The sequence below is a fragment of the Cygnus olor genome, chromosome 2, assembly GCF_009769625.2.
Source record: "Cygnus olor isolate bCygOlo1 chromosome 2, bCygOlo1.pri.v2, whole genome shotgun sequence".
Classification (NCBI taxonomy): Eukaryota; Metazoa; Chordata; class Aves; order Anseriformes; family Anatidae; genus Cygnus; species Cygnus olor.
Window position 1 is genome coordinate 139,568,946 of NC_049170.1, and position 116,723 is coordinate 139,685,668.

Below are 116,723 nucleotides of genomic sequence, written 5' to 3' on the forward strand. Positions count from 1 at the left end.
TGCGCCTAGAATATGTTTCCTTTCTTTCTTTTGCATTTTATAAATAGTCCAGCCTTCCTGCAGCTTTTTCCCTGGCCTGGTGACTCATTGTAGACTCATCAGACTTGTTGCTGCTCTCAAGCAGGGAATTGAACTCTCTTGCACAAATAGAGAGAAAGAGATCCCACCAGCTCAGATTAACAACTATTTATGATGTTTTCCCATGGAAAGACGTGAAATACTTCCTGCTGCTCCACAGCTGGAAGGATTAGTGTTAGTATGAGCCCGTGCAAGACTGAGGCGATGCCACCAAGGCCAGCTAGTCTGCGTGTCCTCGCCCTGTCCCCTCTGCTTCCCTCTGGGCGCTTGCAGACGGGAACAATTTCATTCTCCTTAGATCATTGCTGAATGTTTTTGACCCAGTTACTACACTGAGAATGTAACAGGGATGCCAAGTTTTCCATTTATTTCAGAAAACGGACAGACTTTTTTGCCAACATGATTTCCTCGTGGAACCCCACGGAGGTGAGCACAGCACCTGCCTGAGCAGCGAGTGAAGCGCCGATGGAGGCGAGCCCATGGGTTGGGGCAGGTCTTTGTCCCACGGCTGGGAGCAGGAGGATCCCTTCGGCCACCCTCGCCCTTATCCTTTTAAAATCATAGAATCACAGAATCATTAGGGGTGGAAAAGCCCTCCAAGATCACCCGGCCCAACCATCCCCCTACCACCAATGTCACCCACTGAGCCGTGTCCCTAAGCACCACGTCCAACCTTTCCTCGAACACCCCCAGGGACGGTGACGACGCCGCCTCCCTGGGCAACCCGTCCCAGTGCCTGACTGCTCTTTCTGAGAGGAAATGTCTCCTCATTTCCAACCAGAACATCTAATGAACACCGATTGCTGCTGATTGAGAATTATGTCTTCACCAGGCTGACTGCACGGCTTGCGCACATAAGGCGGCAAAAATACTCCCTATTCTTCTTTTCACTTTGGGAAGTTGGGGGCTGTGCTTTTCAGATGCCTACCAGGTAATTAAGCATCAAAAGCTCTCTTTCCTCTCCTTCCCAAGCAGAAGTGTTTAAAACTCCTGAGCTTTCTGTTCGTGGCACGCACCCAGTGCCAGGCACCTTGCAAGCGCTGCGGAGATCACAGCCTTCGCAATTAAACGCTGACAACTTGATGGAATTCAGCCCAGACTGCGTTAATGACATGATGAGCTCGTGAAGGTTTTGTTAAAAAACTAGACTTGACAAATGTTAGTTCCTCCTGAATGTGCTGTAGGCGCTCAGGAGACAGGCTGGGTGTACGCCTCGCAGGTTTCACGCAGGGTCTGGGGAACATTTAGCAGGCACCTTGATATCCACCGAAACCTTCAAAATAAAATTAAAAGAGAGTTCAGGATTAAAATTAAAATTAAAAGAGAGCAGGATTTTCCTTACAAGGAAGTCACGTTGCCTTCCCCAGCAGAATACACAGGTCAGTTTAAAGTCTCACCAAAGCTGTGGCATCCTAGGCAAGGTTCTGAATTACCGATCATAATTCACGTTATCGTTACCCGATTTATATCACAACGCAGCAAGTGCACTAGCAGGTTCAGCCTCATGGATGCAGTAAGGATAAAGGTGCCTTCAGTTCTTGCTCCTTAGGCACCAATTTGTCCTTTGGCAGAAGCAGGATGCCTTCCAGACCTCGATGCCCTGGAAAAGGCAGCGGGTCAGCGCTGCGTGGCACGCTCTACCCCCTTGGAAAGCGTATCCCAGAAACGCTCACCCCAGCCGAACGCCTCCCTCCCTGACCACACGCTTTTTTTCCTCCCGCAGAAACCCCGCGGCACAGAGCAGCCCGAGCCCGTAACACTCCTCTCCCTTCATTCATCGTTCCTCCAGCCCCGATTTCGGGCTGCAACTTTTCTGACAGCTTGCGAGCGTTCCCTTGGTGACAGAAGCCTGCTGCCAAAGCAGACGAGGGGGGGGGAAAACGTCTATTTGCAGCAGCCGTGGCGAGCTGCCAGAGGGACACCTCACGCTCCAGGGCTCGCCGGAGACGAAAACCCTTCCTGACGGGGCGGACAGAAGGCAGAGGGGAAAATCCCCGGAGCACGTCGCTGTGCGCGTGGGACAGCCGGAGGAGCCGCCCCGGTTGTCCTCGCAGGCTCCCGGCCGGCTGCCCCGTCGCGGGACCTCTCTGTTAAAGTATGCGTTAGCTCACCCGCGCAGCATCCAGGCCTGCCGCAATGGAAATTGTTGTGCTCCCGACCGCGAGGGGAAAACCAGGGCTTTTTCCAGCCTTCTCGCCATCCTCTCTGCAGAGATTAACCCCGGCACAGACCGCTGGGGTAACCAGACCCCGAGCCCCCGCACCCAGAGGGAGCGATTCCACCTCCGCGTGCCGCGCAGAGCCCCGCCGGCAGCTCGCCTGGCTCCGCGGGCGTCCCCGTGTCACCGAAGGCCACCCCGTGTCACCAGAGTGCCTGGAGAGGGTGAGGAGGGTTGTGGCTATTAAAACCTCCCTCCTGCCGGTGCTGCTCCCCGACAGCTAGCGTGCAGAGAGAAATTACACACCCACGGGCAAATCCGTCGGCAGAGGCGGCCGTGGTGTGGAAATGCAGCACGAAACACAGAGCGTTCTGAGGCAAGACAGCGCACTGGGACTCCTGCTCGCAAGGTCTGTTCTGCAGAGAAGGAGCCTGGCCCCTGCCTTCCCTCCAGGAACAAGGAGGGCACCATGACTCACGCTGTTCCTAGGCAGGGCGCTGCGTCAAACAGGAACGGTGAGGATCCCATATGGCCTATAGGAACGACAGTGAGTCAACGGCCACAGTTGTGAAATTCGGGAGTCCCTGCAGGCAGGGGAGGGGAGCGGAGCAGGACGCGAAGCCCACGCAACCTGCGCCGGGCAGCAGCTGCCACCTGCGCCTGGCCCCGCAGGAGGGGCTGCATTTCACTGGGGGTGAGACGGGGCAGTTCCACCACCACCAAAAAACCGACCTGTTTTCCACCGGTCTCATGATGGCCCACACAAACGCATTTATTCTGAGTGCGTGGAGAAAAGGAGGGGGCGGATGAAGAGTAGGGAGGCAAAAAAAGGTTCCAAGCAGGAAGTGCAGACTTCATGTTCCGCCCCTGCTGGCTTTACAGAGCTTGTAAATCAAAGGTTAAGAGACAGACGGATTCTCGCTGGTTGGGACACGCACTGATGGACACTACGCTTTGGTTTGAGGTTAACTTCCTTGCGAGGGATAACAACGATGAAGTTCTGCTACCAAAAAAAAGGTCTATATTAAAGAAAATTGGTTTTATTGTAAACAAAGTATAAAGTACAACATAAGAAATGTGCAAATCTTTAAGTAGTCACAAAAGAGCGTATCTAATACACTATTTTCAAACGGTTCACTTTCTGGTACGTGTCCTCAACATAGCATGATAAAATAGAGATAGCGAAAGTTGATGCATTATTTGTCACAAAATATACAGCTTTAATTCTAGGCGGTGTCTTTACTGCCTCATATTACTCTTCAAATCGCAACTTCCTAATTTAATACAATACATAGCATATCCGTAATTCATTTTTAGTATAAGCCGTCTTTCAAAGAAAAACACCCTCAAGAAGCCTAAGGTTCTCGTTTTCCTTTCTTAATCAACCCGAGTAGTTCACACCTACATTGTTCTGAAAAGTGCACTGTATCTGCTTATGAGAAAAATGCCGTGGTGCAGCGTTTTGAGAAGGTACGAAGGAAACCGTAAGCAAGACAAAAGCAGAAGCACCGTACGATGCCCGAGGGTGACCAGTTGTAATCATCACGAGGCTTCCAAACCCCTCCAGGTGCCCACGCCGCGCCCCTTAGCGCCCACCCAAGCCCACCTCGGGCAGCAGGGTGAAGCCGGCACTCCAGCCTCCCGGCGCCTGGCACCAAATCACCCGCGCGGCTGGGCCCGAGAGCGGGCAGGAGGAGAGAACTCCAACCGAGAAGAGGCGGCAGGAGTACGAACACCAGTTCGGCTTATCCGAGGCGGGTACGTGCTGGGCTGTCAAGCTGCGCCCGTACATCGCTATCGTTCTCATCTACGCTGTGCTGGAGATTCCCAACCGGTCGTCAAATCCGCGCTGGTCTCACGCATCAGCAGCGAACCGTCAGCGCCGCAGATGTGCGGCTGACATTTAGTGCGTATGAACGACCTGCCGAATTCAGAAGGTGCACGGCGCGTGCTGCTCAGCTCTACACCCTTCCCTTTCTCTCTCCTCACCAGTGCAAAAGACGCCCGCTATTCCAGCCAGCCGCCCGCTCTCCCAGCACCACGTTTGTGGCCGAGCACAGACTGCCTTTGCCTCTCCGCCGCGCCGCCATCAGCAGCTGGCACCGGAGAACCACAGAGCTGGAGCAAAAGCTTTTTTTTTTTTTTTCTTTTTTTCTTTTTAAAACTGGCATATCCCAGCGCCAACAGTTAATTCCGCCGTGTTCCGAGTAAGTCCTGTCACTGCGCAGCTGCCGAGGGAGGCGGCGCAGCGATGTCGTTCAGCTTGCTCACTTCCATTTGCCAGTTCGGTAACTTCTTCGCCGAGAGGTGGCGGCGGGCGTGCTTCGTCAGGTGGTCGCTCCGCATGAACCGCCGCTCGCACATCGGGCACGCAAACTTCTTCTCACCCGTGTGCGTTCTGCGGTGACGGGACAGTTCATCAGACCGCGCAAACCTCCTCTCACAGCCTTTCCAACTGCAGCTGAAGGGCTTTTCTCCTAAAAGGAAAAAAAAAAAAGACAAAAAAAAATACCATGAATACCAGCTGAGCAACAAACACTACTGTCTTAACAGCGTTTGACTTATTTTTAAAAAAAGTTTTCACTGCAACAGTTGAGCCGAATCCTATATAGGTACTATTTTCAGCCACGTGAAATGCAGAAGAATGTTAATACGCTATTTTTAAAACATGCAGACTCACTATCGTCAAGGCTAAGTAGCACAACGGGTTAAAAATAAAAACCCTGCGGAAACTGAACCATGTGAGACGCTCTTTGTGTCTCCAAGGCCAGCTGATTGCACCGCTCAGCTCCACAGGTCTGCAGGTTACGGTGACCAAAGCACCCCGCTGAAACGCGGCCTGTAGCCACGTTAGTCCCAGCTGTAAGTGACAGAGCTCTGGTGGCACGCTGCGAGCCCACGTGCTGACACACGTCACTTTCTGCTCCTGTGATTAAGAGCTGAGGCGTGGAGAAGTTGCCCAAAGATAACCAAGGTAGGAACCGAGTGGGGTGGACGCTGCTTTCTTTCATAAAAAAATCCCTTTTAAGTTTTACCTACTTCTGACAAAGGCACTCTTGTGGAGAAGCCTAACGAGGCGCGTTTAACTGCAGAAGGGCACACTCTGCGTTTGGGCAAGGCCTGGCTCCCCGTGCTTGTCACAAGCGTTACTGCCTGCCCTCTGGCACGGAGCAGGGCCAACACAAACAAGCTGCTGAATCAACTTCCCCTCCGGGGTAATTCCTAGCACAGACCAGGCAGCATTATTACACGCACAACGGCGAAAGCAGGGTTTCATTGCTGCCCCGCAAATCATCCCACGAACAAACCCAGTAACCGTGAGATCCCCAACAAGCAGCGCGCAGAGCGGCAGCTTCCTAGGCTGATTTTTAACGCCCAGAAAGAGCGACCAACCTGTGTGTGTTCGGACATGAGCCTTCAAATGGGAGCTCTTGAAGTAAGTTTTCCCACATCCCGGGTAGTTGCAGACGTGACTTCGTATCCTTGAAGAATCGAGAGGGGGAGTGACTTTGGCTGCAGAAGGCACGAAGCCGGGAGCAGGGGCAATAGGAGAGAGTCTGGTGCCGTTTGGACTAAGGATGGGCGCCTTCGTGCTCTGCACCACGGGCTGGGGCACGACAAACATAACGGCGCCTTTGGGAACTTGAGCACCCATGAACACCATGGGCTGGCAGAGCGCTGGCTGCTGGCTCGCCGTGGTGCTGGGCACGACGGCCGTCACCACCGAGTTGCTGGCAGGCAGCGGGACCATCTGGCAAATCACCGGCACAGGGGGGGCTCCGCTTCCCGGCACGGGGCACGGGGGTGCCACCAGCGCCGAGCACTGCGCCGCTCCGGGGACAGACTGATGCCTGCTGACCGCGGGCTTCGTCGAGGGCTCGGCGCCGCCAGCTGGTTCTGCAGTTTTTCCTTCCGCAGCTGGCAGTTTGCCACTTTCATAACTCACTCTGCCCGGCGCCGCCGCTGAGCGCTCCGCTTCGGCGCTCTGTTTACTATCGGTTTCCCGTGAAACACCGTCCTGGTATTTCAGCACGCTGGCTGCTCTCACCGGGCAGGTTTTGTGATTGCAAAGCTGAGCATCGGCCGTATGGCGAATAACGCTGGTCGCTTGCGCCTTCAGAGGCCTGGGTGCTGGAGGCCGGGGGGCCTCCGTGTAAGGTGCGGTGAGGGGCGGCTTGGCGGCTTCAGCCAGCGACTTGCAGTGCGCTGCAGGTGGCGCTGGTGGCCCTGGGTGGACGACCTGAGACATCTCGAAGTCCGACGGGCTGTAGGGTGGAGTCAGGCACTGCGGGGAGAAGAGGGAAGGTAAGGGGGGGGCGTGTTACCAACCTGTTCCCACACTCACCCTGAGAAAGGAGCACGCACGCACGGTATCAAAGACTTACAAATGCGGGTATCGTGTTGAAGTCTGCTGCTCCAGGAAGCAAAGTCTCGTCGCTCTCTTCCGACATATCAGATGCTGGAGTTATAGGTCTCACGTCGGCGTATTTCTTGAAGTCAGACTTCCAGTTGCAACTCATAGAAATAAGGGCTTCCACAGCCTCATAATCGCTTTTTTCAGGGGTATTGTTCCAGAAATATCTAGCATCTCTCTGTTTCTCAGTCATCATCTCCATTTCTTCCTCCTGTTTGGGTCAGGGGAAAAAATAACCCTTTAAACCTGATGGCTAAGCCTAAGCATTTAGCCAATTGTCAGAAGGCTCTGTAAAAACAAAACAAAACAAAGCAACACGCGCCAGACAAATACGCCTGATGATGTTGGGGATATGCCTGCATTTCCCTGCCCCCTTTCTCCTTTATATAATGCTGTCACGAACCTGTTTGCGGGGTAATCTGGCCATCTGGCGATTACATACCTTCTGGAGACAAAAGACCTTCCCCAAACCTTCAGCAACACCTTAAGTCACTCCACAACGCGAGCGCAGCGCCCGAAACGGTAACACCAAGTCTCCCAGCCGAACCCGAGGCACAACCCTTCCCCGCACCGCGCCGCCGCTCCCTTCCCGCGGCACCGCTCATCCAGACGCGCCTTTCCCTGAGGTGGCTCAAGCCGGGAGGGGACCGCAGGGGAGCCGGGGTAGCCACAGCAGCTCCGGGCTCGGGTCTCCGGGGGCGGCTGAGGGGCGCGGGTGGCGCTGAGGGGACCGTGAGGCACCGCCTTCCCCCCCCCCCCCCCCCGCGGCCGTTGGGGTGCGCCGAGGTGACGGTGGCGCGCGCCCAACCGCCGCCCCCCTCCCTCCCGCCCAGCACCGAGGCCCCGCCCCCCCGCCGCCCCCATTGGCTCGCCTCCCCCCCCCGCGGCGCTCCCATTGGCCGGCGGCGGGCAGAGGCGCGGCCGGGGAGGGGGGGGGCCACGCGAACAAAGCGTGATCGGCGGCTGCTCGGGCCGGGGAGCGCCGCGCGCCGACCTTTCACCCACTGCGCCCCCGCCCGCGGCAGGAAGGAGCCGGGCCCCGCCTGCACAGCTCCGGGGGGGGCCGTCATCACCCCGCCGGGCCGCCGGGCTCCCGGCCCCTCAGCCCAGCGCTCCCCCAGCTCCCCGCACCCCCGCTCCCGCCGCGCTCACCGCTGGCCGGTGTCGGCGGCGGGAGATGCTGACAGGAGCCGCCGCCTCCGCCGTCCGCCCGCCACCGCCGCCCGCCGCCTTCTGCTCGCCGCTCCCCATCCCGCCGCCGGCACCCCCAGCGCCTCGCGCCGGAGAGGGGCGGGGCGATGGGCGGGGCTCCCGCCGCCCGGGCCGTCCAATCAGCGCCAAAGGTGTGTGAGGCGCCGGCCAATGGGAGCGCGGCGCCCGCGCGTGATCGGCTGCTGCCCCGCGGCGTGCCCGGGGTGGTGGCGCGGCGTGCGCGCCCCCGCGGGCGGGTCCCCGCCGGCTGAGTCAGAGCCCCCCCGGCGTGAGGGGAGGTCACGTGGTGCGGGGGGGGGTGACGGGAGGGGGTTCCCTGAGGTGAAGCCGCCCTGAGGTGAGGTTGCGCTGAAGTGAAGCGGGGCCGGCTAGCGGCTGCTAATTAGCCGGGCGGCGGTTAATTACCTCACGCCGCGGCGCCACACAAGGGCGGGGGCCGCCTCCCGGCCGCAGCCGTGGCGTGGGGCTCGTTTTCCTGTCAGGTTTTGGGTTGGGGGGGGGGGAAAGATGGCCGCGCTGCCGGCTCCTCGCGGAGCTCCCCGTCTCCCGCGGCGGTTTTCTGTCACGAAGTGTGCCGGTGCTAACGCGTCTCCCTCTCTTACAGCCGCGTCAAGGTCTGCGGGTCTGCTCTGCGGAATTCCTCTCCCCCTGTCGGCAGGCAGGGAGCGGGGGGGGCTGGCGGCGGCTGTTGTCCTCCCGGAACCTGCTGGGAAACCTCCCAGAACGATTTATTCCGCTGGAAGCGGAGAGTGCCGCAGGAAGAGCAGGCGGGCGGATTCTCCAGCCTGAAGGAAAAATGAGGGTATTACAACTAAAAAAAATAAAAATGGTCTGAAACGCTTCTCAGTCAGTTCAGAGACTTGCTTATTGACATAAGTTGTATTTTTATTCTCAGAGAAAAAAAAAAAACAAAACACTTTTTTATTGCTTTAATTCCACAGCTTCCACTGGTATGGTTTGAATTTCTATTACTTCTCCTCATGCCGCTGCCCACATGTGCATCTGGCGGGATGCTCCCTCCAATTTCCCCCCAGCCCGTTTAGGCGAGATCCCTCTCCCCTCAGTCCTGCTGCCAAAGCTCTTACAGCAGCTCCTGCTATCTTACTACCCGTGAAAATTGTTATCGCTTAACAGCGAAATCAGTAGCTCCCATCTCCCGGGTGTATTGTGCAACCCGTGGCAGCACTGCGTTGTTACTTGCCTTTTGGCTAGGTTTTATTAAATCCCTGCCATGCTTGCAGAGAAACCGATTGGCTTACCTGCCTTATCTAGAGGGAATTCCCAAAGGAGGATTTAATTCGGGATGATCCAAATCTTTTTCGCTAGCAGGAGCAAACAGGTGCTTACAAACGACCGCGCTGCGCCCCACACCTCCGGGTGCCTTTCGGCCAAAATCCCCTTTTGTTTTCCCTCTTCAGGATCTTTAGGCCTGATCTCCAGGTGAGGGCCGGGTGCTGATGGGCGGTAAAAGCCTGCCTTGCTGCCCTGGGATGCAGCCAGGGCTTGGGGCTTTTGGGGAGCGGAGAGCTGGCCGTGAGGGGCTGGGCTGGCTTCAGAGAGCCTGGCTCTCCGCAGGCACCGCCATCCCAGCCACGTCTCGTCGCGGTGGCAGCGCTTCAAGTCCCTGGGGGCAGACTGGGAAAAGGCAGCCCTCATAACTGGAGGGACCGAGCTGCTGCTTGGATCCCGTACCCCGCAGGAGCTCTGTCCCCCCAGCGCCTCCAATCCCTTCTTAGCACACACCCCAGGTGTCCGGGGGGGTAAAACTGTTTCACTACGAGGGCCCCCGTACATCTTGGATTGCTCTTCCCTTCCCCTCTCCTTCCCCCGCGCTGCGCGCTGCAGGGTGGGACTGTCAGAACCACCTCTCCCAAAAATAATCTCAGCTTCAGAGGCTGGAAAATGTGACAGCTCGCTTCCCTGCGCGGAGCAGAGCGATGCGGTGGGCGTCTGAAAGCAGCTGGGGCTCAGGGGGCGGCCGGGGAGACACAGCTCCGAAATGGCAGGAGGGGAAGGGACGGCCGGGGGCACAGGCGAGAGCTCCAGCTGCACACCCTGGCATGGCTCCTACCGCTCGTGTTCGTTTATTAATGGTTGGAAAGGCGTTTCTCCACGGCAGACAGCAGCCTCAGAGCTTTGCGTATCAGATAGCTGGGGAGGTGGAGCGTGCCGTCGGCAGTAGGGCGGCTTGTCTCCCTTTTCGTCTCCTGTAACTTCTTTACTCTTCCTTTTCATGCCCCATTTTCCCCGCACATCCTACCCTTAGGAAAAGCCCACGTTGTCCTGGTTTGGGAATTTCTTATTAGTACACCAGGCGAAAAACAGAACTTATGTATAATCAGCGTTAAGGCTTGCTTTAGTTTATTTTACCAGCCCGATTTCCAGACCCAGCGAGTCCTGGCAGCACTGCGTTCCTCCCCTACCCGATACCGAGCCCAGTTGGTGTGTACGTGCGTGTTGCACAGTATTGCTCACAGCCCTTGTCTCCCGAGTGTTTGCGGCTGCTCTGAGTCAGCGCAGCCCTGTCCTGCCTCGCCTGCTCAGCGCCGTTTGGTGGAAGGCTTCAGAGGCTGTTAGCAATGCTGGTGTTTGCACGGCTGCCACGGGAGACAGGCTGGTGGGGGGAAAAAAAAAACAACACAAAACACCCCTAGTGAAGCCTAAGGCAGGTAAGATACGCTTCTTTTTGGCAAGTGAGCGGATTTCAGTAAAGGTGATTTTCTTTGGCAGTCACTGAACTATGACTGTGGGTTTGGATGTGTTGGTGTTTTTCGTTCAGTTTCCTGGAGAAGCCGGGGACGTGGCTTTATGCCATCTAGGAGCAAGCTGATGTGTTTGCTTTCTAAAGGCGCTCAGAAGTTTGACGTTTAAGCACTTGTGGGTTATTTATTTACGCCTATTACACTATATCTGAAGTCTAAATTTCCCAGGAAACCACTTAGGCAGCCTGCAGGTCATATTTTTCTGATGTGGAAAGGTAAATTGTTGTGGGATCGGGAGGATAAATTAGGGAAGAGATTTGGCATCACAGCTGGTAAATCACTGGCCAACTGTGTACCTTCAGTCCTGTCCAGCAGTCGAAACCTGAATTTCAACCTGCTGTTATCTGTGGCTTATCTTGGCTTCGTCACGAAGAATTTAGAAGGGAGCTTTAAGTTGCTCCTTTGTCCTGAAGTCTTGGCTTCTACGCGCTAGTAAGCAAGAAGCCGTATTCCACGGCTGATGACGGGCCACCAGTGGGTATTTTTAACCTCTGATATTAGATGCGTGCTTGTTTCACAGAAAACTGTAGGTGGATGGTTATTTTTGTCAGATCAGAAGGACCCGAGGTAAGTAAATGACTGGCTCAGTACCCGCTGGAGATTGCGGCAGGTTTCGTATTCAGCTCCTTAAGTGCAGGATCAGGTTGTACGTCAAGCAGAACCTTCCTCGGGTACCGCGGCTGTCACAGGAACTGTGTTTCTCTGCAGGACACGATGATGGTACCGGCTACCGCCCTGTTTCCCATCTGTCGTTGTGGAAGGGCAGCCAGAGCTTTGATGTGGTCAAACCAGCCAAGTCGCATGCTCTCTGCATGCCTTGACTGCAGAAATCCTGGGAATTTGGCGGAGTGGAAATCAGGAGTTAATATTGGAATGGTTTGTTGATTCTTTCCACGCGGATCATGCTTCGTGTTTCACTTCACACGGTATGACCCAGGGTTTATTTCTGTTTAGTATCTCGTGCGTTCTTTCTTTCATTTGTGCAACGCTGGTGGTTTTAGTGACACGACGAATAAAGGGCAACACTGTTGGGCCCTGAGTGTGATGCGGAGGTGTGCCATTTAAGAACACGGATACCTTTGGAAAGCTGTGGAAGGGTATGGCAGAGAGGCATTGTTTGTTTGCAGACAGCTTCGAAAATATCAGGGAGCACAACCGAAAGCCTTTTCTGCTTTCGAGGCTGACATGGGAGCCTGTGTTCTACCACTTTGGCATATTTGTTATATTCAGAGCTTTCCCGCTGTCACAATTTAATTAACTCTTTTGTATAAAACCCAACTGATCAGTCTAAATTACTGTTAACAAAATCAGAAACTAAGAAGCTGATTTAAGTGAAAGGAGAAGACAGCCTGCGAGCCCTGAATAGTGAGCGTGTGTAGCTGACAAAGCCACCTGTCCATGCTCTCATCAGATAAATATTTTTCCTGATGGAAGCATTAGAAGTACATTTGCTTGCTTTTTCATGCCAAAACTGAATTTGCTTGTTACACAGTGACTTAATAGCTGCTGCATTTCAGGAGTTCCTCTGATGGTAAGTATCCTGGAGGGATGAAGGTGGTGGAGTGAGCAGGGCATTTCATTTGACATATTACTGCAGTATGGAAGTCAGCAGGGACTTTCCTTCTTCTAACAAAAGTAACAGCATGTCTACACCCCCAAATACAAGTGTTTTGATAACAGTCATGTGAATAAAGGTCATTCTTTTCTTTAAGCCTACCTTCCTTTAATATTTTTTGAACTGTCAACTAGTTTCAGCCACATAAGACAGATGTGATGGAGCAAAACTATCAGTAAATTTAATATTGCAGGAACCACTACCAGTTCTGTGATGCTAATATTTGATCCAACCCCCCCACTGCATGTGTTAGTTCATATTCAAGCAAGCAAATAGTTTCTGGATGGGGAAATGCAGGTACAAAATTGCAGGTAGTATGTCCTACATACAGGGAAGACTAAACAGTGTCCGGTTTGACTCCCTGCACCCAAAACAATCCTCCAGTATGTCTTGGCAGGCCTTGAGCTCTCATATCCCAGCGCTATCTCTTGCCAAATGCCTCAGGTCACATACCACACCCTTGGCATCACCGTACAAAACACACCACTGGCATGCTGTTAAGCAATCATCTCACTATTAGTAATTGATTTCTTTTTTCCTTAAGACGTCACAGGAACTAAGGGCGCCCTTTAAGGACCCGTGGAGATCAAGGCCTTATGTCTCATTTAAATAGATGTCATTGGAGTCGTGGCTTTGCTGCTCAGATAGCCCAGATAGTCTCTTGGCAGCACGGCAAGAATTGAGCAATATTTTTTATTATTATTGTTTGTAAAGAGGCTGTGTGAAAGCCCGATTTGGTGCTGCTCGATGCAATATCTCTGCTGTATCTGAGCCACGTGAGGGGCTGCAGGGTAGATCCCCGTTTACTCTCCAGATGGACAGCATGCAGATCGTGATGGCTTCATCAGAGCCCCCTGGGAGGGACCCCCCAGCAGTGGCATTGCGCTTGTGGCCAGAAGAACTTGCTCAAAGTGCCCATCAAGTGTGCCAAACCCCTGGGCTTTGCCAGTGCTGCTCATCTCGAGTGGCTTTCTTGCAGATAACACAGGAGCAGGTTGGTGGGGCTGGGGGAAGCAATGATTTTCTAAGTGGGGAGTGCACAGGGAGTAGGTGCTCATCGTTGGTTCTCCTGCTTGTGTCAGTGCCTCAGGCAGAGGCAGATCACACGGGGAACGCCACGTGCGGCCTGTCCCAACCCCCTGCCTGGCAGCAGGGTGCTGGCATCTCGCCACTCCCTGAACTCTCCTCTGTGCGGCTCGCTGTGGTCCTGCAGTGCAGTTTTTGGGACACGCATCTCGTTCCTGAAGCTCACCACAGGGTGAGCCTTGGCCCTGCATCCCACCGTTGGAGCTGTGCACTTCGGTCTTGCAGCTCACTGTTGTCATAAGGCAACCCTTGACTCAGCTCGTCCTTGGAGTCATGCTGCACCTTGTCCCACCGATACTCTGCAGGAGCCACAGCAGCAAGGAGAGGGGCAGGTGAGCCACAGCAGGGTGCCGGCCCCATTTGTGGTGGCGTTCGGAGCTCCCTGACATCATGGAGGTTCTTCTGGAAGAGGAGGGCACTGGCCTGTCCCTAGTGGGCAGGACATGCGTTACTGATGGCATCTGCACCACAGACTGAGCTGGATTAGCTGGTTACGGTATCCATGAATCTGCGGTGGTTGCCAGCCTCCGAAGGGTGGTGGCAGTTCTCCTTTCTGTGCAGGCGGGTCCAATAAGGGAAGCGCCAGTGTTAAGGGGTGGGCAGGCAGCCTTGTGAAGACCCTGTCAGTCTGAGCCCACCTGGGACTGTTGTCTCCCTGGTCATAGCATATTTTAAGTTGGAAGGGACACACAAGGATCATTGAGTTCAACTCCTGGCTCCACACAGGACCACCCAAAAATCAGACCACGTTTCAGACAGCGTTGTCCAAACACTTCTTGAACTCCAGCAGGCTCGGTGCCGTGATGGCTGCCCTGGGGAGCCTGTCCCAGTGCCCGACCACCCTCTGGGTGCAGAACCTTTCCCTAACCCCCAGCCTGACCCTCCCCTGTCCCAGCTCCATGCCGTTCCCTCGGGTCCTGTCGCTGTCCCCAGAGAGCAGAGCTCAGCGCCTGCCCCTCCGCTCCCCTCGTGAGGGAGCTGCAGGCCGCCATGAGGCCTCCCCTCAGCCTGCTCTGCGCTGGGCTGAGCAAACCAAGGGACCTCAGCTGCTCCTCATGTGTCTTCCCCTCTAGACCCTTCACCATCTCTGTAGCTCTCTTTTGGCCACTCTCTAATAGTTTTATGTCCTTCTCATACTGTGGCACCCAAAACCGCATGCAGTGCCTGAGGTGAGGCCGCACCACCGCAGCCCAGAGCAGGACAATGACTTCCCTCAGCCAGCTAAAAGTCCAAAGTCTCCTCTCCACAAGGGGAAGAAGGGACCGTGGGTGAGGTCAATGCCTGGAGGGCTGCAGATGTCTATGCACGCATCTGTTGCAAAACAGCGGCCGAGGGCCGTGGAGCACGGCCTGCGCTGGTGAGCGTGCTGGTGTGGGAGGCCAGCGAGGCCCAGGCAGGAGGGGAGTGCTCTGGTACGGACCTCGTGCTCCTGCTCATCTCTGCCGTGGGTGCACATCATCTGCTCCAGAGGACCCTTGTTGCGAGCGGCTGGGAAGCGAGCCAGCTCGCACTGCGTGGCCCTGGGCCCGAGGTTGTTCTCTGGTTCAAATGGCAAAGTGAATATAAATGTACCCAGAGCCACTGTGGGTGGGGTTTGGCTAAGATTAGGTGCTTACAGCGGAAGCGTCTGCCTTTATAACTCTTTTTATAGTCATTGGAGTGCTATAAAATACAAATCATGGGGTTTGGGGTGCATTTCATCTTTTGCCTGATGTGGGAGGAATTGCATTCAGCAATGACGGCTCCATCTCCAGTGCTGATAACGGGAGCGCGGACAGCTTCCACAGGTGGGTAGCCCTGCCGAGCGGGTGGGCGACGTGAGGGGAATCCAACTGTGAGCAGCCTGCAAGGCTGAGGAGAACCTGGACAGAGAGGAGTCACAGTGGTGGGAGCGCTGGGTATGACAATTTAGGAGCTGAGGAAGCCTGAGGATCTTGTTCTGGGGACAAGGAAGTGGAGGAGAAGGGATGCTCTTGCTGTTGAGAGGGGGCACCTGGGGAATAGTCTCAAAGCCTGCAGGAAACCAGGCTCTCCCAGACCTGCTTGTTCACCTCTGTCCTGAGTGAGAAGCTTCCATTTTCTCCCATTTTCTCTCAGTTTATTACATGGGGCAGCAGCTGACCCTCACTGTCTGTCAGAGGTGGCTCTCTTGTGGGGCAGCATAGGTAGAGAGGCTCTGTTCTGCTAAGTGGAAAAGTGCTTGTCCACCTTGAGCCTCTCCCTAGCCCCTGGGGTTACTTCTCTGGGTACAGCTGGAAGACTGGGGTCACAGGCTTTGTGATCCCTGCGATTTCCAAGAACTGATTCACAGGTGTAGCTTTTTTAAAAAATAAAATAAAAATAAAGAAGAGAAGAAGACTTGCTTACAACTAGGTCCATTCTTCTGGGAGAGACTTGGCACTCATTTCTCACTACTTTCAGAAATACTTGATTTTTTGATTTTTTTTTTATTTTCAACATTTTCCAAGTGTTTTCCGGTTGATGAGGCAACTTGATGTGGGTTTTGTAGGTGAGCTCTGCTTTCACACCAATATGAATGACTGAAGACTGGCTGACACGTTCCTTTTCAGCAGCCCATTAAGCCTTTTCATGGGTGCTGCTGAAAAGTGACTGTCGGTTTTGCAGTATTGGCAGCACAAAGGCATTCTTGGAAAATGCTATTTCATCTCACTTTGTTTAGGGACAGAAAATGCTGATATTTGGCAGGCAGAAAGAGGGTGTGATTCTGCAGCTGTTGATTCCCAGTGTAGTGAATTATTTTGAGCAAGGACTGAAAGACAGCACATGAAAGATAGATCACTACCAGAAGAAATCATGTGTCCGGCTGTTGGGTTCAGGAGCTGCTCCTGAAGGCCGTTTTTGTTTATTTGATGGCACCAGCCATTGTAAAAGAAACATTGATGTTGCAATGTTTATGTGCATGTGTGTGTTTGTTTTGCAGCTGGAACGGTTTTAATCATCAGTCAGAAAACAGCATCATCCCACTCTGAGTGGTCGGGATCATGTGCTTACCAGGAACCGTCTTCAGAACCCTCCCAAAAACGGACATTTCCTGCATCGGTGTGAGCGTGGGTGGCAGAGAAAGCAGCTAACAAGAGCCCCAGGGTTCCTGTGACCCCCTTTACCTGACAAAGCCTTTCATGGACACATTTGCCACTTTTTGTTCTGCTTGTGTTTTCATATTTCCATTGCACGTACCTGGACGCACAAGCAGCAGGTGCTCTCTCCTCATGGGTCCTGCTCATGACCAGTGAGTGCTGGCTGAGACCGGTGCTGGAACACGAATACAGACAGAAGTAGCACAGGTGGAAGTCCTTTGGCTTCTTTTGTCCTCAGGAAACTTTGACATTAACCCCAAGTTCAAATCAACCTCACGAGACCAAAAGATGCCTACAGCTGTAGGCTGTAACGTATAGATAGCTCTCTGGAGCAGGTCACATCTGTGATAATTCTCCAGAAAGCTTTGTTTGCTCTTCCATCTTCTGGAGGAGAAGACTTGGGAATTCCTAAAGCTGGTGCGAGGTCCCCTCTCTACCTCACCCCAGTATTTTCTGCCCCACTTTGAGCTGCATTGTCACATTTTATCAGTTTGATGTTGCACTTTGGGTCTGTTTCCTCACCTGCAGTGAGTTAAAGGCTCAGATTTCATATAAGAGCGATTTGAGGCCTTGTGAATGCTCGTAGTCACAGTGAAAGCTGTGATACGGTATCGTCCTGGCTAACACAACTACGGAAGGCAAAGCTGAGAAGCTGGCGTACATACATGTAAAATAAGCCACTTCATGAAAAGTATCTATTAAACTGAAGAAACACAGCGCAGCAACCCGTGCTGAAGGAAGCTTTATGAAACCCGTATTAGGATGGCACAGTGAGGCTGCAGTTCTCAGGGGCAGACCTGTGCGTGGCCCTATCCGCAGACCCTCCTCCCATTCATGGAATACCTATTAATAGCACTGGGGCTGGCCAGCCCGAACTCACCTAAGTGTGGGTTTGGTTACTGCCGTGCTGTGTGGCAACTCTGGCTCGATGCCCTTAAATAATCCTGCTGGCACCGTGTGCTGGAGAGCTTGAGGCTTTAGAAACTTCTGGGTCAAATTTACTCTTGTTAAATAAACAATCAGTATTGATTAGGTCATCTGATAGACTAACCGAGCAGCCTTTCAAACACCGCAAGTAGCTGGAGTTCATTTCGGTGTATTTACAAACTCGGAATCCCACGAAGAGAAGTTGCTTTGCTGAAGCGGTCTGCTCGTACAAATCCAGGTACTTGTATATGCATGGCCCTGTGCACACGGGTAGGAGGGTTTTCAGGGACACAGCGTGGATTTGGATGCTCACTTTGTGTGTTTTACTTGGACACTTGAATCCCTAAGGCAGATCTGAAAATCTCAGCCATAATTCTTTCTTTTAGTACATCAGGGCAAGAACTTTTCCCTGCTGGAATCATTTCTAAGTACTCCTTTCTTGCTGCCATAGAATACAAATTAAAACATGTTTAAGTGGATCTCTAAAAAGCATTTGTTTCTCCAGATATGTCCATTTATCTTACCCCTTTACTGTTTTGTTTAGTGAGGAAGTTCTTTAGTTGCAGTCTGCACAAATTTTATGCTGAGTAGGGCAGCAAGGAGGTTGTCAGCGCTAAGCATAAATTTATAAAGGCCCTTTGTTATTGTGATTATTTATACAGATTAAATGTCCCGGAAAGGTTTTCTCGTCTGAAACCTCTCAGCAGTGCAGTTACATGTCTGGCCTCCAATATACATCAGGAAAGCGCCGTATGGCTCCGCCAACTGCACTGGAAGGTATTGGATGCAACCAAAAAAAAAAGCGAGGAGCGAAATCCCGCATGCTGCTCTCCGAGCTCTCGGCCGCTTGTGCTGCGAGTACGCCACCGGGAGCGGAGCCACCCCCCTGCAGGAGGCCAGCACAAGACCAACGCTTCTCCTGGAGCTTCCTCGCAGCTCTGCGGCCGTAGCAAGGTGGGTGCCGACCTCCTCCACACCCATCACTCACAGCCCTGCTGCTTGCCTCAGCACAGCCCCATGCAGAGGCTGAATATTTCAATATCTTTAAAAATATTAACCGTATAGTTAATGCTGAGACGATGCCTTCTTACTTTCTGTCTGGGGCTTCAGCTAGTTTGAGCTTAGCTTATTGCAGAGCAGGCTGCTTTGCGCATGCCCTCAGCTTCCCCCTCCCCTTGCATGTCGCATCTCAAACAGCAGTCTGCAGTCGTTCATTTGACCCCCAAAAGGAGACCACTAACCTTACACCTCCTTTTAGCGCACGATCAGCGAGAAGTTGTGAGGTGCACTGAAGAAATGAGCAGTTTATTGAGCATCTGTCACACGGATGTGCCGCAGAGGTGCCCAGCTGTGAGACTGGGCAGACCCGAGCACGGTGTATGTGTGTGTAAGTGCATTTCAAGAGAAAGCTCACCTTGCAAGGCAACGTATTTTAAGTTAAAGTTGTTGCAATATGAGAGAAAATGCAGAAGCTTGACAATGACACTTAAATGGTGAATTTAAAGTAGTCACTGTAGAGGAAAAAAATAAAAATAAAATAAATTGCACATTCAAAGAAAGTCTGATGATATGGAAACACTCGGCTGAGGCCAACCTGAACACCCCTCTCCAGCTTGGGTTGGAGCACAGGGAGCATCCACACCCGGAGAGAGCAGCGAAGTCTGTTCTGGTCTCGCCTCCCAAGCGGAAAATTTCGGCTGCGGCGCTTCCAGCTCGGCAGGGCCGGGAGGCGATGCCTGGCTGCCACCGGCAGCTGCAGCCCGCAGCGTGGGCGGGCGTCAGGTGCCGTTCCCGGCCCCGCAGGGATAAATGGATAAGTGGATGAGCGGTGCACGGCGCCACGAGCGGAGCTGCGCCCACACCGCAGGTCGCACCCCGCTGATAGCAGCGGCCTTGAATCCGGGCCAGAGCAGCTCGGCGCAGCTTTGGAGGCAGAGGAGAGCGGTCTCCGAGCACCTCCGCCTTGAAGAAAGCGGGGAAGCAGGCTGGGTTTGTTGGAAAATCATAATTTATTGAAATTTGACCTTTTAACGGGACTGATTTGTGCCAGGGTGCCTGCCAACAGCAAAGTCTCTCTGACCCCACAGCTCCCCGGGTGCTCCCCGGATTTCCGTCACCCCCCTGCCCTGTGGCCAGCCCAAGGCCATGCTGCGCTGCTGAAGCAGGGTGATAGCACGTGGTTTCTGCCCCCGTCAGTTCAGAGCTATAAGGCTAGATGATCAGACAGTTTAGGGGAATATACCAGGAAGAGAGAGTAGTGCAGCCCTCCCCCAGCCCATCGGTTCTGGTAACGCACACCCCTTTGCTGTCTGGATTCACATGAACTGGCCCCAGCAACAGAAGCATACGTGCCCCTTGGTTTTACGTTACCGCTGAGAACTGAAGCACCAGCTCCCCTGTCCTGTCACCGCCTTCGCTGCAGGCATTTCAGTGGGAGCAGCGCAGTAAGCTCATGACAAATATCTGAGGTTTTATATTTGAGGTTTTCCCAGCAGTAGGAGGAAGGGTCACGTTGTTCAGACAACATGGGATTGAGCAAAACATACAATCGGGATCCAAAAATTCGTGGTACTCACCAAGTCCCATTAGTGATGAGCATTACATTTACTGATAGTATTACATTTAAGAGCGCTTACAGGACTGGCAGCGCACAGCCTTCAGCAAACCCACCCACATCGCTGTGTGATCGCTCGTGGCCAAGGGACCAGGAGCAGCAGCAGCAGCCCTAACGCAGCGGCGAGGCTCATGCCACCGCCTCCCCGAGAGCTGCTCTCCTCTCTGATTTACTGATGAGCACAATTAGCTCTGTCCTCTGTAGCTGCGCAGGTAATCCTATTAATGCACCCAATGAAAATTAAAGACTGCGCGGCTGCCAAGGGATTAAGACACAGAGTGAAAGGCAGCCCGGGATTCTTCGGACGCAGACCTCGACAACAGGACGCCCATCGCCCCCAGCACAGACGTGCATGCAGCCATCGTTCTCCAAGGGAAGCCAGGATCAGGAAGCACAACTGCACCCAGCAGCACCATCCTGTGTGCCCTCCCTCAGTATTCCCAGTTCCAGCCCTATAGACAAACGCACACGCTCACCATCCACTGCTGCCAACTGGGCAAGGGTTGCACACAGAAACAGGTTATGCTTTTCCCTTGCCCTCTGGGCAAGTACTTCACACAATTAAAGCATTATTAAATTACGGGACTGAATTATATGCCACTACTTATGTGAAATGTTGAATTTTTATAAAGGCAAAGTAGGAAATAAAGAGCAACCAAGACACCAACCAAGAAGCCAGAAGTCAGCATACTGCTTCTAGCAAGGGAAAAATAAACCTGCAGTTGTCTAACATCCCTCCACTGGTTAGACTAGTGAGGACAGGCCACCCTCAGCACATAACCAGTTTCTTCTCACTCCCAGCTGCCAGCCTGCCCTGGCCCCACAGTGGGCACCGCTGCTGGATCCCTTTGTTCCCCTTTCGGATGGGGGCAGATGGCAGAGCCCCCAGTAGCACGGCCAGCCACGCCACTGCGAGAATGAGACCAACCGTGTAGGCCATGGGCCACGCTTTGGCTGAGGGTTGGACTCTCTCAGAAGAGATTAAAAAAAAAAAAGCAAAGTTCAGCTGATCTGCAAGGTCAGGCATTACACTCCAGCACATTGCTTACCCGGCTGCAAGAAGTGAAGGTGTTTTGAAGAGGTACAAACCTGTTTTTTCACTATCTTCTAAAGCAACTGCTTCCACTTAGTTATGTTTAAAATTTAAAATTTAGTTTAAAATTCTGCATATAGCCTACTAAAACACACTAAGACTACAATACTGGCCTCCCAGACAGCAGCAATTCAGGGGACAGCAGCGTATACCTGAAGTAGGAACATATCCAGTGATGGATCCACAATGCTACCTTTAATTTTTGAGCCAATGCAGGCCAATTAATTGTGCAGCTGCTCAGTACACATGCAGCTGGCATAGCTTAAAGCTGTTTGAAACCTGGTGTTGTCTCAAGTCTTGGCCCTGCACATTCATTGGGAACTGGCATGCAGACTGAAAGCGTGTACGACAGTACTTCAAAGAGGTGGGATACATTTCACACAAGATGAGTAGGCTGTACAAAATAATCAATGAAATGCCAACTACCATAGCTAGCTGTAGCAGCAGGTCAGCAAGATCAGTGTCCTCAGTCAATCAGTGGAGTTGCAGATGTGTATTGAGCATGACAAAGCTACATTAACTCCACGTACTATGGAGAAATCATTCCACTTTTATATTTTCCGTAAAATGCTGAGTTGCAATAACAATATCAACAAATAGCAACACTTAGCAAATTGAGTTGAAATACATGCTGGGTTCAAACTCCAGATTGTTTTTAATGGCAAGCTGTCTTCAAGCACAATGGATGTTCCTCCTGCTCTGACCACTGTATCATGTAACTTTAACTGACCTTTAAGTTAACATAAAACAGTTTTCCTTAAGACTGCATAACAGACTCCTTTTAAATTATCTCAGACAACTATAATTTGTATGTCATAGTTAATAACTGGAAAGTCTCTTTTGTCTAAGGAAAGACTTAAAAATTTGTAAAAACTAGTAGACTGAACTAGGTGCATGTTGATTTCTTGAAATTTAAGGATGGATAGTAACTTTAGGTTTCAAAAAAAAAAAAAGGCTTCCTACTATCATTACTTCCTCCTTTTGTACTTCCACATCTAATTCTAGTGATATTTCTTAAGACCAACCATCTTCAAAACAGAAGTCATTTTGTACTTTTCAGCTGGTTGGTAGAACTGTTCTGACAAGTTGAGTCCAATCTGACAGGTTTGTTCTGTAGCAAGTTCCCCCCCACACACACTTTCAATTAAAAATTCATCAAGTTTTACAAAATCTTTACACCTTACAGAATAAAAAAATTAAGATTTCCTACAAGCTTGCACTCACTTAAAATATACTTGCAACCAAAAGGTAGAAATTTTGCCTCTGACTAAAGGTTTAAAGCACCATCCTCCTCCCCTTTGATTACAGGATCCAGAATTTAATGCGCCATTCCAAAACCCTAACACCCCTCCACCCAATTCTCACACAGGAGATAAAGTTAAAATGAGAAGGTAAAAAAAGAACCCAGAAGAAGTCAAGAGGCTCCAGTAATAAAGAAAGCCCCTGAATGGTTTCAGCAGTTCAAATTACTCGATGCAGTTGGCATACATACTTCTGTTAGCATGCATTACCTTTACTTCGTGGGTATATTTAAAGAAAGTCCAGTGCATTGCCCTTCTTGTAAGAGTTCACAATATACAGAATTAGCTGAATTTGAGAGTTGTACTACTCACTGAACACCATCAAAAAAACCCTTGTGAAACCGCACTAACCCATGCCGCCTTGGGGGCCACTACATGCATGCTAGCTACAAGACTACCTCATCTTTGTACATTTATCATCTATTGCAGGTTTGCTATGTGGTGTTAGAACTGCAACTAAGGCCAATACCATAGAACTAAACACCACACCTTGCATTTTAGCCTTCCAGGAACATAGGACTTGCACTTTGTACAGGTTTATCAAGCTGAAATTACTTACTGTCTAATGCAAAGCTGAAAGAACGGGCTAAAGAGAAGAAGGCTTCTCAGTCATGTATACATCTACCTATTCTATAGCTGTATCTTCTGCCTAGCCCCTCCCAAAGTTAGCCTGAAAAACAGTAAAATCTACACAAAGTTTTATTGCAGTCATACAAGGGATACATCAAGGGTCAAATACAACAAATACTATGATGCAATTTTACATTTATTAAACTACAGTTCAAAGCACAAATTTACACATTCTAAATACACTAAACATCTAATGAAATCACACTGGTCTCCCACTGACATTTGATATATCTGGGCGAAAGACAATAACTTTACAAGACTTTTCTAACAGGAATCCTTAGTATAAAAACTGTGTACTTGTATGTAAACTGTTGAAGAACCCAAGTGATGGGTTTCCATCTCCACTAAGTCATCCATTTTGTTGCATATTTAAACGCTCAGGGGTTGAACAAACTTAAGTTTAAATTTGGATGCCATTATCTAACCCTCCCACCCCCCAGTGAATTGTAGCTGTAGCTTGTTTTGCCTGGTCCCCATTAGCTATTACTACTTTGTTTCAAGTTTTGAAGAGAATGAATTGAATTCAAGATTGTTCCATTTCTTCCACACTGGAATGTTGACCAGACAAACTACAGACTTGCAACTGCAGGTCTAAATGAAGCGTTAATGCCTGTTTAAGCTGCAGTGGAAAAGCGGTCTTCTGGGCTCAGCTGAATGCAAGAAGGCACAAAGAAGAAGTTCTTCATCAATGTGTCTGAAGTAATTCCAGCATCTTGCATCTCATCCCTGCAGCAAAAAAGTATGAGTTGTAACAAGGAGCTTGTGTACAATTTAATTTCAGAAACCAGCCTTGGAAATAGCATTTGAAGTCTACTGCCCCTGGATATGTTGACCTCCATCTCAGCACAGGGGAGAACTGACTACGCATGTACATGACAGACACAAAAGGGCTGTGACTCCATCAAGAGGTGTGCAGGGACCTGGCTACCTAGGCACTGGAACATTACCCAATTCTTACTGTCTATGCAACTGAGCTATGACCCTTCCTGCCTACAACCTTCGATGCCAATACCGCATGCAAGTTACGATTCGGAACTGTATTAGGAATTTTGTAGTTTTTCCTAACTGTATATTTGCAAAGTCTTGTAAATGTAAGATTTCCTAGTTGGATTAGGGGAACCTCAACAGTTGATGTCAAGCATGACTCAGGAACAGCTACCAATAAACTCGCAACAGTTCACATTATGCTTTCCTTTGTCAACCCTAAAGCAAAGTAGGCATGTTATTACAGCTCACAGTTTAGTCTCAAAGTCAGACAGAATAATTAAAAAAAAAGAACCACACCACACAAAAAAGCACGCTCTTCACCTCAGTTGCATCTTCCTGTATTTGCCATCATAAAAATAGTTTATATCTGGCTGCACGCATGTGCTCTTGAAACAAGTGAAATCTTGCAACTATCAAGAATTTTCTTACCAGTCACTGAAAGACATCATGTAGTAAATCAGTGGCCTCTGATAGTCGTTAAAGGTAGACTGTTCACCTAAGGTACCAGAACCCATATTATCAAAGATCAGCCAATCTCCAACGCTCAACTCAGGAAGAAGACAGTTTTCCACAATTTGATCAAGCTCATCACAGGATGGACCCCAAAGGCTGCTTGCGAACAGAGGCTCATCTTCCTTGTATTTCTATATGGAAATGTACCAGTAATTCAGGCTTCAGTTTATTCAATAAGGAAGTGTTCAAGTATACAAGAGGATAATTTTACTAATAATTGTACACATGATTTTTTTTTTTTTTTAAAGTATATATGTATCAAATATATTTTAAAAATAAAATTGTAATGATAATAAGGCCTATCTCTGAAGAATACAGAAGGACTCACCTTGTGAACCCCTGGGTTAGTATTCAGTTTCTCAGACAATTTACTCGCAAAAGAACCATAAACACCATCATTTATGTAATACGTAAATACTGGTTCATCATCATTCCTGGCTTGCTCCACTGGAAGAAGTTAAAAAAAAGTCATCTTGCATGTATTTTTTCAGTCATAAGTAGTCTTTCTGCAACCTAACTTAAGTCAACTGTTTTCCCCTGAAAAGGGAGTTCCATGCATCAGAACGCGAGGATTACGGACAGAGTAATCAGTACAAAATGAGATTAACAATTCAGTTGGAATATTAAACGTGAGGCTTAGTAAAATAAATATTTTCAGTAACAATCACTGTAAAGAATATAAGACCAATGTCTACTTTAGCAGAGAACAAGCCAGCTTGGTTTTGTACTTGTCCATGTTAGTCTAATACAGACCCTTCCAATACATCTTATGTAAAGCACCCAATCTAGGTTTAACCACTGACAAGTCAAACATAATAAATAAACCAGAAATGCCAAACCTATGCATTTCATTTTCTTTGTTACATTTATAATATATAGTCAGAACCCAAAAGGTCGATTACAATGCAGCAAAAGGTATATATTAAATACATGCCAGAACAAACTAGTCTATCCTGGCTAAAAGAAGTGAGCAGCTGTCTCTACCAATTCAGACCACACTAAAGATAAATACATTGCTTACTTCCAGAAGGAAGAAGTTTGTCGTACTCAACAGTTTTCTTTGCAATGATGTTAACTGCTAGTGTAAATGCAGATGAAACATAGTAACATCCAGGCTCTGCAATCACATCAACACCAGATTCCTTAGGAAAGTAGACATCCAGCAGTGGCCTGATGACATGATTAACCTAGGAAGTTGAAATCACAGATAGGACACATGTGACTCAGGTTGTGTGTATATCACACACACCCTCTCAAGACAGCAGTGTACAGTTCAAGAAAGCATGACAAAAAGCTTACTCTGTTCCTCTATTATGAGAAGTGTCCTTACCCAGAAGTGCAAAATTTACAAAGAGTGTTTAAACATAGGTCATTCTGCTAAACACTGACAATTGAACACCGTGAGTCTGGGTATCATGCAGTCCCTCCTTCCAACCAAAGTTCATGCCAAGGTTCACTAAAGACAACAAAAGTAATTTCAAAGTTTCTCTGGCACAACAGATAACGTAAAGTTACGTACAAAGCCAGAAGAACAGCAAAAGTGCCTTTGTGTGATTGGTTCTGAATGTTTTTGCATTAGAAACAGAATGAGTGTTTTAACGCTGATGCTCAAATCTTAAGCCACATTTTTGATTATTTAAGATTAAGAATTAAGACCCAATTTATGCCAAATCCATGTTAAAAGTTTTATTTAAAAGTAAAACTATCAGTCTTCAATTCTAAAGCAAAGTGCCTGAAGCTTTTGTACAGTAGCAATACAGTTTATGATCCAAAGAATGCTAAGCAGTGCTCTTGCATAGTTTGGGCAAAGAATCAGTTAGACATACAATATATAGTCAGCCACAAAAAAATGTTACTGGCCCAATTCACCTTAGCAGAAGTTATGTCACAGATTGAACTATGGAAATCAGTTTACTCAATACAGATGAGATGTAAAAGGACTGATTATACTACCCAGGATAAAGAATATAAAACCAATTATTTGGATCTTACGGCTTACAGTTTAGTATGGAATTTAGAATAAGCTTCAGCTATCAATGTTAGTTGCTGTTTGAAGGTGAAACACTTCAACTTAAATCAAAATAAGTTTGAACTTTCAATACTTTGCATACCTCTTCAAGCTGAAGTTCTGAACCTGTGAAGCCTCCACCAATATCCAACATGTTCATCTTAAAGCCAAGTTCTTCCTAAAATACATAGGCAGAACAGAACGTAAATACAGAGACAACTGTAACTGTAACAAAAAAGTTGCTTTACTGTGGATATTTTTTTTTAAATCAAGTTATATTTTGAGCATATTTAGCAAAGCATAGTCTAGCGAGCAAATTGTATCTTAGTAGACATTAGTACAGTTCCCACTAAACCTAGTAGTAACAGCATTAGGATGTCAGTAGAGGCTGGTTGCACAATTCTCACGTAGAAGTCCCACAGCAACGTCAACTCCCATTTTGTGGTATTTGTTATACTCAGACAGTATCTGTGGATCAGGGCAAAGCCTTCTGTCAAGAGTTAGGAACTCACTGATCTGTATAATACAAGTCTTTCAGATATTGTTTATGTGACGAGTCTGCTACAATGAATTCGCACAAAGATCAGTGAGAACTTCCGTTTGTTGCCCTCCGTGTGTAACCTGTCACAGGTAATGCATTAACTGCAATAATAAGAGTAAAGTGATTAATTTAGATTCTTCTCCATTTAGTTTATAAGCTTCTCATTTATACAAAAATACTTTGAGAAGTGATTTTTGAACTTCGCAATATGTAGAACATATAAGACTCATTTATGTGAGTCATCTGAAACATCTAATAAAACCATTCTTCATGCAAATTCAGATGCCCACCACCAAAATATTGTAACTTTAACATATAAGCATTGTAGCAAATAAACTCAAATCATGTGCACTGGGTTAGTAGTTCTATCACAAATGACAAGATACAAATGGTTAATATTTTAATATAACTTAAAAAAAGCCAATTGTGTATTTGCAGGATTTGAAATTTGAATTTCAAGAAGCCTTTACCAAAACTAGGAAATGATTTATTATCGGTAAATGAATACCAAGTAACAGCAGTTATTTATTTCAACCATTTAACTTCATTCTTTTCAGGAAAGTAGGTCGTCTTAGCAAGTATCTTTGTTTTTTATGTAAACATATCACCACTTTTTGCAGTGGTGCCTGTAAAAAACTTATTGCTTTATAACCAGTGGCACACTAGGCTACTCCCTGTCAGTGGGACAGCATTCATTAACTTTTGTCCACAAGAAGTTCGTAAGGTTTGTTTTACCCTCTACCAATTGTCTCACGATGAAGTGTTTATTGCCTTACTAGGTTTTTCCCTACATGGATACACTTTGGAAACACTGTGGTTGGCTTGTTAGTATGATTAGAATAGAACGGATCCTCTACTGAAGCACATGCAGGTGAATTATCTCCTACTTACAGCCATGTCAAACACACACCGAGCATCAGATATAGCATGAATGTATGTTTGCAGTTCCTTGCAAGAGCCTGAAACGTGAAATCTGAAAGAAATAAAAACGCTGTTAATGCACAGAACCTTGCAGCTTTCAGAGCAAGCAAACTTTCACTATCTACAACAGTAGGGGCAGTAATTTGTTTCCAAGTGGCACAAGACAAGTTTGCATGACTGTATATTGACCGTGTAAAGAACACACTCAGATGACTGCCTTCTCTTCCACTGGATTCCACAAGGCCTTTCTTAGCTTAGCAACCTCTTACTGCTAAAAATACCCTACAACAGGCTCATATTTAAGAAATAAGAGACTCACAGAACCTTTCAGTCTCTGCTCCTAAAGAGGTTAAAGTTTTCCTCCATGGGTGCCAACGCTAACTGAGTACCTGTATGAAGTCTCCTGTCTCCCATCCTCATTTTTATGGCCTTGCTTGCACACCCTCTCCCCTAGGCCACACAGCTCTACTCCCAAAACACACTATCTACTCACTCCAACACTGGGGAGAGGGCATGGAGGGACATGTCCCTCTGCCACACTGCTCTGAAGCCTCTTCACCTTAAGCCAGATCTTGGCTTCACAAGCAGGCTGGTGAGCAGGTAATCAGCACCAGGGAAGTACCAATGCCTCCCACAAGCTCCTGAAACTCCTCTGGCTCCTTGTCCAAAAGGCTTAAGCAGTGCCCAAACACTGCTAGCAGCTGACTTAATACAGTGAGCACCAGCACGCCCACAGGCTTCCTAGTACGGTCTGCTAGTTCTGGACAGACCGTGCACGTATATACCCATCTGAGCCACCACACTGTCTATTCAATTCTTTAAGTAATACCAGTCTGACACAAAGGTTATGAGCAACCTTCACTTTTTAAACTTGAAATGCACAAAAACCATGTGTTCTTGGTTAAAGTTGGTGTAGATGTTCTGGATATTAAAACAATGTTTATTTCCTCAGTAGTGTAATATATTTTAAAAGAGACTCATCATTTTTAATTATTATAGTACTGCTATCCCCTAACATCAATTCTGGATAGATTTAAGTCAAAACAAAGTTGTTTAAAATCTTCAAAACCTTTTGTTTTAAAATACTTTTTTGCTGTTTTGACAACCCATCTCATTTGACTGCCTTCTGAAACCATTTGTGAATGTCATACATTAGTAGCTAAAGTTAGACGAAACAAAAACTGTGTGTGCATTTTTCCTCCATACAGTGAAATCTTTGTGTCAGGCTTAAAACTAAAATACCACAGATGATTTCGAAGCTCTCAGAACACCAGGATTCAATTTCTGTCACTGGCACGTCAAAACCCTTTCTGAATACTGTATCTTAATGATCAAGTGACACAGGACTCAGCTCTTTGAAAGTCTAACCTCATGTTCACCTTGTTCAAAAATCTGTCCAAGCTATCTCATGTTATACTAGCAGCTTATCTGCTCTACTACTTATTACTGGAAAAAATAAAAATCAAGTTACTGTGGAAGTTCAAGAGCAAAGATAGAAGACAAGAAAGGTTTTTAAACCTTGCTTTGACACCAGCAGAAAGATTTTTGACACTATTTCAAATTGCTTCAATGTCAGTAGTAGTTACTTTGTTTCACACTAGTTTTTGCTTGGATATTAGTGCTTTGCTTGCAAGCAAAAAATCATGATCCGAAACATTTTATTTCTAAATCCCTGTAAAAAAAAAAGTGCCAAAAAAGGGGGGAAAAAGTCCTTTTGTGCTGTAGTTCTAAGTCTTGAACACATCATATAAACATCGTCTCAGCCAGCAGAGAACAATGAAGTTACTCACTTAACACCAACTATTTGGACTCCAAACTCCTTAGCACATTCCATCAGATGCCTACAGTTCTTCAGGGTGGTGCCAAACTTCATATTCATCTCCTCATCAGCAGTAATGTCTTCTGTGGCAATGTGCAGTAAGAGCCTAAGAGAAGGGGAAGATGATTGGGGCAGTTGGTTTACATCATCAGCACATGTGAAGCCTGAAGACTGTCAGAAGTATGTTGATTATGTTGTCAGTACTCCAGCTCCATCGATGGATGAGTCAAGTGAACCTAATAAAAACAATCCTGTACAGAGAAAAAACTAGCAATTAGGGGCTAAAACATGGAGCCAACAAGGATAAGGGATTTCGAAATGCAGCAACTAAGACTCTTTTGTAGCAGCAAGAGTCTGTTGAGTGCTGTAATAAAAGAGAACGTTACCTTCTAATAAAGTATGCTTTCCCTTAACACCCTTAGTGACCGTAACATGGTTTTCCCATCTCTGTTCTCCTTTGTAGCCCACAGGGGAGGATGGAGAACCCCCTTGAGTCAGTCTTGTGTCAGATGTGGTTCAGCATAACACCTGGAGAACCTTTGGCTGACACATTCAAAGTACACCCTGGCCATGTCCTCTGCCCCCCAGGGACCTGGGCACATGGTTTGGGGGTCCCCACTCTTCCCCTGCTCCCTGCAGGCTCCTGTGGAGCAGCAGTGCACTCAGCACCACCTCTTACAGCCTTAGGCAGCGAGATAAGGTCCTCTCTCAGGTCAAAGCCTAACTCTGCGTAGGCTCGGCAAGCCTCAGCATCAGTCCTTGACCATTTGCTGCATTAAACAACACTTGAGTGGCAAAGGCACGCTTATGTCAAACCCTCTCCAGGTACACCCCCAAGGTTTACAAATTCAAACTGCTGTCCACCAAGAAACTCACTGCCTTTCCCGCTCCCCCAGCCACAATAAAAATCATCTTATTAAACCACGTGGTAAATACAACAGAAGTTGTATCGTGTTATACACAGACTACACGGGAGCACATTAGAGTTAGCCAACAGGAAGGGCATAAACAAGTGGCAAAGCTCTGTGCCCAAAATGAAATAGTTCTTTTCAAGACATGCAACAAGCCAACTTAGCCTAGTTCAACGCATTTTGTCATGGCTAACACCTACCTTGACTTCTAAGAGTCCTTTTCAAATGTCTCACAATGTGTTTAAAATGCATTTTGTAAAGAGCAAAAAAACCCTAAATTCTCACACCGGTTACCAAGCAACCCTCCTTAAAATTAAGGTCTATCACTTCATTCTTCTCGAGACACTGCCCGGCCTCTAGTGTGCTGTTTCTCTACTAGCACAGACACCTCTGAGAACTCTGTACTCAAATCACATTTTGTAAAGCATTTCGCTGACTATATTAAAAACTATTAGGTGTTCCTTTTTTTTTTTTTTTTTTTTTACATTTTAAAGAATTTCAAAACCATAATATTATTGTTTGTAACCTCACATTAACATTAGTTAAAACCATTTCTTAAATACAACACCCTATATTAAATTTTATCAATAAACTGTTATAGCAGCATTATAAATCAGCTAAGAGATTCCCCCTCCCTCTAGTGGAAGCCACTGTGAAGGAGTATAATTCTTACTTCTAGAAGTTTTAGAATGATCTTTCTTCCTACATCTCAGCCACTTAGAGCAGGAATAGAGGATAATGTGTATGCTTGGAGGTTTGCTTTTTTTTAATTTTTATTTTTCAAGAAGCATTGATCCTTAAAAAGAGCTATTCCTCTGATGGAGCTCTTAGGACACCACCAACCTTAGCTGTTACCTTTGGACTTTTCCAAGCAGAATTCATTAGAAGGAAATGATAGAAAGTAAAGCTGTAGGTATTCCTTTCTCACATTTCTCCTCTTTATTCAATAAATTCGTAATCTCAAGTTACCGAGACTTCCAAAGACAGATACATCTGGATAACTGTTAGTGCACAAAGTTACAAAGATTTTCTGAAAATTAGGAGGAGCAGAATTACAGTTTCTTAAGCAGGACTTCCTCTGGCAGAGTGCAGTTAGCTTTACCTACAGAAGACAACCTAGCTGTGACTACTATACATAGGAACAACAAGGCTATATCAAGGCTTTGACATTTTAAAAATGCACCAAGGAAGAAAAATAAAGCCCATAGTTATCACTCCAGTATCAAAGTATTAATGAACTGAGTAAGAGAATTCATATTAAAAACAGAACCAAACAACTCTCTACCAAGTAGGAGAACTTGAGATCAGGTTTCTAGAAAACAGATGGCAATTTACAGTTCTTTTACGAAAGTCAAATATCTTGTCCTTAATAGATAATAATTATTTCAAATATTAGACTATAGGATCCTTGAAAAAAATGTAAAGAGTTTGTGCAACTCCTTCATTCTGCTTCTCTGTTTGGCAATTGTACTGTCTCAAGAAAAATCTGCATCCTAACTTCTCTTACTGTGGACATTAAGATAGCCTCTTTTAGAAGGAGTTCTCTGTTAGATTCAAAGAAGCAAATTGGCAAAAAACTAATAAAACACTATAAAAGCACCAGTAAAAGCTGGTAAAATACTAAATGATGTAAAAGACAGCCGTAACTTTGCTAAGGCAGTCAGATTTGTGGAGTATGTCAAGGCTAAAATTTTACGCAGAGTACAAAGAACGTAATCTCTGATAACTAATACAAGAACTACTCCCCAGCATGCAAAACACTGACAGGCTGCTATGAGGATGAAGAGTAGTCACTACCAACAGCAATATGAGAACAGAAACCAAACACACAGTATGAGTAGTCTCCAAACTCTGTATGACTCTGTAGAATTTTGCCAGTTCTGCAACTATGGCCACAGTTTTGAGATGACAGGACTCTTTAAGGACAGTCTAGAACCAATAACTTTGAAAAGGATGCCAGGAATCCCATCTTTTAATGTGCTCTGACGAAGCTGTCAGGAAGCTGTACCGCATTAGTCACTGGGAAGCAATATAATATCCACTTAGGCTCTGACTTCAAAAAAGTGACCCATAGCAAAAGCTTTCATACGTGAAGGAGGTGATGCTTAATGACATGAGCATCTACCAGTCTTTTTTTAACAGCCAGAATATCAGCTTTGATGATCTCTACAGAAAGCATCTGTGCCAATGCTGAAGTGACTAGAAATAGAACTGGAGTTAGATTTCTCACTAATAGTGGGCTAATATCTGTAGGTATATTTAACACCTGCACGGCACATCCAAGCCCTAGATGGGACCCAGTGCACAAGCTGATTTGCTGATAATCTCAGCACGTTCTTAGGCTGAAGCCATTCATTTTCAAACAGAATATTCTAAAGGAAAAATAGAAATCACAACAGAACAGAAGAATGGACTTGTGGATGACAACATGCCAGACTCCTGAGGTTTGATGACTGAAACCTTTCTACGAAGGCTGCCCTACTACAAGATCTCTCCCAAAACAAGGGCCTTGCTATCATATAGAAAGCTGAGACTCAGAGAGGAAAAAACTTGAGGGGAAAAAAAACTACCTTCGAGACAGACATCATAAAGAGAAGAGAAAAACAGATATGTAAGTTGTATTAAGGAAGCTATGTATCATTGCTGCAACTTAACAAACCACCCAGAATACAGGCAAAATTAAACCTCTCCAACGTAAAAAGCAAAAGCATAATTTTGACACTTACTTAGCATTTGGATGGTTACGTGCAATTTTCTTCAGCTCGATATCACTGTCACAAGTCATGATGTTTATCCCAGCTTTTGCCGCATACTTTATCTGAGAAGCTTGCTTGCAAGGATTTGTATATATAATGTTTTCAGGAGAAATGCCCAGGCCTTGTACCAATGCCATTTCAGACTGAAAAACAGGAGCATACCAGAGTTTCACAGTCAAGTGCACTATCTTCACTGAGTTTTCAGTAAGTGTGCTCTAGCACTGTAGGAAGTCGTCCAAATAAGATACAGAAAACTAACCACTGCTTTTAGGATGGAAGAATAGATTTTTAACAGCCAGCTGAACATAGGAGATCACATTTTAGACTATATTATATATAAACCACAGCACTTAATACTAAAAAATCTGTTTTTAAAACACTGGACAGATGGAAGGAAATAAGAAAGACAGATATGAAGACAATGGACACTTACTTTATTGAAACATGCAAATCCAATCCCAAGGGTTCCCAGAATTTCGAGTACACCTGGAGTAGAATTGCATCTTACAGGATAAAATGGTTTTATTGGTGCCATCACATTCTGCCATTGTATGTTTTTCTTTACAAGCTTTCCAAGATCACCAACATAAAATGCTCTTTTTCCGGTCTAAAAAAACGAAGTTAGGAAAATAAAATACCTGACATTGTGAGTTTGCTGTCAAAACACAACCTAAGAAAAAGTCAAAGAATTATGTATTTTTTTTTGGTCCTGCTATTAACTTCTAGGTTTGACCCTGAGCAATTCTCTTGTTTGTACTTTTCCTAGCAATTTGAACTAGCTTTAAAATCAAAGGTAATACCTACCACTTCAAAGATATTATGAATGGCTTATAGATAATAATCTGAAATTCCTGGACAAAAGATAAAACCTAAAGGCCAAATACTCAGTTTATCTAAAAATACAAAATAGGTTACAAATCACTTCCAACTTAGCATTTTTAGAAGTCTGCAATTCTTTGGAGGAAGAAAATCCACTGGGATGAAAGCGTCCACAGTCTCAACATAATTTGCAGCTTATCACACAAGGAAAAAAAGTCTAATGTACTACCATTACTCCAATATCTAGATAATAGCTCATTTTATTGAAAATTTGTTTGATAATAAATTTGACTACATGAATTACATTATTGAGACTGTTCTCCACATTTTATGGAGCACAAAGTTTAAGCAGAATTTAAAAAACTTAATTCAACACGTTAAAGTTGCAGAGTCAAGTACGTGATCTTTAACAAAATGCACAGATAGTTTTCTGGAAACTGCAACAGTCCCCCTTGTGCACCTGTCACCACAGTCTTGCTTAATATCAAGTCATGATGTCGATGTAGAGGACCAAAATCCAAACTGATCATTCTGTATTTGTTCATAATGTGCACTCAGTAAAAATCCTGTAAACAAATAGTCTAATTATATTAAAGACCGTCACAAAATACATGATCAATCTGAATTAAGACTGTACATCAAACGTTAATTCTAGCATTTGACTAGATACAAAACGCAGATACAAAACTTTGTTGTGGCTTATTGTACACAATGTCTTTATTTTTGTTTAAAAAATAACACAAATAGAAATTCCATCGGGTGGAAGCATACTGACCCCCTGTACGGGTCACCAGCAGGAATGGGATCTGGAGCTTTAGATCCATGGCACACGCCTCTACCCCTTGAGCTAAAGGAGTAAATGAAAGCAGCAGGAGGCAGCTATCCTCTGTGAGCCAGCCAGTGGTTGGAGACATGACATGTTGCCAGTAGTTTACCTATTTATTTGCTAGACAGAAAAAGAATATTAGGAATCAGGATTTGGGAATCCTTTACCTGAGTTCAGAAGGCCATGGGATTTAGCTATTTGCTGTACTATAGATGAGCACTTGCATTTGAACATCAGTTTTGGTAAACCAAGGGAAAAAAAGTGAACAACTCATAGGTGTGGCATATTAAAGATACAGGACTTGCTAATTAAACTTAATTTTTCATAAAGGTCTTTCTTTCTACAGCCTTGTCAACAAAACAAAGCCTACAACATCTTCCTACCTCCTCAGAAATGAGTGAAGCCTGATTTCAATAAAACTATTACTACTGTATACACAGAGTTATTTAATTTTTTTTTTCCAGTGGATTGCTAAGCCTCAATAGCTTTTAGACCAGTTTATTTTCTTGGAAGAAAAAAGCTGCACCTCACAGTGTTCTTGGTCTTGATACCTGTGCTTCTTACACTTGGGAAGGTAGGGAAGGTGTAAAACCATATGATTATGTCTGACCACAGAAATTTTAAACTTGGCTTTAAGCTGGCTCAGCACATGCATTTGTCCAAACTTTGGTGTATTTTCAGGGAAAAAGCAGAAAATTGTTTTTAACTCAGCAATACACGCTTGTCAAATTTCAGGTTCCTGGTCTAAACCCCACTGAAAATAAAGTTTCTTTGAAGAATGAGACAGGAACCTGTATTTAACACAATCAGCAAAATTACCTTCCTGTTAACCATGCTCAGGGAGGTAACAATTGCTGTCCAAATTTCCCCAACAGAATTCAGCCTTAGGAAAACAAACAACATGAAGTAAAATTAGAATGGGTAACTACTTTATAAGGTGAATTTTAGCCGACTGTTCCTCTGTTGCTGTCAGATCATCAGTGCTAAATGCCTTGACCTAGTTTGAAGACTTAGAACTAAACCAGAAGATCTGGAAAATTTATAAAACTTACATGAGTATGTTCATAAATACAGTTGTCAATAACATCTGCAAGAGTTGCTCCTTCATCCAACAGGCCAATGGAGTAATTTGCATCCTCGAGAAATCCTTTCATCTCAGCCGTATTCCGCGAAGCCGACAGTCATAAACCAAGAAACACAAGGGATGGGCTTCCAAGCCTTAAATCCGGGTCCTTAAATTATGCAACAAACTGTACAAAGAAAACAAACCAATGGGAAAAGAGGCACAAAGCATACCCTTCATCTTTTGACAGAATTAGAATAGTATTTATTAAGCAAAGCTGGTTGTTTTCTAAAGACACCTGTATTTGGCTTTAAAAATAATAGAAATACAGGTTTCCAGTTAAAAATGTGAATAGAAACCAGAACCATTGCAGCTGAATGTTAAAACAATGCTTTACTAAGACCCTAAAAGTTAATAAGATGGTTTTGGCTTCAAATGTTCATAAGGTCATGATAATTACTTGTCTCATGTTTATTCCACTGCCTCCCTAGAATAAGTAAATAAATAAAAGCCAACATTTGCAACATAAGTTTGGTTAACACTGCTCACAATATGAAAAGATACTTACCTGAGCTTCCTTTCAACTCAAGCTAATATTAAGAAAGACAACTGAAAAGCAGTTGCTCTTACTTCTTGTCATTACAGCCAGTAGCAGGGAAAACACTGGCATGAGCTTTGCATGCTTCCTGGATCCTTCATTCTGAGTATGCCATCTATGTTTCTCAAAAGAATTATTTCCTGCCAGGTGAATTTAACTCAGTGGTAGTGAAAATTTTCAATAAAATATCCAGGAGATGAATAACAAAGACAAGCATGCTTCTTAATCAGCATACTTGCCTCACAAGTGAGTCATATGCTTAAGTGAATCCTGAAGACCCAAAACAATTATGAAAGGGTAAGATAAATCCTGACATCGGTGTGGCAAGTAAATTTTAATTATAAAAACAATGACTAGGTGGCAGACATTTCAACAACCAGGAAAAACATCTTCACAGTCACATCTCATTTGAGTTTGAGTAACAGCTAAAATTCCTTTAAGAAGGCTAACAAGCTTACAGATTCAGTTTGACTTGGAATCAATGAAACAAACGGGAACACGGGAGCCATATTTACACAGCCACTATCATGCTCTGAACAGGTACTTCATGGGTATCCTTGATTTGCCAGCTAATTAGAACAAAGACCTGAACACATTCACCTCCGTAAAATACCAGTGGTTTCCAGTAGCAGAGTACAAAAACCACATTTTTTTTTCTCCTGAAAAGAAATCTAGCATCAGCATTTTACTGAAGACTCAATACAATTCCAGAGTATTAGAAATCTGAAGGTCAACAGAAGAAAAGCTATGAATATAATTTAAGTGGTAACAGCAGTTTAGTTCTCTTGGAATAATTTCTGCTATAAATTTCTGCAAATTTATGCTATGACTTAAACAGCCTAATGTATAAAGTTTAGAAGTACCTCATACAACCTCAGGAACATGCTGGTTGTGTAATAAAACATTAAACTTTCTTTCTCCTACAATAGACCTTTTGTCGTCCTGCTGCAAGAAGAATACCCAAAGAGAGGAGTAAGCAAACAACCACGCTGAACACACGCGAAAGCAAAATGATTTCCATTCTCAACAGATTATTCAAATGTAACGTTGCCCATTCAAAACCTATAACTTTCTAAATCCTTTTGTTACACTGAGGAGTGTTATAATTTAAAGGAAAAATACATTTTGCGTGGCATCTAAACCTACAATATGCTTTGAACACATATAATCAGTCCCATGACTTTAGAAAAAGTTCAGCAAGCCTCAATGACAATATCCTGACAGAGTAACCCTGTATAGGGTGATCTACGATCCCAGTTTCTCATTCCCCCTCCCCACTCACATCCCATCTACCAAAACTGCAAGTATCTGCAACTGAAAGCACGTGAAGTGACTGGGCTGACAGAAGCCTCATAATTAACCTTCTTTTTTCAAGTTGTTGGACAAATTCTGTATTTCTGACCGTAAGCTCACCGTTCCCTAACATATTGTACAAGCCCACCAAACAGTCTGAAGGCAAAACTAAATTCAGGATTTCCTGTATAGAAAAGGGTACTAGGCTAGATTTTAAAGCTGGATTTTTTTTTTTGTCTGGTTGGTTTTAGTACGACAAGCCACTTCCTACACTCTGAAGCATGCAGATGGTCATGAGTCCCTTCCACTGTACTAATGCATGTCTCTACCCACCCTCCCTGAGAGGAAGCACAGATCTGTCCTGTTGGAAGGTCCCAGGACACTCAATGGAAGCAGTCACAAGCACTGAATAGATTTTAGACTCACTCAGACACACACACGCCCTGCAGGCTAATTGCTGGTGCCTCTGATTGCACATGAAGCTTGGTCTAAACAAGCAGCCGGCTTTTTTCTCTCCAAGTCCTAGTATTTGTCTGAGTTACACGGGAGGGAATTTAGGCTAATTTTGTAGCACTTTTAAAATAAAGCCTTTTCATAGTCAATGACTGTGGTGTCTATAGTTTACAGAAACAGTGTCGTTGTCAACTTTCCTCCAAAAGCTGCATTTTTACTTTTAGGGAGGTCCTGTGGGAAGGAAAGAGCAGGATTAAATAAAGCATAGAGGGGGAAGAAGCATTTTTACCGTGAGCTCCCTGAAAGCTCAAACGACATGAACACTTAACTAAAAAGTTTACTTAAGACTTAACTTCAACTTACTCTGCTAAGTCGAAGATTAAGAAAAATGTTTGAGAGCAAAAATAAACAGATTAGCTTCAGACAAGCAAGTTGCTCTATGAAAGACGGCAAAAACATTTGCATTTTATTTAACTAATTGATCATACCAACTTTACACAACAGCAAGGTTTAATTAACACAGTAAGAGCTTTTTGTTAGTTTTGATGCAGGTCATTTCCTAAAACGCTGTCTCTCATAATTCAGTTATCCAAAAGCATCTTATGAACAAGAGGCAGAGACAAAAATGAACCCATACTAGTACAGACAAATAACATAGCTTGCAGGAAGCCATAAACAACCTAGCATAACCTCTCCCAGGCTGCTAAACAGCACTTGCTTTTCCTAAGCATGTCTGTGACATCTAAGCTTTTCATTTTGCAAACTTCATCCAGTAAAAGAGCCTACCGACTTCTATCCTCAGAGTCCCAGCTCATTACTCTCCTCTCCAATTTCTTCTGCTCTGGAAGAAATTCTCTCTTCACTCTTGTTGAGAACAAGATAGAAAATACACAGAGAAAACTGAAATTCCTACCAACACTGCCACAGCAGCATCATACAATGGTGCATACATTTTTCTTTAACACAAGAAGAGGGATTTGGGATTCTGCTATATCACCTTACTCTGTTCTGCCCCTCCTGACCTCCCATCCCAAAGTAGGAGGAGAATCAATGGTAAAATTTGTGGAAGATCAAATGAACACACGCAAAAGAAAATCATAAGGATGGTTTAAGACTTCCGAATCTGTAGGACAGAGTCAGAAATCATTACAATACAGAGTTCAGTCCACACTGGGAATGCTGACTTAATGCAACTTATAATTTGACAAACTTCATGTGGTAACACCACCCATTTTAGTCCCCGAAATGTTAGTCTGCGCAGTGCTCCAGGGCATATATTTAAGGGCAAACAAAAGCTGTCAAGTGGTATGTGACTTCTACATAGGCATGCAGTTGCTTTCTTTGAAGTAAGCATTACATCCTCAGGCTCTTCAAGATTTAACACAATGATTTCCCAGATGAAGAACTTTTATCTTAAAGCTCAAATATGTAAACACTGCAATTGACGCAAACATCTGGAACAAGAAAATTAAAATACTCTGAAAAGCGGCTAAACACATGCTTGTCATATGCAAGCATCCATAACAAACTCGTTGCTTCCATTTTTTTTTTCTTTTTATTGTCAGAACTACACATTGTTTGGCCTGAAAAAAAAAAAAAGTTTTTTTTCACTAAAAACTTCCTCTGCAAAGAACGAAGTCTCCACAAACCAGACTGGTTCCCAATAATGCCTTTCAACTACACGTCTCAGTAGACAAAATAAATATTTATGAGGTTAACAATTATGCCAATGCAAAAATCCTAAAGACTTAGAAGACCTTCATCCCACGTTCCTTACTGTACTGGTTCTTCAAGAGTAAAAGATCAAAAAAAATTGAAGCATTTTATCACTAACGTTGCCAATTAAATACAGAAGCAGATATACTAGAAAGGTAGAAACATGAGTCCTCTGTTTTCAGTACAAGAAATGCCCATTTATATTCAGAGCATTTTTAAAGAGTATTCCAAGATGCTGTTTCACTAACTTGTGTCCTCATCATTCAGTTAGCTGAATGCAATCGTTAGCCAAGTAATGGAAATCCCGAAGCAGCTCTCTCTATTTACAATGACATTGGGCATTTTGCATCACTCAGGTTTGCCTCTCGGCACAAATCCAATCAGGGTCGCTGCAGAATACCTGCACAGCTCAGGTTAATTTCCCCCTGCCTCCCTTCAGCAGTATTTCACACCATTAAATGAGCCATGTAACAGAGCATCTGTGATGAAGAAGAAAGCGAGCAAAGGAGGAGGTACTCAGAAATAATGCCCTATTTGACATTTTCTTCTGCAACATCCATGCTTTCAAGAACTTTCTTCTGCTTTCTTGACATTTGAATACATTATTCAAAGCTGATAAGCCAGCAAAGCTTACCAAAAGGCATACTCTTGTAATCGCACGTATACTTCTGTGGTACCACATTTGCTTGCACTCTCATGAAAGAGAAGTGCTACCTCACTTCCCTTCCCTCTCCCCACACTTACCAGTCGCTGCTAATATTCACCCTCCACGCTGCCCACTGGCCCTCTACTGTGCTCCCAGCTCTCGTTTCCCGACTGCCACCCAGCCCCATTCGGACAGAAAGGGGAGAGAGCTTGAAAGGCCAGCCAGCCCAAATAACTCCTGCTCCCACCGGGCACACACAGGGCTGCTTAACAGATCAGCTTTCCGTTGGTAATTCCCTCCACTTCCAACCAACCAGACGTGGCAATACATAGAACAGGTTTTCAAAGGAGCAACGCCTCAGACCTCAGCTGCCAAACTGTTTGCTCAGGAAAAAAAAAAAGAGCTTGAGAGCAAGACAGAACTAAAACCCCAAGTTCTTCCATGGCCAACGTTGATGCAAGGACAAAAGTGGGAGGGAGAGAATTATAAAAAGGAAGCGAGTTTAATGGCAATATAAGTATACCTTCAGACAGAAGATTTTTATTTAAGTTCTATTGCAATATAAGATTAACAGTTATATTTAAAAGCTCAATTGACCTTTTTCCCCATTAAATCGCTTTACAAGTTGAACAGGACTCAAACTACCAATTAGCTGGCTAACTTAAATATATCTTAGCTGTGTTTGAGGCAATTACCCATGCTTCAGCACACCAAGCCATGCTGATTTACTGGCAAACACTTACAGAGAACTGCTACATACATCACCTCTACATTCAATATTGAACTAGTTGTATTTGTGGACAGTATATTAGCACTAAAGACATAATAGATCCTAGTGCAAAATAAGCATGCAGAACATCTGAACTTTCAGCCACAAATATAGCAAACCCAGCTGTGTTTCCATTCTAGGACAAGCTACACCTTGCGCTACTTGCTGCAGCACAGTCCACTAGTTAGAGAAAACAACCTCAGTAAAGGTACCAGAGCAGCCTTCCCCACAAAGAACAAAACTTCAGTCAAAATTACTTCAGAGTTGTTTAAGAAATTAAAATTCATTTCCAGTACCTTAAGATGTTGTACTATATGCTCTCCTTCCTCCTAACAATTCTGCTGCCTTTGCTACCTTTTAATTGCTTGTTTACTTTACTACTGTTGAAGTGCAAAACGTCACACTAGAAAGTCCTACCCTCATTCAAAAGTGAGCTGAAACTCAGAAGCTAAGCATGAGAATTTTCTCAGATCTGCTTACAAAAAAAAAGTTGTTACCTACAAAACAACAGCAATACATTGAGAATTCTCAATGTTAGCTGTATTCACTTGAACAGTCATCCACATAGAACCAGATACATTTGGCTAATTCCAGCACATTTCAAACAAAATCAGAAAAACGCCACCTCTGGAGATAAAAGACAGAAATCATGATAAGCTAAGCTCACCCTGTGCTTCCCTTCCTGCAGTATTTTCAAAGGACAGCGTCGTCTACGTGAAGTACCTTATTAGGAGACATACCAACATAACTGGTATCTAAACTCTTTGCGGTCTTTAAGAAGTGCCTTTATCAGTTAATTTATCAGGTAAATGCACTTAACCATTCTCATTCTATAGTTTGACATTAAGAAGCTTTATATAATTTGTAGGTACTAAGCCCAACAACAAAAATACCAGATAGCCTGACAAGAATACTATATAAAATCAGCTTAACTCAGATGTTACAAATGCATTTCAGGGTATTGTTAAAACCACACAAAGCTACTCTTTTGTGTTAACAGAACAGGATAACCACACACATTCCAGAGTTTTCTGTGCTCCTTAAGATCAACTACATGCGTTCGCTTGTTTTCAGTTATCACGGGTTTTGTTTTGCTTTAATGACTGTTTGCCTCTTTAAATTTAAAGAGGTTTATAATTGGTGCATGATTTCCATCCAACACAGAATTCCACATTCTACTGTAGCTCAACTACAACTATTTGTGGAAGTGAATAATAATTAGCAAATAATGGAGACGGGCATTTGGGAAGGCACACCCTTGATCAGCATTAGTTACTGTTTACAATAGCGAATTTTAACTATTTGAGTGTAAAACACCCTCAGAAATCACACAGTACTCAGCAAATCATGGTTTGATGTTAATAGGCACGCAGTGTGAATTCATAACTTCCAAATTACCACTCTGAGGCTGAAGCTACTGCAGCTTATTTTCGGATTTCTGTAGCCAGTGGCCCTAGTGCAGAGAAGTACAAAGTTTACTAACACATGTTTAAGTCCCACAGAAATTGATCAGATAACGCTGTTGAGAAAAGTACTAGGTAAGTAAAAAAATTACAGTGCTACCTTGAATGAAAGCCCAGGATACCATGCATGCTCCTGCTTTCCAATTTTTGCTAAGCTACATAAAGACAGGTATTTTGTATCTCAGAAAGCCAATACATACAGTTCACATTTTTGGAAGCACTTAGCCTCCTGCATACAGATGAAGAGCAAGGAAAAAAAAAAGACTTACATGGACAAGTTAGGAGATGGAACCCTACTATCATCAGCTAGGTTCCCAAGGTGGCTCAGCGTTGAAGTCGAACTGTTCTCTATAAAGCACTTCTCCTAAGCCCTCTGGATAGTTGTAAACTTGATCAGAGATTTTGCCCTGTAGGAAGAAACACATGCAAAAATAAATTTCATCGCCAGAACAAAATAAAAGCTTAATCTTAAAACACAGAACATGCATTTTTAGTGCTGCAGTTAATTAGGTTTGCAACTTCCCACTGTGAAAGTCTATAATCACATAAAATGACCAGTTTTCAACAGTGAATGTGAACTCTGAGCCAGATCAAGTCAGATGTACGAAGCACTGCTAGAACACATGAAATAGGCACATATAAACTGCTTGTTTGTACTCATCTTTCATCGTCTGAACTGGAAGACTTAAAGCAAAGGAGCCTACACCATCCTGCTGTATGGAAGACCTTAATACTTAACCACCCGCACCCAAAATGTTTTTAACCCTGTAACTGTTGCAATTTTTCTGGTTCCCCCCCCCCCACACTTCCTTTCTACTTTGTAATTCCTTTGCCACATTCTCTTTCTCTGCTGTGAATGGACATGTCTTTGTGGGTGAAAACAGGGCTTTATATAGTGAGGCTGAGCACCGTACGTACAAATCCAGAGATGAGCAAGACAGTAAAAAGAAAGAAACTTAGGCTTGCCTTCAGGAATGAGGAAACATTTCAGCTGGCCCCTAAAGTCTAAGGATGTTACACACAACACCAAGGCAGCTTTTTAGAAGTACAAGGCTAGTTTACTCAAATTAAGGTAAAGCAATCACAGAAAACAGTACAAGGAACATAAAAGGCAGTCACACAGACACAAACCAGCCCCGCTGAGAAGTTATGCCCTCTGAAAGGAACTGTCATTTTCACGGACTCAAACACAGTACAGAACTGGCCCTGTGTAAACCCAGCACACACAAGTTTCCACAAATTCACTGTGGTCTACAGCATGAAATGGGGAATGCACCAACGTATTGTAAAAAAAAAAAAAAAAAAAAAAAAAAAAAAAAAAAAAAACACCTTTGCTGCTCCCACTATTTAAATGAGACTACAAGCGCAGACTACAAAAACCTAGCTTCTGGGAATCGCCTAACCCAGGCTATCATCTTTTCAACCACAATACGGTTAAGCAAACTGCTAAAGTGTATTTTTCCAGTTATTCTTGCTATTAGAAAGCTAAACAGCTGTACCCTACCTTGAGGGTAACTTTTTCACAGCAACTCTACAGAGCAATCTCTCCAGCTTTAGCATAAAGATTAGCATTAGCATTCAGTATCAAAAATAAGCCTCACTACTTCAGACTTGTTTGAGATATTCAGGAATTCTGCCAGGTAGGATTAATGTATATGCATTGTATTTAATCATCCCTTTCTTTCATTAACACAAGAAATCAGTAACGTTTTGTCTTCAGATTATGCATACAACACTTAAGAACAGACAGCGCTTGGTTTTTGTAAAATCAACCAGGAGCTCCACTATGCTGTTCTGATTGTGCTCAAGGACTCATACTGATTTCAGCGATTATGAGTTAAGCCCGCCTTCCTAGAAGAACAAGTCATTAAAAACTGGTGCTTCCAGGGGGAGCACATGACCCTGTAGTGCAAAACCTAAAAGGACATGCTTCAGACAAATATCATCAGCAGTACTGCTCTGATAAATGCTCTCACACGTGCCAAGTAGAAAGCACATAGAAAAAGTTTCCATGGCACTGGAATGAAAACTGATCGCCTTCTTTAGCGATCGTTGACTACGAGCTGTGCTGAGTTCCAAATGCCCTTCAGAATTTCTTTTAAATGAAGATTATTTATCTGAAGAAACTACATATGTACTTAAAAAATACTCTTGACTTGCCTCTTCCATGCAGATTTGCCAATATTAAATACTCAGAGATGGAAACAGCAGGATTTGAGCATTTCAAATCCAACTACTTTTATTCTATAAGGCAAGTGATTTAACTAAGAGTTAGTTTGCTCCATGGTAGTAGAGCAGGACTACCATTTCAAGCCATAGAAATGTGTTAGATGTCCATAATAGATGAGGACAGTCCCATTTTTAGAGAAACTGCCCATGTGATGAGGCAGAAAAAGTTCCACTGTTTAAGGGTGTTAAAGTAGGTATAGAAGTGTTCTTTGCTAAACACCAAGCTTTGCGGGAATAAACAAGGGGGCAGCTTTGCCTTTTAATAATCAAGTGGCACCTATATGCATGTATTTATCTGCCATCTGTAAGTATACTAGCAGGTGCCTTGAGTCTGACTGCAGCTCAACCAGCAACGCTGTACTTTACACCAAATAGTAGCACTCACCTGAGGAACAAAATAACCCCCCTAACTGTCCAAAGAACATAGCATTGCCAAACAACTGCATCTGCCTGATAAGCCCTACAAGCACCAGCACGAGCTCTTTCCAGCTCATCTACCCCCCAAACACGATACAGATAGTCCTACAAAACTGAGCATAATTCATTTTCTTCACTAAGATGATCCACGGCGTCTCTCAAGTTCCAAAAAGAGGTCTTGTAATGATCTGAGCTAAAATATCCAAGGGCCAAACCCTAAAAATCTAGAAATGACCTCACACATTTAAACTGACAGACTCAGAGGCACCAAAGTTACTCTGGTCCACAAATAAAACAAGCTATTTTTCTGGTACAATGGGTCTTTTCCAGATCAGTGCCAAGGCATTTCGGTGAGGCGGTCTCTGAGGGAAAGCGTAGCTCTGCTTGCTGTCCTGAGGAGCACGCGGTCTGCCAGAAATTCTCCCATCGACCGCACTCTCTCCTGCACTGGATCAAGAGCGTTTTGAACTGAAATTTGCCATTATATCCAAATTAGTCCATTACATGATTAAGCATCTTTTCAGGAAGGGACAGTCTAAATTCCCTGCCAGAGCACTCTGTCCCTCCTTTAATTGGAGGGATTGAATCATTTTCAAATCATACACTCCAGCTGAGCATTACCCCAAATATACACCTTAAAAAAGGCATTAGCCTTTTTTAAGGGGAAAAAAAAAAAAAACAAACAAAAAAAACAGCCACCAGCATACCAGGCTAACCCAGACGCATGAGCTGCTCGCCTCCAGGCGAGCTGCAGCGCTGGTGGATGCAGTGAGTCCTCCTCCTGCCTCCAGTAAAGCAGGGGGAGATTTTGCATTGCTGTTTAGCACCAAAGGATGCCACCCCACACAAACTGCTGTAAAGACCCCTCTTTCTCTCGGGTCTAACAGCCTGTTCCCCGGAGCTGGAGACTGCCTGCTCTCCCCTGAAAGGGAGGGAGAGAGGGATGGAGGCTGGCCAGCCTGCTCAGCCCACCCCAGGCAGAGGAGGGGAGAGGAGGGGGCACCTCCCCTGCACTCGCCACAGCCCGAAACACATGGGGAGGGGGCTGCAGTGTCGCAAGCATTAGCCACAGCGGCAGCAGCATTGTTCACAGGGTGACAGGAAGGAAAGAACTAGACTGGACCAGTCCAGACTGGAACAAACCCCTCCTACCATCACTATTATCCACAACCCCCACCGCCCCCCCACCACTGCTGCCTCTCACACATTTATCAGGGGAAGAATGGCGAGCAAGTGCAGGGTCTTCAGAGACAAACCCAGCAGCTGGGGTGGGAGTGGAAGTGGGGCAGCATCCACCCCAACCCTCTGCCACGCAGCGCAGGAAACCCAGCCCCGCTTCTGGGTAGGCAGAGGAGGTAGACCTAAGCTGCTTTACTGGATGCTGCGCTGTGTTTTCGTGCAGGGCGGCTGTGTTCGACTGGGAGCAGTACACAATCAAATCATGCTCAGTCACTGGAGACTGCTGCAGAGGTCTGAAACGCAGCGCTTCTCCCGTCTGCTGGCACGCACCAGCTGTGCAGGGTTTTACAGCGCAGAAGATGCGCTTCGGAAAGGCTTGGGAGAAGGTTTCAGCACACTTACTGTCCTCTTTGCAAGAACGGGGGTCCCCCCAGCACAGACACGCACCTTCTCGGGCTCTGAATGAGGCCAGCTACTGACCAGGTAGGGTCTGTGGTGTGGTCTGGTGGCAAGGTGCGATGGCATCCTCCTCAGCCGTGCCAGGTGCCCTGTGCTCGCAGTCCCCTTCACCAGGGCATGACACCCCTGTCCCACACCATGCTGACCCTGAGCGGGGTCTCAGCACACCCTCGCACCCAGGCACATGTTTTACACACACACACACACACACAGTCGGGAGCTGGGCCACCGCTCGACTGCCTCTCTGCCCTATGCTTTCCGAAAGCTACCGCAAACAGCCGGGTGGGCCACCAGGACTGGCTGAGGCCACCAAATGGAGGAGGCTGAGGCTTAAGCAGGAGACTTCCAGAAGGACTGGCAGCACCAAACCTGCTGCCGCTGCGCTGACTGACTGACCAAGGGGAGGGGAAAGCGTGCGTCCTTGAGACAAGCTTTCTTCTGCTCATCTTTTCTGCTCCTCGGGAGGGAGAAACACCTCTGGCCACAGGAGGAGATAGATGAACGAGAGGGAAGGCCTCCCCTTTCCCGCACACCCCGCTGGACTCCCCAGCACCTCAGCGTTACGGCAATTTGCCCCGTCATCCCCACTCGCGTGCGGGAAAGAGCCACTTGTGCAATACCCTCCTGACTTGTGCGGCACCCTCATGACTCGTGCCGTCACCGCCGCTCGGCGTTGTGACCCCCCGTGAGCAACACGGAGAGGGACGGGTGAGATCCCCCTGAGGTGACCCTGTGCCACCCCAGGAGCCGCTCAGGTGAGGGGCAGGGAGGTGTGACAGCACGGGAGGAGAACCCGGATGGATGGTCACGGCTACACACAACATGGCCTCTGAGAAGCAGGCAAGGAGAGACGCCTCTGCCGTGCCACGAGCGCTGCTTCTGCTTCTCCAGCCTCCCCTCCTCGGCAGCCGGCACTCCCTGGGACGGGGCTCTCCTCCTGTCATTTTACCGGGGGGGAAACGGCTCAGCGCGGACCCGCAGGGCAGCCAGCGCTGTGACAAGCACGGGGCCAGCGGGGCTCACATGCCAAAACACCGGGGCGCCTCCTCTCCCCGAGGGGCCGAAGCCCCCCGTGCTCCGGGACGAGGGGACCCCACCGCCGGGCACCGCCACGTCCCCCCTCGCCACCGGGACCTGCCCCGGCTCGGCTGGGGGGACGGCAGCCGCGCAGCAGCCCCCCTCCACGGGGATCCGCCATGTTAGGGCCGCCGCCGAGACCCTCGCCCGCTCCCCTCGGAGCCCCCGGCCTCACCGCCCCCTCACAGCCCAGCCCCGCGAGGCGGCGGCGACGGCGGCGGCCGCCCCGGCGCGGCCCCGGCCCCGGTGCCCGGCCTCCCCGCTGCCGCCTCCCGCCTCCCGCAGGCGCTGCCGGCCGCCATGTTAGCGCGGCGCCCGCTGACCCCCGCCGGCACCGTCGGGGCTCGGGGAAGGGGGTCCCGCCGCCCTGCCGCCTCCTCCCGTCCTGTCCCGTCCCATCCCATCCCCGGGCTGGCGGCCCCACGTCGGGCGGCGGCGACCCCGCTGCGCGCCGGGGGAGCCCCGGCTCTGACTCAGCCCCGCTGCTCTCCGTCTGCCGCTGCCGGTGGCAGCTGGGCTCGCCCCGGGGAAGGGGCAGCCCCACACCTCCACCCCGCCGAGTGCCGCCGCTCTCCCGGGTGACGGGGCTGCTCTGTCCCCTCCGGCCGGGGGAGCGGGGACGGCTCCTTCCACCCCCGCGGGGCGCAGGGACCCGCCGCCGGCCGCCCTTCCCCGCCCGCCGCCCCCTTCCCCGAGCCGGGAGCCCCGGCACCGCCCCCGGCCCGGCAATGGGGGGGGGGGGGGGGTACGGACACGGACGGGACACCCCGGGTGTGCCCCGTGCGGGAGGTGCTGGGGACCCCGTCCCCGGTACTCACGTGAGATAACGGCCCGAAAGATTTGGTAAATCGTCTTCTCTTTTTAGGCGGAATTTTTAAAGAGGGATGTGGGAACCTACAGCAGAAATACAGGCGGCGGCAGCGGCGCCTTCCAGGGCCATAGGCTGCGGGGGAGACCGGCGGGGGGAAGCGCAGCGCAGCGCCGGGACGGGAGGGCACAGGCACAGAGAGACGGAGACGGAGCGGGCCGGGGGGAGGCTGCGGCAGCGGGTGGGGCGGAGGCAGGAGCACAGCCACCGGGCAGCGAGGCGAGCGGCGACGAGAGGAGAAGGGGGCGCCGCCGGCAGCGCTCTTATAGCGGCGGGGAGGGACCGGCGCCACGCGTCAGCGCTCCGCGGGGCGGGAGCCGCCGCCGCCGCCACCGAGCGGAGCCTTTCGGTCCCCTCCCGCCCGGGGCTCGGCTCGGAGCCGGGTCCCGGCTCGGCTCGGTGCCGGGCAGCCCCACAGCGGGCGTCGGGAGCCGCGGAGGCGCCGCCGGTGCCGCGCTGCCCAAAATGGAGGCGACGCTGCCGCGGCCTGGCCTCCCCGCGGGGAGCTTCCCCCCCGGGGTGCCGGGCAGGGGGCTCCTGGACGCCTTTTTGGCTCTCCCCGAGCGGTTTCTGTGGGCTTGGGGAGCGCAGCAGGCTGTTTGGGGAGGTAGGGGTGTCTGTGGGAGCTGCGGGGAGAAGGGAGCCCTGGCGGGGGGTGCAGGGAGGACAAAACGTTTGTGGCGCAGAAGGCTTGGTAGTTTCCAAACGCCTGGCCTTTTTAAGGTAGTGCTCGCAGAGGCGCTTTTCTGCAGACCTTTTTTGTAGTTCCGTGCGGAAAGCGGGTCAGGGAGCACTTAGGGATCGAATGAGAGGCGTCCCTCAGAGCCCGGGACAAGCGGTTACCCATATAAGACTTGGTGTGACAGCTTGAGCCCGCTTCCCTAACGGCTTTCACAAACACCAGACCAGTCTGGTGTCACCACAGCCCCGGGCAGATGGCAGAAGAAAAGAGGTCTTCGTGGCCAGTGAGCAGCCTTGTTCACCCAGTTAACGAAAGCCCAAGTCCTACCGATACGCCGAGCATTAATAAGCTGTTAATAACACTCGCTGGAGGAGACGAGTGACAGAATCATACAATGGTTTGGGTTGGAAGCGACCAGGCAAGCCTCAGTCTTCCATTTCAAGTCATTTCATTTTAAAGACTGCCGTAAGTAAGTATGTTAACCATGGGATTTAGCTGCCCCATATGTTTCACAGAGTTCCACTTAAGCACTCACACCTTCTGCACATCCCCAAGCCTTTATTACTTTTCATAACACGCTGGCAAGGAAGTGCAGCTCACGGTGCGAGTGGGAACCAGCCGCTCAGAGATAGGTAGCGTAGCTGAAGGTCACGAAGGAGTTCCATGGTGGAGCTGAAGACTGAACCCTGATCTCCACAGCCCCAGCCTGCCATGTCAGTTACCAGAGCACACAGGACTGTAGGGTTCTTTAAACTCACTCCAGTAGTCACAGTTCTCTCACTAAAAAAAGTGGGGAAAAAAATAAATAGTAATCATCCAGTTCACTGAGACCCACCAAAGGATGTGGATGGAAAGTAATTGTACTGGAAGGTAAATGTTCATCTAAGGACATTCTCATTTTCTTAAAAAAAAAAAAAAACAAACCAAAACAAAACAAAAAGTTAGTGCAATTAGGATTTTTTTTCCTTCCAAAGCAAAGCTAGGTTTGTTCAGTTTTATAACAGTGAATTTAGAAAAGTGGTGAACGGATACACATCTGTCATCTCTTCAGAAATAAAATGAGACAGAAGTTCTGTAGCATGCAGTGATGAAGTTTGTTTACTCTTTTCATCTGTTGTCACCTTCTCTTTTGAAAATCATTTTAAATGAGGAGGAAGTGAACTGAAAAATATATTCAGTCTTGGTACAGTGTCTCATCTTTCTTGATAAGAGCGCTAGTAGGGTATGGATGAAGTCAGTACAACCAGGCACATTGATTCTGAAATCAGAAGACCTCTCACATATATTTGCAACAGACCCTGCATTCAGGAATAAAAATGGAACGGTTTACACTGCTGTTTTCTCAAGTATGTTCTGTATTACACACTTCATTGGTCACTTGCCTGCTCTTTTGAGTTACTATTCCAGAATGTAAGTGCAGAAGGAGGAATCGGAGAAAGCAAACAAACAAACAATACACACACACACAAAAGGAAAAAAAAAAAAAAAAAAAGAAAGCTATCGAGAGATAGGAAGAGAGATTTGGGCAGATCTTGGACAAGGCACAATAAATGTGAATCATTAACAGACAAAAATGGAGGGAGGATTAGAGGGAAGGACAAAGGTTATAGTGATATACATAGGAAAATATAGCTTGAGAAAGTTATATTGTGTATCTGAATACAGATTTTAAAAAATATATATATATTTTTGGAAGGGATTTAAAAGAGGAAAAAGACTTGAAAAGTTTGGGGTTGAAAGTTGGGGGAGTTTAGGTGCAGCCAAAAAGTGGTGATGAAGGAAAATGGCAAATAATAAGTCAATACTAGTTCTATGTAGAACTATTTATTCTTTTCTATGTTCTTAGACATCTCCTGATGGTAGCAGCTGAAGATATCCCAGCAGTATGTGAGTGAAGTAACCACCACATCAGTTACTGCCATTTCGTCTACGTTCGTCTTCCCGGAGGAGTTCTTGTTTTGCTAGGTAGGGGATGTTTTTGATATTCTTACCATGAATATGAAAACAGACAGACTATTTAAGAGGGGAGGACAGTCACGTAGGACAGGAAAAAGAACTTCAGTTTGATATGCAATTAACAGGGGGCACACTGTCAGCTATTTTAAAAATGGAGGGAGAGAGGGAGGATTTCCTGCTCATGGAGGAAGCAACACTTGAAAACAGAAACATAAACTTCATCCTCTCAAGTCTACAGAAAAAAAAAAAAAAGTGGTATGCTGTTCAAGACCGAACTACATACAAAATGAGAAGAAAATGGTGGATGAACACTTTATACAATGTTTCCACTTTCACTGGTGATATTAATGCAGAAATAGAAAGCTGATATCACAGCTCAAATATATATATAGGTTTAGTATAGTACTGCACAAAATTAGTGCTGTTTTGTCTGGACAGGCAAAATGTAAAAAAGCTGAAATAAAATATCCTTTGCTTCACTGACATTTCTTTATACTCAGTTTTAATACTTTAACTAATAATCTTGCATGGCTCCACTTGCACAAGGTATTTCATAGATTACTAGAGTAAAAACAGTTCATGCTTTGCTCTGCAAAGATAAAAGGGCGACAGAGCACAAGATGCAGGTAGAGCCCTTACTTCCAGTCGTGAGGCACTTCTACCACATTTCCTTTTGTACCTCCACACGTTTTTTTTCCCGCACTGTTCACAGTTGGATGTAGACAAAATTAGGTTTTATCCTTCTGACTCAGATAAACAGGAGCAGGAAGGACACCCTTCCCCACCTCTCATTTTGGAATGCAAAAAATACTCTCTGGTGAGGTAATCCCATGGTCTGGAGTTTCAAATTGATTTGGACAGATGTCTGAAGGCTATATAGCCTGATGACCTTCCCCACTAATCCAAAGTATTTCCTTCTCTTTATGTCTTCCTATGGGCTACCTCTTCTCTCCTCTGGTTCTCCCATTTCCTTTCCTCCCTGATGCACCCTCTATCACCAGACATCAGCAGGGGATCAGATTCCGCTCCTGCAGGTGAGAGAATGAGATTATTTCCTCCTCAATCTCCTCTTCCTCTTCCCCCACTGCTGCCAACTCTTGCAGTAGTTGGTGTTTTTTCTTAAAGCCTCAGGTGCAGGAATTATGTATTTCATCTTCCATCAAGAATAAAACATCCCCAGCCCCAGTGATCGTAGAGAAGAGTTGGAAACGTGTACTGAAAACTCAGAACAATGGAAGACAAATACAAATAATGATCCACTTTTGTTGCAGGGAAAAGGTTACTGCAATTTCTGAACGCTTGAACTTGGCAATACGGTTCCTCTCTTGGCTTCTCATCCTTGCGGAGGCATTCGGTGCCAGGAATAGTTAGCAATCCGTAGCTGTCCAGCAGGACGTTAAAGCAGGAGGAAAGAGTCGGTCAAAATTTAATTTTTGCCTGAGCTGCTTAGGGCAGGAACTTCTGTGCACAGGGCAGACACATGAGAAAAGGAACATGAGGGCGGTGAGAGATCTGGAACTCTTATTCCCACCATGCAGTAGATATACCAGAGTTCCTGTAGTCTCTCTTTTTAGTGAAATGGCCTGTATAAATAGGACCTCCTGGAAGTACTATCAGTTTGGTCCTCCAATCTTAGCACGTTTTTCATTGCTGCATGCTTTAGAGCTATCACTGTTCCTATCCAGTGGAAAGAAATATTGGTAACCAGCTGGAGAAATGATTCCCAATTAGTAAAAGTCCAGTGCAAGGAAAGACAACTCTGTCTTAACTCACAGAGAGCCATCACCTCTCGCCTATATTTACTGAGTCATTTGTTGGACCAAAATAACTGGGGCAGAAATAAAGTCCGGGCTTGGATTAGCTTGGTTTCAGAAGACGAGTAAGATAAAGTATAATTTATGCAGGGAGTAGTTAGAGAATAGATCTCATACTCAAGCTAAGTGATTTACACAAAGGAAAGGTTAAAAAAGGATTATATACCAGCTCATCACTTTGACTGACTTAGCTTCTACAGATGCTCATGGGGTGATGTCACACATGGAAAATTCATGGAAACAGTGGCTCAAAGTGCTATATAAAGGTACCATAAGCAAGTAAAATTAGATTGCAGTTGTTTTACAGTATCAAAGGTAGAAGGAAATAGCAACAGAAAATTCAGTCTTGTTTTATTGGTATCCAGGAGTATACCATAAGTCCTCTTTTGCTTTTACAGCTATGCTCTCCTGACGGTCCAATGCTAGAATGTAATTCACCTCTACTAAAATCTAGACAGGATGGCCAGAAACTAAAACTAAATGATTGTGAACTAAAAATCCGAGCTGTTGAATAAGGACCATTGAAGAGAATATTAAAATACGAGCATTACTTTAGAGTCCAGTGACCTGCATTTAAACACTGTATTAGCTAGTAAAGGGCAGGAAGATCCAAAAGCGCTAAGTGTCTGCAACAGGATATGGACTTTTTACTATTAGGAAATGTGCCTAAGCCCAGCCCAGGTTAGAAATGACTTGGGCTCGTTATGTGGTAGGTGTTTAGTTGTATATTAATCACTCACATTCTACTTCCTTGTATCTGTGTGTCACAGATCATCACGAAAACCTGCAGGATCAGCCAGTGGCCAAGGGTTTGGTCTCGGTGGAATTTATCTTTTCTCATGACAAACGTCTTCTGATCAGAGACAAGGAGTGAGTTTTCCCTCTGTGGATAAACAGGAGGTATCTGTTCCCAGAAGAATGAACTAGTCAACAGTGGTAAGACTACATCAACTTAAAAATGCAGCAGTCCAAGCACTATAGTGGGATGAAGTGGGCTGTTTACCATCCAAGCCTTCTGATGGAGGTTAAAAAACTATAGCACATGCTGTTACTGGTGTTTTTATAATGGAGAGAGTCTTTTCTGTTAAATATTCTCATCAAACATACATGTTGCTGTTTGTTGCATTTGCAAGGAATCTTTTCTTTCCAGATGTTTTTTCTCAGCCTTGTAGGATTTGTGGAAGTAGTCTTCCCCAAATTTGATTCTAGCTCCATGCAATGAGTAAGGGTGTTGTCAGGCTCTTTTGCTTGCTAGTAATTCTTGTCGGTCACCTCTCAGCTTGCCGAACACACGTGTATTCTGCTCATGTTTTCTAGATAGAGAAGCTCACAGCAGCCACAGCAGTTTGTCTGAGCTTCCCTGGCTGCTAGGGCATTTCGTTGAGCATGAGCTCCATCAGTTCGCAGTCTCCAGAGAGGAAGTTTTCCACCTAACCCCTGAAGGGGCACTTCACACTCATCAGTGTCTTCCACCACCCTTCCTGCTCTGGGAGGTGGCAGTCATCTCCACCGCAGGACCCGTGAGCAGCAAGAAGGAACGCAGTCTCTCAAGATTGCACGTCAGTGCAGTCTGAGATGTCTCTGAACGTGCGTCTGCATTTTCTGTTTGATTAACAGCATTGTCTCGCACATTCTTGGGATAAGAGAGCCACGATGCCAGGCAGAGGCTTTTCCTACTAGGGTGAAAGGGGCAGGACTCAGACAGACTAAAACCTAGCAAACTCTTTCAGTGTTTTCAAAGCAAGTGACAATGCATTTGGAAAAAAAAAAAAATTGACCCATTTAAGATAAACCCTGTTTACTTTACTTGCATGAATAGATTTGCTAATGTTAGTAGGAATAAGATGAGCAGACTGGCGCTATTTGCTGCCTCCAGAATCTGAATTTTCTTTATCGTGTGTATTAGAAGTAAAGACAGAGTTTTTTGAAAAGATATTTTTTTCCCCATAAAATAAAGAAAACCCATATATGCCACGTCTGTCGGTAGTGACCAACATGGAATAATTACTCCTACAACACCTGAAGGATCTGCAGGGTCTGTCACATACCTTGCAAGGAGAGGGGTTACAAGGCTCTGAACTTGTGCATTTAGTTGTCAGAGCACTGAAGTAGTGGTGCTGCTGCTACTTGGGGCCTCTAAAGAGATAGTCAGCAAGCTTTTGAGTCCCTAAGTGGATGCAACCAAGCTGTATTTTTCATCTCAAGCAAACTGTTCATGTACCTGTGACATGGGACTGGTCCTCATCTCTAAGATTTGTACCTTGTAATTTCTTTTTCCAGGCTCGGTCTTTCTGTGGTCCTCAAAAACTAGGAAGGAAATCCCTTTTAAATGTTCTTGCCATTAAGATCCCCTGAGCCAGCTGATCTTGTTCAGGCCTTCAGCCACAGTTTGCTTGAGAACGTGAGGCAGCATCTTGGGTCAGGCACGACGTTGCTGAAGGTGAAGCAGCAGCTATGGATGTCATCTGCTCAGGATACTGTGTTAGTGCAGCCCCTTGCTTTGCTACTTCCACTCAACACGCAGAACCACAAGGAAAGTTAGCAAAGCAAGGCAACAGGGATGAATTACACTGCATTTCATCACAGCCAGCCTGAATAGTCAGTACCCTCTAAATGTGACCATTGTGAAATGCAAGTGAAAGCTGGATGTGAAGGAATCATCAGACAAGACTGGGGCCATATCTTCTGGCTGGTGCTTGACCCTCTTTTTTGGTACCCAGCAGCGAGGGTGCATGGCCCAGTGTGCACACTCAAACCAGAAGATGTGTTGCCAAGCCAGAAGATCTCAGTTGTTTCTAACTTTTCCCAAAACCCAAGGTATGACCCCAAGGATCATGTAGGGGCGGCAGGGTCAGGCTTGGCAAAGCCACCACCGAGCAGGAGGTGTGAGCTGCTGACAGCTGCTGACCTGAGCCTGGCCATTAGTCCCCAGGGCGTCCCTGCAAAGGGAACACAGCTCTGCTGCTCACCTCCCTGGGGAGACCTCCAGGGACAGGGGACAGCAAACTGTGGCTCAGACCAGTGAGCACTGTGCTGTGGATGTTCACTACTTAATCACCATCGTGAAAATCTCCACTAAACCTGGTTTGCAGCTATTAACTGTGCCTAGCGCTCTGAGAACAGGATTGGTTTTTGTTAAAGATCATGTACAAAAGAGGCAGATAATTCTGTTCATGCTTGAAACAGCAAGAAAAGGAATAATCAGGAGTGCTTTTTAGAATACATTTTCCTGCAATTAAAACATTTCAAGGCACCTAATTGTTTCTTATGGTACATTATGAAATAAGTAGCAGAAAAGTGAAGGATGCAGCCTCACACAAGATTCCTGCAAGCATCAATGGTGACACGAACACGTTGATGTGGCGGGAGCACATTCCCTGGATCACTGGGACATTTTCAGAATTCTACACACTTAGAATTATAGAATCACAGAATGGTTTGGGTTGGGAAGAACCTTAAAGCCCACCCAGTTCCAACCCCCTGCCATGGGCAGGGACACCTCCCACCAGCCCAGGTTGCCCAAAGCCCCATCCAGCCTGGCCTTGAGCACCTCCAGGGATGGGGCATCCACAGCTTCTCTGGGCAGCCTGTGCCACTGCCTCACCACCCTCTGAGTAAACAGTTTCTTCCTAATATCTAATCTAAACCTACCCTCGTTTAGTTTAAAGCCATTCCCCCTTGTCCTATCACTATACTCCCTGATAAAGAGTCCTCTTGATGGAGCTCAGCAGGCAGCCTAAAAACCCTTTTAATTACCAGAAACACCACCGTCCTCTCCTTATTGCCAATTTCTTCTTTACACCCTCCTTTCCTCTCATGTTATGTGTCACTTTCCTGTATATTTTAGAATTTTCTTTGCCCCTTCCCAGGGTGAGGCAGGGCCTCAGCACCACACCTGGGGGGAGGCTGTGGTCCTGTGGCTGGGCTGGGTGCCGCAGGAGGGTGCAGATGGGCTGAGCAGCCCCAACCCGCTGCTGGTGATGGAAGGGGCCTGCAGGTGGGTTGCCCTCGCAGGAGAGAAACACATGAAGTGAAGCGTGGTTCAGATTTCCTCCTGCCACGTGGCACCGTGTCTTTCTTTCATTCTGGACGTCCTGATCCCTTTCTAGATACAGAGCAGGGCTTTGGGATTTCAGCTTTGCCCTGAGGAGCCAAGGAAATGTTTACCCTTTTCTGTAAGAGAAGTGGGGTTTAGAAGATTGATTAAAATAATAATCTATGGATTGTGTTTCTCAGATTTTACCACATGTAAACACAATCTTAAGTGTAATCAGTTTCAATGACTTCTATTTAATTCCTGGACAAAGTTTGCTTTTAAATACCGCACCAAATTGGACATGGCCAAAGACAAATTGAATGCAATTAGTTCTACTATTTGTTTTGACGATATGCTAAATTATTTCTTACAACAGAGCATTTATTATAAAAAGCTAATGGTTATACTCTTGCGTTTAACATCTAATATATTGTAAACCATGGCAAACTGATAAGTTTCAAAATGAGTTATTAAAGTCTGGGAAAAAAAAAATCTATGAGTTTCATCTAGTAAATAATTGTCAATGCCCAAATGATCATTTTCACAAATCTTAAACTGGAAGAATTTCATATGCATTTCTGATCATTGCATAAATCAGAAATGTTAATTACACTGCCTGTTACTGATGACTTTAATTTATATTCCCGTAATGAATGTATATTCTTAAGTAGAATGTCTGGATTTAAATGCTCTTATGGCATTGTTAACATAACGCCCCTTAAAACTGTTAATAAGACCTGTCAGAAGGCTTGCTCTCACCTGCACTGAGCCAGCTGTTGCACGGAACAGCCATGGAGCTGTTTGAATACTCATGTAATTTACTGAAAATTAACCTTGTCTCTATCATCATCCCCTCCAGCAAAAAACAAACAAACAAACAAACAAACAAACAAAAAACAACCAACCAACCAACCAAAAAAACTAATGCAACTATAACGCGAAAGTGAATCCATACAACTAGACCCTCATGGCTGTGACAGGAATCCTTCAGTGTATTTCCCGGGAATTTGTAAAAATAAAATGGACTTCTAATATTTACCTTGAACAATGTTTACTTTTATTTTTCTTCTTCCCTGAAATTTATTTTGACTTCATCATGGTAACTGCAAATTAATGAAGAGTGTAGTCCCTGAGAATACAAATATTTGAGTGTAGGAATTGTTAGCCCTTGAAATGCAGCATTGCTTACCATGGAGCTTATCCAACTACTCTGCTCTCTGAATATCCACTTTAAACCTTGCCTTCAGTATTTGCCTTGTTGATGTGGACCTAATCCAGCTGAGAAATACACATGCCATGCCTTACAAAATAAAAACTGAGAACAGATGGCAGCAGAGAACCTGATCCCAGAAATCATATTTTGGCTGAAAAGATAAGTGCCTGGACTTCAGGAAAAATGACTTGCCCAACTTTTACCATTTCTGCAAGGTGTTAAGTGTAACTGGTGAATGCCAGACTTTGCTATGTAAATACCTATTGAAATGCCCTGGTGGCAAAAGCAGGACACGTGTAAAATAACAGATCTCCAGCGCTGTGGAAAGTCTTCCTGTAGAGTTAACAGTGGAAAGGAAATTGAGTTTTCTAATGTGCCACACTACACTGACAGGCTCAAGTATTAAAAAAGGAAAAAAAAATTAAAAAACACTAAAAATCACAAAATTACCACAGCTACTTTAAAAATACAGCTATTAAAAATTCATCATGTTTTTCACTCATTCAGATTTCCTCCTGTTGCTGAAGGAGGCCTATTCCACCTTGATATTTTTTATTTCAGGTTTCAAAATAAGTGCAGGCATGGCAAATTCTGCTTACTATTTTGAGAATCTTCTTTCATTTCATAACATGAGGGGCTGCAGAAGGGGGCATTCGATTTCCCTTTCAGTGGTTATCTTACTAAGAATGACAGGCCCTGTGCTCTCGCCTCTCCCCCCAAGGCCCACCAGGCATACCGCTGGTCTTACCCTCTTCTGCAGTTCCCTTAATGTTTCTTCCTCCTCCTATTTATCTAATTCCTCAGGGATTTTTTGCTCATCCTGGTATCTTTCTCATCCTTGGTGCTCCCACTGTCTCATTTTCTGAACTCGAAGTTTCCTTACTCCTTTTTTTGATGGGGGCTCTTCTCAGCAGTTCAGTTCCATTGAAGAGGATAGGAGGAAATGATCGCTATGGATAACTCAGAAAACCTACCAGTGTTTCATGACAGAAAACACACCACATGCCATATTGTGTCGCTGTAAAATCTTAAAAATTAGCAACTGTGGATTGTCCCTTCTGCCAAGTGCTAAGTAGAAATGGGCATGTAAGGGTATCCTATCATTTTTCTGTAGAGAAAAATTATGAACTAGACATTCAAATCATCCTTCTTATTCTGCCACACATATAATACACTCATAAATCTGTTCACCTTGAATAAAACCAGCAAACACAACAGAAGATTTGGCACGCGCGATCCCACTTGCAGCACCACAGCTAAGACACCGTTGTGTTGCTGCCCTTTGTTCTGAAGCGCTGTCTCGTTATTGTCTTTTCAAGCCGTCTGGTTTCTAAATTCTGATCAGAAAAATGCTCCCAACATCCAAAAGCCATCCTGCCTCCTGCCAGCCTTTTGCCTGGGCCAGTATTTCCTCGAGGTGCTCAGTGTTGAGAAATGAGGCCCCGCGATGCTGCCCATGGCTGGGCAGGGCTGCCTGGCGCAGCAAGCTCCCCTTCGCCACCGTGAACCTCGGCAGCGTCTTCCTCACCCCTGCCTTTGCCATAGCAACGTTCGTAAGGATTTTTGACAGGAGACGCGTGACTTCTAGACTTCAGATTTTCCAACAGAAATACCAGAAAGCAGCAGGCAGCTTATTTTTCAGCTGGAGGGAAGGCTACCAAACCAACAGTAGCAGTCTGTTACTGCAGCACAGGCCTTCCGTCGTATTCGCTCTGTGTTCCCTGCAGCCCTGGTGAGTTCAGCTCTTTGATTTTAGCACACCAAAGGGTCTGCATTTCTCAGGGAAGCTTCTGTCTTCTTCTGGAGACCCATGTTAAAGTCTCACCTGTGGCAGTCTTGTCTCCATCTTTTTTTCCCCACATTTTTCCTACCACACACCAGATGGCCTTCATGGGACAGCGGCAGGCTGATGCCATGGGGCACATTTAATGTTTCAGTTTGCCACAGCCTGCCATACAGGAGACTTAAATTATCCACTTGCAGAACACGCCAGTGGAACCACTCGGCCTGGAAGCAGCACGGGGCCGGCCTGGCCCACTGGCGGCACCGAGCGCGAGATGCCAGCTGCGTGACACCATTAGCATTCCTCATCAGTCGCGGCTCCCGTCACTGTCTGCACAACTTTGGGAAACCAGGTCACTCCCTGCTCGTCCTCCTCCAGTCACTGATGTTGTCTTCCGCTGCTCTGAAGCTCTGGAGAGCGTAATTAGTTGCCGCTAATGCTCGGTTCTACGTGCAACTGCTTTGGCTCGGGCCAAAAATGAAGTTTTCACATAGTATTCATGCCCTAATAGGAGGGGAACTTGAGACACATTTGAGAGAGACCCATTCTCCTGGTGTTATAATGATGCAGCTGATATTTTTCAAAAGACCACAAAGAATACTAATGACATGGTAAGCTTTCAGTACTCCCAGAACAGAGAATAAATGAGTGAGATTCCAATGAAAATACAAAGCTATACACCTACCCGTGCCAGATAACAACTTGTACTGCAAGGCTGTCTGTCATAATGAGCAAACTGAAATCATGCCCTCAAGCAGAAAAACTGCCTGAAATTGCATTTAACTGCTTTGGGTTTTCAGGCAGATGGGAATCCTGATATTCCAAAGAAGCTGCAGGGTAAAAAAAAAAAAAAAAAGAAAAAAAAAAGGTCAACCCAAACGCCAGACCAGAAATCCAGGTTTTCATAATGAGACACTGGAGAAGCCTGTGGGGAATAAATTTTGAGGGGAATGTATGGAGAACGATACACAGAGATTAAGCAACAAACTTTACCAAAGGTCAAGTGGCTTTATGCTGTGGGTGAATAAATAAGCATAAATGCCCACAAAGAATTATCTGATGGTACAGCATAGCCTGCTTATTGACAGGGTGGCTGTATCAGTAATTAAAGCTGCATTAATGTGCTTGAGTGATGCTCTGAAGGTGTCACCATGACCACAGTCACAGCATCAACCAAAGCGACTGAGAGTGTTAAGAGGAGGAGCCAGGAGCTGCACACACTCCTTGCCAAGAATGCTCTTACAATTCGATATCCAGAACACCAATAAAAATAATATTACAAAAGTAAAAACAACAAAGCAAACAATGTTAGTATCCACTATGACAACTGCAAAATGAACATGGTGTATTTCAGGAGATAAAATACAGAGCAGGGCATCCATTCCCAGTCATTCCAAGGTGGTCTCTTTGGACAGAGGAACAGCAATGTCGGTTTCAAAGAACTACATTGTGTTTTGTGTGCACTGGGAGGTTAGGAATGATAAGAGGCAGCTGAAACTACAGCTGAAATTGATGACATTCAAAAAATCAAAATTCCTCTTTTGCAACGATTTTGGTTAGGAAGTGCCAAACATGGAGTATAAGCTATCTAAAACAACATGGGACAGTTCATGCAGTTAGGTGAAAGTTACAGCCTGCTGGGGGAAAAAGAGCAACCAGAAAAGTCTGAAGATAGGAATATCTGTACTTCTAGAAAGAGAGAAATATTTTCTAAAAAAAAAAATATAATAATAATCGTAGTTAAGCATAGATGATCCTAGCTACCCAAATTCAGGAGAGGAATTTTATAGATGCTTCAAATACATTAATTTTACTATCGCCATTATTCAAATAGGATTTGGCCCCAGAGGCCACATAACAGTTAAACTTGTCATAACAACTCCAAATATAATAGGAGCACAAGTTCAAGATATCCTTCGGATGTGTGATGCTAATTGCAGTTACAATTGTCTTATTTTTCAGCTTCATCTCTTGCAAGCCAGCAGGTTACAAGTAACTCATTTTGATGAGAAGAAATAACTCATCTTGATAAGTCCAATCACATATTATGTGTCTTCTGAAGTGATTAATTTAATAAAAGCTACTGCAGTGGTAGCCACAATCAGTACCACTGTGATAATGAGTACCATTTCAGTCCTCTACATTGTACTAAGCATTGCTTTGGTTCACAACAGGGCAATCACAATTTTGTATATATGCCAGACCAATACTGAGGATTTAATCATTACAGATGATGAACAAAGAATTAATTTAAAGAACTCCAGGACGGAAATCCTTTTTGGAATCATTTCCAGATTTGTACCTTGAGTGTTCATTGTGCTTAACACACAATTTGCAACAAAGAACACTTTACCATGACTGGACTTTTCTTTCGCACTGCAAAAAGCAAGATAAAGGAATTTCTGTGACGCAGATTCTTGCAGCCTATGTTCTTTGGTGATATTTAGACTATGTAAATATGGGCGATATAAGTAGTGACACTATTTGCAATGCAGCTACTGAACTGTTAGGAAGAAACCTAAAACTTGCAGTTGCCTCCTTCCATAAAAGAAACCATGTCTTCTTAATCCCCATAGGTGCACAGTAAGTATCCTCTATTTAGATCTGGTACTGAAGAGGATCGCAGTGTAAAAAGCCCTGCTCTAGGCATAAAATTCACGAAGGAAAAAATACAGCAAGCCGCAATTGTGTTTTTTTTTTGTTTTGTTTTTGTTTTTTTAATACACACCTCCAGGAGGAGGAAAAAAAATAAACATTTCCACATCCACAACCTATTATAACAAACAGCCCTTTTAAAACATTGCAGAAAATCTTGCAATGGCTCTGCTCTGACTCCTGCTCCCCTGTGCCTTGTGGTTTTCCTCATGGAGGGAGGGAGCAGGACCCCCAGCCCCCGCTCAGCAGTGCCAGCCCTCAGCCCACTGCTTGGCCGCCGCCGTGCCCTCGGTGCTGCATGCGGTGCTTGCAGTGAGCCTTGGCCACGCGAATCCAAGGCAAAGCCACCCGGCAGGAGCAGAGGGGTGGATTTTTAACACCCAGCCAGGAACTGGAGCACAGATTGAGTTTGCATGATATTATCTTCTTTGTTCATCCGTCTCTAACAGATGACACTTCTATTGCATCATAAGTGAGCAACGTTATTTGGTATTTTGCATATGATTAAAAGCGAAAAAAAAAAAAAAAGGCCCAAGTCACCTTCTATTCCCATGTCTTGGACCCTGTGAGTTTAAAGGTCTTGCCAAACTGTTGCACTAATATTCTCAGAAACCAGTGTTATATTCTTGCGGTCTCATATCGTGAAGTGGGAAAAGCAGAAAACTACATACCTCCAAGGATATGCTCAGAAATCCGTACAGAGACCTTCTGTTGGCAGCACCCTGGTGGGGAGCACAAATCTTGATGTGCTTGTGCAGCTGTGTTGCAAGGACACAAGGGGATCCCAATTAGTCCTGCGGGGGTAGGAGGTCTGTGGGCCTGAGCAGGGGCCAGCGTGGTGGAGCTGCTGGAGAGGAGCCGTGGCTTTGGAGGAGGTGGAGGCACCGCCGTGGTGACACCTGCAGGAGCTGGGCCTGGTCCAGAAGGTTTGGCTCCAGCACTGTGACCCATGATTGTGTACGCAGGGTAATACATTACAGACAAAAAGCAGCTCTGTGCTGGTCCTTTGTCCTGCTGGTGATGAGGTTCTCCCCACGGTTCCATCCACACTGGCACTGCTGTAGGAAGAATGGTTCCTAGAGCATTTATTTCTCACAGAAATGTTACAGAAGGAGGCTGTGATCTGTAGGATCCTAAAAAACATAGCTGTAACACAGCGAGGTCTGCCTTCCTTCATCTGTCTGTTCATTAAGAGAATATATTGCATGCAGATCAGCTTTGTTTGCCTCAGGCTTGCTGCAGCTATACATCTAAAGCATCCCTGACCTGAATGTTATCCACGCATCACAGTCTTCTACCGATCCCGCTGGAAATGCAGTGTTCACCTCACAGATACAGCCAAACCGAGAAGGGATATTTATTGGCCTTCTTTTTAATAAGATGAAGTGATGGGGCCACTTCCCTGCATCTGAAGATATTTTTCAGATAAGAAAATACCCTGATAAAAACACTCTGCAATACTGATGAGAAACAGGCTAGGGCAGCAAACAACCCAGTAAAGTGCCTGGCTCGTCGGGTAGCGATGCTGCTGAGCAAACAACCACCTCCTTCACGCTGTAAACCCCGTCCTCGTTACTTAACATGGTCACAAAGACTCTTTTAGAACACAGCATGAAGCAAGCTGCTGCACGTCTGTGTTATGGGATACCAGCAAGGCTGTCCCATAGCAGCAAGCCCCACTCTGAGGAGCAGTAGCACCCCCAGCACCACCCTGAGTTTGGCCCCCAAACACACGGGAGCAGCAGAAGTTGTATTTGCTAGCACAGGACAATTCTTGTGTCTGCGTGCTTTCGGAAGTGAAAAGGATTTAGAGCAGCACCTGTAAGTTTATAGCTGATCCTTTAGGGGCTGTGCACTCCTAAGAGAGCCACTGATCAGAAATGCCACACGCTTTTCCTCCAAAATCAGGTCCCATTAGTGCTCCCCAAAGGGCCTTTGATGTTCGGTGATAAGGAAATCACCAGCAGGCAGGCACGGGACCGCCAGCGCCGTGGCTCATCTCACTGGTACATTTTGGTGTCTGTGACTGGGGTGATACAACAGAGAGGGCGTCAGCCTTTCCTTTTCTCTCTCACAGGAAGACACGAGCACGACAGAGGGGACTTCCCTGAGCACGGGAGGATGCAGGGCAGGACGGATGCTCAGACACCGCGTCTTGGAAGCTCTGCGCTGCAGCTCGCTGCAGCTTCCCACCCATCTCGCTGGGTTCAAGGAGAGGACAGAACAAGCCCCACACCAAACAAACAAGCCCCGTGTGCCCCTACGAGCTTATCGGCGCGGCTGGAGCTTTTCTTTAATTTCTTGTTTGCTTGTTTGGGTAGAGAAATCTGCCGTCACTTGACAGGCCGGTTATTGTGTACGACTCCCTGCACTCACAACTAGGTCAACCGACAGCCGAGCACTGTACACGCGTGAGGCTCCCTCGGATCAGCCAGCGGCTGCAGATTATATTTTTGGAATTAGCTAGGTAGAAGAGAATGTCCTTCCTGGCATGTGCTACCCTGAAACTGTAGGCCCTTTGCACAAGTCATCTGAAACCCCTTCTCGGCCCCAGCTGCAAAGGGTGCGAAATCCACGGCATTCGTTCTCTCCCCCCACCAGCTGAAGCAGGGCTGAAGAAGCAGCAACATCGGGGGTTTCTCTTCTCCTCCCCTCCGCAGAACTTGCAACTACCAAAGAGTTGCCTTCCCAGCACCCAGCGCCACAGCGGTCTCCTCTTGGCTTCAGAGAGGCACTTCAAAGCGATGCGGATAATTCTGGGGCGAGATAAAAGTGAGAGGATAAAGACCTAGGATATGTTTATTAAGGCTGTTTTTACTCGCCATATGAACATAATCCTCATCACTGCCTTGGGCAAAGAAGAATAAAACGGCAAAAAGGACAGCTACCCTTGCATCTATGCGGTCGGAATTCCGGGCTCTGCCAAAACGTGGTTTCACTGCCTCCGCCTGTAGCGGGGCTGCCTCTGTTGTAGTGCCATCAGTGTGGAAACGCTGCTGCAAGAACATATTGTTGGCTGTTGCTCAGAAACTGCTGCCAGCCCTCCGCACAGCCTGTGAGACCTTTAGTGCTGCAAGCTTGCCTTTAAGGGGAAAGTCCTCGCAGAATAAATGGTTCCCACATCGCTCTCGGCTAAAAATGTCCAGCTAATCTGGAAATGAAGCTAGAATAGAATAGAATAGAATAGAATAGAATAGAATAGAATAGAATAGAATAGAATAGAATAGAATTAAAAAGAAAAAAACAAACTGACACTCCTGCAGAGAGTCCCACCTGGGACACGCAACTGCTTGAAAAGCTAAGGAAAGACACCCAGCTTCCTTCCACACTTGCCCGTACGACCCAATTCTCTTTGAATCGGAATGCCACAGAGTTTGGGGCTGCACAGTGGCTGCAGAGATACCAAACCTCCTCCCATCCCACCTTCTCCTTTCTGCTCCCTCGCAGCTCTTTGACACAGCTGGCCCAGCTGGCCTACTTCTTCCCCTCTCCTTCCCTGATCACTTAAAATTAATCTTCGATATTGGCCATAATCTGTAAAATTGCAAGCAAGTAATCTCTCAGCACCCTGCCCCTCGTTTTGGGTTGTTCCCAGCCTTCCTTGCACACCTCAGACCAACACTGAAGACTGTGATTGTATGATTCTGTGATTCCGTGATTCTGTTTCTTTCCAGTGTGAGCAAGCCTGAAGATAGAAAAGTCTCCTTAAACACAAAAATACAAGTAACAGAAACGCATTGAACAATGACAATACAGAAAAGGTAAATTATGGATTTCCATCCTCTCCAATGATGCAAGGACAAACGGACAGTTGAAGAAATAAAAATGTGACACGTTTGGATGTGATGTGAAGTCCAGCTGTTTCTATGATGGGCAGTTTCGTTGTGGGACTCACGACTGCTGTAACTTACAGGAAAATCTTTGTAAGAGTCAGCAAGGGCATGAATATTCACAGGAGCACGCAGAGTTGCAACAGTTTGAAATTCTGCAAGCAGTCAGGGTTTACACCAATCCTTAGCTAATCGGGATTAGGACATTTCTTGGCCCTTCCTCTGCTGACTACTGTCAGGGAAAGGACATAGGGCTCTGTGAGCCATGCAGCTAATCCAGCAAAACAGCTGATGCGACACATATATGTGTGCCACCTTAAAAAATGATGCGACTTTGCAATAGTTATAGCCCTAGTGACAGCTCACTCCTTTTCAGCAGTTTCTCACTCACTCGTGTATTTTACTTCTTCTATAAGTTCATGAATAACTTGAAGGAGAAAATCCCCCAAATGTCAACCTGGTGCATGAACTGCCCTGTACAGGGGGGAGGCTCACTGGGGGTGCTTGTTCATGACCATTGAAAACAGTTAAATCTTGTAGATTACAGGCATGTTATGGTCGTAGAGAGATGGTAACTCTCCTTCAGAATTAGCCCTGCACACTCCCTTTCCACAAAGGAACACTTTTAAGACCTGAATTTAGACATATATGATCTTTCTGTAAAAATTACCTACCCTGAGGATTAAGAAGACAAATTTAAAAAATAATCCCATAAGCAGAAATATCCATGTGCACATCACTAACTCGGCAAAGGACTTGCCAAGTACTACTCAGATCCCCCGCTTTCCCCGCAAACACCAGCTCTCACCAGATCACCAAGTCTGGATTCATTCAGCAGCTCAGACGCTCAGAAGTGCGACGTTAAGACCAATGGGTTGTGTGAGCTGCAGAGGCGAAAGGTCTCTGTGCAAACGTAGTATGCCAGCTGCAGTGTTGCAACACTGGGTAAGTTACTGTGAGAGCTTGTGATAGTACGTGTATTTTACTGCTGATGTGCTGCAAAGAGAGATCTGCTTGTTTAGTAAAGGAGGAATCAAGGGCTGTAGAGAAAACCTCAAAGGTGTGCCATCAGAAAGGAGCAAGTATCTCTAAAATGCAATCACAAGATTATTTCTTTTAATTACTTATTTTGAATATTTTGGAGCTGACACTGCTGCGGTTTGCACATTAGCACCAATACCATGGTTCAGAGCCATGAAACCCTGAAACACGCCCTGCTCTTCCTGCCAGGTGCCAGCCCTGGATCCAAGGGCATCTCCTAAAGCCCACGCACCCCTGGGCAGGGCAGCGCAGAGCAGAGCAGGACCCCGGGGCAGTGTCTATGCTTACAGCCGTGCGCATGACCAGCCACGGCTGGCCCCATTGCTGAGGGCCAGATTTTCATGAATGTTAAGCATTCAGATTCCCAAATGAAATTAACAGGAGCTGTGGATGCTCCACACATCCGGAATCGCAACGTTAGTCTCTCCATGCCCTGAGGCGTGCCTGTAATAGAAAAACTGCCTCACCTTAACTAGATCAGATTTAAAATGTGAGGTTTTAACAGTGAGATTTTTGCCACTAAAGTAGTTTAGACAAGGCCTTGTGTTACATCTCTCTAACATGTCTATAAAAAGGACTGTTATGTTAAACAGGTAAAGCTTAACTGTGTGTAAAGCCCTCGGATGAAAGGCACAAAGTCCCCAAGCTCTCTTGCTGTGTTACAGTAGCACTTATAAAGGTCTCAGTTTCACTGGAGAGGATCACAGCAAGGCTGCCTTTTCTCACCTGGGTTTCAGCAGAGGTCGTCCTCTGTGCTGGACTTGTGTGCATCCATAGCACGAGTGCTGCATCCGAAGCAGGCGAGCACCATAGGCACACCCAGACTTCCCCCATGCACCCTGCCTGCGTGCACAGACCATAGCATAGCTCTGCAGCATACATGTAACTCCAGATCCATGTAACTCCTCCGTCCCAGTGATGCAAGTAGAGGACTAGGTAAGCTGAATATGCAGGAGATTAAACACAGGCTAAAACTTTCCTCCTGGTACCCTGCAAAAAAAACACACTAGGAAGAAGAAAAGCAGATGGAAAGAAAGTGGTCAAGAACAATTAACTTGCTCAAAGAAGAAATAAAACATGCAAATCAATGCAAAAGAAAAGAAAAAAAATACTTTTCTAACAATGTTTTTTTTTTTTAGAAACCATTGCTGCAGCTGATGTAGGGACCTCGTTTAGCTGCAGAGAGGAAGGGAAGAGATCCACCAAGCACTTTTGTGAGCAATGTGTGCTCTGCACTGTCAGGAGCACTGTCTGCCAAAAAGTTACCTTTTTTTTTTTTTTGGTCAGTGGGAAGAACCAATGTTTTCCACAGAGTTACTGTCCAGCCGTAGTATTCTCCCTTCCATCATGGCCAAAGAAAAGGCCGTCTCTCCCATCTATGCCCTTCCTGAATGTGTTTCTACTCGAAACACGGTTAGTAAGACAACATTTAGACAGTTGGTTTCCAAAATAACCTGGAAAAGGTAGTCGCTCTGACAGTGTGGCCATCCTCAGTCTGTGTTCAAGCCCTGGGTTCAAGCTTTGCTCTAATGCTGCTTTGCTGGTACACTGGAGCAAGCCACCTCTCCTCCCAGTGCTTCATTCGTCTCATCCGTAAAACAAAAATATACCAGTGATACATATTACTTTGAGATTTATGAGTGAAAGCGGTATTAAGGAATGCCATTATTATCCATTTTTATTCAAACTTTTACGCCTTATTTCTCACCTGCAACATGTTAGGCATTTCCTAGCATGTAACTCACAACTGCATCTACCAAATTTGATTATTTGGCATCCAAGTTATGCTTTAGGCAAGAAAAAGCACCTACTTGTCTTACAGCTGCCTCAAATCCACGTAACAAGTGTCAACAGTTCTAGAAATCTGTATTGTTCTCAGTGCATGCCTTATCTTAAGAAGGTCATGTTTCACACTGAATTTTCCAAAACCAGGGGTTTTAGAGCAAACTCGTGTCTGATTTTCACAGTTTAATTGAAACACAGTCAATCCGGTTACTAATTTACCCAAGCAGAATAAATGTGATTCGAAGGAATTTGACATGGAAGAATCTAGTACATCATTGAAGCCAAGCCCAGAACAGCCCTGTAAAAAGAGGGACTTTGAATACTATCAGCTGCAAAATAAACAGAATAAAATGGTGCAAGAGATGGTGATGGAATTGACTGGAAGACGTTTATTGTGTTTCTGCCTTTCAAGTGTGAGAGAAAATAAAATGTACTCCTTGTCTGAACCTTGGAATATCCCTTTGGAATAGATTCAAAGATAAAATATCCAAAATGCCACTGCTGGGTGAACATTTATCCTCTTAGGTGAGGAGTAAGTGCTCCAATGAACTCAGGTGCCTTCGGTGGGGTCATTTCACTCTGTTAAAGGAAGGGTTATCTTTCCAACAAGTAATGTTTTCCGGGAGCAAAAGTCCTGTCAGGACTCCTGAACTGTGCTGTGAACATGAGGTAACTCACCTTAACAATAATCCTTTTTACCTCACTTTGGATAATGCACATCAGTAGCTTGGTTGTGTTTCAGGTCTTCTTTTCATAGGAAAAAAATCAATATAGTGTAATTCTGCAGTAAGAAACACGACATTGCTTGCGACTGTTAGCAGGTTTGATAGCAGGAATATTTGTTTATTTGCACCTTGCTGTTAAAGCTCACCTGTTGCACATACACAGATTGCAGTTTTTTAATGCTTAAATTGCATCCCAAGGGTGTAATCCCACACATCCAGTAGAAGTTTTGCAGCTGATTTAGTGTGGCAGGATTTAACTGTATCTTTCTTTAAACCCAGAAACAACAATTGTCTTCTCGTAGACTCAGTCACCATTTTTTAAGACAAGGCTTTGTTTTGATGTCTAAGCCCATTTCATTGGAAAAATAGAGCCTTGTGGTTTTGTTTTGGTGAACAAACCCCCTGAATTCTCTTTCCTCACAATAACCAAGCCAGAAAAACAAATGTCATGCGAGAAAGCAAAGGTGAGATGGAGGAGGTAACTAAATCTTTGGAGACTGTAAGACTGTGTTACAAAACTCTTCAAAGTTTTGATGCTTCCAGCTTTTATGCCTGGGAACATCAATTCCAAGCTAAAGAAACACTGGAAAACAGCAGTTTTCATTATTTTTTAACTGAAGATACTATTTGCACTATCACTTCGCACTGAGAGCAGCCTTTCCTGAATCTTCTCCCACGTTGCTTCTTTACCGAACAGGACCAAGAATTCCTGAATTATACAAAGACGAGCAAAGGAAACCACAGGTCATCAAATCTAACGAAGATTTAGTTGTGCTTTGGGCAGCAGCTTGGCTGGTTTTAACCGACGATGCTCATTCTTACTCCGTTGCCCATATTGAGCATTTCCAATGCACTGCCTGGATTTTAGCACTTCTTTAGTCCATCTGTCCACTGGCTAAAAAAAGCCACAGTGAGAACAAGCAAAAGATTTCCACTGTCACTTGGGGAATATACTTAAATACCTAAATGTACCAGCAGGTAAATCACTGCCCTTTAGGCAAATTAAAAATAAATATGCAGCGATGTGTAAGTGTCACATAGTCAATGTAGTCGCCTCAGAGGTATGCTAGGCAAAATGAGACTTCAGATCCCAGGAACCCAGAGTGAAATATTAGCTTTGCAGCATGCCTGTGAAGAGACAGACATGCCATCATTTATAGACTGTGAGAAACGAGGACAGAACTGGGAATCGCTCAATGAGTTGTGCTAACATTGCCCTCTATCAGAAGTTTTAAGTAAAGATAAAACCACCAAATGATGTATGAATTTTGTATTTGGCACTTTTTATTTTGTTAGAGTTAGCACAAAACCATACAAAACCATATAAACCACAAACACATACATAATTTTATTTATGTGAGGACATGATTAAGCAGTCAGTGGAAAGAATCAGCTTAACAGCTCAGTGCTCCTGTACCTTCTGGGTCTCATTCCCACAGCAGCTCGGTTCTTCCCAGCAACACATTTACACAGCCACTGAGTAAATCAGGGTAAAGAACTGAAAATTAACCGGGGGGCAAAAAAGGTTGTTTTTTCAGCCACATCAATCCACTGTGTGACTGCAGAATGCTTGTGCTAGTGCAGAACTGGCCAGAAGGGGAGGTAATGCAGGGCAGGGATCAGCAGTCAAGGACACAGACGGGAGACAACGACTTTGTAAGCTGGCACTGATGCCAAATAGTTTCTTATCAAACTATGCCCTAAACCTTTTCTAATACGATGCTGTGATGGGGAAAATATTTGGCTGGGATTATAACCAAAGGATTTGAATGAGAAGAAACTGAAAATTGAAGATAATACACTAAGTTAGTCAAATTGTCTTTTTTATTTTTTTTTTTAAAAAAAAGAAGATTTTTTTGAGAAAAATTCCTCAGGTCAGTTTAGGTAGAGGTGAGACAGCTTTTCTCTTTTCCTGTCAATATCACTCAGGTAGTAACATGCATTATCTCTACTTTGACCAGCAACTTCTGTGTTCAAGGGTACCGTCTACAAAGGCGCAAGGGATGTCCTGCCTAGTTAAATGAGTGCTTACGGACCTGGACAGCAAATTATAATAGTTAGTACTTTACTGTCACTTGTATCTTCACAGTCTCACAAACTAAGTTGCCAGTCCACTGTTGCTATTGCTGCTGTGACTATATAGCCCTTCCATTTTTCAGAATATACAGACTTATAATTCATTGAAATACCTTTCTATGGTACTGAAATTACCTAACCCAACTTCACTTGGTGAAGATTCACCATCAGCCTCAGGCATTTAACTGCAGTGAAGTGACATCTGGCATCAGGGGTGCCCACAGAGGTCACTCCTGGCTGCTCACACACGTCACAGAGCATCCAACCGTTCTGCTCCCAGACCAAACGTGTAACTGCTTCAAGTACCATGCGCCCTGCAAAGGTCTGCTGGCATCACTGGCCAAATTCTGCTGTAGATGCAGGTGTGCTGGCCAAAGAGCACGTTGTCTGAACTCACGTTACTCGAGAGTGGGACCAACACGAAGCCTGGTGCAGCAGCGTGTGGACCGCAGAGCTGCGCAGCTCCGTGGCTGAAATGTGCCACATGCCCCAGGGTTTGCTGAAGCCCTTCCAGCCCCTAGCGAGGAACCCAGCCCTGTAGCAACTCCGACACAAGCCCGTCAGCTCGGCTCCGAAACACAGATCCGTGACAGTGCCAAGCTTCCTGGTGCCCCCCTTCCACAAACCAGGTGCGCTCCCAGGTATCTCGGTGCTCGAGGACGCCCTGTCCTGCACCCAACACAGCGAGGCACTGCTCACTGCTGCCCGCGTGGAGCACGCGCTCGGGGTGTGAAAATGTTCTTCCTAACCTCCCTTGGCTTGATTTGGAACAAGGTTTTGGATGTAGATTTCAAGTCCATCAGAATGTGTCCTTCTCCAAAGCTTTTAGGCACGATGGTTTAAGACTTTCTGCTCTTGTCCTGAAGATGTTGCCCACACTGTATGGAATAATCAAATGTCTATATGCATACATACAGATATGGGGATTTCAATTGCAACTGGGGTAATTCAGGACATTTTTATTTTTGTAAAATTCAAATTGATTAGCTTCCTTACGTCCATGATGTGAAGCTGAAAGACAGGGAGGCAGTTTTAAAGCAGGGGAACAGCAAGGGAAGAGACATGTTCTCTTTCACCAAGCTTGGCTGAAGCAAATATACCATTTCTGCTCCAGTTTGCAAATATCTTTTTTCAAAGATTTAAATTTCAGTCTTAAAGCTTGTGTCTCCCAGGCAACATCAAGAAGATTAAAATGCAATCTGCTTTGATATGTACCTTTTACTAAAACGTCTTCAGAACTTGTGTCACCACCTCCATGAAAAATAAAAGTAAATAACAAAGTAATACAAGTTAATTTTCTCTCCACTTTCCAGGCTGACTAAAAAGAAGAAAACAAACAAACAAAAAATCAAGAGTCACCCTTTTCATCTAAAACTTTTTGAATAACTTTGGGAAAACAATAACCATTCTCTCACTCTCTTATCAGCCAAACTGATAGAGGCTGCATGCTGAGTTCTTACACTGCAGTTTCCTGGTGTTACACAGGACATCATTATCTTACACCACTCACTTGTTATTTTTCAGATATTTAAATCCAGTGCAACTTGATACTGGGCTGTGTGTATAGCAATATTACTCTTTTCTATCTTTTGATCTACAGATATTCTCAGACTTCAGAAAATAAGAGTTTTAAAGTTTTAGGCTTTACCCCTGCAAATTGTATAGAATCTTTATTTTAGTACCTGTATCATCAGAATAAAAAATCCTACTGACACACCAAAAAAACTGACTAAAATGGTGATCTTATTAAACTGATGATAATACTTCCATTGTCTTCAGGAGGTCTGGATTTCAGCTTTTATTCGTATAGTATCTGAGGAACTGGCCACAGAGAACACCAGAAAGTGAGGGAAATCCATTCCATCTCTGCCAACCTACGTCGTATCTGTCATCGACACACCAAAGAACATGTATCTGCAGAGATCACTGCAGAAAAGTTGGCTACAAATCAAAACAAATAAATGGATAGAAAATGGGTGAATCATCACAATTGGAATAAAATCTGCATCTCCCAAAGAAATGCACAGAGATGTCAAGAGTCATTGCACTAGAAAGAAAAGCCAAAAATCTTTTCACCGTGTTCATTTTGGAAACATTCATCGCTGTGAGGGAACGTGGAATGGAAACCTCAACTCACGATGCAAATGACAGGGCTTTATGGGACAGAGTCCTCGAATGGCTTCTGACATCAGCCTGCAATGGGCTTTTTGGCCAAGGCTCCCGCATAGCAGGCGTGGATTTCCAATGAGCGCGCTGGCATCCGGGGACTCCCCATTGCTGCCTGGTGTGGCACACGTGCTCCGGGTCATATGAGTACTGTGGGGCTATTTGAGCCCGGGGTAATGTTACTTTCATCACCATTTTTTTCAAATGGCAGCAGCTACTTCCACAGCCCATCTCATGTGTTCATATTTTCGATCTCCAAATCTAAAGAGCAATCACTGTCTGCAGCTGGTAAAAGATCAGGCCTAAAGGGCAGCACTGCCACCCTGCTGCCTCTTGCCTAACTCCTAGGTTAAGCTTTCTGGATTTTAAAGGCCCAGTAATTTCATCTGCAAATAGCTCGGTGCACCCTTGTGCACACTCAAGTCAATCTGTGTTTACCCTATGCATAAGTGTTTTGATGAACAAAAATGAGTTATTCGATTCAAGGCTGACTGTATGCTTATGTGGAGAGTTGGTCTTCTTTGACATAAATTTGTGTTATAGAATTGGATTCGTATGCAATGATTTAAAGGGATAATTATTGTGCTATTTCTTTCAGATTTGTGAGTCTTCATAAAAATATCCTTGTCAGGCCAAATGGAGCAACGACATGGATAAGTATGTTTATAAAAATATTAGCAAACATATCTGTTTAATCTACCATACAACTACTCATACTGTAGCAGCTCTGGTGCTAAATATTCCTTTGCAGTATTCTCCATGACAGCGTTTACAATTAGTGCATGCCTGGCTTAGATTTCTCACTTACAGGTTGCTTAAAGACCATGTTGAAGTTCATTCTTATTGTGCGTTTAGTCTGAGGGTGCTAATATCCTGATTAGTTCATTTCTGTTAATTCTTTTTTCCATTGTTGTTGTTGTTTGTTTTCTAGTGAAGCATTACAGGTTGCCTATAGGCCTGCTTTGTACCTCTTTGATCTTAATTAATGAAATCACAGATATTTTTACAAAAACAGCCACATTAGGCAGTGGCAGTTCCTAGGTACTTGTCCTCAGAATCCCCTCCTGCAGTTTTACAAGCCAGTTGTCATCACGCAGGTCAGAAATGTTTTCTATTCCTCTGTTAAGTACTTTATAGTATCATTTACTAACTACTATGTTTATTTATAGAGGATAATGCCAAGTTTCCGTCTGATAGCTTGGAGCTATGGATCACTCAAAAATCTTATCTTGTTCCAAAAATAACATAGCTAATGACTTGCATTTGCTAGTTAGTGTTGGTATATGGCATATATTGCTACATTTACAGGAAAAAGCTTGTAATAATAATGAGAAAATGTGCCTGTTGCTAAGTTTTACTATAATTTCCACTGAAAACTGATTGAATGTTAATAATTGAGCCATTAAGAAATGTTTCTTGATGAAATTTGGAATGCAGGTATTTAAAAATTAGTTTGCACACTTTTAATGTGGGTAAATTTCTTCCTTACTGGATTATTTTAAGAGCATGCTTTTTTTAATACTGGTATGAAAAATATTTCTCTAACAAAATTGTACCAGTAGGAGCATGTCTAGGATATTATGAATGGCTGTGGGCAGTTCGGTGATGGGAATATTTTTAGAAGCCTCTGGTGGCTGAAGAACAACATGAATGGCTACAGGAAGACTGACTAGCCACATCAGTTGTTGTTTAACAACATTCATGCTTTGAGCTTGACTAAGCAAAGTCTGGAGCAGCTAGATGTATAAATACTTACGGGGGAGAAGACCACTAGACTAGAGGCCTGGAGTTGCTCCCAGAGGCATGAAAGCACATACTCTGCTGGATGGGACTGTGTGAAGTCACCTTTTTGGTATCTGCTATCACATCTGTGCTTTCTTTGTACTGCCAGTGGAAGGGAGTTCCCCATGATCCACCTGTGGCTATAGGCTTGTGCTAAATTGTGCCCACTTGAAAAAAAAAAAAAAAAAAAAAAAGGAAAAATATGAAAGAATTGCTTGGTTCATCAAAACCAACAAATCACCACAGGAGTTGGCTTTTCGTGCATGGTTCCTGCTTTCTCCAGATAATACTGTGAATTAAGATGATAAGCAGTTTCAAACAATAAAAGGAATTGACTTCTCTAGTAATACATCAATTTTCAGCCTGGTATTTTTCACTTAGGAATTACAGTGCAAAGTAAGGAAAAGGGGTTTTAGTGCCAAAATAAAACTGCAAGTTTCTTTCTAAATTCATCTTTTCCTACTCTCCACCTGCCTGCATACTGTCTTCTTTCCCAAGTCTTTCACTGTAGGTCAATAGCAATAAAGCATTTAAGTACACATATACTGATAGTATTGATCAGTGAGCTGCCATCACATTTTCCAAGACCGCTTTCCAAGAGTTTACCTGACAAAGTCAGGCAAACACAGCAAGAATGAACCCATAGGGTTTCAAACCTGAGTAGCCTTCTCTCTCCTAAAGGCATATTTAAAGACATGGAAGTATTAGAATGAGTCCAGAGAAGGGCTAAGGAGATGAGAAGGGCTGGAGCACCTCTCCTATGCAGACAGGCTGAGGGAGCTGGGGTTGTTCGGTCTGGAGAAGAGAAGGCCCCGGGCAGACCTCACAGCGGCCTTCCAGTGCCTAAAGGGGGCTACAGGAAGGCTGGGGAGGGACTCTTTATAGGGCGTGTAATGCTAGGACAAAGGGGGAATAAGCTTTAAGCTGAAAGAGGGGAGATTTAGATTAGATGTTAGGAAGAAATTCTTCACTCAGCGGGCGGTGAGGCCCTGGCACAGGCTGCCCAGAGAAGCTGTGGATGCCCCATCCCTGGAGGTGCTCAAGGCCAGGCTGGATGGGGCTTTGGGCAACCTGGTCTGGTGGGAGGTGTCCCTGCCCATGGCAGGGGGCTGGGAATGGGTGGGCTTTAAGTTCCCTTCCAACCCAAACCATTCTGTGGCCCTGTATAAAGCCTGTCTGCAGCCAAGGCCACTCTGACCCGTATGTGGCTTGCAGCCTCTCAGTGCCTCACCCAGCAGGATGCAACCCCCTGCCTCTGGTCACCCAGTACCAAGAGCCAAGCACAGGGCTGTGGGTAAAAAAAAATAACACCAAACTTCAGCATTTTCTCCCCAAACAGCGCCGATGAGTTCACCAATTGTATTTTCCGCCATGAAACGCCAACCTCTCCCCATCCCACCTATTTCCCTCCTTTACCCCAACAACCACCAAACCCCAGAGGGGCACAGCCGGGTCTCGAACCCGCCACCCTCGGGCTCTGAGACCGGCCCGGCCCCGCCCCGCCCCCCCCCCCGCCCCGCCCCTCTCACCCTCTCCTCGTGACCGGCGCCGCGGCGGCGTCAGCTGAGGGCGGCGGTCACGTGACGCGGGGCGGTTGGGCGGGATGGCGCCGTGACGGGGCCGCGGCCGCCGGTGAGGAGGGCGGCGGGGGGAGGGGGTAAAGGGGTCCGGGGGGGGGGGGGGGTGTCGAGGTTTTGGGGCGCCCCCGAGGCTCGTTCCCGGCCTGTGGCACCGAGGAGGGCTTAGGGGGAGGCCCCGGGCCCGGCTGCCTCACCGGGAGGGGAGTTTGGGGGGGGGGTGGAGGGCGAGAGGCCGGCGTCAGGGGGGGTTTTGGGGGGCAGGGCTGAGGAGAAGATGGCCTCTGGGGGCAGCCGGGGCGGCTCCGGGCGCTGGGAGCTGGCTGGGGAAGGGCAGGCCGTGGTGCCTGCCTGCCTGCCGCGATGGGAAGCCGCAGTGCAAATCCCGTCTTGGCATCGCTCGGTGTGTGTGTCCAAGTACGTCGCAGAAAGGACTGCTCGGAGGTTTCGTGGGGCACATCAGGGCGTGCTGCCTGGAAGGTTTTACTTCTGAGGTCCCTTTTCCTCCCGCTGTCCTTTTTTGTTAACGATACAAAAATTAAGCCCTATCAATTATGGGTAGCCATGCGAAATCTGCTCAAAATAATATATCGAACCTATTTCGGGTATTGGAGTAGCTGGGGTTCAAGCACAGGTAATTCAGCGGAAAAGCTTTAAGGGAGGCGATATTCCAAGAACGCCGTGTAGATGAGTTGCATTTATTTGCCTAGCAGAACGCCCTGGCAGTGTTTGTGTTACATAAACCACTGTCTGAGGGCTCGTGGAAGCCTTTATTGTGCTTCAAAGTCGTGTTGCAGACATGTTTATGGGAAGGCGTCAAGAGGAATTCAGTGGGACGCCGCTCAGTCCTTCAACCTAAAAAGACAGAAGTGTGTTCTCAGGTATTTGTGGTATTAAGCCCTTAAAAGTGGGAAGTCGCATTTTTTGTGCGTACTAAACAAGGTGAAGAGGGGGTCAAAGCATCACTGGTCTCACAAGATTTTATTCATTTATTTATTTGAGATGCTGATGCTTCAGTTGAGCGGTATGAAAACAATAATTTAATGACCTTGACGTTTTGTAAGAATCGATGTGGCTTGCTCAGTGCTGTATATAAAGCTAGAATTCCAGAACCTCTTCCTGGAACTGCTAAACTTTGGTTCAGCCTGGTCTGCAGAGAGGTTTTTCTATAAGCTTTGCTTCTTATTTTCCTGGCTTTATGGGTTTTCCACTTTTTTTAAAATTTCTCATTGTATAGCAAGCCCTTCATGCTTAAGTTGGTAAGAATATACTTATAATGACATCTCAGAAATTGTTTTATTTCTTGACAGCTTTACCAGATCCAGCAGAATTAGCAGCATGGTTCCTGCTCTCTCAGTATCGCTGTGGTGCAGTATGGAATGAAAGTTAGCCTGATGAACTGTGTTTGTGCTATGGCACTGCATATTTTTAAGTTGATGTATTTACGTGTTGTAGACGATGTCATTTATGAATTTGGATGTCCATTTATGAATGTTTCTGCTCTTTTATGAATGTACATCAGAAATAATTGGAATAGCAAAAATAGCTGACAGTAATTAGGTAAAACCATCCTATGACAAATTCCACTCAGCAGTATGTTACAAAACAGTGCCAGTTGCATAGGTCCAGGGTGTAAACAAAAGCTCATTTGCCCGCTCCTATTGCTTCTTGTAGGTTCTTTCCCTGGGTTTGTTATCCAAGAACATAAAAGCAGGGACGTCTGGGGAAAAATTGACTGGAATAATGCAGCTAGTGCTCACTGGGAGTGAGGAGGGTGAGATGATGGCTGGTAGACAGCTCTTTGTTTGGGTTCTCCTCCCTACTTCTGCCTTAGATACTCTGCTTCAGTTAAAGTTTTCAGTTGCAATAATTAGCTAAGTAGAGAAAGGAAAGAAAGTTAATCACAGGTTTGTTAGCAGAGAACTTGAAATTTTGAATGCCCCTTCAGGGTTTTCTTGGGATACGAGGTAACTAGAGGCTAAACAAAATCTGTTTCTGCTAGCTTGTTTTAAAAAACTCACAAGAGGGTTGTTGTTTGTGTTTTTGTTGTTGTGTTTGTTTTCCCACGTAACTTAGTTTTCAACACAGAATGCTTCAGACTTTCAGTTGAAGTCAGGACTACATCCTTTTACAGACAGCGCTTAGCACAGTGAGATTCCAGTACGGATTGGACTGGAATTTGGGGGTGATGAGATAGTTGTACAAGTGCAGTTTAAAATACCATCAAAACTACAACACTGAAGAGCCTTCTCGGGGCAAGGTGCAGCTAATTCATGGGCAGTATCCAGGTAATTGCTTGTTATCCTTGTAGTTCTGTTGTTAAGGCCAAAACGAGACCGCTGCTAGGTTTTACGGGCTGCTGAGATGCCACCGCTTGCCAGCTTACAAATACCTCTTGACCTAAAGAGAGAATAAGTTTACTGCAGCAGTGGATCTCAGGGAAGACTACATACCATTATTTCCAGTTCAAGGGAATAAAATAATAGTTTAGTTTAAAAAAATACCTGTCAGCATACTTAAATGATCCAAACCCTTGGTATTTCCTGCCTTTTTATCTTCTGGTGCTCTTCAAGTGTAATGGCTTTCATTTTGCAGGGGGACAATGTGTATTTTTGGCTGGCTGGTGTCTGTTTCTGTTTTTCTTACTGTTCTATTGCACTTCTCCTTTTTCCACTTCTTGTTCCTTGTTCCCTGTAGTTCTGAGTGCAAACTCCATCTTCCTTACACAGAACAAGCATCCAAACAAACGTTTAAAACTTTTCTGTGAAGCTTTTTTTCCTGTGTATGTGTTTGAAAATCTTTCTGGGACCATAAAAAAACCGTGATGCTGAAACTGGTCAGTGTGTCTGGCTGGAGTAGTGCCTGGTTATCGGTCTTTCATGTGTCTGGCAGTGTCGGTACCCCTCCCCGCTGACCATTTCAAATAATCCTGCACCGAGTGGGTGTCTGGGATGGGGATGATCTTACTTCCCCTGGTTGCTGGAGTGGGACAGAGCTTTTTGGAAACTAACCAGGCAGAGAAAAATGGTGGGGGGAACAGGGAAGAGGTGTTCTGTGGCTTTGTGATTCCTGGAAGTGACAACTGCTCCACCTTTGCTTGTTTGCTTTGAGCAGTAGAAAAAGATGTTGGTTATTGAGTTGAACAACTTTTTTTTTTTTTTCCCCCCTCTGGTATTAAGGAATCATGAAGTGCTCTAGTTCACTTTTTTTTTTTTGCAGCAAAAATTTAATCATGCTAGTCTCAGGTGTTTGCAGCCAGTTATGTTTATGGTAGACTTGTCAATATTTAGTCTGCGCAGTCAGTCCTTGAAAACCGACTTTAAAAGATTGCTTTCAGTAATTAAAGTTCTCCAATTATTCTTTGCAATGGATCCATTAAAGATTTTTTTTTCCTGGGGAGAGATGTTTAGATTTTTTTTTCCAATCTGTAATGCAGAGAACGAGACTGTCATTGTGCACGTGCAACTGTTTCCTTATCTGGTGTAATCTCTGGAAACTTTATACATTTTCTGGAAGGTCTATTTGTGTTTTAGTGGAAAGCATGAGAACACAGCGTTCCGTCTGTTTTACTGGACAGGAGCCTTGGACTTCTGTGCTCCGGCTCTTCTGCCTCGTGCGGGGATACTTGCTGCTGCCACCTGAACTTCTGCCTTTTATTTAGTCAACATCCATTCCAAAGCCTCTTCTAGTCTTAGTGTAATCGTGCCCAAGCAAAAGCCAATCTAAAGCTTAGCCACTTGAGTGTGTGTGTGAGCTGCAGGGATGTCTCCTTGCGTGGGTGAAGTTTACAGTAAACTTGACTGGGTCTTTTATAGGGCCAGGGTTCAACGAAGCGTAGGAAAGCGTAACATGCTACGGATTCACCGAGTTTGGCAAGTGTTAAGGAAGATAATGCATCTAAGTCCTCAGAATAAGAGGAAATTTTGTTTTTCTTCAAAATGTTGATAGTAGACCTCCAGTGGATGCCCATTATGTGCGATAACACGGTTAACATTTCCCTAAACAAGCCCTGTAACATAAACTGTGTTTAGTACTGGATCTCTCTTGATAATGTTAGTGTTAGTATAATTTTATTGAAAGTCTGCAATGACGACAGAGGTACCGAGACTAGAATAGAGCCCCCCCTCATGTTGAAATGCTTAGCTGCTGGGAGAGCCCTCTTAGTTTATTCACTTAAGCAAAGTTTGCCCAAAATACATTTAAATGACGTATTAATTGACTTTGAAATACTGTTCTAATCTGAAAAGTGATTGGAAAGGCTCTAGTGTCAGAGCTGAAATATGTTTCTCTTGCATGTACAGAGAAAGCAGTCTGTTACAGAGATCTTGGAGATTACATAGAGCTTTGAAAACGTGATTTGGGTCTTCTGTTATTGGATTTATTTTCAGTTAGATTGCTGATAATCTTTTGTGGAGTTGCAGATGTTAATGTTGCAAACTCAGCCTTTAACTTGCAGGATGGGCAGTTTAAAAATACTCTGCAACCGTGCAAATGTGATTTGGGAGATAGGAAAAAGTGAATTTGGAACCACGTGATACTCTTGGTAGAATCTCTTCCAGTGGCTAGGGGACTGCACTTCAGTTACATGGAACAGGATGATTTTTCTTCAGGCAAAGCTTTAAATCCTAAACTAATGGCAGATATTCTTTCTTCCATCCCACTTCCCTTCTACTAGCATCTTGCCCCTGTCTTCAGAAGCAGAAAGCATCAAGATAAGAGACAAAAATGACCGAGTTTTGGCTCATTTCTGCTCCTGGGGAAAAAACTTGTCAACAGACATGGGAGAAACTACATGCAGCGACCACAAAAAATAACAATCTTTCTACTAATTCAAAGTTCAATATTCCAGACCTGAAGGTACGTAAGCCCCCTGTCATGTCCTAAGAAGTGTGTTTGTTTCTTTAGACTAAAACTGTAGGTGATGAATACTTGCAGACTTCTCAGAGAAAACAGGTGATGTCTTTTGATGAGTATGTGTGGATCTAAACATTAATTTAGACAATCAATTATCTTTTCTCTGGAATTAAAAGATAAAAATTTCTCATACTGTAAGTTTTAAAGGTTCATGAAATTGCGTTCTTTCAGCTAATAAAGCAGGTTTTTTTTCCACAGGAAGCAGTTGGGGTCTCATACTGCTAGCAGGTAGCTGGAGAAGAAAATTAGCTTTGGAAATCAAGGTGCAAATGGAGATTTGCGGTCCAAGTATTCAGATGACATGATTTTCTTTTTACACTTCTGATGTGTCTGCTGCTGCTTTTCTGGCTGAGATGCAGCAAAGTGGCTTGATTTAAAATAGGGGAGATGACCAAACAGTTACTGCTTTTTCTGTGTCCAGAAGTAGGAATTGTCTCCAGCTGAGAGCATTTCAGTGTGACTAGCCAGTGTGTGTTGCAGAAAATAGGAAGGAAACCATTTGAGCTATTACTGTGAGAAGGGAAGAGAAACAAAATCTGAAAGCAGTTTCTCTTGGTTAACTACAAGTATCAGGCTATGGAAAAGGTAGGAGACATCAGGAAAAGGTCTGACACCAGCATGTGTCTTGAACAAAAAGAATGGTGAGCTCAGTTTAATCCTTTTGTAAGTGAGAGATTATCAAAATGAAGGGGAAAAAATGCCACCCCTGTCTGTCTACAGAATGGTTCAAGTTCAGGTGGCATGCTGCCTCATTCTGCCCCCACTAGGGAACAGACCCAGAGCACACGCTGTCTTTTTAGAGCATCTTCCATCTGCCATAACTCATTGTTCATCATTAGCCCATCCTGAGTTATTTCGGGAGAAGTAGTCCCTCTTCTTACATCTAGTAATACAATCAGTGTCAGTCTCTTCCCAGGAGCTCCGTGGATGTGAGTTAGGATGACCTTCAACCTAGAGGGTACCTGCAATATTTAGAGAAGTTATCGCTGAAAACTCCTGTGGCTCACTACAGTTATTAACGATTGTTTTTGTTTCTATTCTTTTTATTTCCTGTGAATTAAATTATTCCTAAAGGGGGCAGAGGCTGAGTATACCTTAAATTTATATGCAATATTAAGTAGTCTGGCTTCTGTGTATTTAGTTAAACTGTTTTAGGGGTGTTTTCTTTTTCTAGGTTTGTATACAATTGTTAATGCATTTTGATTTTTCCTTCTAGGTTGGGACACTGGATGTTTTAGTTGGTCTGTCAGATGAGCTGGCTAAGCTGGATGCATTTGTGGAGGGGTAACAGTTTATTTTTACTAGCATGTAAAATATTTGAACAATGATGTGATGGTTTGCCAATCCGTAATGATTCGTGGGCTTTTTTCAACCTTTTAAGGTTTCATAGTGATCCTTTGTATGCAGTCAAAACAGCTTAGCCTACTGAAATCAGCTTATTTCCTACTATCTGTGCTTGGGGGGAACACTTCTTGTGGAACAGTGGGACATTATGCATTGATGAAAGCTGGTTCTCCCTGTAGTAGTGCTGTGTGGTGCCAGTTTCTGGAGAGCTGGTCAGAATTGAGTATGGCAGCTGCAGAAAGTGATGGTGAGATGGAGTAAAATGCATTTTAGCAAGTTAGAGTATTCTTTATAGACTTCAGGAAGGTAACACATTTCTTAACCCACTGAGATGATTACACAGCATTAAAATTTAAATGCAAAGGCTGTTTATTTTGAAGAAACTAATGGTCCTTTGAAAGTGATTTTTGAGCTAATATAACTAAACTTTCCGTAGCCAGAACTTGTGGAGCTATCTTCTGTTTCAAGGAGAGAAGTATTAAGTAGTTGTTTTTAAACAGAATAGGAAAATGTTTGGCATGGCACATGTGAGTAATATTAAACATTAGCTTTTCTACTGGAGAAGGCAGGTCTTGTGCCTCAGATCTCATGAGGGCTTTGGGCTGGGTTTTCCCTATAGCTCTTTGGTTTTCTTTCATTTTTCAGTGTCACAGTTGCCTTGTGTTTAATTTTTATTATTGATGATTTCTACCTCACTACATATTTTGAGAATGGGGTTAGGATTTTGAAACATTCACAGACTTGAGAAAAGAAAAGGAGGGGGAAAAAATTTGGAGTATAGTGGGATTACACTTGAAAGTGTCAACCTTTATTCCCTGGAGGCAAGGGAAGTAGCTTAATTTTGTTGAGAACTGATGAGTAGCAATGCTCGAGAATGATTTAAATAAATTGACATGTATTTGAGTTGGTCTCCTTCAGATAGCAAGCCCAGTTGGTACTCTTGAAAAGCTTATGTGTAAAGTGTTCAACACTTTATACCTGATCCAATCTCTTAATTTCCAGACGATATCATATGAGTTTTAGGAATAGCGTTTCTCAAAATGGCAATTTTTTCTTTTTTTTTATTAGCTTTATCTTTCATTTTTCAGCGTTGTGAAGAAGGTGGCCCAGTACATGGCTGATGTTCTGGAAGACAGTAAAGATAAAGTTCAGGAAAATCTTCTGGCTAATGGAGGTAAGGATTTAACCGTAATACGTACATCCTAAGAGAGGTAGGAGGGAAGGCGGTGATCCAGACACACATTTAATGCTGCTTCTGGTTGATGTTCTGAAAGCCTAGTTTAGGTATGGAAACATATTTTCCCACGGGTCGTTTACCCTGAAAGGAGTAATAGGATCCAAAATAGCAAAAAATTACAGATCTGCATATTAAATATTCACTTGTAGAAGCCTTTTGATCCTTTAAGGCTATCATCAGAAGTTCTTAGTGGAACATAAAAATGGCTGTTACTGGTCATTAAAAACGTTCTTTGTACTGGTCTGTCGTCTGAATACATACATTTTTTCATAAACTGTGATGGAGAGAAGTTAGTATGAATGGATTCATGTGAAAACAAGTGCAGCAGTCCTAATTAACACAATTATTTTAAGAGAGGGACTTGGGATAGTCTGTCCTATAGTTTTACAAAACTGCTGCTTCAAATGAGCCACGTAACAGTCGTAACCCTGCCTTCTCCCAGCCATTTTTCATACAAAGCAAAATAATGGTTGATTTTGTCTGTGCTTCTCCAGCCATCATAGTTACTAGTAAATACCATTTTAGGGTCTACAGAGATGGAAAGATACCAATATCTGAAGGCAGAGGTCACAGGAAACTGAAGGTTTTGTTAGTTTATTTTCAGATTCCTTAAGCAACAGGTTACATATGTGTGAAGGTTTACAATAGTCTCTTACAGTACTCTTCTGTTACAATATTCCTAAATGGAGTACATCAGTCATCTTATTGTCTGTCTTAACAAAGTCTCTCTCCAAAATTTTAGTTGACTTGGTCACCTATATCACAAGGTTCCAGTGGGATATGGCCAAATATCCAATCAAGCAATCCTTGAAGAATATTTCAGAAATTATTGCAAAGGTAAGGTCATTTGTTTTATAAAACATTTTTGCTTGAGTTATTTTATGCACATTGTGTAATACTCAAAGCTTTTTTTCCTGCCAGGATATTCATGCTTTTAACAACTTCTTCCTGGTGCAGACAAGTGAACTTGTGTGTTACCATAAACAAGGTCGCTGTGTAACAAAGTGGCATAGCTGTTAAGAAAGATTTATTTTGTAAAAATAAAATCTGGATACCCAAGCTGAAGTGCTGTTTGTAGTATCCTGAAGTGGTGTATGCCAGCAGGATGTTTTGTCAACAGCCTGGGCACGATTAAAAGGAGAGTTTCTTACCTACATGCTCAGATACGTGCCCCTGGCAATTCTCGTGTACTTGTACCTACTTACTGCGGTGGAGGAGAGAGTAGGCAGTGGTATAATGCTAGAGCAATGCTGCACCACGTTCTTACAGCTACCCAGCTGTTTGCGAAGTACACTGATTTTTAAAATATTTCATTGTACAGGCTGATAGAAGTATGAGTGGATGTTTGAGAACTATTTATTGCTTAGTTTGGTTTGTGTCTTTCAACTTGCTGCCAAACGACCTAACTGGGAATTAACTACTTTTGTAATTATTCCAATTAATCTAGAGGATATGTTTGAGAAGGGTGGCTTACTTGAGGAGGACTGGCAAGCCAAATACAAGTCAGTCTAAACAGTGAAATAGTTACAGTCTTAATATAAGAGTTTCAACGATGATCAAAAGGTACCAGAGTCATTAAATGGAGAATGTTGCTAATAATTAGACAAATGCATTTATTGTCTGAAGTAAATACATTTGTCTGAAATATTGTTTGTGTCTGTCTGAAACCGGCCCTGTGCAACTCCAGACATTCTGAAGTATATAAACTGTTACTGATTGTAGAAAATACCTGTAAAACAGATTTGCGTTTATATCTGTAAACCATTGCCAATGTGAAACAGCAGCAGATGACTTGGTGAAGGGAGATGGTGATAGAACTTACGGTATTTTTCTTTTAAAGTGTACAAAATGGGAAATAACTCCAGAAAAAAAAAGTGGTAATACTTAGAATGGCAAGTAATAACAGCCGTTTGGAATGAGATAGGTGATACATCTAGTTGATACTCTTATCTTTCAGAGTGAGCAAGGCTGTTCATCTCAAGGAGAAGTGCAAGAAAAAACATGCAATAAGCAAATACAGTGCAGCAGAGTCTCATCTTAAGTTGTAGATGGTGCAAAGCATTATTGGTTTGCATTACTTAAATCTTGATTTGCTGCTCATAAGACTGTACCATCATTTTTGCCACTGAAACTCTTGAGAGGAAAGTGTGAAAAACAGCTGAAGGACAGGTTACCCACTGTTAACCAGTAAACTTGTGTCACAGTGTGAAGGTAAACTTAAATAATCTTTTCTGTCAGCTGAGCTGGAGGTTGGTAACCTCAAGCTGGTGGAGTTGATCAGCTGGGTGCATGTCCAGTTGATACCACTAATTCAGAAGAGGATGTGTAATTCTTATTATTGGTTCATTTTCCTCTATAGGAATTCTAACCTAAAATTTTCTGAGTCTTGAGTGAAGCTTGTTAAGCCCTAGAGAAATAAACATTTTAGCTTGTGTATTTTTCATTGAGTTCTTGTTAGCAGATGAAAGATCTAAGCTTTGAAATTAAGAAATCATTTAAAAACTCAGTTCTTTAGACACTTTTTTGATCTTCAAGGGAGTAAACCAGATTGACAATGATCTTAAAGCAAGAGCCTCGGCATACAATAATCTAAAAGGGAACCTTCAGAATTTGGAAAGAAAGAATGCGTAAGTCACATTTAATTTTTTTGCTAATGCAATGCAGGAGAATTTTCTAACCATGAGAACTTAGTAATGTGTGAAGCTGGCTCTAAGCTTAATGTGTTTTTGAGGCATTTATCAGTCTTGAGTAGCATATGTGATAGAAGGATGCTTATTACCAGCTGACTTCCTGGTAACCTCTCACTTGTGATTGGCAAGTGATAGTGAAATAGACAAACGCATGTACAAATCGTATAAATTGCTGAAGCCCTTGAAAGAAGCTTGCTGTTGAAGTGGTGTGTAACACTGCTGCTTACATGGCTGGCTAAACGAGGAAGTTTTTCCCTTCGCTCCAATTTGTGCTCTAGGCATATCTATATTAATTGGGTGTCTTCCCTCAAAAGCAACCAGCAGAGAGACAGCTGTTGCATACATGCAAGTGACAATAAATTAAAAAAGGACCACGTGTTGCCTTGTCATGTACACATGACAAGTAGCTGAGATACAGTAGTTCTGTCCAAATATGGTTGATTAATTTGACTCAGCCCTCCCATTATCGTTAATGGTAAAAGCCTGGTGGCTCATTCAGGTCTGTGGGTCAGACTAATGATAGCTGTTTTATAAGGGAGCCATAAGTTCCTTGTTAAGCCATGGTAATCTGTCAGCTAAGCCCCATTAAATCTGTGTAGGTTCTTCTTTTGTGAATAAGGCAATGTGCTGCTGCTTTAAATTTTCATTGGGGTTCTGTATGTAGGTCTGCAGTAGCTTGGTTGTAACTGAGGTTCCATATACTGGCCTTCACAGAGAATTTAATGGTTCTTGTGTTCTTAGATCAGTTTTAAAAAGAGAACTTGGCTTCTTAAGTCCGTGAGGTTTTTGGAATATGGAAATAACACACAGCACTGAGTGAGCTACTGATAAAAAGTAGTGAGCTACTGAAACTTTTGTGTATATAACATTCATGTAAGGACGCTTTGTTTACTCTGCCATACTGAATGCTTAAATGAAATATGTTACACTTTCAAGCAATAGAAACTGTTGCCTGTACCAGCTCAATTTTTAAATGTTTGCTCTGATTGTCTTTGTTTCTCTACAGAGGAAGCTTGCTAACCAGAAGCCTTGCTGATATTGTAAAGAAAGAGGACTTTGTACTTGATTCAGAATACTTGGTCACATTATTAGTGATTGTACCAAAGTAAGTTTATTGCTTGTCTGAAGAGCAGGATAAAATAATAAATTTAAATCAAGCAGTAGACCCCACAATCCTATAATACTGTAAGAAAAGATGACTGAAATTGCTTTGAGCTGGATCTACTAACATATACGTGTGGACACCTACTGCAAATGAGCCTGTGTGTATAATATTCCGTTGTTTGTAGGAGCTCACCGTAAGCAATGCTGAGTGCTCGTGAATTTCTTTCGAGAAACTGGGAATATAGACTTAGGTCTCTTATCTAGTATTAGCCGTGGTGATTCATGCTGCAGAAAGTATCCTTATGGAAATAATAAGTACTGAGTGAAAGCATGAGTTGTTTTCCATTAGAAGGCTTAGTGATAGAATTACCTGGGTTAGCTCTATGCTGGCTTTCACCATGTAGTTAACCAAGTGAACCCTTTACTTTACTCCCCGCTTTTCCAGGTTGTGAGAACAGTGCTTTTGTATTTCTCTGTCTCTACTCATGCAATAGTGCTTATGTCATGTTAAACCTTTAACATGAAACTTTAAAATGGACCTGAGGAACAGCCTGTTCCTCATCTGAAATAAAACAATAAAAAAAAAAACCACCCTTTTCCCCTGGCCAAGGAAAGTTGTGATACATATGCCTTCAAAACTCTTGTAAAATAAAGGAAAATGCCAAAGCTTTGGACAGCTCGTTCTGCTTTGTAGTGCTAGCCTGTCTCCCTGGAGATGGGCACAAGGAGAGTTTCTAACTTGTGAGGACAGCGTGTGGGCTGTTTATTGCATGCAGTAGTAGTCTGTCATGTGTAAAACTCTGGTGAAGGCAAAACAGGTGCAGTAGTTCAAGCAGAAAACTGGTGGTTAGCATACCTCGGCTGTTATTTTTCTTTTACCTTTGACTTATTTTTAGTGTTTTAGGGGTAGAATCCCTTCACCACCAGCTACAGAAAGGCAGGGCTTCCCAAATTCTCAGTGGTCTTTTAGGCAAGTGCAAGACTTTGGGGAACCTGTTTGCAGTTGTGGAAGAAGTATTCCCTTTAGTAACTCAGAAGAGCAGAGCTGTGTGAGGAGTTTCTGATAAACCTTGACAGTTAAGTCCATTTGGCCCTCTGAGAACAATATTGAATGATGACTGATTTAATTTCATCATTACTTGACTTCAGAAATTGTGCACCTGTCAACTTCTATGAAGACCGAAGATAAAATATTTCTCACTTTGGCTAATGTAGTTTATTTAGCAATAATCTTAAAAAAAAAAAAAAAAAAAAAAATGGTATTAGGAGAATTGTCCCTGATGACTTTTGTATTTCTAACAACATACATCTGTGTTGGAAGATGTGATAATTAAATGCTTTTAACTTTTTTAAAAAAAACTTGACATACTAATCTAAGATCTTCGTCTACAATGCTAAAAGTAATCACAACCTGTGTGCTCTCTAGGTTAAACTATAATGACTGGGTTAAGCAATATGAAACACTAGCAGAGATGGTTGTGCCACGTTCCAGCAAGTAAGTTGTCAGATGTTAGATCTCAAATTTGCTTGTGTTACTTTTTTTTGATCTTATCTGTATTGACTTTAAATTCTAAAGATTAGTCTAAAGCTTGTCAAAATGTCTAGCTTTATAGTTTTATCTGAGTCAATCAAGCTTGATTATGTTGTTGCATGCTAACAAAGGCCCTTGGTACCAAACTGGTGCTGACGTTTATGATGGGGAAGATGAATGCCAGGATTTGATTAACAGGGTTAAGCCACTTTAGCAACTTTGTTACCACATCAAAAATAAAGTCAACATGTAGCATAAAGCATTGATGTGGTGTTAATTTAAATTGACAGTCGGGTTTTGATAGGGTAGATCTAGATAGGTGATACTACTAACTCCATGCCACTTACAAAATCTGAGGTTGTTCCCCCTTACATCACATTTTAGTTGGATCAACTTCAGCTTAGATCTGCTAATGATTCTGATTTAATTACTGGGGAAACTATCGCATAGGGATGGCTAAAGAAGTGGTGACTTGTTCAATACAAGTGTTATACAACAGTTTGAGAAAAAATATAACATTGAGAAACAGTCTAAATCTCATCAAGGCTTTTTCCTCAAGGTGAATTCTCAGAATAGGCATTATATTGAAGTATACAATAGTAAATCTTGGCATCTTCTTTAAAGTATAGGTAACACTTTCTAATCAACTTCTGTTGTCTTAATTTGTGTACTTCTGTATTTTAAATCCATTTCCTTTTTCTTTAGAACATACATTTCCAGTAATTCTGTAGTCTAAATTTTTCAGTACTAAACTGACTTCAATTCCCTTTCCAGTAAAATAATTTTATCTTGACCAAATACATAGGCACGTATGAAGTGCTTCTGAGTGGTGAAGTGTCTGAACATGAAATGCAAAGTGCCACTCTTTACTGAGGGGGTAATTAAGAGTGGTTGCTATAGCTTCAGTTACTTTCTGTAGAGAGCGTTTAATTTGTGAACTAATCCCATGTGATTATCTACATTTATATTCCTGCCTAAGTAGCAATAAAGTACAACTTAACCTATTGTATTTCAGATCCGTAGTGACTTGAACCTTAATAATTCTGACTTTTTTTCTGCGTAGTGTACTTTTTGAGGATCAAGATAGCTACCTTTGCAATGTCACCTTATTCAGGAAGGCAGTGGATGACTTCAAGCATAAAGCAAGAGAATATAAGTAAGGTTTATTTTGTATGTGTTCTCTCTATTGTGTTTTGAAGCATCTCTAGATAGCCACTTCTGATTTTTATTCACTTCCAAATGCAGATTTATGGTCCGTGACTTCCAGTATAATGAAGAAGAGATGAAAGCTGATAAAGAAGAAATGAATAGGCTGTCAACTGACAAGAAGAAACAGTTTGTAAGTTTGTATAAGCTAGTCATTATAGAAACCTAAGATGTCTAAGATGTGTTAATGCTGCATAATGATTTCATGAGCTTGTGATTCTGAGAACATATTGCAGGGATGACATGACACATACTCAGCCTGCAGCCCAGCTAGTCTGCTCAGGGATAGTTGAGTTGCTCTTAACTGTGTTGAACAAAGTGCTGGGTTTGCAGCTGATAGCATGTGAAGTTTGAAAATGGACAAACATTTGAATGAAATAATCAGATACTATTGAAGTGGTCCTTAATACAGTTAGCCCATGACAGGTGGGATGGTGTACTGAACAGACAACAGAATTCTTGTTAAATTAATCTTTGTAGAAAACTACCCTTGACCTATTATATCAATAGTGTGAACTCTGCCTTTAAGTTATCTTTATATTATGATATAAATAATGAGTATTTGCTTAAACATGCTTAACTGTCTGATTCTTCTGTGTAAGATTTTTTTTCCTCTTTCACAGGGGCCTCTGGTTCGGTGGCTGAAAGTTAATTTCAGTGAAGCTTTCATTGCATGGATTCATGTGAAAGCACTACGAGTTTTTGTTGAATCTGTTCTAAGGTAATGAGACAGACCTGAATAGTAAATTGTTGCAAAGTTTAGGAAGGGAAAAAGCACATCTAGCTCAGCTGTAGTAGCCAGAGGTTTGTGAATGCCTGCCTTCCAGGAAGGAGTAATCAAAGGCAAAGGGTGGGATGCAAGAATAGTTGATGACATAGCTCTTGCTTCCAGTTGTGGAACATTTGAAGTAGATAATTGTGCGTTGTTCGCTCAGTGCTTGATGGGAGTTATAGGTACTCTAGATTGCAGCAAGGCATTTCTGCTGATTTTTTAGCTTGCTTTAACTGAACTGCTTGTAAAAAGAGCTTAGCGTATCATCTGTTTAAGTGAGAAATGTGAATAGTTCAGAATAAAAAGTTCTCATGCTTTTAGTGCTATAGTTTGACATCTTGAAATGTGTGCTAATAAACAACAGTTCTTATTCAATATTCTAACTGTAAAGTGCATCTGGTTTTGTTTTCTTCATACATATCCAGAAGCATAGGTAATAAGTTGACATAAACAGTTGTTGTAGTTCTACAGAAGAAATTATCTGTTTTTTTTTCAGAGTGGAAAGGAATTGATCAGAAAACTGAAAGACTTTTTTAGTTAGTTTTGATAAGAGTTGCTATAAAGAAAACAATTGGAGGAGGAAAAATGCATATTAACTTGCAATCTAGTCTTTTTTCATAGCCGCTACAGGCAGGTTTTGAAAACAAACTTGAGTAAAGAAGACAGTTGGACTTAGTGTGAATATTGGCAAATGTTTCCACATATCTAGAAAGGAGGGTGGAATAGAGACTAGATTCTCCACCTAGTGGCATAAGCAAGGCCTTGCAAGTAGATTACTGGGAATGTTCAAAATTCAGTCCAGACTTCAGCTAACTTTTTGAGTTGTGCTAAGCATTCAGGGATTTTAAAGGCATTTAAATATCTGTTCTGTTATTTTAAACTTAAAGTTCCACTTTACATCTTATTGTGAACTGTTAAATCAGAATGATTTTATGAAAATGAGTAGACTTTCCTCATCAGCAATAGGAATCTTTCTCAAAGTAAAATAAAACTCTGCTTTGAAATGATAAAAGGAGGTTTATTTCAGCATTTTCATAGTTGTCTGATTAACTTTTTCAGGTATGGTTTGCCGGTTAACTTCCAGGCAATGCTGCTTCAGCCTAATAAGAAAACAATGAAGAAGCTGAGGGAGGTTTTGTATGACTTATACAAACACCTTGACAGCAGCGCAGCAGCCATCATTGATGTAAGTATTTTTGTAACTGCTACTCCCATGCAGTATTAGGTTTGTTCTGTCTAAACAAAAATTTAGTGTTACTGAAAAGCTACATCTCTCCGTATTTTTCGCAGTTCTCTCACAGTATAGAAAACTGTCTCCTTATAAAAATAACACCTCTACCTTACATTTTTGCAAAGGAAGATAGCATTTAAAGTTGCAACTAATGCATTTGAAGAGCTGTCTAGTGTAAAAGTCCCAAGTCACTTCTTACTGCATTCTTCCCTCTTACTGCATTCTTCCCTGCTACCGATGGAAAGATGCCGTATAGGCTGGATACATGTTCACATTCTCAAAGAATTCAAATAAAGTCAACTTTGATCTGAAACTAGGCTTAAGGAACTTGAACACATTTACTATATTTTGAGCCCAGAAGGAATACATAAATTGTCCACTGCCTGAGATGGCAGTGGCCTTAAAATACTGAAATGATCTTTCTTCTAGTTGCATATCTGTCTGTTTTGAAGTTCGTATTATTGTTCTTCTCTGCTGACAGAGTCTGAGTTGTGAAGGTGGAGTCATCCTTGCCACCTGTAGAGGTGTCTCATTTTCATGTTTAAAGCTGGTTTGCTGGGAGGCTTATTCTACCACCTTCATTTTGTATTGAAAAGCCGTGCTTTTCGTGGTTAAATAAGTAAAGGTAGACCACACAATGAGTTTAGCTATATTTTTAAAAGATTTAAAATGATCTTCCCTGAAATTATATTTATAGTAAAGTTTTTTCCAAAGTATTTCAAGGACTCTTTGGCAGAGAGGGGATGTGAGACAAGGTGAAAATGGGATGCTAAGTTTCATGTAACTTTTTGGATCACTCAGCACCCTATAACTGGCTGAGTTTAACAGTAGTAAAACGTAATTGCAGTCCTTTGCTTTCCATTTAGTGGCAGTGTTTACTATAGCAACAGATGTGAATTATGGATACAAAGCTACTTAGGTTCTGTGAAAGCACTTGTTTCATTTTGAAAAATAGGTTAATATTTGGCCAAGTTCTGACTTGTTGTCTGTTGCTTAAACAGTCACTTGAACGTGGAAATTTAAGCTTGAAGTCTTGCCCGTCCTATTTGTTTCTCAAACACATGAATGTTTTAATCTACTTCTGAATAGAAATTTGAGTTGTAAGAGTATAACTGGCTTCCAAACTTTACTTGCAGGCAACTATGGATATTCCAGGCTTAAACCTCAGCCAGCAGGAGTACTACCCATACGTGTACTACAAGATTGATTGCAATTTACTGGAATTCAAGTAAAAGTTCCCTAACATGACAATCCTCTGTGTTGGTGTAAACAAGCTGAAGTGAGGGTGAAGTACAGTAATACCTTTAACACTCTACTAATCACGTGCTTGCTTCATATGTTAGGTGAATTTTACCCACAGTGGTCCATCTCCAGACATTTTCTTTTTAAAGGAAAGTGTAGGCAATCTGCTTTTAACAATTATGTCTGTAAATGTATATTGAGAGAACCGAAGTATTTATAAACAGAGTGATTTATTTAAGGAAAAGGTCATTCCTCTTTCATATGGTGATCTGTATTAATTCCATTTCCCATTGTTTATTAAAAAAATGTTTACAGAAGAATAGTGTAAATGTTTATGGCCATTCTGTTTGATTTAGTAAATACACTTGTGTTAACATTGTTGAACTGTGATGTAAAGTATGTAAGATTGGTAAGAAATTGTGCTTTTTGAATGTTGTACAATTACAATCGAAGCACTGTAAACACACAGGAAAAAAAATAAACATACCTGTGCAAATGTCTCCCTTTCTTGTGCAACATCTAACTACAGATGTCTGTGTCTAAACTGAAGCAATATATTAAGTCCTAAAACTAGAGCTGCATCCTATGTGCAGTGGTACAGAATTACCATTGACTTCAACGCAATTTTAAGAGTTGCAGGTATTTCTCCTGCTTTGTGCAGAAATACTCTAGCCACCAGACCTACATGTGAATGTTTTTTACATTAATATCTTCATGACCTTAAGGAAAAGACTTGAGGTAATTATTAGGAAGATGACTGTAAGGTGGGATGCTAACAAGCTAGGATGATAGGGAATCTTTTTGATAATTCTTTGCTCTTTTCATTCAGTTGCAGCCAGGGACCACTTTGAATTATTACATTCCTCCTTTGCTTCTTAGTGTTTTTGGTTTTTTTTGTCTGCCATCCTTTCCTATCCTTACAAAGCAAATGACAGCTTCCATTGAATGTATATAGAGAGGGGTTGTTTATTTCCATTGCAATTATCACGCCCATTGCAAATACACTATATATTCCAGCTGCTAAATGTGTTTTAAAAAAAACAGCTGCAGTACCCTTTAAAACTGACTTGAATTAAGATTGAGATTGTAACTGCTGGATTTTTTTCTACTTTGGTCCTTAAAATGGAGTGCTGTGAGGCTGTGCAGTGCAGAGCTTTCAGCTGTAGAATCTAATCATGAATCAGAAGCAGTTTTGAGGAATTTATCTCCAAGTCAACAGTGAATCTCTGATTACCGAAAGGAAAGGCTAGCTGTTGAATGCAAGAGTTGCATCTAGCTACTGATAATGAACTGGGATTCTGCAGTCTCTCTAAAAAACAATCTCTTAAAAATTATATTTGCTTTTTTTTTTTACTTGTGGTAATCTTTACAGCTAAAAGGGAAAAGACTAACATCAAGTAGTCAGTTGTGCCTGTACTCCCATGATCCCTCCCTTCCTTCACAGGAGGTAACAGCTGTTTACTGCCTTGACCTGGTTTTTAAAGTGTGTGAGCAAGTTTAAGGTTTTCCCCTTTTTCAGTCAGCTCCTCCCCTGTATAGATCAACGGTTGAATATTGGAAAAATTGAAACATTTTTGAAAAATAATTGAAAAATATTGAAAAATTGTATTGAAAAAGTATAAAATTATTTTTTAATTATTATTGTCTACGTAGTTGTCTTAGGTCTGAGCTCACTGTAACTGTGTAATGAACTACTTAGGGCAAAGTTCCATTTCCCTCCCCCAAAAAAAAGCATTTAATCCTGTTTTGGTGATCACAGAAGGACTCAAGCTAAACAGTTCTCTCTGTTCTTCCTTTTAGTTCTTTTTGATTGTGTTTTCAAAACACTTCTACAAACAAGTGCAAGGTAAAGGCTTCCGGTTCCAGTAAGCAGTGCAGAAACAGCTTTCCTGTACGCTTTGACCTGTTCAAGGTAGCTACAGTGCCTGCTGAAGCAGCACTGGCGTCTTCTCAAATGAAGAAGTCCTTGATGCAGGAAGCAAGAGGCAGCTGGACAATAGAATAATCACCCTGTGCTTGAAGAGGAGGAAAGCAGTCAGTGTGCTGAAAGGACAGGTCTGCTGCTCAGGTGGACCCGGACACGGGGGGGAAATGGGCTGGTGGACACCTCATGAACTTCAACAAAGGGAAGAACAAGTCTGTCTCCTGGAGAGGAGAGACCTGTATGCCCCAGTACGGCAGGGGGCTGACTGACCTGCAAGCAGCAGCTCTGCAGAAAAGGACCTGGGACTCCTTGTGGAAAGCAAGTTGCAAACGTAGCACAGTCCAACCAGGTTTGTATTTAGTAAGAGGGTAGCCTACGGGTCCAGGGGTAGCCATCCTTCCCCGTTGTGTGAAATCACATCTGGACTCTGCAGTGCACGGAAAACGTTGACAAAATGGAGCAAGTGGGGGCTACCAAGCTGGGCAGGGGGCTGGAGCGTATGGCAGTATCACATACAAGGAGAACCTGGGAGAATTCTGTCCGTACTGGTGAAGAGAATGCTAAGGAGTGATGGTACTGCTGTTCCTAACTGAGCAGAGGATACAGAGAAGATGGAGCCTTCTGGTGCGACTGAGCACTTCTCAGCGATACATAGTAATAAGAGGCAGAGGACACAGGTTGAAATATGGGAAATTCACATTGGAGGCTGGCAGGTTGGCCTTGGTGGCTGTCAGATGCCCACCGTGCTGCTCTCTCACTCCCCTTCTTCACCAGGATGGGCTGAGAAGCAAGGTGAAAAAGCTCGTGGGTTGAGATGAAGACAGATCGCTTACTAATTACTGTTGCAGGCGAACCTCTCAGGAAAAAAAAATAAAAATCATTGCCAATTAAAATAATTAGGATGGTGAGAAAGACAAAAAAAGAAACCCACCTTCTGCCCCCTCCTTTTTATCTCAGGCTCGACTTCATTCCTCACTCTTCTACTTCTGTTGCCCACCCCAGCAGCGCAGGGTGGTTGGGAATGAGGGGTTACAGTTGGATTGTAACAGTTCCTTTTTGTTACTCCTTCCTCACCCTCATCCCCTACTCCATGGGCTGTGATCCTTTGGGGTAAAAGTGCTGTAGCGTGGGTCCTCCATGAGCCACGGTTCCTTCAGGACACGTCCACCTGCCCCATCATGGGGTCCTCCACGGGCTGCGGCGTGGGGATCTGCTCCAGTGTCCTCTCCACAGGCTGCAGGGGAGTAACTGCAGCGTACTGCCTTTTGGTGATACACGGAGACTGGAGTTACCTGGGGCTGCAGTGGTTGATTCAGAATTCCTGTTCGCGAGAAGACGACTGTTAAAAGTTAATAATGACAAACTGTGGAGTAACAGAGGTGTCCGATGCTGTTGGGTTTTCCTAGTGGTGAGGAAAGGTAATTTGGGTACAGGAATGGGAGTTAGTCCGTATTAGTTTTAATTCATACCAAAACGCTACAATAAAAACCTCTCTGTGCAGTTTTAATACATTTCTGCAGTTCTTAAAGGAGTCCTGGCAAATGGAACAGGGTTTAAACTGCATAGAAATGGAAAGTTTTCATTCCATCTCTGAGAAGTACGCCAAGTGATTAGAATTAAAGTAAAAAGGAATTTTGGAAGAAATGAAGAGCACAGTCTTCTCCAGAATGCGAGGAGTATGGAAATTTTACTATAGTAAGTAATGACAGGTGATTTATGTCCTAATAGGAAAAGCAGGCATAAGTGGATTTTCATGATTTACACGGCTGTAAATAGTCGAAATCTGAGAAGGGGAAACAGCTGCTGCACAGCAGAAGTGTCTAAAATAGCAACGTATTAATATTTTAGTGAGTTTAATGTGGGTCTTGAAATGCTGATGGATATCATTGAATATTTCACAAATAAAACTTAGTAATGAAATTGTATTAGAAAATAATACCTACGGTGAGTTCCAGGATCACCAGGACTGGGGATGAGGAGGAGTGGAGAAACGGGCAGAAGAAGAAATGCGGATGTCCAGCAGGGAAGCGGACAGTGAGACAGACTGACGCGAGGTGAGGTGACAGGCTCCAAGTGTTGTGATCGACAGCACGAAGACCCAGAGGCCAGTTACTGCTGGCCAGTTACTGACCCAGGGGTCAGTGCTGGAGCCAGTAGTGGGAGGATGGCCGATGCACCAGGTGGTCCCCGTTCACAGGGACCTCAACGCACTGGAGAAATGGGCTGACAGGACCCTCGTGAAGCTCAACAGAGGGAAGTCCGAAGTTCTGCACCGGGGGAGGAATAACCAGAGGGCTGGTGGCCGACCAGCTGGGACGCAGTGCTGCAAGAAAAGGCCCTGGGCCTCCTGTTGGAAAGGAAGGTGAACACGAGGCAGCAACGTGCCCTCGCAGCAAAGGAGGCCACCAGTGTGCTGGGCTGCTCCAGGGACAGCGTTGCCAATGGGGTGAGGGAGGTGGCCAAGCGGTGGTACAGGTTGCCCAGAGAGGTTGTGGAGTCTCCTCGGAGATCTTCAGAACCTGACGGGATTCAGACGTGAGCGACCTGCGCTGGCTGACCCTGCCCTGAGCAGGCGCGTTGGGCAAGGCACCTCAGCCTCTTGAGAGGCACCTCCGTGGCTGTGGGGCTGTAACGGCACATGGGCTGCTCGAGGGCAGAACAGAAGATTCAGCAGGGAGAAGGGAGAGACTGAAGGTAATTCAAGGTAAAAGGGTACTGCAGCACCACCGTAAGAGTTAAAGAGGAGGAGGAAGGGAAAGGGAATTCTGTACAAAATGGCCATGGCTCACAGGCAGGGAGAAGAATGTCTTGTTCCTCTGTGCATTATAAAATCAAACGTTAAATGGACATGAAAAAAGATTTTGTATCAGGTAAGGTGACAGATACAGGAAGCAATCTGGTGACATATTGAATTACTGTTTTTTTATTATTATTATTAAATATGTTTTAATTGTTGCTGTAGTTTTTTCTTGGCCAGAAATGCGTGTGAGTGCTCCTGCAGTATTCAAGAACTTGCTTCTGGGGCTGCTTTTATTTTAAGGACTACAGCTGTTATACGCAGCAAACCAGAGTGGCCAGCAGATGTGAGGTCTTTGGTTCTTTTTTTTCAATATAGTGGTATTTTGAAACACCCCGCTTTTAAACCTCTGAGTTAGTTTAATTTTCATAAAGATATTAATGATTTTGAAAGCTTTCTGAAAGATAAATGCACCTCTGTCCTGCTTATTTATTAGATACAGAAGAACATTGACCCACGGTGACTGATTCCTGAAAATAAGTGTTTAGAATGTAACTTCTTACGGATTTGGTTGTTTTGGTTTTGGTAGAATTCATACCGCAGAAGGGATGTCTGACTTCTGCTGATCTCTTATGTCACCAAAGGCAGTGTTCTTCTTCTGCCTACCTTACATTTGATTCTTAGAGCGAAAGACTTTAACCTTTGCCAGCAGCTCAGTATTAGCCTCCAGGTAGACACTATATAGTTTATCTTACACTGACTTACATATCTTTAAGGGCACAATATGTGAGACAAGTCATAAGCAAATGGCAACACCCTTTACTTGGTGGGGATGGGATCTTTTCAGTGTTGTGTTCGTACAAGCAGATGAACTCCTGCATCTTCTGTACTATGTCACAAACTGGAAGAATCACTGATAGAGTAAATCATGACTCCTCAATTTTGCGACGGTCGGGGTTTGTTATATAGCTAAGAAGTTCTCATTTTGGCCAGTCAGGGAAAACGTAAGTGTAATATTTGGATTCCTGCTAGTGCAACTTCATTGAACTTCATTGTGCCAGTGGAGATTTAGGTTGGACTCGAGGAAGGATTTCTTCACTGAGGGTGTGGTCAAGCATTGGAACAGCCTGCCCTGGGAAGAGGTGGAGTCCTCATCCCTGGAGGCATTTAAGAGACGTGTGGACATGGGACTAGGAGACATGGTTTAGTGGTGGAGCTCAGCAGCTCAGGTTGATGGTTGGACTTGCTGGTCTCGGAGGTCTTTTTCAGCCTAGATGATTCTATGATTCTCTTGAATGAATTTAACATAATTTTCCTAAGGTTCATTAGCGCCTGTAAGAAGATTATTGCAACATTATATTTCCCTAAAACTTTTGGGCTAGTACGTACAATTTATTTAAATCCGGTGAGAAGAGAGGCTGTGAGGAAACAGGGGAGGGCACACCTGTTTTATATGAGGAAAACTACAGGGAAAGTTAAATGAAGTAAAAGTAGATGATTTAGAGCCAGCTTGGAATAGCAAATGCTGTTTGTCAATATTGCATTTTCATGTTAGACTTACAGAAAAGAAAATTGAGCATGCACACTGTTGTAGGTCTGTTCGCTATTTATTGGCCTGAGTATGGTTCTTTTTAAAAAAAATAAGTGTTTTTGCCTTTTGTATTCTGTAGTTTCATTAAGAACTTCTAACATCCTTTATGTCCTGTGTGTGTGTGCTCTTTAATGAATTCTTGAAGAAATGAAATCTTGATTTTTCACCTCTAGAGAGCAATCTCGAGCTACTTCCAAAGAGCAGTCAGGGTGAAACTCTCGCTCAGCTTTTGCTGAGTGATTAAGGTTTGAACTAAAGCGATCATTTAATGATTTCATCTCTTGGTCTCATAATGCCAAGGAAATTTTTAATATTGTACATAACTCTGATGCTTTGTTTCCCCATGCTCTCCTAAGATTAACATGCTGCTGCACACATAATCAAATACTCATTGATGAGCTGGAGGAGAACGTCCTGACAGCAAACCAGGATTCTGGCAGACTCAGAATTGCTACCTAGAAATGTATATTTCTTGTTTTAGGTACAGTATGGGATTCCAGTATTTTAGAAGTGGATTTGTTGGCTACAGCATTTACTCTTTCAATTGATTTTACCAAATATTAAATGCAGTGAATATTAGGAATCATGTGCTTTTTTTCATCAGTGCAGAAGTCCTCAACTTTCAGACTTCTGGACCATCTCTTTTTCAACATGCAGCCCTGCTTCACACCCACAGCCACAAAGGGAAATGACAGAATGACCCTGCAGAAGGAGACTGTAAAGCATTTTTGCAGACCTTTTCACCTTTTTTTTTGAAAAGAGAGAGAGGCTTGCCTCTTCTTTCCAGACTCATCAGGAGGAATTCACAGTCACTGTGGACAGGACTACACAGGTACACAGGTACTTTACTTGTATGTCTGTTTTGCCATTCCCTGCCTTGTTCCAGTAATAGTGCCAGTACAATGAGGCAGAGCTGCCAATGGATCCAGCTGGGAACTCTGCATTTTCCCATGTGTGGGCTACCTGCTCTGGCTCATGGCACCACACTCACACACAAGCACCAGCCTAGCACAAGGGAGATGGAAACAAGCCTGGGTGTTGGAAGTGCTTGTGAAGACCTTGGCTGTGATGCAAAGCCACCCCAGGAGCTGCTGTCCTCCTTTTCTCCCAGTCAGAGCTTACAAAACAGGGAAAGAGGAGGCACTAGTCAGAAAAGGGTTTCCAACTTAACTTCACCTGTAAACCTGATGGAGAAAACAACCACAAGAAAGAATACTGATCTAGAGTGCAAGGAACAATCTCACTCCTTAGGAACCCATTTTCCACATAAAAGCAGCCAAGAACAATGGCCAGTTCCTCCCCAGTCGTCTTCTGCTCTGTCATGTCACCTTTCAGTAGGTCACTGCATGCTCTTTACTGAGCCTCTTAGCTTTTGTCCTTCGGCTACTTTGACTTTCCTATCTTACTCTTGCTCTCATTCTCCTGTACTCCTTCATTCTACCAGAGGTTGCAGTTTTGAATGTTTTCATGTTGCTAAGCAATATTCTTCCTCTCTTCTCAGCAGCCTGGTTTTCTTAGAAGTATTCAGTATTTGCAGTCCCTGCTTGCTTGCCCTAAATTCTGATACATCCCTGTCTTTGTCTCCCAGAGCTAAGCAGCAACCTAACTTGCCAAATTCACCCATGTGAAAGTTTGTAGACGTTAGTAAAACTACTCCTTGGGCAGTACTGTTTCAGAATCAGTTACGTTTCACAGCATACTAATTGGCTGCGTTGTTACAAGAGACTTGCAACCTGCTTGTTGTCACTCCTCTGCCCTGGACCTTGGACGTCCGCGTGACTCGGGGCCAGCCATGCTGCAGCAGCCACGGGTGTACCAAAGGACCATCGGACAAAATGTACTCTGACAAATTACTCAATCAATCTAGCCATTATGCTCCACTGATTAAGGGTCTGGAAAAAATTAAATTATATATGGATTTTTCAGTTACCAACAATACAGAAAATGTTTGAAGAGGCAAGACGGAAAAACACAGTTTTGACCAGCGACTAAAACCAAGCTGTCCCCAGAAACCCCTTGCAAAACCCCAGTTGCCCCTTGCAAAATCGTAATCAGAAATACTGATATTGGTGTGAATGTTTTTACATCTTGGTTCAAGGTTAAGATTAACCACTAGTAAATAGGTGCCACAAAAGTTGTGTTTGTAATTGCTTGAGAAATAACACTTCGTTAAGAAGAAGACCTATGAAATAACAAAGAAATGCCAGTAGCTTCCTATTGGATAGCAAATCAAAAGTTATCCATTTATCACATTCTGTCACTGGGAAATCAGAATAAAAAACCTACATTGTAGATCTGCTTGCCAGGCTATAGTAAGTACCTGTGATTATCAGGGACAGCTCCAGTGCCACATCATTTAAGCTTTTAAAGGTATTTGAAGGACAGAATTTGTTCCTTATGGAAAAAGCATTCAACATTTCTTCAAATGAGAGATCTAAGTAGTGTGTGTCTAACACGCAAATAACTTAAAGTTACTTCATTTTTTATAGAAAACAATGACAATCGCAGAGCTTATAAATTCTAGCCCAGGGTAGGAGAGAGCAGAGGAGAGCACACACTCATATCTGCAGTGCTACTTATTAGAACAGAACTTGAAAACAAACATCCTGAGTTGCTGTCACACGCTTTAGATGAACGTAACAGGAAATACACAGCAAACGCAGAGAGAAGCTCATTACAAAGTGATAAGATTGTGCTCTTGGGACCACAGTTTAACACAACAGGTTGCCTTCAGTGGAATGAAACAGGAATACAAAAATTCTTTTCAAACACTAAAAGGTAAATTCTTCTCCTAGCTCTCCAAAGTGGTTAGTTTCTGGAGACATGTAATGGGGCCCTGAGCAATGACAAGCCTTTGAACAAATTAAATGGCAGATAGTTCATGCAGTAGCCCTGGGACCAGTTCAAGCAGGACAAGATGTAAAAAATGTGCTCTATGCTGCAGCTGTGGAGAATGGGCCCGCCTGGAGCCTCTGGCAGAAAGAGCCAGGGGAGACTTGAAGTTAACCCCTCGGGTTTTGGGGTCAGGGATACAGAGGATCCAAGGCCCACTATATTCCAACCAAAAAAGAGATATTGGCAGTGTATGAAGGAGTTTGAGCTGCTTTGGAAGTGATTGGTACTGAAGCACAGCTCCTGGCATCCAGACTGCCAGTGCTGGGCTGTATGTTCAAAGGGAGGGCCCCCTTTACACATCATGCAACTGATGCTGTGTGGAGTAAAGTGGGTTGCACTGATCACACAGTGGGCTCAAACTGGAAACCCCAGTCGCCCAGGAATCTTGGAAGTGATCATGTATTGGCCAGAAGGCAAAGATTTTGGAGTATCACCAGAGGAGGAGGTGACACGTGCTGAAGAAGCCCCACGGTATAATAAGCTACCAGAAAATGAGAAGCAATATGCCCTGTTCACTGATCGGTCCTGTCGTATTGTGGGAAAACATCAGAGGTGGAAGGCTGCTGTGTGGAGTCCTACACGGCAAGTTGCAGAAACTGCTGAAGGAGAGGGTGAATTGAGCTGATTTGCAGAAGTGAAGGCCATCCAGCTGGCTTTAGATACTGCTGAATGGAAGGCCCGGCAGATTGGTTGTACCACACTCCCTCAAACCTGCAACGGCAAGCGCCATGTATTTACGATGGTGGAAACATATTCTGTGTCCCATGCCACTGCCCAGAACACTATCCTGGGCCTTTAAAACAAGTCTTGTGGTGAAACTTTTCACAAGAATTCAGAAAAGTGCTGGTGAGTGTTTATCTCTGAGCAATCTTTGTTACAAGTGAAGGTGACAAAGATCTTCACTTTGAATTAGTGAAGGTCCAGTTTTCACTCAGGCCTTAATTGGACTTCCCAGCCTGTGGAAGTGCTGAGGCTTAGGCCATCCTGCTCCTTTTCTCAGCTCTGATAGATAAAGCATGTGTTGACTCTTTTGGCAAAATGGATCCATTAGCCGTACCTTCTCAGAAGGTATGAGGTGGTCCAAACCAGTTCTTATAATTTTTATTTTTTTTCAGATGAATGAAAGAAGAAGCCAGCCCTTCAGAATGGTGTGTTTGCGACTGCAGCATTAAAATCATCTTCAAACACCCACACAGCTCACCTGCTGGGGCATATGTAGGTGCTGAGAAGGCAGTCACTGCCATCACATCCAATGGTACGATTGCTGTATAGTCACTACTAGTGCAAATGACAGTTTCAGGCCTATTACTCTCAGTGTTTTCAAGTGGGACCAAAACCTGTGGAAAGTTTGCAATTAAACTTTTAGGAACACCTAGTTCAAATGATACCAGAATTAATTATGGTATATGCATCCTGTCGTTTTTCTAATAATAATTAGAAAGTGTGCTTACTACTGCAAAATAGCTATTTTTAATAAATCTATATTTTTTCTAATGGAAAAATATATAGATAATTATTTAAGTACAGTCTAAAATAACTTTAAAATTAAAATAATAATAATCTTAAAATACCTTAAAAACTGCTTTAGATTCATTAAATACTGTAGCTCACCTTATAGAAAAGTATTACTTAAGAAAAGTGGAAAATTATTCTTCTGTGTTAAGGTGAGAAAAGCAGTTTTAATAATAAATATATTTTTGTCATATAAATACACAAGCACTTCAAACCTTAGAGCTTTAAAAGTGAAAAAGCTAAAATGAATGAGTCAAATATTGTCCCCATTTCAGTTAATGACAGTTTTGTCAGTTATTTCAGTCAGGCAAGGATTTCACTCAAAATTGTGAATCAAACCTATAATTTTCCTGCTGCACTGCTTCACTGGCAGATAATTCAGTTACCTCATTCAGGCCTTTTTTTCTCTCATTAGTCCTCATTCGAGGACCCCAAGGAGTTTAACAGTGGAACCTGAAAAACCATGCAAAATCCATTTGTGCTTAAAATACCCATGTAGGGATGTTATTCCTCTTGAACTCTTTCCTAGTAAAACAAAACTGTGAAATTGGAGTCTTACAAGAAGATAAATGCGAAGTTCACAACAATATTTAGGAGTAGGTCAGCTACTTTACACACTAACCATGTTCTTTTTTTCCATGTAATTATTAACACATTGTCATATCTTTATTTAAGTAAGTCTTTACAAACAATAATATCTCAGAGAAACAAGTTGTGAAGCATCCAACATTTCTGGATAATATAGACAAGGCATCTTTATCAGCGTGAGCATCTCCTGAGAAGGAATGGAAAGAGCAGAGGCAGCAGACAGAAGGCAGCTTAACCAAGCAAGACAGAGGGTGAGATTCAGCTCCAGAGAGCACAATTAGTGTTGTTGTCTACATGTGTCCTAGCCTCTCACTGGAGGTGCAGAGCTTGTTGCAGTTGTATAACCATGCCCAGTGCCATCTGATGTGCCATAGAGCAGCTGAGATGCCCCAAGAGGATGGGTAGATAAGACATGGGACCTACAGGAGGTTCATATCCTCCTGGATGGGTGATGGGAGACCAGGCAGGGGCACATCACACAGTAGTTGGTGTTTTGCTTATCCACCTGACTCAAACCCCTTCTGAATGGGCCATCTGTTAGCTCTCCAAGCTATTGATTGGATCCCCATTGACTGTAGTAGGGCACAGGCAGGTTTAGGTGTCTGAATCTCCAGCTGAATCCCTACCATTATGTTTCCATGCTGCTATGTGTCCAACCAACTGTAGTCCTTACACAAAGCTCTCCACAAAACCCTGCTTTGCAGTGTTATGCTGTGCAGCTTTAAGATGAAGCTTTCTTCAGTGTTGTTGTTGCTTTCAAATTCTTTTTGAAGCTATTTAAATTTGTGGGTTTTCTCCATATGTTTATGATGAATCACACTCAGAGAATGAAACAAAGGTGATGATACCACTCTGCCACACGCAAACCTAGCCACACACTGAACACATGGGTGTTATATCACTAATAAATCTGTGCTCAATGACAGCAGATTTGGGCTCATCACCTTGCCTCAACCATTAGGAATGCAAACAGTAAACAACAACCAAGCCCATGCCAGCTATCAGCCTGTAATCTCTTAGGGTCCAGGTGAATCATACTGTTCTCTTCACACAGATGTGGTACAACAAACCCGCGGTGCATGGTAAGGGCTCCCAGGTGCAGGGTAAAGCTGCTAATAAATAATCTGTGCGCTGAAGCAATTGTCAATGTTAGGCTTAACCGAGAAGTGAGGCGATGCCCTATGGTGCTGTTTTCCTCTGCAGCACAGCATCTTCTAAAAACAACAGCTGAGTAATTCCAAAATTTCAGGGAATGTTCTCAGCACGAATGGGTGGCATTTGCCTAAGTTAGGTGACATTGGGCAAAGAACGATTTTTCACTGAAATAACTGCTTATTCTCTGTCTCATCAGTGCACTCAGGGCAACCTCATGATTACATCTGAGAGATTTTCTATAAGTATGCAAGGACGAGCTCCTCCTCCATTTCCTGGACTCTGGATCCTTTCTCACAGTTGGGCAATACTTGCACACATGAACATCAGCATGCATCTGTACAAACCTCTGTTGTTTTTTTTTCTTTTCCTGAAAATACAAAAAAATGTTCCATTAACAGGGACAGAACTGACTTTGCTAACCTCCTCTCATAGCCGTACTGATTTAATCTGAGCAGGACTCCTGATGTTTTTGCATGAGGATCTTCACTGCCAGAAATCACCAGAGCTTAATTTCCTTTCTCTCTGGCCTGTAGGTCTGGGTCTGATCAGACTCCACAAATGTGTTGTGTTTTTCTTCATGCACTGAGCTGGTATCCAAGAAGATCAGACTTAATTTATTTTAATCTGCAGTCCTCGATGCCCTCTAGAGTGAAGAGTTCCAGTCTGGTGAGTTCACCTCATGAACCAGGGGAGAACTCCAGCAGGAGACCTGAAGTGTGCTGGAGAAGACAGATAAATAAAAGCTCATCTTGTCATGAGAGAACTTCTCCCCTGCTTTTTGTACATCGGCAACACAAACATCTTCCCTATTGAAACCAAGTATCAACAGTAAATTCAGGTAATTCTTAGGAGAAGGCGATTTTCAAAGCTGTTGAGCTTTTATGTAGCATTTATGCCATATTCATTCATGACTAGAAGTTTCACTTGGTAAAAGCTGGAGAGTGAGTAGCCTTTAAGCCTGACAGGACCGTTGTGCATAACAAAACCCACAAAATTTCCACACATAACTTCTGTAACTGTCTTGAAATGAACTGGATTGCTGAACTAGTGCCTATTTGCTGGTAAAACATGTAGTTTTAAACAGCCAAATAACACTTGAGTAGATCCTAGTCCTGAAATTACTTCAGTGCCTTCCTCTCTGTTTAAAAATAAAAGCGTGCCTCGTTTTTGTCTGCTTGAAGTTAGCATACATTTTTAGCCATTTGTGATCAGCTGTATTCTAGTAAACCAACTTTTTCCCATGTTGATAACAGATATGATTAGCCTGTTAAAATGCAGATTCTTATACAACGTGTAGATCCTCCAATTTGTGCTTTCGAAGGAGTCATAATGTTCTAGGCAGATATTATTCAAAATATCCTACACTGAAATCTGGTAACTGCTTAAATAAAATAATAATAATAGTAATAATAATAATCACAATCATAATCATAATCATAAAAGCAGACATTTCAGCTCATCATTCAGCCATTCAGGAAAAAAAAAAAATAAAGTTGTATATAATTGTTTTCAAACTTAGGGTAATTTATAACACTAATAAAAAGTTACTTATATTGAAATGGATTTTCAAAACCTGACCAATACACCATGATGAAGCTCTTGAAATAAGGACAATAAAAAGGAACTATTATTTGCAACCAGATCTTTGCTGAATGTGTCAGTGCTGACTAGGAAATGAGATCTTGAAAGTAATACAGCTAGGGACAGGGCACAGCTTTCTGGCTGGTGAGAAGTTCTTGCATAGTCTTATCTTTGGTAAGTTGTAATTACAAACTGCTGTTTAAAAAGAAAATAAAAGTAAGGCATGAAGTCAGAATAGGAAAGCCTATCTTTCACCTGCAAACAATTCCTAGAGAGAGGTAAATTCTTGATATTTTTATAATGATGTATTGCTTTATGTGTATCCAAAGGTCAAAAAGTTACTTAAGAAGATAAAGAAAAAAATTCTGGCAGTTAAAAACTGACATGGACTTAGGTACTAGTGAGGGCAAGTGAAGCCTGGAAATTGTCTAATAAAGAATGTGGAAAATCTTGGAAGAGTCACATAGCTGTGAAATACTACATTTCAATGTGCACAGCTTTGATTATAGGACAGGTGAGTGAAGCTTCTCTTGTAGGCCTTTTCTTTGTGCTTTGGCCTTTGGACAGAGCCAGATCTGAGAACTCTCAATATCAATTATCAGCAATGGATAAAATATGTGAAGTCAAATTTTAAGCACAGCCAGGGAGCTCTGGCACCTCCGGAGCAGGGCAGACAGACAGACAGAGATGCAGCAGCTTCTGCAGGGAGTGGTGTTCCCCAGCTCCACGTGCCCGTGCTTAGCTGAGAGTGCAGCTGGGCGCTCAGGACCGGGTGGCCAAGGGGGACATGCTGCCTGTACAGGGAATTACTTCTTGTCCCTGCGCAGAGACAGAAAAGCTCCGTCAGTAATTTCCCCATGTGTTTTGAGATTTTTTGATAGATGATTTATTTATTTATTGGTTTATTTTACTTTTATATGCTATATTTACTTAGGCAGCAATCCGACTGTAGAATATTTCCTTTTTTATGGGTTTGAGAAATAAGGTACAGAGCCAGAACTCCAAATTTCCAGAGATGTTCCAATTTGTAAACCACTCTGAGTTCAATTTAATTTAAGCCCAAATACTCAAATGTATTTAAATGTCGCTTGCACTTATACACAAAGTATGGCAGAGCAGAGAACCAGGAAACTAATAATTTAATCAACTTCCTCAAACAAATAAGAATCCAATTAATTATTTAATATTATTAACAGGCCCAAATCAGTTATGCTCCCACAGCTCTGAGACGCTGCACTGCCACTAGCCAGTAGCTGAGTACTCCAAACCAGATTCTTCCTGCCAAGTCCAGCTGACTTCCCAGAGCAGTTTGTTTGCCCATGGGTGCTATAAGCAGTAGCAAATTTAAACTGAGACCAGTGAGTCTGTCTGGTCCTTCTGCTAGATTAAACCACCCCTGAATCATCGCCATTTACACGCTGGCAAAGGAAGATCAGTGCTCAGTTACGTGAATTCAGCAGATGAGTCAATGCTTTAAGATACCTGTAGATGGACCTAGTAGAGGCAACAGATCTTAGCTGAAAAAGAAATCCTCCTTCGTGGGAAAAGGGCTCAGTCATTCAATGAAAAGAGAAAACACTGCCCTTACAGTTCTGCATTTCTGCACCCCCTGTAAGTGACAAAAACTCAGTTCTGCCGAACGAATTGAAAAGGGAGCCTCCAGCCCCGTGCCACCTCTGGTAGAAAAGCACGTAGCTGTATTGTTGTCATCCAGAGAAGGATCTGGAGGAGGAAACAAATAATCTGCTGAGACGGGAAAGGATAACGGAGATATATTTTGGAGCTGATGTAAATCCTGTTGGGTGACGTTCTGGTGAGTCACTGCAGTGGGTGGAAGTGATTTCACATAATAGCGGTATCATCTGCCTTCTCCCATTGCACTGACACACGCCGCACACACAGGCACTGTGCAGCAACCAGTGACTCAGAGGCTGTGTACCAACCTGAAATGGCTGAGACCTCACAATATTTACAGTTGCATTTCACACTTTTGTGTTAAAAGCAGTGTGCAGTGGGCACTGCTGGACTGGACTGTTCTTTCTTTCTCCCCTTGGGATCGACCCGCATCATACCAAAGAGTGAAAACTTCCAGGGAGTCTCAGGGAGAAGCTGCTGTAGGCCAAAGAGAGTTTAGGCAGAGTAAAGGAGGAAATGAGCAACAAAACAGGCTCTTTCATAATTAGAGTTTTAAAAGAATGAGATTAAATGCAGGATAATTGTAGTCAGGTAGATTTTAATTTCCATTAAAAAATATCTCAGCAGAAGCACTGGAGCTAAAAGGAAGACATACAACAGGAGAGGATTTAGTTAAGTTGTGCTAAAGCTTAGAAATAGTCAAAAGTGCTTATTGAATAGGGATAATCTCTCTTGTTGTTTTAAAACATTTTATTAAATTACAAAACAGGATTTAAAAATTCAGCATGATTTCTTCTAATTGAGCTCTTTCTTAATTCACAGATAACACAAGCATAATCAAACCCTGCCAGTTTTCCTCTCCTTATTTTCCATCCTCTGGGCACAGCAGACGATGGAAACAAAGTATAACAGTAGAGAGGAAAATATTTGGTTGGGTTTACAGCAGATAGAATGGACCCTATGTGTATAGAATTAGCAATTCCCTTGTGGTGGTTTTACCCAGCTGGGCAGCTGAGCTCAACCACAACTGTTCTCTCACTCCCCATCCTCAAGGCGAAAGGGGGAGAGAATATGGTGGAAAGGGCTCAAGGATTGAGATAAGGATGGGGAGATCGCTCAACAATTATTGTCACAGGCAAAACAGACTCAGCATAGGGAGATTCATAAAATTTATTACCTATTACTAACAAGCTAGAGAGGTAAGAAACTAAAAAAGCAAACTAAAACCACCTTTCCCCATCCACCCTCTTCCACCTCCTCCCCCCAAGTGGCACAGGGGAATGGGGAATGGGGGCTGAAGTCAGTCCCTAACACTTCGTCCCTGCTGCTCCTTCTTCTTCACTGTCTCTCCCTGCTCCCCGTGGGGTCCCTCCCACGGGATGCCGTCCTCCCCGAACTGAGCCTGCGGGGGCTGCCACAGGCAGCAGCTCTTCAAGAACTGCTCCCACATGGGTCCCTACCACGGGGTCCATCCCCCAGGAGCAAACTGCTCCAGCACGGGTCCCCCACGGGCGGCAGCTCCCCCCAGACCCCCTGCTCCTGCGTGGGCTCCTCTCCACGGGCTGCAGCTCCGGCCCGGGGCCTGCTCCTGCGGGGGCTCTCCATGGGCCGCAGCCTCCTCCAGGCCACATCCTGGACTTCTGGACACACTTCTGGACTCTTCTCACAGAGGCCACTCCTGCAGCCCCCTGCTACCAAACCCTTGCCACATAAACCCAATACATTCCCCAACTTTTATAGCTCTCCTAGTGTTGCACACAGCCAATGGAGCATATGCCCACCTCCTTATTAATTGCATTTAGATTTCACTGCGTTGTTGCTTTAGGCTGTTATAGCATCTAGTCTATAACAAAACAAATGAACTACCTATAAGCAATAAAAACATAGCAGTCCATGCTTAATCTTGTAGTATCTGCAGGTAGGAAAATGCATGTGGAGGAAAAAGTTAAAGCTATATTAATTAAGGTTTAGGTATTAAGGCCATAAAACTCCAGGTTCACTCTGACTAGAATGTCTTCAGTGATAAACTCCCACCCAGGATGCTATTCAGTTCCACGAAATACTGATTTCATAACTATGTTTGAAGATTTACCTTCTTAATTAGGGACAAATAGTCTTGGAACAGAGCACAGAGTAAACAGATTTTATGGGGAGGAGCTGTGCAAGGACTCGGCTAGGGGGAATAAATCCATCACCATGCAGTGCTGCCTGTGGTCTGACGTCTCCAGTGTCACCACAGCTGGTACCAAGGTACCTGCAGGTGCCAGTGGCTGGTTTATGCCCTGCTAGTGACAAATTCAATGTCTCTCTCCTCTGTAACTGCCACCACAAATCCCCCGTGTGAGCAATTTGAAGCCTCCCTCTGCATTATCCCGGCTGTACCTGTGGAGACTGCACTTGATCTACCGCACTCAGGCTCCTTGGCTGATTGATGTTTAAACAACCTCAAATAAAGCATGGTGTACAGCTGACAAATTCAGTCCCAGAAAATAATTTCATGTCATTGTCTTCAGTTTATTTTGACAGGTCTGGGACACCCAAAAGAGGCCAGAGGAAGATTATCTACCATCTTTAAAAGGGAGATCTCAGCTTGCCTGCTGCTACATGGCATTATCTGGCAGGATTTGCATCCACTGTTGGTTCTGCTGCCCTTCAAACACTGCACTGAAGAGAATGGCTTTGCAAATAACCATCAGCTCTCAGAGTTACAAAGTAATATGGCCAAACCTGCAGGAAACTGTTGAAGAACATATTTTCCCCGAAGGAAAATATGTCTAGCATATAGGGAGTTTGGAAAAGACCCTTAAGATCATCAAGTCTAACCACCACCTAACACTTCAAAGCCCATCACTGAACCGTGTCCCTAAGTGGACTCCACCACATCCCTGGGCAGCTCACTCCAACGCCTAACCACCCTTTCCATGAAGAAATTTTTCCTGATAGCTAATCTAAGCTTCCCCTGGTGCAACTTGAGGCCATTTCTTTGTGTCCTTGATATCTAACATCCCACTTTCAGAAAACCCTGTTTCCATTGTCACCCAACTGCACATCTTTTGCTGTGCTGTTATTTCAATCCACTTGTTGTGCTTGAATGCCATCAGACCGAGCTCACGCAGCATGGGGTGATGCCACCTTCCAAATGCAGACAAAGGCACAAAACCTTATTTCCTAAATCAGGGAAACTTTAAAATATTTAAATTCCCAACTTTTCAGAAATTACATGGAGGCAAAAGTAAAATCTGATCTTTACACATACTGATGTTGAAGTTTGCACACAGCACACTGGAAAAGCAAGGTGGACGAGCAGGCAAGTCTGGCCGTACGTTTGCATTCATGAAATGTCAGTAACATGGCACGCAGGGAGGACGCGTGGATGCCTGCTATGTAACAGCTCTACATGGCCTGCTGGGAAAGCCGATAGACTCATGTGGTGCTTGACCTCCTGCTTGTGTGCTGTGGCTTGGGAAAGGCAAGCTGTGGTAGGCAGTGCCAGGAGAGCCAAGCAGGGAGAAATACAGGGCAGGGACAAAGTCTCTTGTGTTTCCCTCATGGAAAGTTCATGTGACTGAAATTTCCACGACAGTTCACCAACTTGGGAAATCTAAGTGCTGCTTGAGCATGGTTATCCACTATGAGGAATCTGGAAAACTAGTCTTTTGGGCATTTTAATCCAATTTGATATTAAATTGGCAGGCTCAGATGTGGGAATTTGAAGACTCTTGCTATCTAGGTATTGGAATTTGAGGTTCTATTTCAGAGTCATCTTTAAAAATGAAAAGAAGTGGAAGGGCAGGTTAATTAACCTTTTCCTGGTTATGAGCTGTTTGGAGGCATCTCTCCGAACCTTCAGATGTAGCTAATATTGAATATCACATTTTCAGTAAGCTGTGAATAATAAATTGAAAACTTCTTTGAATGGCCACATAAGATAAATGAATCCTATTGTTTCCTTGTTGGAAGATACACATAATGAATGCACAGTAATGTGGAAATCATATAGTATACATTTGAAAATTATTTTAGAGAAATATTTGAGTAATCAAGCCAAGAAAATTGTATTTTACAAGTACTCATAAAAGTAAAGATGAATGCTTGATCATTTCCTTGAGGTAAATACCTGCCTGTCAAGAGGAAAGCTGACTCATACATATGGTGTGAAAACTTCAGCGGCAATCTTGCTTCCAGGCGTATTGCAAACTTAGAGTGATGATGTCCAATGGATGTAACACAGCTAATGAAATCTATTTCTCCTCAGATACACAAAATACCTGACTAAAAAGAACAAGTTTTAAAATATAGTGTCCAGTTTCACTTACACAAAATAGTACACATATCTTGAAAATATTTAATGGATATGCAGAACATTTGTAACTCCAAACAATATTGAATTCTTGCATCTGTATGCTTGTAGACTGCCTGGAGTGCAATCAAAAATACTACCTAAATATTTTCGGAAATAAATGTGGGAAGAAGTAACCATATTTCTTTATGTCATTCTTTCTTTTCCTTCCTCCATGTCTCTACGGATAAAACAACAACAACAAACTATAAAAACCCTTCATTTTTTCTAATGGTAGACCTCACTGGACTCTTCTGTAGGATGGAAAAGCAGCTCATTTTAATTCATATGCCTGTCAGATTAATATTAGAAAATTATATGAAGTACAGAGCAAATGGTTTCCTTTAAAAATGTAGGAAACCTAGACAGAAACATTGATATATTCAGATACGATCAGAATTCAGGTTGTTTAGTTCCAGGATCACAGCACTGTTGTGTAACTTTCTTGTCACTCAAAGACTGGCCTAGAATTGCACACACACAAAAAAGAGAATATCCAACTGATCTTCCTGCGGATGGCACACTGAGTACCTCCACAGTTTCTTCCCTGCTCCCCGCATCTGTGGGATGCTGGTGACTTTGTTCAGTAGTTGATAAAAAGCAATATAGTAATGAAACCCATAAGGGCTGCAGAAATAACATCAGGATAAGAGGTGACATCTGATTTTGCAAGTGAAGCTAATATCTGGCATACACTGGCATTGGTTGGACCTGTGATTTTACACCGCCTTCATCTTCCTCTCCATGCTGTTTTGTCCCTTTGAGAGAGACAAATCTCCATGTCTATTTTGTTTCTCTGAGAGCTCTACAGCGCGTGAGGCTACTTTTGTCATTAACAGACTGGTCCATCCATTGGGAATGTAGCAGTGCTAAGGATGCTCCATGCACATGAACTGTGAGACAAACTAAAGACATCCTTGCATCCTACCACAAGTCTGCATGTATTTTTGAGGATAAGTATGAAATCAAATTATTTTAAATCTGCTTTGAGAAACTATTTCGAAGAAAGGAGACCCTTCCCTTGTTCATCCCTTGCCCTTTCTGCCCCGTTACTT

At 44.0% G+C, this 116,723-nt stretch overlaps 3 protein-coding genes and 2 long non-coding RNA genes across 17 annotated transcripts; 3 read left to right on the forward strand and 2 right to left on the reverse strand.

Annotated features, from left to right (window-relative positions):
• Nucleotides 1-424: 424 nt before the first annotated feature.
• Nucleotides 425-8,560, reverse strand: KLF10 (Kruppel like factor 10). Of its 8 annotated transcripts, none has more exons than XM_040548685.1 (7): nt 8,467-8,560; nt 7,803-7,993; nt 6,622-6,861; nt 5,630-6,521; nt 2,543-4,713; nt 1,476-1,678; nt 425-1,351 (listed from the first exon to the last, which is right to left on the reverse strand). In XM_040548685.1, the coding sequence occupies exons 2-5, from the start codon at nt 7,899-7,901 to the stop codon at nt 4,454-4,456; spliced, it is 1,491 nt and encodes a 496-aa protein (XP_040404619.1). In that variant the 5' UTR covers nt 7,902-7,993; nt 8,467-8,560; the 3' UTR covers nt 425-1,351; nt 1,476-1,678; nt 2,543-4,453. The 8 variants fall into 8 exon arrangements, with proteins under 8 accessions (XP_040404619.1, XP_040404616.1, XP_040404615.1 ...); XM_040548682.1 differs by lacking the exon at nt 8,467-8,560 and having other exon boundaries at nt 425-627; nt 1,095-1,351; nt 7,803-7,985; XM_040548681.1 differs by lacking the exon at nt 8,467-8,560 and having other exon boundaries at nt 425-627; nt 1,007-1,351; nt 7,803-7,985.
• Nucleotides 8,040-8,708, forward strand: LOC121065692. Its single transcript, XR_005817260.1, has 2 exons — nt 8,040-8,199; nt 8,467-8,708. It is a non-coding gene; the product is annotated as an uncharacterized LOC121065692 (long non-coding RNA).
• A 14,331-nt stretch (nt 8,709-23,039) lies between these two features.
• AZIN1 (antizyme inhibitor 1) lies at nt 23,040-49,559 on the reverse strand. 3 transcript variants are annotated; one of them, XM_040548688.1, is made up of 12 exons: nt 49,270-49,559; nt 43,360-43,497; nt 36,142-36,339; nt 33,878-34,051; nt 33,415-33,587; nt 29,749-29,883; nt 27,929-28,010; nt 26,600-26,674; nt 25,510-25,675; nt 24,817-24,935; nt 24,405-24,619; nt 23,040-23,714 (listed from the first exon to the last, which is right to left on the reverse strand). In XM_040548688.1, the coding sequence occupies exons 3-12, from the start codon at nt 36,241-36,243 to the stop codon at nt 23,603-23,605; spliced, it is 1,353 nt and encodes a 450-aa protein (XP_040404622.1). In that variant the 5' UTR covers nt 36,244-36,339; nt 43,360-43,497; nt 49,270-49,559; the 3' UTR covers nt 23,040-23,602. The 3 variants fall into 3 exon arrangements, with proteins under 3 accessions (XP_040404622.1, XP_040404623.1, XP_040404624.1); XM_040548689.1 differs by having other exon boundaries at nt 49,350-49,554; XM_040548690.1 differs by lacking the exons at nt 43,360-43,497; nt 49,270-49,559 and adding an exon at nt 35,039-35,209 and having other exon boundaries at nt 36,142-36,281.
• LOC121065695 lies at nt 44,406-58,474 on the forward strand. Its single transcript, XR_005817261.1, has 3 exons — nt 44,406-48,129; nt 51,848-51,966; nt 54,542-58,474. It is a non-coding gene; the product is annotated as an uncharacterized LOC121065695 (long non-coding RNA).
• A 19,904-nt stretch (nt 58,475-78,378) lies between these two features.
• Nucleotides 78,379-96,207, forward strand: ATP6V1C1 (ATPase H+ transporting V1 subunit C1). Of its 4 annotated transcripts, none has more exons than XM_040546627.1 (13): nt 78,379-78,495; nt 83,116-83,297; nt 84,571-84,638; nt 85,787-85,872; nt 86,678-86,772; nt 88,471-88,562; nt 89,632-89,730; nt 91,156-91,224; nt 92,324-92,416; nt 92,506-92,599; nt 93,090-93,187; nt 94,298-94,424; nt 95,606-96,207. In XM_040546627.1, exons 2-13 carry the CDS (start codon nt 83,166-83,168, stop codon nt 95,699-95,701), a joined length of 1,149 nt encoding a protein of 382 aa, XP_040402561.1. In that variant the 5' UTR covers nt 78,379-78,495; nt 83,116-83,165; the 3' UTR covers nt 95,702-96,207. The 4 variants fall into 4 exon arrangements, with proteins under 4 accessions (XP_040402561.1, XP_040402562.1, XP_040402563.1 ...); XM_040546628.1 differs by lacking the exon at nt 78,379-78,495 and adding an exon at nt 79,159-79,321; XM_040546629.1 differs by lacking the exon at nt 78,379-78,495 and adding an exon at nt 79,756-80,728.
• The last annotated feature ends 20,516 nt before the right edge of the window (nt 96,208-116,723 follow it).

What these genes read in the sequence shown, in the direction of transcription:
- AZIN1 (XM_040548688.1), bottom strand. Translation starts at nt 36,243, where the DNA reads ATGAAAGGATTTCTCGAGGATGCAAATTACTCCATTGGCCTGTTGGAT. An exon ending in CGTAACCATCCAAATGCTAA is followed by an intron (nt 29,884 to 33,414) that starts GTAAGTGTCAAA and finishes CCCTTCTCTTAG; the next exon opens with GCTCTTACTGCACATTGCCA. An exon ending in CTAACCCAGGGGTTCACAAG is followed by an intron (nt 24,620 to 24,816) that starts GTGAGTCCTTCT and finishes ATTTCCATATAG; the next exon opens with AAATACAAGGAAGATGAGCC.
- KLF10 (XM_040548685.1), bottom strand. Translation starts at nt 7,901, where the DNA reads ATGGGGAGCGGCGAGCAGAAGGCGGCGGGCGGCGGTGGCGGGCGGACG. An exon ending in GCCGCCGACACCGGCCAGCG is followed by an intron (nt 6,862 to 7,802) that starts GTGAGCGCGGCG and finishes TGACCCAAACAG; the next exon opens with GAGGAAGAAATGGAGATGAT. An exon ending in TCATGTCCGAACACACACAG is followed by an intron (nt 4,714 to 5,629) that starts GTTGGTCGCTCT and finishes TTTTCCTTTTAG; the next exon opens with GAGAAAAGCCCTTCAGCTGC.
- ATP6V1C1 (XM_040546627.1), top strand. Translation starts at nt 83,166, where the DNA reads ATGACCGAGTTTTGGCTCATTTCTGCTCCTGGGGAAAAAACTTGTCAA. An exon ending in TCAATATTCCAGACCTGAAG is followed by an intron (nt 83,298 to 84,570) that starts GTACGTAAGCCC and finishes TTTTCCTTCTAG; the next exon opens with GTTGGGACACTGGATGTTTT. An exon ending in GCGCAGCAGCCATCATTGAT is followed by an intron (nt 94,425 to 95,605) that starts GTAAGTATTTTT and finishes CTTTACTTGCAG; the next exon opens with GCAACTATGGATATTCCAGG.